At 41.3% G+C, this 144,179-nt stretch overlaps 1 protein-coding gene across 1 annotated transcript; it reads right to left on the reverse strand.

The window, feature by feature from the left end:
- Positions 1-77,403: 77,403 nt before the first annotated feature.
- Positions 77,404-78,212, reverse strand: LOC133384171 (endogenous retrovirus group 3 member 1 Env polyprotein-like). The gene is given in 2 exon segments (XM_061626094.1): positions 77,404-77,784; positions 77,787-78,212. Coding segments are annotated over 2 exon segments (807 nt in total).
- Between the last annotated feature and the right edge of the window lie 65,967 nt (positions 78,213-144,179).

A 144,179-nucleotide genomic window follows, 5' to 3' on the forward strand; every position in this document is an offset into this window, starting at 1 on the left:
CGGCCTGATGTGACATCAGAAAATCAACAGAAAATCAAAGTACAGGACCTAAGCAGATCTACTAAGTAGGAGATCTGGATGGGTGATTTACTGCAGTTTTGTAAGATTACTGTGGATTGGCTAGGGATGGGGGAGAAATTCAATTCAGATCATATTTAAAATCAAATCTATCAAATACACACTTTCCAAAACAATATGATAACCGAAACACTGCCATCCTTCAACATCTTCACATCTGAATTTTGTGATGCAATTCTACAATCAGATATTTACAAAAATGCATAAATTAGGGGTAAGTGTGCATAAGAATGAATGTATTCATGAAAATAACATACAGAAGTGCATTATATTAGAAAAAGTTGCTTGCAAAAATGTGTACATTAGTCAAAAACTGCATACAGAAATGTGTTTATTAGGAGAAATTCATACTAAATTGCTAAAGGATTTCATGAGGATTTTTTTTAAAAAAAAATTGCGAATAGCTGCAGAAATGTGGCGAACTCAGTTTAAGATTGGAAAAAATTAGAAGTGTGAGAGAACCACAACTGACAGATCCTTCAGTCCCTAGGAATGACAGAATGTATGAAGTCTGCACAGAACACAGAGAAAGCCAAGTGGACACAGGCTGTAATGGGGGGATGGAGAACCGAGCAGCATAAGAGGCAAATAAAATAACCAGGACAGCAAGACAGTTGTGGAGGATGACATGGAACAGGTGGAGACTGTAAAATTGTAATGGCTTTGCTATCCTTTGTCTCTCTTCCTCTCCTTGCTATCCTTCATAGATAACCCCTAATTGCTGTTTCTGATCAAGTACTGTATTGGGAACACCAAAACCCAGCTTCAGGACTTTATGCTATTATGCTTCAGGACTCCATGTTATTAAGGGCTGGGAGGAAGGTTTGTTAGCTATATAATATGCTTCATTTTGCCTAACAGGAATATGTACTTGAAATAAAATGGAATTCCAATAAATAATTTGTTAATCTAACAGAAACCCATGTAGCCTATAGCGCTGTCCTTTCCCCTTTTTTGCTGCTTTGGTTTAAAGAGACCCTGCTTAGGGAGGTGGGATGCAATTCAATGACTTTCTTCTTGCTCTTTCCTGCTGTGCTGTGACCATGATTCAGTCCAATTCATTGGCCATCCACAAAGCTGCTTTTAACACCTTGGTGCTAAGTAGTATCATCTCTCCAGCACATTCAGCCAGCAAGGTTCCCTCCCTCCCTTAAAGAGGAACAAATGCTGAGCTGACAGTGTGGGAGGGACAGTACTCTGGTTACAGAGGATAAATTCTTTTCCAAGCAGCTGTAATGATAATGGAGGACACTGTTTTCTTCTGTCAGTAGATGCTTCACTTCCACAGGATAACCCTACAATTTAAAAGCTTAGAAGAGAAAGACAAGCCACATTTGGAGTAATATAACCAAATAATCTTGTTGCAAAATCAGGAATCAAACTTCGGTTTGTTTGTTTTTAAAAAAGACAGTTATCATCTCATTTACTCTAAGTCTAAGGCATCCTTCTCCAGATGTTTTGGACTACAATGCCCATGAGCCCCAGAGCATTGTCAATGGTCAGGGATAATGGGAGCTATAGTCCAAAACGTCTGTAGGACATCAGGTTGCGGAAAGTTAGTCTAAGGATTAGTTCAAATAATCATCTAACATTTATCAATCTACATTTGAGACAGGGTGCCTGTGGCACTCCAGATATGGTTGGACTCCAACTCTCATCATCCTTGACAATTGACCATGACATATGAGCAGCCAAAAATTCCCTGCCCCTGGTCTATATGCAGATAAATATGCAAACAGCCTTTGGATTACTCACACCTATCCCACCCAGGCATCCATACATAGAAAGGATCATGGACACCACAAGAGATTGCATGTGCTATATACATGTCTATATACATAGTTCAGCTCACATGGGACTTTCTACATAAACCAGACACCCGGCCAATACTCTACACATATAGATTGTTACTGGGCATGGGCATGTGTGAACCAGCCCCTTAGCTGCTTATTTGATGGGTTCAAAGTGCCTTATGAGTCTTTGATCAATAAAGATAAGGCATTTCATTCTACTAGGTGTACTCTCATTCCCATCTGGTATCCAGTAGTAAGGGCTGTCCAAACCAAACGTGCTTCTTATTGGTCCTACAAATATCTGGAGACCATAATATGCAATCCAGAGATATTTAGGAATGGGAATGTTTGCATTTTAAATTACCATAGCAGATGTGGATGAATAAAGTGCCAACAGCCAATAGTGCTACATATTATGTTTTGTATATAACAATATTTATTTGATTTCCTTTTTCAGTCTAGAAGAATCCTTGAGGTGGACTATGTAAAATACAATACACTGGGATTGCCAGTCCCTCTTTCAGTGCATAGCATTAACATTATAAAGACTGGATACAAATATAAAGTGGCTACAACCCTTTATACACTTCCCTGGGACTTTTAAGACCCTTGTCATTTAATAGCACACTTATGAACAGATATGCATTGCGCTATTAATTTACAGCAACACAGTAGTGATCATTTAACCATTAAACAGACAGAAAAACATTGGCCTGTTATCTACAGACAACAATCCAAATTGAAGCCCCTTTCATTTGTGAGGCATTGCTAGTATTTTTTGCAGATGCAATTGCTGTTCATACAGCACCCTGTTTGGAATTCAAAGCTGTATCTCCCTTGGTTATAATGCCATTTTGTGCTACTTGATACTGTGAAGTGCAATAAAAAGCAGGAGAGCATTAAATCACATGGGAAATGGGTGGTGATTGAAAGGTCACTTTTAAAATCATTTATACCCATATGTATCTCTACACCATAGCAATTAATACAAGTTAATGGAGAGAGCAATCTCTCCATTAACTTGCGTAGGGAGAGGGAGAAAGAAGGCTGGATCCCCAGAAATGGTTGGGGGATTGGAATCTCACATCACCCCAGCAAGAACCCATCTCAAGGGTCCTTTGCAGAGGGGTGATATCCCCCCCCAGCCATTCTAGAGATGCAGCATCTTCTCCTCGCCCATGCAAGCTTATGGAGAGATCACTTTGTCCCAGTGCAAGTTAATGGATTAAGAAAGAAGAGGCTGGACTCTCTGAAATGGCTAGGGAGGGAAGAAAGAAGCCTCTCCTCCAAAAGCCTTAAGGGTAGATGTCATGGTAAAGTCCTGATAAAAGCAGGGCACCCAATTGTCTAGAGGCTTGTGCTGGTGTTCAAGCAAACACAAGGAGAAGATCCTTTCAGACCTTCCCTACTCAATATGGGAAAGTCTGGGACTGAGTGGGTGGAAATGGGGATTTTGTGGGTGGACCCAGCATGTGCAGTCTCATGTCCCAAACAGAAAAAGACTTGAACAGGTTTATGAACTCTCTGGACATTTGGGAAACATAAAAATGATGGCTGTCAGAAGCTGGTAGACTGCAGTAGTGCTGATGCATCTTACCTGATCCTCACAAAATCCCACAAATGTTGCTCTTTTTTCAGCTGTCGAATGGGAGGCATAAATTCTCGGATTATGTTTTTTGGGGGGCAGGAAGCTAGCAATGCTGTCATGCAAAGTTTGATCAAACTTATTGTAAGCCTTACATGGAGGATCAGTTTAAGCCATCCCTTCAAGTTACCGTAATGTCTACTTTGGAACTTTAACAAATAAGGCTTGCACACAATGCGTAAGTTCCAAAACAGAAGCTGTCTCATAAACTAATGGCCTTTAAGCCTTTCACCCGTAAAAGCTGAGCCAAGCCAAAGGTTTTCGATCATGCTGAAGAACAGCCAAGCATCCTGTTTTTCTTTGTTGTTTTAGTGGGACATCCTGCATTTCAGAATACTTTAGCTGCCTAGTATTCTTCAGAGCAGAGCACTATTGTTCCATAATTGTCCCTTATCTTTGAAATCTGATGCCCACTTGCACCATCCAAGTATGATCATTTACAGGAGAAGTGTGAGAATGCACATAGCACAGCTGAACTCCTGGAAAAGCGAGGATTTGTCAAAGCTATTATAAGGTAAGAGCTTCTATTTTTATCTCATTTAAAATAACTCCTGATTAAAAAAAAATAGACTAACCCTTCATCACTCTGCTATACTCTACAGTGAATTCTGTCTCTGTGGAATCCTCTTCTGAGCTTTTGGCTCTTCAAAGGGCAGGAGCTTCCAGTTGGACCATTAGTACATTTTCAGCAAGTAATTTACTTTGGTTTTGCATGTGCTATTTAGCTATCTATCTTCCATGTTGCAATGAAGTTTACAAGCTGTTCTTTAAGCCTACAGGGCAAATTTTGACCTTTATTTCATGGAGTGGGAGAGAGGGCTGGGCCAAGGAGCCCTAGATTTATGACCCTACAACTCTGCAAAACATATCCATTAGTGTCTATGCAGCTGTTTATCTGTGAAGATCTACAGGCTGTATACTGTTTACACAGAAGGGGAACAAAATCTTATTTACCATCTCAGAAGGCGCTGTGTGTAAATAACAAAACCATGACACTGAATCCCAAAGATGAGTGAGATAAATAAATATCCCAGGGTGCTGAAGAAGGTGTCATTCCCATTTGCAGCTGTCCTATTTGAAAACCTGGAAGGCCACATAAACAGTGTAAATAGGGTATGTGTTTACAAAGCTGGGAACTGGAAGGCATGGCAGATTGACTAGCTGAGTTATTTTTGGATCTCAGTTTGGTCCATCATAGGAATGGTCCTCTGCTCCCTGCTAGCCCCCTTTGACATAACAAACTTATTTCAGGACAGTCTGTTTCCCTCTTGCAGAAATTCACCACAGAACTGTCAGTCATTAAGCCTGATATTCTTGGTTCAATGCATGGAGTGAAAATAGTAGTACACAGAGTCCCTACATAATGTATTTCTTTCCATGAAATTCCCAAGAGTCAACATGCAATATTTTTCACAGACTTCATTCATACTAGTGTCATATGATCTTATGTCAATATTTTGTACATACCCACCCCTTGTTTCCCTTGGGTGGTATTCAAATAAGTACTACTAAGAGTAGATCCACTGAATTGAATGAGCCTAAGTTAGTCACGCCTATCCACTTCAATGGGTCTAACTCATTGAATGCCATCCCTTGTTTTTTGTTTTCTTCCATTTCTTCCGTCCCCCCATTCTAATTGTCATAATTTAGATTGCAAGCTCTTTGGGATTAGGGATCTGTTTTCTCTGAATGCACATGGGAGTTAGAGCACGGGTGGGGAACCTTTGGCCTTCCAGATGTTGTTGGATTATAACTCCCATCATCCCTGACCATTGGCCGTGCTAGTTTGAAAGACAGACTAGTTGTGGCATAAAGAGTTGGGTTGTGTTATGTCTGCACTCTAATCTAGTTTAAGACAGCAATGATTGCATCTTGTTGATGACATTTCCCTCCAAAGAGTCTCCTTCAACATGCCTCAAAAAATAGGACTAGAGGATACAGGTTTTGCTAGTCAGGTGGGTTTCCTGGGGCTTCCTAAGTTAAGAAGCTATGGAAGGAAGGCTTGGGCATGAGTTCATATTCCATAGCTCCATAGCAAGCCTTTCCAGATGTTGTTGGACTACAGCTCCTGTCATTCTTAACCACTGGCCATACCAGCTGGGGCTGATGAGAGTTGGAGTCCAGCAACATCTGGAGGACCAGAGGTTCCCCAAACATACTTCTACAATGACACCTTTTTAGCAGGTCTCACAACTCTTCTGAATTCCATGTCAAGAATTTATTTGTTGCATTTGAATTGTGCCCTTTGTCCAAGGAACTCAGTACATTTTTAACCATTGTATTTTTATTTTCATTTGTAGAATATAAAATGCCAGAAACAGTAGATATAAATCCAACAAATCCCCAATATTTTATTCTCACAGCAGGCAGGATGGAAAGATAGTGATTTGCTCAAGGCTATGGTAGTGATGGTTGGAATAAACATGGAATGAATACTTCATGCCTTTCAGCATCCACAACTTAGATATTTAAGTTGGTATCAGATTAGTCAATCACAATTTCTCTGGCCTCAGTTTTGGGTGTGACTCTCACAGTACTAGGCCCACACAAGATCCATGGATTTCAACATGGCACATTTCTGCATTCGACAAGAAGGAAGATTAAACTGTGAGTTGATGTCACAATTTGACAAAGAACCTCAAATCACATATTCTGGAGCCATCCCACTGACTCTGGAATAATTGCTTTTATAACCATGGCCTTAATATATAGCAAATATACTCACTTGCCAGTGAGTATCTGTGGAGTTTTCTAAATCTGCAGATTGTGGCACAAGCTCTTTTCACCCTTACTAACAAATCATGAAACAATCAATTTCATTCCTTTGTTTTGCCTCTTTGCAGTAGGTCAGAAAGACTGGGGAAGATTGCACAGAGTGACAGCATCTCTCATGTTCTGTCAGATTCATGAAATAAGAATATATCATGCACTTATGAATTGGAGACAGTGTCTCATTACCAAAGGAAGCAAACAATTCCCGAGGTTTGAATAATAAGAGAGGATGAAGCTGCTGCAACTGCCAAGTGAGAGAAAATAACCTGCTAATATTAGGCCCAAGTGGCCTGACTTGCAAAAAATGTAAACACCCGCTAAAGTGAGTGGAATCTGCAGGTGCTCCGTATCTCTGGAATTCAGGCCAATCTTGACTGACAGTTTTAAAGTTCTTTTTATTTACATTCACTTTTTCCCCTTGCCATGAAAATACACAACTAGCATTTCCCCTCCCTCTCTTTGTGAAAGTGATTCAATCAGAACAGAGGCTACAATTTATTTGACAGTCTATGAAGTTGACAAAATGCCCATGAATTTGTGGCTTGCAATTAAATTCTTGGTTAACTCACAGTGTATATACATCAAAATAGAAATCGATCTCATAAGCAGGGGAGGGAGGGGATTCTTTTTACAAATCTCTGTTATACATAACTAGGACATTGGGGAGAATGACATGAACGTACATTAAGTCAGGGGAAGCTAATGTGGTGCCCTCTAGATGTCAAGAGTCAGTGTGGTGTAGTGATTAGAATGTTGGACTAGGACCTAGGAAACCCGGGTTCAAATCCCCACTTGGCTATGAAGCTCACTGGATGACTTTGGGCCAGTCACTGCCTCTAAGTCTAACCTATCTCACAGGGTGGTTGTGGGGACTAAATGAGGAGGAGAAAACATGTATGCCAGATTGAGCTCTTAGGAGAAAAGGTGGTATATAAATGTAATAAATAAATAAATAACCTCCATCAGCTGCAGCCAGCATGACCAATTGTCAAGGATGATGGCAGTTGTCATCCAGCAACATCGGGAAGGCACCACTGTGGCTACCCCTGCTTTAGGAGTTGGATGTAGTAGCGAGTTCCCCTCAAATAATATTGTTACGCTGCTTTAATAGTATTGATCCCTTTGGAATCCTACTTAAGATTGGGTGTACTGATAAATAGGAGAAATCAAGCTAACTGGAGGGGTTCAGATGACCCTCCCTGATGAGTTTAAAATATATGGGGGGTTGCATGTCAGCTGTGAGAAGGGATCCTACACATTTAAATCTCCTCCATGTAAGGGGAGATCCCAATCGGTAGTATGTGCCAAAGGCTCTTTTTCATGATGATCAATAAATGCATGGCCAGTGGGTGAGGCCCTGTGTGGCTTCAGAAACCCCTTCAAAGTGATTTTAACATATAGGAGTTCATCTGAAGTAGCCACTAGAACATAAGAACATACGAAAGGCCTTTCTGGATCAGACTAGGGAGTCTTTCTACTCCAGCACTGTGTTTACAGCACTGGCCAAATATTTCAATGAAACGTACAAGCAGAATAGGATGGCAAGAAGTCTTCCTTACAGTTCTTTGTCTCTATGTGGCATCCAGAGTATTTTATTATATTCTGAGTAGGGATGGGTGAGAAATCGATTCAGTTCTCATTTCAAGCCAAATCTATCAAATTCACACTTTCCAAAACAATATGAGAACCAAAACATAGCTGCTCTTAAAAATTTGCACTTAATCGAATTTTGCAATGCAGTATGCCAACCAACCATTGTTTACACAAAAGCATACGTTAAGGGAAAGTATGCATAAAAATACTATGTGAGTGAAACTAATGTACAAAATGCACTATATGATGAGAAATTGCTTGCAAGAATGTGTATATTAGTCAAGATGGCCTACAAAAACGTTTATTAAGAGAAATTCACACTGAAATGCTGGAGAATTTTCATGAGGATTTTAAAATATATATATATATCACAAACTGCTGCATAAATGTGGAGAACTTAATTTAAGACTGGAAAAGTAAGAGAACCAAAAATGAGAGATCCATCCATTCCTAATTTGAGACAGTTTTGCTGTCCAAAGCAGAGCCCAGAATCTCCTCCAGCCCTCCAGCGCCAACACTTTAACAAGTCTAGCTGCCAGTTCTTGCCATCATCTATCTGCTGCAAGGGGCTGCCTGAAGTAGGTTGCTTCAATCTGCTGCATGGCAGGGCTGGTTCTATTTTGAGAATTTAGGCCCCACTCATCAGTCCAAGAAAAACTCATCAGAGCTTTACAATAAAACCAATAAAACAGTGCAAGACTGCAAAGCAGCTAGATTCCAGCATAAAATGAGAGTTAAACTAGTACATTTTATCACAACTTTGGGTGGCTAGTCTTTGTGTCTGGGAATTGAGGATTTGGCTTGTTTTAGATAGGTCACTCTCCCCTTAAAGAAGCAGATATGTAATATGGGGGTGCTCTTAGATCCAACTCTGTCATTTGAGGACCATGTAGTCTTGTTGACTAGGAGTGCAAGGGCTGGTTCACCAACTGCAATCATTCCTGTATTGACTTGGCCTTACCTCATCATTACATTCTCATTACCTTCCATATAAACTACTGTAATGTGCTCTGTGTTGCGCTACCCTTTTAAACAGTCTGAAACCTTCAACTAAGTTACAATGTGATTTATTGATGGGCATTTCAGTGCAGTGTGTGTCATCTAACTCCTATCCTGTGGGATCTTCACTGGCTGCCTGTACATCACCGGTATCAATTCAAGGTGTAAAACATAACATAGAAAGCGCTTCACAACTTGGGACCCAGGCTTGGGATGGAATGCTTCTCCCTATACAGACTATATTGAACCCTGAAATCAGCAGACCAGGCTGTGCTTGTGGTCCCACCAATGAGTGCTGCTCCTTGCACAGGGACCCAGAAGAGGGCCTCCTCTGCAGTTGTCTCCCAGTTATGAAATTTCCTCCCAGTTATGAAATATCTCCTCTGCAGAAATGTTCATTTCTGGGCATTCAGATGGAACACTCACAAAGGCTAAGCCTCTTTTGGGATGCATCTCCCTGGTTTTAAAGCCAGGTCTGCCACAATCATGTATAAAATAGACAGCTTGATTTTTTGTCAAAAGCGGTGCACTAGTGGGGTACTAAACCTCTCCCATTCCACTGAGGACCTTCCTGCCATATGCATCCCAGATGATTATTTTCTCTGCTGATTTGCAAACTCTGGTACTGAAGGTGAGCTCAGCTGGGAGAGAAAAATGCTGTGTGGGTGGGCAGAAGACCTACAAAAAAGTAAACAGTGGACACAGGCATGTGAGGAAGGTCAGTCATGCACTCCTTTTCGATACAAATCAACTCTATCACCTGTTTTAGATAGGATTGGATAGGCTATTTTAAAAAATGGATCTGTCACTTACATTTTGTCTGAGTGAGTGACCTGTTGGATAAAGCACTGATGAGTAAATAAACCACAGTTAGGTAGGCCCCACAGTAATCAGAAGGATCTGCAGTTTCATCTGCATAGATAAAAAGAGAGTATTAACACCTCACCAGGGATAATGGCCCAAGGTTGATCCCTCCGACAGTAATGATGAATCAGAGATATGTTAGCACCATCTACTGTATATTGGAGGAAGCAACAGAATAAAGATAGAATCAGCTTGTCCTCTTATACCTGAGAAAAAAAAGCTCAGAACTTAGCTCAGAGCTTTGGAGGTAACAGATAAGCAATAGCACTTTTACTTACTTGTTTCTTTGTTTATATGCTTATATACCCATTACTATAAAAAAATCTCTAATCAGTTCACACACATTACGATAATAATATTGCAAGCACAAAGTAAATATGTAATATCAAAGAGCAGTAACAATCCAATGCAGTGGAGCAATATCAAGCCGTATGATCAGAAAATGAAGAACTGCTCAGTGCTTCTATGGAAGAACTGTATAAAGTACAAAACCTTTCCACTAATTCTGTGTTAATCTTTCTGAAAAATCTCCATGTACACAGCCCCAGCTTTGGTCTGAAAAAGGAAACTGCATGGAGATGTACATGTAATGCTTCTAGCTAACATGGGGTGATAACATTTAAGTCATTGTAAAAAGAAACCATAGTTAAATTCAAACTGCATGCATACAGTCTGTTCCACTTTTATTAAGCCAATGGCTGGAGTGTTTTATTTCGGAAATGCCCTCTAGATTTAAGTTAATATGTTTGTATTTTTAAAATGGAATATAATGGATTTTTTTTTTAAAAAAATCAAATTCAAAATTTGAAATATAGCTTGGCAGAGCAATTCTATAGTGGCTATGGGAAACAGTATCCAAGGTGAAGCTACCATCACTTCATATACTCTGCTGGATCACTGCGACCAGAATGGGAGATGTGGGTGGTTTCTCCTCCTCCTCCTGCCTGTTCCCATTTTTTAAAAAAAAAATCTTCTTCCATTGACACCAACTGGGAGAATTAATTATGCCTGTTCCAGGTCTGGCATAGTTGTCAGCCACTTTTGGGGACATGTCAGTAAATTGTTTGGGTCCTGTGGTTCCAAGGCCATGCAAACATAAAAAATGAGCTTGCTGGATTGGGCTAGTGGCCCATCTAGTCCAGCATCCTGTTATCACAGTGGCCAAACAGATGCGCCTGGGAAAGCTGCAAGCAGGACCTGAATGCAAGAGCACTCCACCCACCCCCTGTGGTTTCCAGCAACTGGCATTCAGAAGCATGCTGTCTCTGACTATGGAGGCAGAGCATAGCTGTCATAGCTAGTAGACACTGATAGCCTTATCTTCCATTAATTTTTCTAATCCCTTTTTAAAGCCATCTAACTGAGTGGCCATTACTGCCTCTTGTGGAAATATACAAGGGTGCATTGTATTCAATGTTGACCATGCCAACACACCCCTGACACACCCCTTTCCGCGGGCATAACACTGGGGGTATAGATGCTATCCTATACAGCAGAACTCCTCTCTGCTGGAATGGCATTTACACGTGTACCTAAGTCCCCTCAGTCTAAAGACTATTTTAATGTGAATTACTTTTGAAAAAATGCATATTTGACCCAGCTTTGTCCTATAAGGCATCTTGACTTTTAGAAGGAAAGCACAGATATGCATCTGTGTCTGTGTCTGTGTTGGAATTGCTTTTTGATATGTTTTAAACCTTCTTTTTTTTAAAAAAAAACATGTTTTTAAACCTTTTTTTAAAAGATGTTTTTAAAGCTTTTAACAATGTTTTTAAAGATGTTTTGTTTTAATGTATTTTAAAATCTGTTTTTATGCTGTTTTAAAGTGTTTTTAGTGCTTTTGTTTGCCGCCCTGGGCTCCTATTGGGAGGAAGGGCAGGATATAAATCTAATAATAAATAAATAAATATGCAAAAGTATCTGTTTATGTGACTTTTGGATTACAAAACCCAGACGCAACGAAACTCTGGATGACATATGTAAGCACAAAAACATCTGAAACCTTTAACTGGGGCAAGCAACTAAGATTACTGAAGGAATGACAAAGCAAATAAAACCAGCTGAAATTCTAATGGGGAGATGAATTTTTCTTGGAAATCCACTGTTTAGGGCCAGGAAAATGGAATAAAATAAAATAAAACCTCTTCTAGGTTCATCTTGACATTCATTTGCACTTTCATCTGGATTTCCCCCCGTTCTGCTGCAGTTGGTTTGTTTTGCCATTCACATATGTAATTTTTTTCATATATCAGAGCGCACAATAAACTTGCATATCTCAGCCACCAACAGATAAGTACACATCAAATACCTTCCCTATGTGTTCCCTTTCAAAGTTAATACATTTTCAGAGAAGTAGCCCTGTTAGTCTTTTACAGCAAAACCAGCAAAGATTCTTGTGGCACATTCAAGACAAAGTTAATGAAGTGGCTAATGGCCCATCACAAAGCCATCTATGGCTACAGTTCTAACCATGTCTACTCAGAAGTCTCATTGAAAGCAGTGGGGCTTACTCCCAGGTATCTGTGGTAAGAAGCACAGCTCAAGGGTGTGGCTTTTTCTTTGTAAGCCAGAGGGTTTCTATTTGTTTATATTGGCCTGTTGGCAGTGTGTTTGTTTTTTAAGAGCAAGTCTTTGTCTGCCTATAGCAGAAGGATGTGTTTTCAACATAAGAGGGTAGGGAGGGGGATCCAGGGGGCTGCCATTAGTGTTGTAGAGGGCAGAGGGAGTTACGGAATGGGGAGGCAGTTATGTTATCAGGGGAGATGGGAATGCAACAGGGTGCTGGTTGCCCCCAAACTGTCTCCCCTTGCAAATAGCTTGGATAGCCTTGGTGACAGTCCCCCTGGGTTGAAATTGCTGCTCGTGAATGCCAGGTCGGTGAATGGTAAAACAACGGCCATTCAAGACTTGATCCTGGATGAGCATGCCGACCTGGCTTGTATTACAGAGACCTGGTTGGATGAAGCTGGGGGGGGTGAATCTCTCTCAGCTTTGCCCGCCAGGTTTCTCTGTGCAGCAGCAGGCAAGATCTGGGGGACGGGGAGGCGGAGTTGCAATGGTCTATCATGATACCATTTCCCTGACTAGGTGCCCTATCCCACAGTATCCAGGGTTCGAGTGTGTGTATCTGAAGTTGAGTGGTCAGGACAGAATAGGGATTCTGTTAGTGTACCGCTCAACCCCCTGCTCAACAGTCTCCCTTCCTGAGCTAGCCGGGGTGGTCTCGGGGTTGATGTTGCAGTCCCCTCAGCTTGTGTTGCTAGGGGACTTCAACATCCATGCCAAGGCCACCCTGTCTGGAGTGGCTCAGGACTTTATGGCCTCCATGACAGCCATGGGTCTGTCCCAAGTAATATCTGGCCCCACTCATGTCGCTGGCCACACCCTGGACCTTGTTTTCTGTGTGGAGGGGGATTATGGTGATCTTGGTGTGGAGGAACTTTCTGTAGTTCCGTTGTCATGGACAGACCACTACCTGGTTGGGTTTAGACTCACTGGGACTCAGAACCTCTGCAGGGGTGGGGGACCGATTAGGATGGTCCATCCCAGGAGGCTGATGGATCTGCATGGTTTCCTGATGGCTCTTGGGGATTTTCCTGTCACCTCGGTAGGCGATTCTATCGAAGCTCTGGTTGACCTCTGGAATGGGGAAATGGCCAGGGTGGTGGACACGATCGCTCCTGAGCGTCCGCTCTCACAAAGTGGAGCCAGCCCAGCCCCCTGGTTTACCAAGGAGCTGGCAGTGATGAAACGAATGAGACAGAGACTAGAGCGACGTTGGCGGAAGACATGGAGCGAGTCTGAACACAGGCTAGAGCCTATTTGAAGGCCTACTCCATGGCAGTACGGGCAGCAAAGAAAGCATTATTTTCTGCCACTATTGTGTCTGTGGGGAGCCGTCCAGCGGAGCTGTTTTGAGTGGTCAGAGGTCTTTTACATCTTGGCCCTCGTAGGGATAATATAGACCATTCAACAGACAGCTGCCAAGAATTTGCACGGCACTTTGCAGATAAAATCACTCAGATTTGTTCCGATTTGGATGCTATAGTTGATACAGTCTCAGTGGATGTAACTTTGGCTCCTGCCTGTCCAATAATAATGGATTCTTTTCCATTTGTACAGCCCGAGGATGTGGACAGGATCCTTGGAGAGGTGAGAGCCACCACATGTCTTCTAGACCCCTGCCCTTCCTGGCTCATTAAAAGCGCCAGAGAGGGACTGGCTGAGTGGGTGGAGTGATCAATGCCTCCTTACAACAAGGCAGAGTTCCAGTGTGCCTAAAGGAGGCAGTTGTAAGGCCTTTGTTGAAAAAGCCCTCCCTGGATCCTTCCATAATGGATAATTATCGGCCAGTGTCCAATATACCATTTTTGGGCAAGGTAATAGAGCGTGTGGTGGCCTCCCAGCTCCAGGGATTCCTGGATGAAATGGAGTATCTAGATCCATTTCAGTCTGATTTCAGGCCTGGTTATGGGACGGAGACGGCTTTGGTCGCCTTGGTGGATTGACCTACGCAGAGAACTGGACAGGGGGAGTGTGTCCCTGTTGGTTCTGCTGGACCTCTCAGCGGCTTTCGATACCATCGACCATGGTATCCTTCTGGGCCGCCTTGCTGGGATGGGACTTAGGGGCACTGTTTTACAGTGGCTCTGTTCCTTCCTGGAGGGACGAACCCAGAAAGTGGTGCTGGGGGATTCCTGTTCGACTCCTTGGCCATTGGCCTGTGGGGTCCCTCAGGGCTCAGTTTTGTCCCCCATGCTATTTAACATCTACATGAAACCACTCAGAGAGGTTGTCCGGGGGTTTGGGGTTCGGTGCCATCAGTATGCTGATGACACCCAACTCTACTTCTCCTTTCCACCTAACTCCAAGGAAGCTGTCTTGGTTTTAAACCGGTGTCTGTCATCAGTGGTGGACTGGATGAGGGTGAACAAATTGAAGCTTAATCCAGACAAGACAGAGGTGCTCCTGGTCAGTCGAAAGGCAAATCAGGGAATAGGGATTCAGCCTGTGCTGGATGGGGTTACACTTCCCCTGAAGACACAGGTTCGCAGTTTGGGTGTACTCCTGGACTCAGCTTTAAATTTGGAGGCCCAGGTTTCTGCGGTGGGCAGGAGTGCTTTTGCACAATTAAGATTAGTGCACCAACTGCGCCCGTTTCTTGAGCCGTCTGATCTGGCCACGGTGACACATGCCTTAGTTACATCCCGTTTAGATTACTGTAATGCGCTCTACGTGGGGCTGCCTCTGAAGACTGTTCGGAAACTTCAGTTGGTGCAACGTGCTGCAGCCAGAATGTTCTGGTTACAGGGATCATACGACTCCCATGTTACAAAAGCTCCACTGGTTGCCACTCTGTTTCCGGACACAACTCAAAGTGCTGGTGATGACCTATAAAGCCCTATATGGCTTAGGTCCAGACTATCTGTCAGACCGTATCTCCCTATATGAGCCGGCCCGGGCCCTGAGATCCTCAGGAGAGGCCCTTCTCTCAATACCTACGTCCTCACAAGCACGACTAGTGGGGACGTGAGATAGGGCCTTTTTGGTGGCTGCCCCAAGGCTTTGGAACTCCCTTCCTAGGGAAGCAAGAATGGCCCCCTCCTTGCAGTCCTTCCGTCGGCAAGCAAAGACTTTTTTATTTCAACAAGCCTTTGGAACTGAAAGCTGTTAAGGACAGGACTTGAAGGGTGCTGCATTGCTATTGTCTAATTGTATTATTTTAAACTGAGTTTGAATTATTTTAACTGTATGTATGAATGGTTTTAATACTGTAAATAGTTTAATTCGATTTTAATCTAGACTTTTGTATGTTTTTAATTATATGCGTGTGCTTTTATCTGGGAGCCGCCGTGAGTTCCAGTTTTGGAAAAAGGGCGGGGTAAAAATAATGATAATAAATAAATAAATAAATATCACACTAGCTTGATTTTACAATAGAGCATAAATTCATACTGTCTAATTTGTCTTACTTGGGGATGGATAGTTTAGCATCATATTGATATTTTGCTCTTTGTGCGTTGAGATGTATGAATTGCCACTTAACCACATGTAAGTCCTGTTTTCAATTGCACCATTTTATTTCATAAATGTGCATTTGATTCAAAAATGGTCATGTGTTTGTGTCTGCTGAAACATAATGCTCAAGCTAATTTCCATGTGAAAAGAACATTTTCTGTGTGAAAAGAACATTAATGAACTATGCATCCCACTGTTTTTTAAAACACACAATAGGAAGTGGATTAAAGCTAACCCCATTTATGTGGGAGTAAGCCCCACTGAATTCAGAGGGACTTACTTCTGAATAAACATGGTTAGGACTGCAGTCTTAGGATTGCAACAGACAACTTACACAAAGTCAACACTTTAGGAAAAAAAATCAATGAGTTGCCTGTCAGGAAAGTGGCAATTATACATTATTAGATATGTAAATAACATAGATTGCAAAGTGATTTGCTTATCTTTTTATGTACAATGCTTGCATGTTCTATTTCAGAGAACTAAAATGATATTAATTCATAGCAAGAGTCTGTTGCAATGATGGGGTCGAATGGGCAGATGGAAAGAAATATCTCTGACAGTCAGTTTTCAACAGCTTCCTCCAGAATCCATACATATAATGTGATTCTTGCAATCTTTCCCTAACCCAATAATAACTGTGCATGTGACTTCATTCATAAGGCAGTGAAAATATAACAACAACAATGGTTTATTACGGTCAGTGACCAGAAAAGAGAAACATAAAAATAACATGTATATTACATATCTAAAGTATATAATTGGCTATACAGGCAATATTTAAAAGGAGCAAATATAAAATAATTTAACAAATAACATAAAATGTAACCCTCCCTAGTTTACAAATATTTTACGGAGGTCCATAGCAGCAGCAAAAAATTGTGCAACTCTGTATGTGATAGAAGGATCTAAGTCTGCAAATAAAAAACGCATATAGGAGGTTACATCCCTACCTTCCAGTTTCTGAAGCAGAGGGGAAATAAAGCGACTGCAGAGCTCATTGTAAAATATGCAGTCTAACAATACATGAGTTGCCGTCTCAATGGCACCCCGAGTCACAAGGGCAATAACAATCAGATTGTGGAATTTTATAATATCTACCCTCCAAAAGGGAAGATGAAAGAACATTCTTTCTCAATCTTGGGTAATGGAGAGAGATTAGATACTGCGCTAAGGAAAAAGGCTTTAAACTTAAAGTGCAAACAGAATTATTATCAGCAAGAGATAAATGCTGTTGGAATTCCATATCAAGGATTCTCTGCTTGATATCCGTCATGGCCTTTGATGGACCCGAGGCTAGGATAGATGGAGGGGAAAAACCTAGGCGTGCCAATTTGTAAAATAGAGATCTCTTCCATTTTGATTGGTGAGAATCCAGCAACACAAGGGGGGGCAATCCTACTGGAGCATAAACCAATTTAAACCAGTACCTGAATTTAAGTATCCAGATACGAGCCTCAATAGAAGGGAGGCCAGCCTCTAAACGGAGCTTCACATTAGAAACACATGGGGGAGTACCAAAAATGCTCCTAAGAAACTTAGACTGCACGGTTTCTAGGGGAGCATAGGAGCCATAAGTGCTGACCTGTGCGCCATATAATAATTGGGAAATCACCTTGGCAGTGAACACTTGAAGCGCAGAGGGCACGTATTGGCCCCCATTCGAGTAAAAAAATGATATGAGGGCCTTGGAAGTCCTATCAGCAGTTGCGCTGGCCATTTCTGCCTGACGGTGCCAAAGACCAGAGGAATGGAAGGTGATCCCCAAATATCTATATGAGGGGACCTGTTCGATGGGTGTACCATTTACTGCCCACCGGTGATGGAATCGCTTCCTGCCAAATACTACAACCTTAGATTTGCTATAGTTTATCGTCAACATATCCTTGGTGCAGTGTGCAGCAAGAGCTTTCAATAAGCGGCGTAGGCCAGTACTTGACAGCGATAGTAGGACCACATCATCGGCATATAATAATATCGATAGGGGTCTATTAGCTAAGGAGGGATAATGCGAGGGAATCAACATCAGGCTCTTGATTAGAGAGTTTATATAAAAATTGAAAAGAGTTGGAGCCAATATGCAACCCTGTTTGACTCCCTTAAAGGTGGAAATGGGGTTAGAAAGATTACCCGCCTGATTGCAACTGATCCTAATTTGTGAATTATGATGGACGCCTCGGATCAGGGCAAGTAGGCGCCTATCTATAGAGGAGGATTCTAGTTTAGACCAAAGTTTGTCTCTCGAGATGGAATCAAATGCAGCCTTAAAATCAATAAAGGCGGCAAAGAGAGATCCACTTGGTTTGGCAATGTATTTGTCTATAAGGTGTTGTAGCACAAAGACATGGTCCAGGGTGGAGCGACCCAACCTGAAACCCGCTTGTTCCTCCTCAAGGATGTTTTCCTGCTCCATCCATGATTGTAACTTGCTCAGAAGGTGGCTAACATATAACTTGCTCAGGACGTTCAGAAAAGTGATTGGCCTAAATTTGCAGGGTCCGATCGGCTGCCCTTCTTATAGATTGGGATGACAATAGCAGAGCTCCAATCATCGGGGATACAAAGAGTTTGGTTGATGCTTGTAAAGAGAGAGGCTAGGATTGGTGCCCACCATTCGGCATTTGCTTTAATTACTTCAGGGATGATACTGTCAGGCCCGGGTGCTTTATTCGGTTTTAAACTAGCAATTAAAGAATTGATTTCAGTGACTGAAACCGGGGGCCAGGATGGTAGAGTTGATGGCATAAGCTCTGCCCTTTTGACTCTTAATAGGCAGGAAGAAAAAATATCATGGAAATATGACTCCCATGTATTGGCCAAAATATGGTAAGTCACTGTAGCTGTTGCATTTGCCCATCCCTTAGTCACCAGTCTCCAAAAAACAGACATATTTCTAGATCTGGAAGCAGCAATCAGCGACTGCCAAAGTTGGGTTTGGGCTACTCTTTTTTTATATTTAATAAGGGCTTTATATTCCTTTTTCAGGGCAAGGCACTCAGTCAGGATACCCTCCAAATCCTGCGATCTATAGTCCCTATACTTTTTAACAAGGAGTTTCTTTAAAGTAATGCAGTCCTTGTCGAACCACAGTTTAGAAGCCCTGTGACAAGAGTCTGACTTTGGCACCAAGGAGGATGTCAGGCAGAGACTTACCTCTGCAATTAATGCCTGGTAAGCAGCTAACACTGGTTCTCCGGGATCGGCTGTTAAAAGCTGCTCACGAGCACTAAGACAGTGGTGTGAATGCAGTGAAGATTTCATATTCTTTTCCGCAGTGAAAGTATGTTTGCTCCCAAAGCTTGGATCTTCTCCTATGAAGCATAGGTGCCTGTTGCAAGCCTGGGGAGACATTTCCCCTTCTTGCACCATCGCTACTCCCACCACTCCATTGATGATGATGGTGAGCCTTGTTATTCTCCCTGGAAGAAGAAGAGAAGCTACAAGGGCTCTCATTTCCACTGAATTGTACTGGCAAAGAACCACCACCAGTAGCCTCAAGGGCAGAATGAAAAATGAGAAGTGAGATATGTTCCCCATTCACATCATCACTGCTGCTGTACACCTGGAGGTTCTGGCCATGATGATGATGCTTGGTTCCAGGGTAAATGCTGATCCCACCCAACGGTAGATGTGGAATCCATATTTTGATAGTAATAGATGTTTTGCCCACCACACCTGTCCATTGATACTGCACACACTTATTCTGAAACTCTTTGCCCTTGATTCTTATCTTGAGCTGTACTAGTACTTACTAGGGCTGTGCACAGCCCCCCTCCATCTGCCCCACTGCTCTGATTCAGGGGGTCATCAGGCTGACCTGCCCTAGGTTGACCTGGGGACCACCCTCTCAACCTACCCCAGATCCAGATCCAGGGCTAATGTTTTATTGGGAGTTTAAAACTCTAATTAAACATATAGCCAGGAAATTGATCTCTTCCCCCCAACCAAGTCATCAATTCTGCAGGGTGCTGTGATGCCTCCCCTACCCGGATCAATGCATCCCCCAGCACCCTGCAGAACTGACCCCTTTGATGAGCAGCTGTTCTACTACCTTAGTATCCTCCACCTATCCCTACCTTAATTTCTCTGTCCCTTCCAAAAGATCAGCTTGATTAGCTTGGAGTAGAGTGTTTCTGGGTATCAGTGCAGCTGTTTCTTTTTAGTGCACCCCTAAATCCTAGCAATGTTCAAGGCGGCTGGAGCATTCCTCGTGTTGTGGCAAAATGTCTTGGGCAAATAGGGCACAGCCTTTCTGCACAGATCTCTCTCCCCCCAGTCTCCCAATTGCTGAAGAAAACCAAGCTATACAGAGACTGTTTCCAATTCCAGGGGTACAAAGTGTAAAGCAATAAAATCAAAGTGCCTGTTTCAAAACTAGCAGCTTTCTCCTATTCTACAAAACATTCCACAGGACCTAGGTCCATCAAATGTAACCATTATGCGAGTGCAAATCCATTTATTTTCACTAAAGGTTAATTGCAAAAAAAGTTTCACATTTTAAAAGTTCAAGGTGTAATAATTAGTTAGCTATTGCTGGTTGGTGAAGTCACACAATGCTGACGTTGTTGCAGAAGAGGGTGAGCATAAAAGATTTGGCACTCTGACTAGTACAATTTATATGCAAGAAATCCAGGCACATGGATTTCTGGACACGGCTTTTTGCAAATCTTTATAGGAAGGTTGGGGGAAGATTAATTAGAAGGTGGCTCTCCCATCTTCCAGAGGAGGTTTACTGAGAAGCTGGATTCCCCCCCCCCCATATATTACAAAACAAGGTCAATACAGAGGTACTGAAATGTTTTAGCAAGGAAATATTTTCTTTAACAATTTAATGCCAGATTCTCAATGCAAAACATTTTTGGAGCTTGTTTTTTGCTTTGATTACCTTGTTGAGCTTTTTAATGGTTTGGCATTTTACCTATAATTGGCTTTCCCCCCCACTCTTTTGTTATATAAGCATTTCAAATCATATTTTCCCAGGTCATCCTTTGCTTCACGTTATGTAAATAGACTCAGGAAGGGACTGGTAAGCCACTAAAATCGTAATTGACACAAAGTTCAATGGGAAGTCTTTATACGGAGACATACACATTTCCACAGAGATTTCCAAAGGGGGAGGGAGAGAGAAGCAGCCTGGCCAACGTCCCACAGAAGCCTCTGATCAGTATCTGATGTTGCTGTTGTTATGTGCATTCAAGTCGATTTCAACTTATGGCAAACTTATGAATCAGCAACCTCCAATAGCATGTTATAAACCACCCTCTTGAGATCTTGTAAGTTCAGGTCTGTGGCTTCCTTTATGGAATCAATCCATCTCTTGTTTGGCCTTCTTCTTTTTCTACTCCCTTCTGTTTTCCCCAGCATTATTGTCTTTTCTAGTGAATCATGTCTTCACATTAAGTATCCAAAGTATGATAACCTCAGTTTCATCATTTTAGCTTCTAATGATAGTTCTGGTTTAATTTGTTTTAACACACAATTATTTGTCTTTTTCATGGTCCATGGTATCCGCAGTCCTCTCCTCCACATCACATTTCAAATGAGTTGATTTTTCTCTGATCAACTTTTTTCACTGTCCAACTTTTGCATCCATACAGAGAGATCAGGAATACTATGACCTGTATGATCCTGACTTTAGTGTTCAGTATACATCTTTGCATTTGAGGACCTTTTCTAGTTCTCTCACAGCTGCCCTCCCCACTCCTAGCCTTCTAATCCAACCAGTTTCTCTATATTCTGTTACAGTAGCCTCTTGTCCAGAGTATAGGTTGTGCAACCGAATAATCAGATGCTGTGGCATCCCCATTTCTTTTATAGCATTCCATAGTTTTTCATGATCTACACAGTCAAAGGCTTTGCTGTAATCTATAAAGCACTGGGTGATTTTCTTCTGAAATTCCTTGGTCCGTTCCATTATCCAACGTATGTTTGTGATATGATCTGTGGTGCCTCTTCCCTTTATAAATCCAGCTTGGACATCTGGCATTTCTTCGTTGTAGAATCTTGAGCATTACTTTACTTGCATGGGATATTAAGGCAATAGTTCGATAATTACTGCATTCTCTGGGATCCCCTTTCTTTGGAACATTTCCAGTCTGTGGGCCATTGTTTTCTTTTCCATATTTGTTGACAAATTTTTGACAACATTTGGACAGATTCAGTCTTAGTAACTTGTAGCAACTCTATCGGTATGCCATCTGTTCCAGGTATTCCAAGTATTTTAAGAGCAGCTTTTACCTCACATTCTAAAATTCCTGGTTCTTCATCATACAGTTCCTGAATCTGTCATCATTGCATGTCTTTTATAGAGTTCTTCAGTGCATTACTTCCATCCTCCTTTTATTTCATCTCGGTCAGTCAGTGTGTTCCCCTGATGATTATTCAACATCCTTACTGATGGTTTAAATTTCCTTTTAATTCCTCTAATCTTTTGGAATAGGACTCTTGTTCTACCTTTTTTGTCCTCTTCTATTTCTGTACAATAACTATTGTAATAGTTCTCTTTGTCCTACATACTAGTCGCTGTATTGTTGCATTTAGGGTTCTGACTGTGTTTCTATCTCCTTTCTTTTGCTTTCCTTCTCTCTTTAACAATTTTAAGAGTTTTGTTGGTCATCCATTGAGTTCTTTCTCTCTTTTTAACTAGAGGTCTTGTCTTTTTGCATTCTTCCCTGATAATGTCTCTGATTTCACTCCATAGTTCTTCGGTTCTCTATCAAGTAAGTTTAAAGTCTGAAATCTGTTCCTTATTTGATCTTTATATTCTTCTGGAATGTTAGTTAAATTGCATTTTGGCATTATGATTACTTTGTTCTTCTTCTTTAGCTTTACTCTGATTTTCGATACTACCAGTTCATGATCTGTACCGCAGTCTGCTCCTGGTCTTGTTTTTGCAGAAAGTATGGAACTTCTCCAGCTTCTGCTACCAATTAGATAATCAATTTGATTCCTATACTGACCTTTTTGTGATGTCCACGTGCACAGTCATCTTTTTGGTTGCTCAAAAAATGTGTTTGCAAGAAACAAATTATTGGCCTCACAGAATTCAATAAGTCTTTCTCCTGCTTCATTTCTATCTCCTAAGACCCATTTCCCCACAATTTCTAGTTCTTCTTTGTTTCCTTTGTTTTGCATCCCAGTCCCCCGTGATTATCAGAACATCTTGTTTTGGTGTGTGATCAATTTCTTCATGTACTTCTGCATAAAATCTCTCCTTCTTCTGTGTTTGCTGTTGGAGCATAGACTTGAATGATGGTTATGTTAATAGGTTTCCCGTTAAACTCACTCAGACCTGGTGTTATAGCTCCTAATTGTTTTTGCTATATCACTTCTCACTATTAAAGCAACCCCGTTTCCTCTTAAGTTCTCATTTCCTGCATACAATATTTTATAGTTGCCTGATTGAAAGTGTCCCATTCTATCCACTTTAATTCACTCACACCAAGTATTGTAATGTTGATGCATTCCATTTCTTGCTTGACAATTTCTAACTTTTCCTGGTTCATGTTTTTCACATTCCATGCTCCTATTGTGTATGTTATACAACTCCTGACTCTCCTTTCGCATCTGTGCGCATCAGCCTCTAGGCTTCCATTCCGCTTTGACCCATTTTTGTCATTAGTCACAGCACTACTCGTACTTGTCCTTTGTTCTTCCCCAGTAGCTCGGTGAGTGCCTTCTGACCTGGGGGTCTCATCTTCCAGCACTATCTCGTGTTGCATTTTGGATACTCTGTTCATAGGGTTTTCATGGTAAGAGGTATTCAGAAGTTCACCATTGCCTTCCCCTGAGTCTGGATGCATCTTAGTCTGATGTCTCAGCTTTGACCATTCCACCTTGGGTAACCCTGCTAGGAGACTAGCCTCTCGGTCTAGACTCCTGACAGCATTGCTCTCAGCTTTTTTGACACTCTCAAACCACTCCCTCATCACATTAAGGTGTGCATCCTAGAGGAGGATACAGATTGGATACAGATGTCCAAAACCTCTTAAAAAAAAACAAAACACAAAAAACATGTTGCTAATGCCTTTTCCCAGTTCGGCAGGTAAAATTCTGCAGAAAAGTCATGCCTTTCTCTCATACTTCAAGAGCGGCTATTGCACCGCAGAGTAAATGCCCTGTATTACTCTATGGAGTTAGATAAATTATGAATAATAGATGTTAATGAGGGTGGAGAATGTATCAGACACTGATAAAGAAACAGACGGCCTTCTCTCCCTTTGCAGTAATAAAGATTCTTTTCAATTAGCAGTTAGGGATTGCTCAACCCACTTGAGAAATTTTGCTCACTTTTACTGACACTCTTCCGGCTTCTCTCACATTTTTTTTCAAATATTTATGTGTCTGAGCTTTGGTGGCTGTCAAATCTACTGGTTGTTTTGGTGCCTGGAGAGCTAGATGTGCAGGGTGAAGGATAAATCATGGCTTTACACCCTAATGGGGTACCCAATTGGGCAAATTTATTAAGCTCCGGTCACAAAAGTCCCCTTCTAGGCCAAAGGCTGAGACTCTAGATCTCCTAGAGAGTAGATGTTCACTTCTGCAGTTAGTCAACACAACAGTGATGATGAGCAATAAGCTTTATGAAGAGATATCTGTAGTACAGAAAAGAAAGCTACAGCAAAGATGTTACTCATAAGCTCATAGATATCATTTCAAAATGAACCCAGGTTGGGAAAGATGGTATTTTTCCAACTGTTTACTCTGATGGTTCACCACAAATGTTCTGGTACGAACCACAAGCCTAACTGTTTTTCCCAGCTGATGTCCTCTTTCCACTAGCTGGAAACTGTCACCTCCGTGTTTCAAACATATGCCCCTTGTCACCAGATGACGAACAGTTTATCTCTGAAGCTGAATAAAAGCATTTGATATAAGATGACTATAATCAGAGCAGCTATATTGATTATTATGCATATCTACAAGGGGCTTTGTTGGGAATTTTTGCTCATCTTTGCTGAAACTCTTCTACCTTCTGTTACATTTTTTCAGATGTTTATTCAGCTAAGCTTTTGGTCAAATCTGGGGGCTGCTTTGTTGCCTGGAACTCTTAGGTGTGCAGGGGCTTTGTGTTTTCCCCCCCCGGAACGGAAAATATTCCATATACACATGGGCTTTCCCAAGGGTTAAAAAATAATATTTGCATGAGCACGTGGAAGTTGGTTTGTACTTGAGCATTGGAACAACTAAATTGGGAGCAATGGAATGTAAATCCATCTATCTGTGCAGAGCTCCTCCTGACCAGCCCTGGTTTGGCCTGGGGACCACCCCCTCACCCCAGATCCAGTCCCAAAAAGTTTGGGGATGGGGCTAACGTTTAATAACAGTTTTAAACCATCATTAAACATATAGCCAGGAGACATTAATTCTGCAGGATGCTGTGATACCTCCCCTTCTCCTGTATTAATGCTTCAGTGGAGGCATTGATCTGGGGGGCAGGCGGAGACATCACAGCACCCTGCAGAATCAACCTCTTTGTTGAACAGCTGTTGGTGATGCTGTGCAAGTGGCTTTCCTAAAGGAAATCTCCTTGTGGAGCATCACCCACAGGCTGCAGAATTGAACAGCTGACATATTGGGCAGGGGATGCGATTCTTCACAGATGATGCTCAGCAAGCAGCTTTCCTTTAGGAAAGCCACACACATCCAGTGAACCCTGAAGAATCATCCCTCAGCAGAAGGATCTGCTGGGGGGGGTCAGGCAGGCAGGAGAGCATCAGGCAAGCAGCTGGGCCTACCTTCTCCCAGAACTGAGGTAGGGTTAGGCCTGTTCATGGGGTTTTCCTGTCCTGCCTGACTCTCCTTCTTGCCTGATACCCCACCCACTGAGCAATTCATAGCTGTCTGAACCTGACATGTCCAAATGAGTCCTTTTGAATAGGTGCAATTTGGCTCTGGACCTGGCTGAATCCAGTGCATAGCCCTGCTATTTATCTGTCTGTCTATCTATCTTATCGTCTAAGTTATTTGCATACTTCATAATATGTACTGCAGATAATTTACAGGTTTAAACAAATTAATAATAAAACATACAACAAACCAATGAACAAATAATGTAATTAGAATACTACAAAAATTCAAATAGCAACTGAAACTGCAAAGTAAAACTGCATTTCTAATTTTTTAAAACAAATATAGCCTCTTCCCCCAGTGCTCTTTTAAGCTACAAACTATTAATATGCCCAAGAGAATAAAAATGTCTTGATCTGATGCCTAAAATACTGTTACACACCTTCCCAATCTCTGTACTCCTCCAGGGTTTGGTTTCCTTTGAGAAGAAGGTCAGCGGAGACTGCGGCATCTTTATGAAATATGGTTTATTTATTTACACACATTCCAACCTGAGCTTCAGATGGAGGGGTTCAAGGCATCAGCAGTCCAATATCCAGCTTTTCCATCTGGGTTGCAGGAGGCATCCTATAGCCATGATGCAGAGAGCCAGCCTCTCTGCCTGCCTGCCTCCAGTTACCAGCCTTTCTCTAGACACCACTAAAAACACAAACCTCTCCTAGGCTCCAAGAGGAGGGGGGAAGGCTCTCCTGAAGAGTTTCAATGACAAAAGGATCTTCCTGGCTCATTCATCAGTTGCTGGGCACCTAATAGGCCCAATAACTACCTGGCCACTCTATTTGTTTAACAAAAGAAATTCATCTGGCTAGCAGAGCCAGCCCCAAGACACAAATGTGGAGGTGTGCATTTCTTTAGTAGATTTAATAGAAAGTTTCAGTTCCGAGCCCTTCATGAATCAGCTTACAGGTTACACAGAATTCAACATCTTTACTAGGAGTAACTGGACACAACTATACTGCACTAAGATGTTGTCACAACAATTAGTCACACAACCTCACCATGTTTAAGTAAGGATGGGCGGGCACCCTACTTGCATGAACTGAGTGTCAGACACTGTTGAGAATGTGTGCTCACATGAACGCTCCTCTTCAGAGGGGCTGTGGGGGCACATTGTCATGAGCCAGGCAGAAGGGATGGGGCTGGTTGAAGGTGAGTCAGAAGATGAGGATGTGGACATGGGGGAGGACAGTGGGGTGAACTTGCAGGATGCCCTAACCACCATTTCAGAGAGTACAGTTTCCCCCACTCCTGACTCCCCAGCAGAACCACCACCTAGTTCATCAGACACTCCCCAGTGGGACACACACCCACTGCCCGCCTCTGAGATGCAGCTGGGCACGTCGGACATTTCTCCTCCTAGTGCTGCCCAGTTTCCCATGCCCAAACTGTCTGTTAGAAGCCCTCTCCATCAGAGGGGGAGGCAGAGATTAAACTACCTTCGCCCCATGCATGGAGGTGCCAGAGGTGGGAAGTTCAACAGACGGAACTGAGGAGTAGCGTCCGTGTGCATGCATGATACAAGCTTACTTAAGCTGACTTAGGGGGGGACCCTGTTGCTGAGTCAACATCTTAGTGCTGCATTAGCATGCTTAGTCAGTGTTAGCTTAAGGCCAACGTTCCTAGCAAGATTAGTTAGGTTAATGAGGCACACTGCTTTCGATGTATCCATAACTTTAATAAAAAGAGAAAAAGCCACAGACATGTCTGTGACTGACTCATTCGACGATGGGCAGGACACACATTGAATTTGCGGGCTCAACCACTTCTGTGTATGAGGCGAGGGCAGTGGCTGTGCCTCAGCAAGATCCTCCCCATTGCTGCCCTGGGCTCCTGCTGGGAGGAAGGGTGGAATATAAATCAAATCATCATCACCATCACCACCATCATCATCATCATCATCATAGGGAAGGGGCTATGCTAGGGCAGCAGCAACACGGGCATTGTAAGGGGATGAAAGCAGGAAAGGCAAATGTCTGACTGGGTGGAGCCTCCTGGTGGGTAACCAGAACTATAGGGGTAGAGCTGTCACTGTTCATGGTGTAAGAGCTTTCAGAATCCAGCACACCTGTAGGCCTGACACTGGAACCGTCATCCGATTCAAATTCCTCCTTCTCCTCCTTGTTCTCACTGCTCCACCTCCTTTCTGCTGGGCTCACAACAGTACTTGACAAATTTGGTCAGATCCATTAGCTTAACAAAGAAACTGGCTTGACCAGGTCAGCAGATTCCTTTAGTAAAAAGTTCATCTCTACAGATACAGAATTACAGGTTTGGAGGGTACCCACAGATATCATTCATACCAACCCCCCAATCCTACAACAATATATTGGAGAATACATAGAAGGAAGTAGCAGGTATTGTGTCCCATTGGGTTGTATCTAAAGTAGCATTAACTCATGGTCCCATCAGCACTAGGATTTCTGCTTGTGCGACAGGACTTTCTCCCTCCCCTTCCCCATGCACTCCCTAAATCTGCTCTAGGAGTGCCCACCTCCTCCAGAACAGATTTGGGGAGGGTGCAAGGCACGTGTGTGTGTGTGTAAATCCCACTGAACAAACAGAAGTCTTGTGCTGACAGGGTACATTAGTTAGATACCACCCATCATGTAATGGAAGACCCCTCTAAGGTTATCCTTGGAATGGATTGGAATTTTTCCAGCTTTTCCTTATAGAAACTGCAGCGGGGGGATCCCAAGCCAATCAGATTGGGTTAGGCAATTCTCTTTGCCCCATGCCTTCCGCATCCACCCTCATGTGCCCCACCAAGGCCATTCATGCCAGCCCTGCAAACACTCCCCTTATTCATTTACCCAGTGGATTGACCGGGGTGTAGGAGCTGCAGTGATAGCAAATGGGAAAGGGAGGCTTATTTCTCTCTCTTCCTCCCCCCACCCTCCACCATCTCTTCTAAGTGACAAGCCACAGTGAACTACAGTGGGGCAGTTCTTGAGGCTATTGTAATTGCAGTGTACTATACCAAAAAGCTTTTTTAAAAAAATTGTAAGGTAGTATTTTCTGGGGGCTCATACTCAGTTTGAGTAGAGGAAAACTTTCATGATCCTGAGGATATGTCTTTAGATCAGGATTTCCATCCACAGCATAGCTTAGCCTCACTTCCACCCATTACAATAATTTGTTTCCAATATTTCAAATATTTCCAGTGACTGAGTTTAATCACAGTCCCTGCCTGATCCTTTGAACATGTGTCATTGGTTAGAAATAGACTGCGTACATCTAACCAATGTAGTTTGCTAATCATTTAGTGCTTTTTGACCAAAAACACAGGAACTTTATTTAAATGTTGATGAGTCAACAGCCCCTTCAGAAAGGCTATATTGAATTCAGCAATTCTATTGATCTCCTTCGTATCAAATCTGAGCTGCTAGAAAACTCACAGTTCAGTGATGTTCTCTTCAATTGATCCATGCTTGGCTTAGTGCAAACACTTTTCAATAACATTTGAAGTAATATCTAGTAAAAATCAATGATTTAACCTTAGTTGTTTTTTTAAAAAAAACTTGAAACATTTATAAACTTTTTGGTGCCATTATAAAAAGTTACTTGGCAACTTTAATCCTAAGGGCAGATAATTGTAATGTAGGGTGTTGAAGGTACTGGTGAAACATAACCTGTCTCTGAATCTGAGTAGTATATTTCACCCCTCCTGGTCTATACTTCCAGCAGGGCTCAACTATACCTTCCTATAGACAGTAAGCAGCTGTCCCTGAGCATGTGCAAAACCTTGATGGGGAATTCAATGGATAATTCCAGATTTCTGCAGAAAAATATATGAATTTGAATTTTGTCATGTTCCATTTGCACTGCAGTTTCTTCAATATGATGACATTCTTCTACAACAGGAATGGGGAATCTGTGGCCCTCCAGACATTGTATTATATTTATTTATTTGTATTATTTTATTCATATCCCACCCTTCCTCCCAGCAAGAGCCCAGGGCGGCAAACAGAAATGCTAAAAACACTTTAAATCATCATAAAAACAGAGCTTAAAATACATTAAAACAAAACATTTTTTTAAAAAAAGCTTTAAAAACATCTTTTTAAAAAGGGTTAAAATATATTATTAAAAACACATATTAACAAGCAATTGTGACACAGATGCAGACTGGGATAGGTCTCAACTTAAAAGGCTTGTTGAAAGAGGAAAGTCTTCAAAAGGCACCAAAAAGATAGCAGAGATGGCACCTGCCTAATATTCAAAGGGAGGGAATTCCACAGGGTAGGTGCTGCCACACTAAAGGTCCGTTTCCTATATTGTGCAGAACAAACCTCCTGATAAGATGGTATCTGTAAGAGGCCCTCACCTGCAGAGTGCAGTGATCGACTGGGTATATAAGGAGTAAGACAGTCTTTCAGGTATTCTGGTCCTGAGCTGTATAGGGCTTTGTACACCAGAACTAGAACCTTGAACTTGGCCCGGTAGCAAATAGGCAGCCAGTGCAATTCTTTCAGCAGTGGGGTGACATATTGGTGATACCCTGCCCCAGTGAGCAGTCTCGCAGCCTCATTTTGCACCAGCTGCAACTTCCAGACCAACCTCAAGGGCAGCCCCACATACAGCGCATTACAGTAATCCAGCCTGGAGTTTACCAGTGCGTGCACAACACTGGTCAGGCTATCCCGGTCCAGAAAAGGCCGCAGTTGTCTTAACAGCTGAAGCTGGTAAAAGGCCACGGAGGTCACCTGGGCCTCTAGCAACAAAGATGGATCTAGGAGCACCCCGAGACTATGGACCTGTTCTTTCAGAGGGAGTACGACTCCATCCAAAGCAGGCAACTGACCAATTATCTGAGCTTGGGAACCACCAACCCACAGCACCTCCATCTTGCTAGGATTCAGACTCAGTTTATTGGCCCTCATCCAGCCCACCACCGAGTCCAGGCAACAGTCCAGGGCTTGCACAGTCTCTCCCGATTCAGATGTTACAGAGAAATAGAGCTGGGTATCATCAGCGTACTGCTGACACCTCGCCCCTAATCTCCTGATGACTGCTTCCAAGGGCTTCATATAGATGGTGTCATGAACCTGTAATGGTCATGAGTTATTAAAAATCTAATAACAATACTTTGGCTCCCGTAAGGAACTCTGGGAGATGGTTACAGTTAGAAAAGACAAGCCTTTGCCAATTTGCAAATTTGAGTTTCACTTCCCAGCTGAAGACGGTTAGAAGAAGCCTTAACAAGCTGCACCTGTTTATCTTTGCTGATTAGCCAGTGCCTGGTACCCAAGGTCATCCTTGGCCTGTACAGTTGGAAAACACAGTTGGGAGGGGGGCCTGAAGGCGCGAAAATGTGAGAAACATCGAGAAGAAAGTTACATCAGCCAATTCCTGATTGGTCAATTAATTTTGGACCGTTAGGATCTTTTTCCCTTAAGTATAGGGCTAGAGACCCATAGCCTTTGTTCTCTGTTCTCTGCCTATGCTGACTGGCACCAGAGTTCCAAACCTTTCTGCCTTGTGGTTCCAGGGGTTGCTGATGGGAAGGCAACCTATGTCTGGTTCCATTCCTTTATGTTGAACATCCATCTCTCTTAGGAGAGGTGCCACGCAACCAACTACCTCGTATGTAAGTAGTTAGGTGAGTTAGTTTATTATTTTCTTGTTGTGTGTATGAATTCTCTTGTAAGAACCTAAACCTCTGTTGGGTGAATGGTCTTAAAGGATTACTTGCTGCTATTTTGTTACGTGCACTTATATATCTTAATAAAGCTACTTCTATTTAACCTGGTGTGTTCATTTGAGAGAAGGAGTGGTTCTGGATTCAGACCTTGACCAATCTCAGTCACTAACTACCAAAGAGGGTTAAGAAGTTAAAAGCTTGGATTTTAAGTGTTAAACCAGAGGTGCCTGGCAAGGAGTGTAACTGTGACTCTTGCCTTTTAGGACCTTGGTTTTATATATCTTCTGGGCTCAGAGATCCCCTGGCTCTGAGTGGACCAGTATACAGGGGTGGTGGCAGCCTACCTTCTACCTTGCAGGGTTGTTGTGAGCGTACACAGCCTTGGCAAGGGTGAAGTAATAGCTTTTTGGTTCCAGTCTCATTTCCCTAAGGGTGGGGGTCTGAGTCTGATGCATGAACCCGGTACCTTGAGGGTCTGGGGGTCATGACAGATGGTAAACAGCATGGGGACAAGATGGTACCCTGCGGCACCCCACAGCACAACTGCCAGTAAAACAGTGCCTCCAATACCCATCTCACCAAGTTGGCCCAGAAGGATACCATGGTCAATGGTATCAAAAGCCGCTGAGAGATCAAGTAAGAATAACAGGGTCGCACTCTCCCTGTCCTCCCGATAATGGTCATCCATCATGGCGTCCAAGGTATTCCATCCCTCGTCAGCTCAGCCAGCACAGCCAATGGTCAGAAATAATAGGAATGACAGGAATAAGAACATAAGAAAAGCCCTGCTGGATCAGGTCAGTGGCTGATCTAATCAAGCATCCTGTTCTCACAGTGGCCATCCAGATGCCTATGGGAAGTCTACAAACAGGACCTGAGTGCAAGAGCACTCTCTCCTCCTGCAGTTTCCAGCAACTGGTATTCAGAAGCACCCTGCCTCACACAGCGGAACAGAACATATCCATCAGGGTTAGTAGCCATTAATAGCCTTATCTTCCATTAATCTGTCTAGTCCTCTTTTAAAGGCATCCAGGTTGGTGGCCATCACAGCCTCTGGCAGTGAATTCCATAGTTCTACTATGCACTGTTAGTAGTAGTTAAATAACATATTGAGAGCCATAGGTTCTCCATCTCTGTTCTACAGGCACACACACACTTTTAGAAAAATCTTAGATATTAGCAGCACATTACCTGGGGAAGAAGTAACTGCCTTCACTGGGGACACCTGCCCTCTTTAAGTGCTAGTGTGCTAAGAGGGAACATGGCTAGTGTGGGGCTGCAAGGTTGTGCATTTAGCCCTGCCCCTGAGGCCATGTCATTTCTTTTGGCCCCTCAAGTGATAAATGTGAACTTCTGCAGTTCAGCTAAGTTGAAGTCAATCATATACTTGCTGACAATTTTTTAAAGTGAACACTGATAATTAGGCAAAATATCAAATGCATGTGAAAATTTCAATTCTCCTTGATGAGCATTATTCACATTTCTGGATCTCCATGTATGTTGAACACTGTAATGGTCAATAGCTATCTGAGATCCTATGAATGAAGGACCAGAGGCTAAAACATTGGCACTATCTTAAAGTTATTTGGGCTAACAAGAATGGGTATTGAGCTCATATGGATAGGGGACTATAGTTAAAACATTTCTGTTATGGATATAGATTTTAATACAATATTTAGAGATTTTTGTAGTGCCTCCGGCTTTGACCCCCAAACCTTCCAGGCTCTCATTCTGCTTCAGGTGTTGTAAAGTGATGGAGGTGAAGATTTTATGAATCAGAATGAAAAGAGCTGAAAGAGAGAAAGCACACCAATCTTGGATCAACCACAGTCCATTTCTACAACTCTGACCCCATTGTTACAGCTGTACAGCTACAGTATAAGGCTAATAAGATCAATGAAATTGTAGAATAATACTAGGGGTATAAATCCTATATATCATATTAATTTTATATGTATATTTCATAGAAAATCTGAAGGCATAAATTGGTCTCTTTCACATAAATTCCAAATCTATCAAGGAGAGATTTTTCCTGTGAACAATGGCATTTTCAGTGTACTACTATTTTTTTCCTTGTGATCACCCTGACTTTATCTAATAATCTACCTCCTATTTACTGCAATCTAATTTCATTTGATCACTACTTTTCCATTTAAAGTGATCTGATTAGAACTTCAGATATTTCCATTTTTCAACATATTGCACATCTCTTGCAAGGCTCCCTACCATAGATTCAGGTGGAATTTGATTAAACTGAACAATTTACTTATGATGCATGGTTCATTTAAGACACTGAAGCAGGCAGAAAGGCGCCAGCACAATTTTGATCCATCTAGGGCACCAGTTAACTTCTCTGTCCCTGATATATAATAAAGATTTTAGTAAATTGCATCAGATTTTTCTTATATAAGAATGAGGCAATGCTTCTCTATAAATATCACAAATGTCTTGTCTCCATCCTTTCCTCTTAAGGAAAGTGTGCTCCCCCTTTCCCAGTATCCAAGTTAGATTATAGCACAGGCCGCTTTCATTGCATGTGCAATGAGGCTAGCAGATGTAAAGATTTTGTGTTGTGTAATGTTGTTTATTGACAAGGTTTAGCACAGTTTGGGGATGTGGCTAATTTCCTCCCTGTACTGCAAAAGAAAACAAAATGAAACAAACAAACAAACAAAAAGCCTTCTCAGTGGTTGAAGATGTTTGCAGTGTTGGTGATTCTTTAATGAAGAAACCTCACTAAAATTCATGGTGAGTGGATAGGAAGCTTATCAGCACAATGGTAACAGGAGATTTTTATCTCTAGTAGGCAGAATAGCTGTCTGGGTCTCGGTGGCAGTTCATATTGACTCAGTCTAGTGTAGCATGTTACTACGTCATTTGTCTCAGTGTACATGCTCACTGCAGCCCTGGAGGATACCAATATTATTAGTGATCTGTGAGCTTCCTTTGGCTTACCTTACTGTTCGCTTTTCCACCCCCCCAAGAAAAAAAGAAATAGAAAGAACTGGCTATTTTCCCCAAGATATCCAAGTGTTTGTAATGTTGCTGCGCCCAGGGGAACCCTCACTTGCCTTTCCTCCCCACAAGAAGCTGGGCCCTTTTTTCCAAAATGGGCCCTTTTTTCTAAAATGTACTCTGGGGAAGAGGGTCGCTACGTAGGCTTCCCAGTTCCACCTCTTGTGCCAAGAGTTAAACAGACTGCCCCGCATTTACAGACGTCTCTTACTACATGAACATCCAGGCCTTAAAGGTGAGAATTTCACTGCTGCTGCAAACTCTGCCCATAGCCATAACCAAGTCCCTTCCTTTCGAGATGTAGGTTTAGGAAAAGGTGGAGTATCAGGGAGGGTAAGCCCATTATGATCCGGGCTTCCGTTTCAGTGGCATCGCGGGCTCAGTTTGGGGAGCAAACATTAGTTCATCATTGCCAGGCTTTCAGTCATGAATTTCCATGCCATTGCCAAATGGAATAAGTAATAATGGGAGAAACAGTGTAAACGTTACGCCTGTAACAATCTCGGTCAGGATACGTGAAAGAATCTTCCTTTTCTCTCCCTGTCCATTTAATAATGAATTAAAGGTCATTATGATGCCCAGTAAAATCAGCTCTGGTTACATATGCTGACTCATTGTGGCCAACACATATATACTGATTTAACCACAGCAGCATGGATGTCACTTTCCCATGGCTTCTTCTCTCACTATTCCATTTACACATACACAACCCATTAAAATAATGGGACATAAAAATCCTGGACCCAAGAGAAAAAGTAAAATATCATGAGCTATGATGAGGGATGGTGTTAAAGACATATACATTGACACATAGTTAAAAAACAAATGTTTTGTATCCATAGATTTCTAGCTATTTGCTTGAATACTATCAATGTACTGCATTTTTTGGTTAAATTTAGGTTTTTGCTGAGTGAAGCCATGCTACAATGGTTTGGGAAATGTTCATATGTTTGTCAGGCTCAACTCTCTCTGAGCTTGCTCCAAAAAGGATTACTTTCTGCCTGTGAGGAATTTATTGAAGCACCATTCCATTTTTCCCTTTAACATTCAATTGAATATACTGGAAAATGATCAGGACTCATATCCAATTGTCAGTAAAGTCAACGGGGGGGGGGAATCCCATCAATTTGCATGGTCTCCACAAAGTCTGAGATATGTCTGACTTGCACAGGAATGTATATGAGCAAAAGGTATGCCCTAGAATGGGGTGAATTTGACCTTTGCTCGTTCTTGACTCAGGAGATGGAATGAGATGATCCAAATGGAGCAGAGCTCCAGTTGGATTCAGATGTAATGAGGTTGGAGGGAAGCTAGTTGCCAGGAGCACAGAGAGGCCAAAAGGGAACTAATTTGCACAAGGAAGAGAGCTGCATCTCAGGGTGGCAATTTCAGATAAATATTGTGGAGATAACAATTCACCTCTTCAACATGTAGTTGTGAGTACATGACAACAGACGGTGGAGAAACCCTTAAACCCTTCACTGGATGCAGTAATAATTGTTTGATACATTTGCAGAAGAAATATGAAGCCAACCTCCTAAATTAAGGCAGAAGCTGAATAATTTGTATAGGGCTATTAATACTATTAAAATTGATTGCCTTAAGATTTGTTGTTGCGCTGTTAGATTAAATGATATATCAATGTCAGTTTTGCACTGAAGACCCACCCCCTTCAAATCAATCATTGATCAGATTAAGTACCCTTTCCTCTTCTGTTTTTAAATGTTTTAAAATGAGTTATCCAGAGCCTAAGTTGTCCTTAAGTTACATCTTTTTTCATATGACTTTATTTAACTCTTTATGTGGGAAGGACGCACTTGAAAAGTTATGTTTTCAAGTGTATCAGGAGAACCATACTGTTAATATTCATAAATTGTTTTAACTGATTTTAATAAACTATTTCTTATATTGTTGTAACCCTCCCTGGGACCTTTTGGTGAAGGGTGGGTAAGAAATTGAATAGGATAGATAGACAGACAGACAGACAGACAGACAGAAAGAAAGAAAAAGAAAGAAAGAAAGAAAGAAAGAAAGAAAGAAAGAAAGAAAGGATTGTTTCTTGTTTCTTGTTGGATGCTATGTTCACACTTCATAATGTTATAAAACAGCAATGTCAGGATTGTCAGATATACAGTATCTATGTGGGATGCATTCATTAATCTAGAATAGTTACCACAATCATGGAAGATCTGCAGTCATGACTGCTTTGAGCCATACTACATGAAATGTGGGTGATCTGTGATCAGATTCCCAGTATTTCTATTTTTACTCAAAAGCATCTCTCTCTCTCTCTCTCTCTCTCTCTCTCTCTCTCTCTCTCTCTGTGTGTGTGTGTGTGTGTGTGTGCAAGTATGTGAGAAAGATTTTGATCAAAGCACAAGATGGGGTGGGTTCACTCTTGCACCATGTGCTTTTTCACAATCCAAATTATTTGCCCTGAAACTGTTACCCTAAGTAAACCATTCAAATACAGGCCTGATTTAATTCAGATTAATTTATTCTGAGCCAATTTTCCTCATCTGGGGATGAATTAGCTCAGTTTGTTCCAAACCAATCTAAGGAGAATCCAGGAGCAGGGAGAAGGAGGAGGAGGAGATTAGTCTGTCACTAACCTAATCTATGCTTCACTTTCACTTATTCCAAAACTGTTCTTTTTTTCAAACCTTATGGTCCTTCCACTTTGATTTATTTCCTCCTTTTTCTTCTCCACCCTTGTGGACATTCACAGTGTCTTTCTTTTAAGTCAGATTAGTCAAAATGCAGCCAAGTTAATTGTATTTGCAGTGGGTCTTCTGGGATAAAAACCCTTACACTTAATCAGCCTCTGATTTGTTTACAGGTTGCAAGGGTGAATTGGAGGCTGAAATGCACTGAAAAAGAATCAATAGCCTCTGGCAAGATCATGGTCTCTGTATTTATGTACAAGGAAAGCAATATATGATAATCTTAACTGAATGCTTAACACTCATGGTATTATTTATTTATTTATTTTTAAACTAGAAGCACAAACTTGATTGATGCAATGGAGACTAAGTTATTGATGGCATAATTAAATTTGCCCTATATGTCATAATGTATGGTGTTCCATTAATGTATCTCCTATAGTTATTTATAATTCTAATGGCTTAAATTTGTGCTTGTAGTTCTCTTGTGGTGCATGTGTAATATTGCAAGGGCCTTACTGTGTTCTCTAACCTTCTAGTATTTCTGCATAGAAAGTTGGAGATTTACAATTGTTTATGACATTCCACAGGTGAGATAGGGGACTGGGAAGGGCAAAAGAGGATCCACCCTTTCTCTCTTGCTGCATCTCTTCCCTCTGCCATCCCTGTTTATGTATCTCCAAAAAAGAGGGCAAAAGCAATGTGCATAACGTTTGCATATATTTATATGTATACATGCAAATTTAGAAGTAATGACTATCATTTAAACAGAAATACAATATATCTCAGCATGGTGGGGAAAACTGTGACCAGGTGACCTGTGTGCCTTGTCAGCCTGCTGTCCGGCTGCTTATTGTTGATCTACCACTTCAAGGACCCTTTTCTCCATTCTTAGGGTGCTTTAGTCTTTGAGCTGGGCTTGAATTAGACAGTTCTGCTTGCAGGCTTCCCATGGGCATCTGACTGGCCACTGTGAGAACAGAGTGTTGGCCTGATCCAGCAGGGCTTTTAAAAAGTTCTTTATGTAGCCATTCAAATAGAAGTCACCCTCAGAGGACTGTCCTCTGTAAAAGAGGATGAATGGTCACTCTATCCCTGTCAATTTCCCCACTTGCGTCAGCTGTTTGCCCTCTAGGGTTGAATCCTTGACTGCTTCCTCCTTGTTATTGCCCTCCTTGAATGCCCCAAGCCCAGCTTGGATGGGAGTTAGGGCCTAACATAGTAACCTCTTGCTATGCAGGCCCCTTCATGTCCCCCTTTTCTAAAGCTAATCCCCAACTTATTCTCTTCTACTGACAACCGTGATAAAATGTAGGAAAAGGGTAGAGTGCTGGCAACTGGCTATATATCTTCACATGAACCGTATATGCTGTGCTGCACCACTGAATGCATGTGTACAATGAGGCACATTAATTGCAACACTTCAGTGCCACAAAGCAATCCAGTGTGCAAGCGCAATAGCCAGTACACATGTTTTGAGACTGTGGTGTCATTGTTCCTGTACTGAGTGTATTAGAAGTAATATAGTGTGTATGATTTTGTGATAGGAACATATGTCCAAGGGGAACAAAAAAATCCCAACAAAATTGACAACCTCACAGCTCGTTTTAATGGAGCCCTGAACAGTCACCTGGCTAAAAGATTACCATTGCAATTCAAATGCAATGATGAATTAAGAAAGTTCAAGACTTTGCAATTTTTTTTTTTTAAAAAAACCATTTCATGTTTCCCTGAGATGCATTCAGGCTGGTGACCTAGAGGTGGAAGGTTTGGTATCTTATTCCCATTCCCATGAGACACTCAGTCTCTGAATTTGTGAACCTCTCTGGAGCAATTCCATGGTCTGTAGCAGCACACCTATCGGGGAGGAAAGCTGATTAGCTGCAGTCTGTCTTGCATTGGAATGTAGATATCAAGCTTCTTGTGAGCTTGAAGAGGCCCTGTTTTGCATTCCTGGATTTATTACTAAGCAAAATCATCTCTTCCTTACCAGTGTGATATTTTGCTATCTTCCTTCTTGCCACCAAATTAGTTTTCTACAGCAAAGGTGCCGGAATTTAGCTCTAGCTAATTGAAACCATAAGGATCTTCTCCCATCTTATTTTGATTTGAAGAACTTTCCTTGCAGTCTACCTAACACTTTCATAGTGAATCCTCTGTTTTGCAACCAAGTAACTTGGAAAGTTTTAATGTTGTTTTTTAAAAGTATATAATTATTTCCAAAATCTTGCTTATATCTCATAAAATCTGACCTTAATTTGAGTCCTGACTTACCGTAAGGACCAGCCTTCTTCAATTAGGTGCCCTCTGGCTGGTTTTGGACTATACCATCCTCAACCATTGGGCATAGTGGCAGAGGCTGATGGCCGACAGAGGGCATCAGGCTGGGGAAGGTTGGCCATGATACAGAATTCATTATGAATATATGAGACTGTTTGAATTTGAGTTTCTGGTATATTATATAGCATTTTTTAAAAAAGGCAGATTGCTGCAGAAATGTGCAAAACTGAATTTAAGATTGGAAAAATGAGAAACAGAGGGAACCCAAATTGACAGATCTTTCTGTCCCTAGTGGGTATAGAACTTGGGGTGGAGAGTGAGGGCTGGGAATGTGGAGACAGATGTGCCGAGTGGGGAAAAGTAATGAAGGTTCATAGCTCAGTGGTCGAGCACATGGCCTGCATGCAAAAGGTCCAAGGTTCAGTGTCTGACATCTCCAGGTAGGTCTGGGAAAGACACCTTATCAGAAACCCTGGAGAGCCTCTGGCAGTCAGTAAAAACAGTTCTGAGCTGTCGCCTTGGTATGAAGGCAGCTTCCTATGTTTTTATGAGAAGCTAGGTGGTTAGAGGGGGCATGAAATAGGGTAGTTACTAGTAAAACAACATACATAAAAATATTTATATATTTTATTTATATTTATTATCATTATTTTTACCCCGCCCTTTTTCCAAAACTGGAACTCACGGCGGCTCCCAGATAAAAGCACACGCATATAATTAAAAACATACAAAAGTCTAGATTAAAATCGAATTAAACTATTTACAGTATTAAAACCATTCATATATACAGTTAAAATAATTCAAACTCAGTTTAAAATAATACAATTAGACAATAGCAATGCAGCACCCTTCAAGTCCTGTCCTTAACAGCTTTCAGTTCCAAAGGCTTGTTGAAATAAAAAAGTCTTTGCTTGCCGACGGAAGGACTGCAAGGAGGGGGCCATTCTTGCTTCCTTAGGAAGGGAGTTCCAAAGCCTCGGGGCAGCCACCGAAAAGGCCCTATCTCACGTCCCCACTAGTCGTGCTTGTGAGGACGTAGGTATTGAGAGAAGGGCCTCTCCTGAGGATCTCAGGGCCCGGGCCGGCTCATATAGGGAGATACGGTCTGACAGATAGTCTGGACCAAAGCCATATAGGGCTTTATAGGTCATCACCAGCACTTTGAGTTGTGTCCGGAAACAGAGTGGCAACCAGTGGAGCTTTTGTAACATGGGAGTCGTATGATCCCTGTAACCAGAACCAGTTAACATTCTGGCTGCAGCACGTTGCACCAACTGAAGTTTCCGAACAGTTTTCAGAGGCAGCCCCACGTAGAGCGCGTTACAGTAATCTAAACGGGATGTAACTAAGGCATGTGTCACCGTGGCCAGATCAGACGGCTCAACAGAATACAAATCATTAAAATGCAAAAGATGGTGGTAAAACCTATGAATTCTGAGAAGAATTAGCAAAAACTAGAATTAAACAAAAAAAATTAATTAAGCAACTAAGCTCAATCAAAGGCCAGCTGAACTTTTCAAGCGGCCATCTTCAAGCGGTGATGGAACACAGGCAGAGTGGGAGACATACTTAAATTCCAGGGCAGAGAGTTCCATGCAGTGAGTATCATAACAGAAAAGGCTGTCTCATGTGATCCCATAAGCAGTGCTTCAGAAGAACCTCTTCAAATGATGACAGCAAGAAGATACAACATGTCATGTGCTTTTGTAGCACACTAAGGATTCAGAATGAGGAAAGGGACACATGGGAAATAGAGTTAACTAGGGTGGTCATGTGCCCTACTTTAGTGAGTTTTGTCCTCTATTTGTTGGGACCCTCTATTTGAAGAGCTGTCTAGTTCATGTCTGCTTGAAAGACAACCTCCGGGAGAGCGTGAAGTTGCCTATCAATAACTGGCACCTGGAAAACAGACTGAGCAGCAGGCTCACCTGATCACAATATTTTCCATTATATCGAGATGTATTAGATTTCTACTTCAATGAAAGCAATGATTTCATAATTTATGTATACATTAGTATATGTAGTTTTTATGAACATCTGTGACTTCTTTTGTCCTCTTTGGCAATGCAAAAATGGTAATTCTAAACAGATCCCCATCTTCTACAAAAAGAAGCGGACAAAATACATAAATGAATTAATGGTAGGGAATAGGCAAATTACAGGGCTCAGGACCCTTTGCTGAGCCACATTTAGGCTTCCTGTAATATAAATGTTAAGAATATAAGGTATGAGATTGAAGTCAGTGATTTAAAATTTAAATCTCAGCTCAGCATCTGTGACATCAGTGGATGGTTTAAGCAACCCACCTTGTCTGTGTCTTTATAATATGTGGATCCTGGCTTACCTTGCAGGATTATTAGTGTTGCCAGGTCAGAAGCATCCCAAACCCTGAGATTTCAAAAGTGGGCCCTAGTGATGTCACGGGAGCAGGTCGTACTGATGTCACAGGGGCGTGGCGTAGTGATGTCATTAAGCATGATACCTTAAGCATCAGATGCTTGGAGCATACAATTCAAACAAAAACATTTCTCTGATTGGAAATTAAGATAGAAATCTTAGCTAAAAGATGGAGCCTGGGTAGGGAACATTTAATCTAGCCTACTTGCTTCTTGCAAGAAGGGTTTAAATGTCCTCAGGCCAGCCCAGTGTGTTATACTAAATAACTCCAGTCACCAGAAGGCCATTGTAGGAAGAAGAAAGGAGCCTAGTGTTATGGAGATGTTACATAGGAGCAATCAGGAGTAAAAATGGATGCCCCTGAAAGCTGCAATTCTAAACACGCTTATCAAGCCCCATAGAACTCAATAGGACTTAATTCTGAGTAGATATGTGTGCCTCTGAGCTGACTGTTAAACCACTCTGGCCACTGGAGGTCTGTCAGGGGAATAGGAGTCTCCTCTCAAAACCCTTCACAAACAACACTTCCCAGGATTCTTTGGGGGAAGCCATGACTGTCTCAAGTGAAATAAAGGTCTGGTGTGGGTGTGGCCCCCTGATTAGGCAAGCCCAGCAGCTGTGAGTCTCGCTTTTAGAACACTGACCGTTGGTTCTTACTGAGCATACCCGACATTATCATTGAGTTCAAGCCAAAATGTCTTAAATTAATTAAAAATCAGGCTCACATTTTTTTAACTTTTAAACTGCAGAAGATGAAGATCAGAGTATGGGGCAAGGTCAGTAATAGGATTACAGGTACTCTGTGAACATGGCTGATTTTTAATTAATTTCAATAGATAATGAGAACTCTGACAGAAAAAAAGTCCAAAAGGTGTCTGGTTTCCCCCCCTCTCTTTTTGCTTGAACTCTCTATTCTCTCTGACTGTTTTGTGTACCGCCATGAAAATTTAGAGGGTTGTTAAGCAAGCGTTTCGGAGTTCAGGGCTATACATTATGTAAGGTTTTGTTTTGAAATGAGCTTATGGGAAGCATCAGAATGGCATGGGGGTATTTTCAATTTAACATTGCAGAATGTGAAAAATCCATGCTGACTATAGTATACAGCCACTCTTGTGGCTGTATAATTCTCTACCCTTTTCGGTCTACCTTGTGGGCTATTATAAACTCACTTTGACAGCCAACCCAATTCCAGTGAGTAATAATTGACAAAGAGAAAACAAACATGGTTTGGTCTACTTTCACAGAGAGCAGCTTGGGAAGAACAACAATTGTAGCCACACTTCCCAGTATGTGAATTCTCTTTTACCACTATTGGGCAAGAAACAAACTGTCATGCAACCAACAAGGTGCATCATCAGTGGGTTTAAGGAGGTTGAGCTGAGCACATGGAACCATTGTTGTTGCTTCTATAGCTGTAAGGGAGTGAGGTTAAAGGTAAATGAAATGCAAACAGAAAAACAAAAACAAAAGACAGCAATGATTTCTCAAATGCACAACAAAATTCCTACGGGTAAGGAAGAAAACTCAGCAAACCACAACCAGTCAGGATTCCTAACCAAAGGACAAACTAAAAAAATCCTGGCAGCCAGTCAGACAAGCTCACAGAAATCCCCATGCAGCACAATCTGACCCAGGCACTGCAGTTAGTGCAGAATGCTGTGGAATGATTGCTGACAATACCCTATCAGCACATAATACCCCTGCACTGGTTGCCAATTTGCTACTAGGCCAAGTTCAAGGTGTGCTTTCCATGTTACAGGTGCCATGTAGTACTTCTTCTGCTCTTGTAAGAAATCAGTCTTTTAGTGTACCAGATACATTTTGGAACTCCCTGCCTATTGGCATTAGGCATATGCCTTCACTGTACTCTTTTCAGCACCTGCTAAAAACATTTTTGTTTAGGCAAGCCTATCCAGGCAGGTATAAGCTATTGTGTTTTTTAATCTGTTTTTAACTCATTGTTGGTTTTATTATTTTGAATATTTTAAATACCTGTCTTTGACTGTTTTTGCTAACAATTTTATTGTTTTAATTCTTTCTGTAAACTGCTTAGAGATTTTTTTTTACAATAAAGTGGCATATAATTTTTGTAAATAACATACATGAATAAATTTCAGAGTCACTGTGGCCTTTGGGTCTCTTTCCAGGTTAAGGAACAAAGGAATCTACCTTATACTGCTCAGGACATTTGATACCATCTAGCTCAGTACTGATGACATGGACTAGCATTGGCTCTACAGAATTCAAGGCAATAGTCTTTTCCAGAAGTTGAATTTTGGACCTTCGCATGCAAAGCATATGCCCTGTCACTACAGTCCTGTTTAAAAAGTGTCTTTTAAAATTGTTCTTTTCAGTTCAGTAATGAATGCACACCATACCTAGAGCAGATCCAAATCTTTCATTTAAAGCACATTAAACACACATTTGAAGCACATGAATTCCACTACAGAATCATGGGAACTGTAGTTTGCTAAGGGTAGTGGCAACAATAAATGTGAGGGGGAAACTATACTTCCCAATATTCTTTAGGGGAAGTCATGTGCTTTAAATGCAAGTTGGATGTGCTTTAAATGTATTGTGTGGATCTACTTAAACTTTGCCTGCATGTAAATCATTTTAATTAATTTTTTAAAATGAAAATGAGCTATAAAGTTTACTGGGTGACCATGGGCTACTCACCATCTCTCAGCCTAATCTGCCCCTCAGAATGAAAACAGCAGAGGGGAACCATGACCACCCCAAGGAAGAAGGGCATACATAAAATGTAGAGGAAGTAATAATGTACAGCCATAGTGTGAAAACAAATACTTATTGGGACATAATATGAAGAAATATTTATATAAGCATGACTGTCAAAATGTTTATTATTTACACAACCTGTAAATATATTTGTAGTGCAATCCTATGATTGTTTACTCAGAAGCAAGCCCCAATATATTCAATGAGACTTACTCAAACAGGGAAGTGTGTACAGAACTGCAGCCTCAAGTGATAAGGAACACTCACCCAACCCAAAATTTAGAATCATGCTACTTTAAGCTGTTTTGCAACTGTTTATACTTATTGGATTTTAAAGGGATTTATTTCTTGCTGTGAACTGCCTTGGTTTCCAATCGGTAATCCTACCTCACAGGGTTGTTGGGAAGACCACACACACACACACACACACACACACACACACACACACACACACACACACACACACACACACACACACACACACACACACACACACAAGATGTAAAAATACATACACCCCATATAATAGTTTAATTGTCAAAACCGGTAGGTCATTGCAGAACATTTTTTTTAAATAACATCAGTATTCGTTTCCTACATAATAAAAGCAGCGATACCCAGGTAAGCCCTGCCTAAGTGCTTTAAAAATAGGATTGGAGGGGAATAGAAAGGTTTAGAACATGAACACAAGCACAATCCTTTGCTATGTTCACTCAAAAATCCCATTAATTTACAGCACAATCCTAACCATGTCTACTCAAAAGTAAGTCCTACTGACTTCAGTGAGGTTTACTCTGGGTATGTGGGATTAGCATTGCAGCTTTACTCACAGAAAAGCAAGTATTGGATTAAAGTGTCATATTGGAAAGGTTTTCAAAACATTATCCTCTTCAACAGCAGGAAAATTTAAACTTGTTTGCCTCCTACACACAAGAGAGAAAAAGACTTTTGCTACTGCTAAAAGCTATATACTTAATTTATGAGATGTTCAGATAAGCAGGAAAAAACATCAGTTTTCTTGCCTTGCAATGGGGTCTAGCTACTGCCCAGAAGTCAACAAATCTCTTGTTAATCACAACCCTGACTTCACTTATTGGATACAAACCTGAAAGGGTGGGGTTAGAGCAGCCAGCTAAGAGATCATTTCACTGAAGTTGCAGGGGGAGGGCGGCCGCTGATATTTTGGTGTATATCTCGTGAACCAGACCACCTAGAAACTTATTTTTTAAAAAATGAAAACTGAGAGTCTGGAGATTAAGCTAACACACCTGGAGACCCAGAAAGGACCCCAAAAATTCAGAGTCTCCGGCCGAAAACCAGATATCTGGCAACCCTAACTGTTACCAAAACAATGAATGTGTAAGTAAGTGTATGCAAATTATTTTACTATATTAACAGTGAAATAAATGCAACTGAGTTCAGCTGGGCTTATTTCCAGGCAAGCGACAATAGGATTGTAGCATAAACCTGTTTTCCTTCCTAACTTTCATGTACAAGTAAAGACACATACATACATGTGTACCACTATCACAATCCATTCACTTTATTCTGTTCTGTTCTTAAGGTAATAAAAGAGTAGTCTGTTTCTCCTCATCTGTTTATAAGTATTCTAAAAGCTTCTGCACCTCTGTTTCCTTGCTTTCTGATAGATGGATGGTCTAAGAACATAAGAAGAGCCTGTTGGATCAGGCCAGTGGCCCATCTAGTCCAGCATCCTGTTCTCACAGTGGCCAACCAGATGCCCATGGAAAAACTGCAAGCAGGACCTGCATGTAAAGAGCACTTTACCCTTCTGCGGCTTCCAGCAACTGGTTTTCAGAAATATACTGCCTCTGGCTATGGTGCAGAGCACAGCCATCATGATTAGTAGCAACTGATAGCCTTATCATCATATTATAAGCTACATGCATGTTAAATAAATCCTTGCCATAGAACAAAATGTGTGTAAATGTTTTGTATTTGGAAATTCCAGGTAATTAGGCCACAGCAAGGGCTCCAACACAGCTTAGGTCCCTTTCTGTAGCGTGCATAGCATAATGGGGGGTGGAGAACCTTTTTTCAGCCTGAAGGCCACATTCCCTTGTGTGCAACCTTCTGGGGGCCACATGCCAGTGGTGGGCAGGGCCAGAGGCAAAAGTGGTTGGAGCAATGGATGTAGCTCTTCGTACAGCCTCCTACATTCCAGCCAGATATTTGGACGTCCTGTCCATGCACATATCTCTCCATCCTCCATCCAGACATATGAGAGGCATCATCATAGTTCAAGCACACATTCCAGCCAGGCAAAAGTGCACAACGGGGGTGTAGAGAAGGGCTGGTAGTGGGTGTGGCCTGGGAGAGGGTGTGACCTAGGGAGATTCCCACCCGTCATAATGTCTAATCTAGTCCTGAGAAAGAAAGGAAGGGGTACAGTAAAAGAGTTGGGGGTTGTTCACAGCATTTTGCAGCTGAAAAACCCTTCAGCTAAATAGTGTGTCATTATTCAAATGGTGTTCCTCTTGCTTAGCTAGATCTCATCTTGTGCTTATATCCAAGTCCGAATTGCGCAATGTGACTTTTTGTATGAACTACATTCCATTTGCAAAAATTAACTTGTTCTTCTTTATGCAATGGAGGCTTCTGTGGTACACATTCTTCCCCTGAATTAGATATCCAGCTTTGCTGTATTTTTATACCTAATTGGACCTAACCTGTCACATAGCAAATAGCTCTATCTATTGTGTGATTTATAACATCTCTTTCTATACAACTGTAAATTATCTCAACAATTCAAATCCTTGAATGTATTTTAAGTAGAGAGATGTAAACAGCTTGTTTAACTTGACCTTCAAATGTCCTTTCCTGCTCAGTCCTGAGCTGATTTCATTGGTATACAATATGCACTGTATTTTCAGCCTGTTACTATCAAATGGAGCTGTGGAATGGCATTCCCCCCTTTTCCGTTTCTGATGCCTATCATGCTTCGTCAATGCTGACAAGCAATTATTAGCCTTTGTTTCTTTTATACTGTATATTGGCAAAACAATCATTGCAAGGAATTGTAGAGGTAGAAGCCATTATCTTTGTACTGTAGTGGTAACATAGCTTTTAGGCTTACTGAAAATATCCATTAGGTTCTGTCCTCTTATCTCGAAATTCTTTTCTGCTCTGCTTTTGTGTTGCTCCGGGAGTTAAATCGCCAACTTTTGCAACACTAAGAAAGGATAGGATAACTTTATTCTTTCCTGAGCTGATTTTTAGTTTTGACTAGCTTTTGTGCGGTGCTGAATATACCCTTTGTTCGGTTCAATCTGATTCTGAGAATGTCTTTGAAAATTTGAATTTTCTTATTTGCAATGCAATATCATACCTTTTAAAAATCATTTTTATTTATTAAAAAAGAGAAATAATGCAAAATAGTCACATAATATGTCCTTGAACTCCTGTGTTTTGAAAGATCTACTTCAAAGGATATACTATGTATAGAAAACTCTCTCTCTTTTACCAATTGCACCTTGTTTTATTGGATGTTGCTCCATTCGTTTAATCCAGGGGTACTTCCAGATGGGCTTCAAGTCCCAGCAGCCTTAGCCAGCATGGTCAATTGTCAGGAATGATGGGAGTTGTAGTCCCACATTATATGGAAGACAAAACATTAGCCACCTCTGCTTTAACCAGATAATTCATTTGCCTAGTATTTTAGGAATCGAGTTTTTATTTATCTCTTTGAATCAAGCTGCTTTAGGGTCATTTATGAATATTTAGCAAGCTTTGTGATGTTCAATATGCTGAGTATTTAAGAAGAAGCAGTATTTAAAAGCTGAATGTTGATCAAATATTTCCTACAGAGCCCAGTGAATGCTTCCAAGTTAATGGCAAAGATTATTTGTTTTGTACATTATAAAACAACATGTTTCCTAGCAAGTGAAAAAGCATTTCTTTCCTGAGAAGTCAGTTGGTGAAATAAATGTGTATGTCCTAGATTTGGGAATAGGGCTCAGGGGATTCCCCTGCCTATTCCGCTGTCTCTGCCCTTACAAGATCATATGTTCCCTGTGAAGGTGGAGAAAGAAGAGAATATTTGTGACTTTTAAAAACTACATACAAAATGTGTTTATCAGGAGGAGAAATTCACACTATCATGCTGATGAATATTCATAAGACTTTTTTAAAAATTGCAAATTACTGTAGAAATGTGGAGAATTGAATTTATGATTGGAAACATTAGAAACGTAGAGAACTCAAATTGACAGATTTGTCCATCCCTGGTGGAGGAGCAGACCATGACCAAGGCCCTCCCAATCAAACATCCTCCAGATGCTTTGGAGAACAACTACTATCATCCCTGACCATTGGCTGTGCTAGCTGGGACTGATGGTAGTTGCTGTCCAAAACATCTGGCAGAGACACAATTGGAGAAGGCTGGTGTAGGCAACTCTGATCTGCATTGACCAATTGTCTGACTTAGTATAAGGCTGCCTCTGGTGTCCCAGGATGGCCTGGGTTCATATCCTTTCTCAACCATGAAGTTCACTGGGTGACCTTTCAGTCACACATTCTCAGCCTAACTTATCTTAAGGTGTCATTTTGAGGTAACACATAATACTGAACGCTCTCTTGAACTCCCTGGAAGGAAGGGCAAGACGTGTGTGTGTGTGTGTGTGTATGAGAGTTTTGTTTAATGTAAATGTTTGTAGAAAGCAGCACTTTCAGCAGCCCCTACCTTCCTGTCAAACCAGAAGAACCAGAATACACTCATCTTCATTTTAAATTTTAAATCCAATTACAAATAGTATAAATGCAATATAATTATTCTCCGTAGGTTATACCTTTTGTATGCTTTCAGCAGATACAGAAAGCATAGAACACTGCAATCCTCAACTCACTTTCTTACAGGGAGTACATTTAGTTGAATCAGTGGCTGGGGGACCCACAGTGGATCACAAAGGGATGATGAGGCTCAAGACTGCAGGAGTGGGGGAGAGAACACTTAACATCAGCTATCCCCTCCATTCTGAAATAGTGCTGGTGCAGAGTGACTGCACCAAAGAACTTTTGTTTGGAAAAGCTTCCTGTGGCTGGGCTTCCTGATGCTGGTTCCTCCCACCCTAGCTATAAGAATGAGGCTGGCTGCAGGTGACAGATTGACCCAGGTAGGGGAGTCACCAAAGGGACGGTCAACTCTCTGAGGTGGCCATTTTGAGGTAATGCAAGGGAGAAGACCTCTTTTCCTGTTGACATGGGGTGGGGATTGGTTGATTGGCTGTGAGATGGCTGAGAATAGAGTTTGGTGGTGGTTTGGGTGTGATAGGCTAGAACTATTGATGGAATGTGTAGGTCTATTAAGTATGCTCCCCTCAGTGATGCAGGGGATAACAGTTCTTGAGGAGACAGCTGCCCTGTAAATAAGGCATGAAGGAGTGGGTCCTTGGTTTGTTGGGTTTTTATTTCCTCTGAAGTATGGATGGAAAAATCTGTCAATTTTGGTTCTCTCAGTTTCTCATTTTTCTAATCTTATATTCAATTCTCCAGCAATTCTATAGAAATTTGCAAAAGTTTTTAAAAATCTCATGAAAATTCACCAGCATTTTAGTGCAAAGTTCTCCTAATTAACACAATTTTGTAGGCAGTTTTGACTAACGTATATGTTTTGCAAGCAATTTCTTTTCATATAATGCATTTTTGTATGTTATTTTCATTCATCGATGGCAGTGTGTGTTTCATCGATTCCTTTTGCACACTTTCCCCTAACATATGCATTTTTGTAAACATGGTTTGGTTGGCAAACTGCACTGAAAATTTGACTGTGTGAATTTCAAAGGATGGCTGTGTTTCGGTTCTCATATTGCTTCAGAAGTGTGAATTTAATAGATTCAGCTTGAAATGCAAACTGAATTGAATTTCTCACCCATCCCTACTCTGAAGTAGGAATATCTGAAGCTGGCATTGGATTTTTATTTCCTCTGCATGTGCTTCAGACCTCCTGCTATGTGATTTCACTCTGCACTTTAGCTTTGGTATATTTTTCTGAAGTGTTATACTCTCTGGAGTGTTTTGTTTTTATTTTGGACTCTCACTATTTGTTCCTCTGTGGCCTGTGACTTGCTACAGGTGATATGTCTGGGGGGGTGAAGAGAAGGAACAAACTGGCGTGCCCTATTATGAGAGCCATAGGCAAAAGGAGAGATGGCACGGGTGAGGTGTTATGCAATGTCAAGAGCAGGAACAGCAGACATTTACAGGCAGTTGCCTCTTCGGAATCATTTGCCCGACTTTAAGACATGAGTTGCCCTGCCAAGCAATCCTCCAGTTGTTGCTGCTGCTGTTGGATAACAGAGTCAACCTGACATGTATTACCAACACCTGATTGGATGAAATGGGTGGGCCTGACTTAATCCAGCTCTGTCCATTTGAGTACTCAGTGCAGCACCAGATGGTTGATTAGTGCTCGGAGGAGGTAATGGTCTGGGTGAGGGATTCCTGTCTCTGGCAATTTGCTGGATGGCTGGTTCTGGATGGGGTTGCAGTCAAATCTAGTCCCCTGAGCAAAATCTTTCCTAGTAAGGGAGAAATTCCTATGGACAAGAGTGAATGCCCCACCCACATCTTTACAAATGCTACACCACTGCATTCTCCCTGAAGTACCAGGAACATAGTTTGCTGGTGCTTCTAGAGTCATAGAATCAAAGAACAGTAGAGTTGGAAGGGGCCTATAACCCCCTGCTCAATGCAGGAATCCAAATTAAAGCATTACCAACAGATGGCTGTTCATCTGCTTCTTGAATGCTTCCAGTGTTGGAGAGCCCACCACCTCTCTAGTGATTGATTCCATTGTTGTACCACTCTAACAGCTAAGAGATTTTTCCTGATGTTCAGCCAAAATCTGGCTTCTGGTAACTTGAGGCTATTATTCCGTGTACTGCACTCTGTGATGATAGAGAAGAGATCCTGGTCCTCCTTTGTATGATAACCTTTCAAGTACTTGAAGAGTGCTATACTCTTCTAGATTGCACGTTGTCTCTTGAGGCCCATGTGGCTTCAGTACTTATTTCCAGCTGTGGCTGGTTCACCAGCTACAGCAATTTCTGGACACAGTTAGCCAAACCACAATGATCTATGCTCTGGGAACCTCCCAGATTACAGTAATACAGTCTATGTGTGGCTACCCATGAAGAATGTTTGGATATTGCAGCTAGTGTACAATGCAGCAACTGGGGGACATTGACTGATTTGAATCATACAATGCCAAATATCTACACTGGCTGCCTATATGAGTCCAATTCCGAGCTTGGAAAAGTTAGTTTTTTGAACTACAGCTCCCATTGGCCCATTCTAGTGGCCATGGTGGCTGGGGCTGATGGGAATTGTAGTTCAAAAAAGTAACTTTTCCAAGCTCTGGTCCAATTCAAGGTTTTGGTTTTAGCATATAAGACCCTAAACAACTTGGGATTCAGTTACCTGAAGGAGCAGTTCTCTCAATATTCTCTTGTCTGTGACTTAAGATTTGCTGGGGAGACCTTGGTGGTTATACTATCACAAGGTGAAGCCCATGGTGCAGGGACTTGGGATACGGCCTTCTCAGTGCTGGCACCACAGCTATTTTAGAATAGCTTCCCCTGAAGTATACTTAGCTCTGACATTGGTTAATTTCTGGTGCCAGCTAAAAAAAAATCCTCTTCCTCCAGGTCTTTGGGATGTAGTCATTTAGAGGCACAGTGTTTTTTATTGAGCAAGGGTGGGGAAATGTGGATCCTGAGTTGAACAGCATGATTGTTTTAACATTGTTTTATTTTATCTTCTATTTTGTTATGATGTATTTTGTTGTTGTATCTCACCATGAGATCGTCTGGGTGGGATATAAGTTTTACAAATGAACAAGCAAAATGTAATGCCAGTCCTTTAATATCTGTAGTGACTGATTTTTGTGTAAACAGGCATGGGGTTGAATTGTTAGTTGTGCCTTATGGGACAAATCATTTTTCTTACATTATCAGTTTTTCTATATTGCTATTAATGAATATGGACAATTGCATGAACTTTTTTTTCCTGTTTGCTGCTGCAGCTGTTATTTATACAGCATCATCTATGTACATGGTGGTTTACAAAGAACGAGAAGATGTTTATGACTGTACAGCAACTTATATATTGTATTTTATGTATTTAATTAATTTTAATATTTTGTGATTTTATTATGTACGTGCTTGATTTTATTTTTATTATGTACGTGCTTGATTTTATTTTTGTAAGCCCAATTATAGGGTAGAAGAGCCGGATAGAAATATTTTAAATAAATAAATTAATATTCCATCTTTCCAGGGCAGAATCATCACTGCTTTGAAGGCTGATAGTTTCTTACTGCATGTTTTGCTCCTGAAATCTCAGTGTAGAAAGAAAGGGAGTTAAAATGGGATGTGGTGAATTACCATAGAAGACAAGGGCAAGGCTATCTACACCTTGTTCCCTGCTGCCACTCCTTTCATGGCTGGGTTCTTCGTTGCTCATCTGCTGTGCCCACTGGCCTGTGTGTGTTGTTATTTAACGCAGATCGGTAGACAATAAGACCACATTCATCCATGATTTGATTGTGGATGAAGGTGCCGATTTGGTGTGCATTACCGAGACCTGGGTGGGTGAGCTTGGAGGAGTTGATCTGACCCAAATTTGCCCACCTGGATACTCAATGAAACACGAGCATAGGCTGCAGGGATGGGGGGGGAGGAGTTGTTCTTGTGGTCTACAGAACTTCCATCTCCGTCACCAGGAAACCATTCCGTCTTGGAGCTGTCTGTGAGGGCCTGCAACTGGTGTTGGGCCAAGGAGACAGTAAACTGGGGTTGCTGCTGGTGTATCGTCCACCCTGCTGCCCGGCAGCTTCTCTGACTGAGCTAGCGGAGGCCGTCTCAGCTATGGTGTTGGAGGAGCCCAGAACGATAGTGCTGGGTGATTTCAATGTCCATGCTGAAGCTGCCTTTAGTGTTCCAGCTCGCGACTTCATGGCCTCCATGACGACCATGGGGCTGTCTCAAGTTGTTATTGGCTCAACACATAGGGCAAGGCACACCCTCGACTTGGTTTTTGCTCCAGATGGAGGAAGGGGTGGTCTGGAGATAGGAGGGTGGATGTCACCCCATTGTCATGGTCAGACCACTTCCTGGTGAAGTTTAGACTTATAGCTCCAATCTTTCCATGCAGGGGTGGTGGACAGATTAAGATGGTCTGCCCCTGGAGACTAATGGAATCCATAGGATTCCTGAATGCCTGGGGGAGTTCCCACTATATAGAGCAGGTGATCCTGTTGAAGCCCTTGTCACGCTGTGGAACAGCGAGGTGCATCAGGCACTTGACACGGTTGCCCCCGAGCGCCCTCTCTGGCATTGTGGAGCCCGGCTTGCACCTTGGTACACCAGTGAGCTAAGGGCAATGAAACAGGCTGGATGACGGCTAGAGTGCAAGTGGCAAAAGATGTGCTGTGAGGCTGATCGGGCACGAATAAAACATCATAACCGTGCCTACTGTGTGGCGGTGAGGGCGGCGAAGAAAGCCCACTTCTCTGCCTCCATCGCATCCTCAAGTAGCTGTCCAGTGGAGCTTTTCTGTATTGTCAGGGGTCTGTTGACATCACCTCCAGGAAATGGAGTTTTAGACCCTTCAGAGGCCCACTGTGAATTGTTTGCAAGGCACTTTGAGGGTAAAGTTGCTCGCCTTCATAGCAGTTTTGATGCCTCCTCCACATCTACTGTAGTCCCCAATGAGGTGTCCAATGCAATGTCTGCTGCAACTTCTTTGGAATTGTTTCAGTTGATGCGGCCTGATGACATAGACAAGGTGCTTGCGATGATGCGGCCAGCAACGTGTCCTCTCGACCCTTGCCCTTCTTCACTTATTAAAGCTTGCCATAGGGGTCTGACCGAGTGAATCCAGGGTGTGGTCAATGCATCATTGCAGGAGGGAGTGGTTCCAGCCACCTTGAAAGAGACGGTGATCCAACCACTCCTGAAAAAGCCCACCCTGGACCCATTGGTTTGTGACAACTACCAACCGGTTGCAAATACCCCCTTCTTAGGGAAGATGATTGAGAGGGTTGTGCTGCAGCAATTGCAAGTACTTTTGGATGAAACATTAGCTTGACATTAGTCTGGGTTCAGGCCTGGTTATGGGACTGAATTGGCCTTGGTCGCCCTGATGGATAGCCTTTATTGGGAGAAGGACAGGGGGAGTGCGACCCTATTATTCTTACTTCATCTCTCAGCGGCTTTTGATATCATTGACCATGGTATCCTTCTGGGCCGACTTGGTGAGATGGGTATTGGAGGCACTGTTTTACAGTGGTTCCGATCCTATCTCCAGGGTCGCTCCCAGAGAATAGCATTGGGTGACTGTCTTTCGGCCCCCTGGCAGTTGTGCTGTGGAGTGCTGCAGGGTACCATCTTGTCCCCCATGCTCGTTAACATCTATATGAAGCCCTTGGGAGTGGTCATCAGGGATTTAGGGTGAGGTGTCAGCAGTACGCTGATGATACTCAGCTCTATTTCTCTGTAACATCTGAATCAGCAGAGGCTGTGCAAGCCCTTGACCGCTGCCTGGATTTGGTGGTGGGCTGGTTGAGGACCAATAAACTGAGTCTGAATCCTAGCAAGATGGAGGCACTGTGGGTTGGTGGTTCCCGAGTTTGGATAATTGGTCAGTTGCCTGCTTTGGATGGAGTCGTACTCCCTCTGAAAGAGCAGGTCCATAGTCTGGGGGTGCTTCTGGACCCATCTTTGTTGCTAGAGGCCCAGGTGACCTGCATGGCTAGGAGTGTCTTTTACCAGCTTTGGCTGGTAAGACAGCTGTGGCCATTTCTGGACCAGGATAGCCTGACCACTGTCGTCCATGCACTGGTAATCTCCAGGCTGGATTACTGTAATGCCTCTATAAGGGGCTGCCCTTGAGGTTGATCCAGAAGCTGCAGCTGGTGCAAAATGTGGCAGCGAGACTGCTCACTGGGGTAGGGTATCATCATGTCACCCCACTTCTGAAAGAATTGCACTGGCTGCCCATTTGCTACCGGGCCAAGTTCAAGGTTCTAGTTTTGGTCTACAAAGCCCTATACAGCTTGGGACCAGGATACCCGAAAGACTGTCTTACCCCTTATATACCCAGTCGATCACTGCACTCTGCAGGTAAGGGCCTCCTCCAAATACCATTTTATCAGGAGGTTTGTTCTGCACAATATAGGAAATGGACCTTTAGTGTGGCGGCGCCTACCCTGTGGAATTCCCTCCCTTTGAATATTAGGCAGGTGCCATCTCTGCTATCTTTTTGGCGCCTTTTGAAGACTTTCCTCTTTCAATAAGCCTTTTAAGTTGAGACCTATCCCAGTTTGCGTCTGTTAGAATTGCTTGTTAATATGTTTTTTAAAATAACATGTTTTAACCTTTGTAAAAAAAGATGTTTTTAAAGCTTTTTTTTTTAAAAAAAATGTTTTTAACATTGTTTTGTTTTAATGTATTTTAAGGTCTGTTTTTATGATGATTTAAAGTGTTTTTAGCGTTTCTGTTTGCTGCCCTGTGCTCATGCTGGGGGGAAGGGCGGGATATAAATAATTTTAAAAATGTTGGTCTGAATAATTCTCTCTCTCTCTCTCTCTCTCTCTCTCTCTCTCTCTCTCTCACACACACACACACACACACACACACACACACACACACACACACACACTTCTTTGAGAGTGCACCCCCAAACAACCCCTTTAAAAAAAGTCTTTCTTTTAATCCACTTTGCAAACCATTGGCCTAAATTAGGCCAATAAATGATTGCTGAAACACAGTTTTCCAGCTGCAACCCCTGCTTGCCAAATTTCACCCTAAAGACATTTTAACAGCTTAATTGTAGCACACTTGTGAATAGGGGGTTGCTTTAGGAAAGGCTGACAGAGCCATTGGTCTTGTGCAGCTACACAGGTGCTGCTATAATAAATACCTTGAAAGCTATAGTAAGTTGAGTTTTGGGTTCCTTTTTGTGCTAACAGCAACAGCTTATTCCTTGATCAGATAGGGCAGCCATCAAATGCATGCTGCAAGTTCTGTTTGTATGTAAAACAATAGGATTTTGCACATCATTATATAGCCACAAGAGTAGCTGTATACTATAGCCAGCACGGATTTTTCACATTCCACAATGTTAAATTGAAAATACCCTCCCTGCCATTCTGATGCTTCCCATAAGTTCATTTCAGAACAAAACCTTACAAAATGTATTGTCCTGAACTCAGAAACTCTTGCTTAATAACCCTCTAAGGTTTCATGGTGAGACACAAAACAGTCAGAGAAAATTGAGAGTTCAATGTGTAAAACAACAGGGGAAAAATCCAGACCCCTTTCGGACTTTTTTCTGTCAGTGGTCTCATAATTTGCTGAAATTAATTAAAAAATCAGCCATGTGCACAGAGTACTTGTACTGACCTTGCCTCATACTCTGACATTCATCTTCTGTAGTTTAAAAGTTAAAAAAAAATGCTTGGCTAATTGTTAATTAATATAAGAAATGTAACATTGGAGTCAATGATAAATGGGCATGCTCAGTAAGAATCAACTGTCAGTGTTCTAAAAGCCAGATTAAGAGCTGTTTTGCTTGGCACATCAAGGGGCCACACCCACATCAGACATTTATTTCACTTTAGATAGTCATGGCTTCCCCCAAAGAATCCAGGGAAGTGTAGTTTGTGAAGGGTGCTGAGAGTTGTTAGAGACTCCTATTCCCCTGATAGAGCTCCAGCGGCCAGAGTGGTTTAATAGTCAGCCTCAATTCCAGGGATTGTATCTCTGTGAAGGGAATAGGGCATCTCCTAGCAACCCTTTACTAACTACATTTCCCAGAATTCTTTGGGGGAAGCCATGACTGTCTAAAGTGAAATAAAGGTCTGGTGTGGATGTGGCCAGGGACTGCTTTGGTTTCAATTTGGGTGGGAGATGACATGTGCCTGCTGTAGAATAAAATGGTGGGAGAAATGCTGAAAAACAGTGATACTGTTCACAGAGTTTACGTTTTGGAAAGGAAAGGGTTTTCCCTCTGCCCAGTGCCCACCCATCCAATTTCCTCCCCTCCCTCTCCCTCTCCCATTCCTCCCCTTCTCCTCTCCTCTCCTACCCCAGGTGCGGTTCACCTATCCTAAGCATGTTTGTACAGGAGTAAATCCCACTGAACTCAAAAAGTATGCAAATGATCAAACCTGCCCTCCCCTCCTCCTCCCTCTTGCCCCTCCTCCTTGCCTTCCAATCCCCTACCCTCTATGTCCCCCTCTCCCTCCTTCCCCTCCACTCTCCTCTTCCTTCCTTCTTCTTTCTCCCCTCCTCCCTTCTCCTCCTCCTCCATGGTCAGTTTTTACCTATCCTAAGCATAATTGCATGAGAATAAATCCCACTGAACTCAATAAGCATGCAAATAATAATAATAATAATAAAATAATAATAAAATTTTATTTGTTAGTAATGATTTGTTAGAAATGATTCGACCTGCCTTTCCTCTCCCAGTCCCCCCTCTTCTCCTTCCCTCTCTCTCCTTCCCTTCCCCCTTCCCCTTCCACTCTCCCCTCCTCCTCCCTTCTTCCTCCTCTCCCCACTTCAGCCCTCCCTCCCTCTGCTCCTCCTCCCCCATGATCAGTTTTGCCTATCCTTAGCATGATTGCATGGGAGTAAATCCCATTGAACTCAATAAGCATGCAAATGATGAACCCATTGTTAGCAAACTTGCACAGGATCCCATATTTTATCTCCCCGATTAAAAAGCAGAGAAATTCACTAACAGGCAAAAAAAAAAAAAACCAACCCTTGCGGTTTAAGAATGTACCTATAGCCAACCGATATTTTTTATCAAACTTTAAAAAGCAGGGAAATTGGGCAGATATAATTAATGCACCAGGGGAGCAGGAGACCTGACCTCCTCTTTGAGATATTGTACTGCTCTACAAATTTGTCAACATTCAAACACCATTTGGGTTGGTCTTTCACAGTCCAATCCACTTCCTGTGTAGCTTAGAAGAATTTGGTAACATGTGCCTTTTATCTCTCTGACCCAGAATCAGGTATAATCTTTCAAACCTGGTTCCTGAATGGATGGGTCTCATGTGATATAAATGGAATATCTGTGGATGACAGCAAGTCTTTTTCACCCCACTTCCTTCCAGTGTATGCTGGGAGGAAAGGATATCAATCAATAAAACAAACAACCAAACAACCAACCAAAGAAAGGAAGGAAGGAAGGAAGGAAGGAAGGAAGGCACAAATAGGGACTCAAAGGACATTTATCAGTACTTGTCATGTATTAAGTCAGGATTAATCATTGTAACATGGAATTTATCCTATATTGCTGTATTTGTCTTACTTGAATTTATTGGTGTTCTGCAACAAATGGTCCTTTTTTCAACTTTTACGCATTTAGATAACATGTTCATGTTTCTTGTGAGCTGCTTAGGGCACATTAACCATGCACATTCACCAGCATATAAGTAAACTAAAGTTTTCCCACTCACTGAGGTGAAGCAAAAAGATGGATGCTGGCACATTTTAGCTTATTGGACTGAAAGACATGGCCTGATAAGGGGTGTAGTCGTTCAGGGTCTCAGGGCGTCTTAGACCCCTTACCTTTTTGGGAGCTGGGTCCCAGCAGGGTCCCTATGTCTCCAGCATCATATGAATGAATCAGCATGAAAGGGGAGAGTGTTAGCCACTGAGAAGAGTCTTCTAACATGCTTCCTTGTCCTTTCCTACTGATTGGACCCAATCAGAGTGAAAGGAGGTGAGCAAGCCACTGAAAAGACTCTTCACAGTAGCTGACACATTCCCCTTTCATGCTTATTAGCTCCTAGGGTTGTCTGTTGTTGTGGGAGAAGGAGCTCATCCTCAACACAGCAGCAAAAAAGGGGGGAGGGAGTATGGCTGTGACTAACCTGAAGAGACCCTGCACTTCTGATTTTGCCACTACACTACCAGGCCTGATAACTGGAAAGTGCATAAGGACCTCTCCCTACTGCTGATCTCCTTCTCATGTATGTTATGGTCTGGTGAAATCAGATGGATGGCCAGCATACGATCAAGTCCCAGGGTGCTGTGTGTGCACTCACACTGGGCATACAATGGTCTCCTGTCTAAGCATCAAGTAGACACATCCTGTCATATTTTACTTAGACAAGTCTCTAGGATTTAATAGCTATTAGGCAGAGCTTGGAAAAGTTACTTTTTAAAACTACAACTCCCATCAGCCCCAGCCAGCATGGCCACTGGATTGGGCTGATGGGAGTTGTAGTTCAAAAAAGTAACTTTTCCAAGCTCTGAATAATTTGAGATATGCAGACGATACCATACTACTAGCAGAAACCAGTAATGATCTGAAACGAATGCTGACGAAAGTTCAAGAGGAAAGCACAAAAGCAGGACTACAGCTGAATGTCAAGAAGACTAAAGTAATGACAACAGAAGATTTACGTAACTTTAAAGTTGACAATGAAGACATTGAACTTGTGAAGGATTATCAATACCTCAGCACAGTTATTAACCAAAATGGAGACAACAGTCAAGAAATCAGAAGAAAGTTAGGACTGGGGAGGGCAGCTATGAGAGAACTAGAAAAGGTCCTCAAATGCAAAGATGTATCACTGAACACTAAAGTCAGGATCATTCAGATCATGGTATTCCTGATCTCTATGTATGGATGTGAAAGTTGGACAGTGAAAAAAGCAGATAAGAGAAAAATCAACTCATTTGAAATGTGGTGTTGGAGGAGAGCTTTGCGCATACCATGGACTGCGAAAAAGACAAATAACTGAGTGTTAGAACAAATTAAACCAGAACTGTCACTAGAAGCTAAAATGATGAAACTGAGGTGATCATACTTTGGACACATAATGAGAAGACATGATTGACTCGAAAAGACAATAATGCTGGGAAAAACAGAAAGGAGTAGAAAAAGAGGAAGGCCAAACAAGAGATAGATTGATTCCATCAAGGAAGCCACAGATCTGAACTTATAAGAACTGAACAGGGTGGTTCATGACAGATGCTCTTGTTGGTCACTGATTCATAGGGTCGCCATAAGTCGTAACTGATTTGAATGCACATAACAACAATAGATACAGGGGGTGGGTGGGAACTGCTACTGCTACCTGTGCCTGTGCTGGAATACTGCTACAATTTTTGTCAGGCCAAAAAAAAAAGGCATGCCCAAAGGGCAGGAACACACTGCATGCTTCGATGCCTGTCACATGGGTAGCTGCAGTTAGCAAAAAACTCCAGCAATTTTCCGGATCCCCAAGCTTGCAAATTGATTATTTCTGATATTATTTATCATGAAAATTAATACTAAACTTGCACTAGAATTCCAGGATTAAGTTGTACGTCATGAGAAAGAGCAAATATAGTGTGCAAATTACCAGGTAAGAAATCATCAGAATAATGGAATAAAGTACAAGTGTGAAAGCAGCCCAGAAGAATTTCTCTGAAAGGGCACGGGGTGATGGTGCTTCAGGAGGGTTTTCTCCTGTGGGTCATGCTGTAGGGAATCCTTGGGAGCAAATATTAATGAAAAGGGCTGGGGCTGGGAGACAGACTTTTCCTGCATGTTCCAGAAGTATCATGTTTAGGTCAGTTTTGAGAAAAGTGTTCTAAGGTTATCTCAAGTGATTATTCTGGTGTCAGCTTACCTTAACTTGCCACACATACAGTATCTTTGGAAAGTTTCTATTTTTAGTCCTGAGCTCTCTGCATTAAAAAATGCTGACAACACTGAAACCTTTCCTGCACTATTCATTTGGCAAATAATTAGGAGCAACCATTGCTGATTTGCTTTAACTGCAAATTAATGAGCCATATGTGGGCCGCGTTAAATTGAAGATGTTGCACATTATCTGGGCAAATGATATCATATAACACACTATCATGGAGCATCTTGCAAGATGTTTCAGGCTTCTTGATCCTCAGCTGTACCAGTACCTTACCGATGTACATATTTTTTCCACTCTGCCTTAGCTAGACTAATGGAGAATATGCCACATCTACCACAATGGAACCATTTGCCTACAGTTTTCAAAATACCTTATCCTGAAGCTCTTTCACAGAAATCCTACTGAAGTTAACAAAGCAACTTGAACCAAGCACCAGAGTAGTTTGACAACTGCTGCCTGTGAATATTACTTCTAAGTGCTATTTTCACTGCCAAGGATGGGAAATTTTGTAATTATCCAGCATTGTCTTAATAAGTATGTTCTGTGAAATTAGTAAATCTTTTGTTGTGTTCTTCAAACTGGTCTTGTCAGTCAGTATTCAGCAAGAGTAAGTCCAGTGAGAGTGGTTGGCACAATAAGCCTCTTAGTGGTTAAGGTGCTGGACTACAACCTGGGAGACCAGGGTTCGAATCCCCACACAGCCATGAAACTCACTGGGTGACCTTGGGCCAGGCAGTCAGCCTCATGAAAACCCTATTCATAGGGTCGCCATAAGTCGGAATCGACTTGAAGGCAGTATATTTCCATTTCCCTGTTCAGCAGTCCTGATGCGGGCCGGAAGCCCCCACAACTACTTTGTGTAAGGCTGCATTCAAACATGGAGTTTATTGCATTAGTTTTACTGGTTATAATGGTAGTGCTTCTGTCCCAATTTCTAATATTCCTTACCTGTTGCATTATGGAACTGTGGCTTTTTGACCGATATGCCATCATGACAAGTGAAATTTCATTCATACCAGTGGGAGTAGTATGACACAACAATGCATGCCGTTGGACACATTGTTAATCCCCCACCCTTTCTGTACATGCATACTTCTGTACTCCCATGTTTCACCCATGAAAAGGAAAGAACTGTATGCCAGTATACCACCCCACATTTCATCACTTTATTCCCATGATTTTTGGGGCTAATGGGGTTGCAAATGCATTTTTTCTGGAAGCAATTAACATGGAAATGAGCACTAAACTTCCACTGTATTTCCAGACATGATCTGCCATGTGAAAGATCAAATAAAATGTAGAAATTATTAGGTAAGGAAACATTGGGACAATGGAATAAACCACTGTCTGAATGCATCCACCAAGAGTGAACAGTTGTAAGCATGTGCTTTAAAGTGTGTTAAGCACATGCAGTGTGCCTAGAAATGTCTGGGTTTTTTTCTTTCATGTTTAAACATTTTTCTAAATGTTAAGCCTTCAGGGAAAAGCTGAGATAAAAATCCAAATTAGAAGAACAACCCCCCCCCGCAGAAAATAAATGCTTACCAATATCATCATGCTCAAATGATACCCAGCTTTTCAATATTTGTGTTTAAGTTCTGGTTATAATGTTCTATTTAGCTGCTATAGTTAAAGCCATTTTCAGTCAACCGAGGGACTGTATGTACCATAATTTCAAACAGCTTATAAGGACATGGTCATATAATAGCAGAAATATTTATTGATAACTAGAGGAACTCTGCCTGCCTGGTGTAGCCTAGAGGCCACTGTCAAAACCATTTCCAGTTACCAACTTGCCTATGTTAATTGATGGAGAAATTTGATAAGAGAGGGGGATAATATACTTTCCTGTCCATAAAATCAGCCCAGGAAGAGTTAGACATGTGGAATTGGGCAATGGTTTTGTCAAATGTAAGCAATATGACTATGAGTTATGAGGAGCTCCTCACATCATTTCAAATGTAACACTGTTCACTGAAGTCTGTTCACCTCTTTAGCTGCCCATCATGGAGCCCTTTCAGACAGTCCTTCACCACATGCAGAGCAGGAGTGGGACTGAATCTGCTGTCTCCTATTCCTATACATGTGCAGTTGAAATTCAAAATAGAAGCTGCACACATACAACTTGGGTGCATTGGGCAATTTCATGCTATTGAGAGTCCTGAAAACACCAGGTTTCCTGATAGCGTGGAGAAGGTACTACACACATGCAGTTATGTGTATGTTAGTTCTGTTCCAACCTTCAACTGAATGCTGTTGCTCACAGTAGAGCCTGTCAGGGGCAGGGTACAAGTGTACAAAAATCAAATGTTGTTGAACCATGGTTATTCCTTCTGAGAGACTGTTTAGATAGGTTGAGATCCATTTTGATGTGCTTCCAGATATACTTCAACCAACAAACATAATTCCATACATTTCCAAAATTCAAGGGTGAGTGCTGAGCAACAATGGCACCATCCATTAAAAGGTGGTATTAGCAGCAGGCTTAGGGGAACCTCAATGTTTGCAAAACCCAAGCAGGTGGACACCCAAACAGGCCACAGACGACTGAGAGAAAAATGTTGAGCCTGTTGGAAAACAGGGGGAAGGGGGCATGGAATTAGTTTTCTGGCTGGAAATGACTGGTGAAGAGAAGGGCATGGCTATGGAAAGTTCAGAGTATGGCTGGAATGATCTGTCAATTTCAGTTCTCTCCATTTCTCATGTTCCCATCTTGAATTCAGTTCTCCACATTTCTGCAGGAATTTGTGGGTGGGTTTTTTTTTACAAAAAATCTTCATGAAAATTCTTTAGCATTTTAGTGAAAATTTCTCCTAATAAATACATTTTTGTATGCCATTTTGACTAATGCACATACTTTTGCAAGTAATGTCTCATAATCTATTTTGAATTGTAGTTTCACTATTATATGCACTTTTGGCACACTTTACCCTAATATATGCATTTTTGTACACTTCATTTGCTTAGAAAAATCCTCTGCAAAATTCAGAGAAGTGCAGGTTGGGTGTTTCGGTGCACATATAGTTTCAGAAAGTAGAAATTTGGTAAGTTTGCATTTAAAAGCAAACTAAATCGAATTTCTCCCCCATCTCTACTTCATAGGCCACAGAAGGAGAGAAAAACAAACCCTCTCAAACTGGGAGAACTGGAAGTTTGGATCAGCCATGTGTCCACCCCACCATTCCCATAACTGCTGGAGCTATCACTGGTTATACTGATGGATTCACTAAATTCTTTCCCACAAAGCAAAAATAGGTAGGCCAGGATCTTTGCACAATATTTATGGTACAGCTCCATGTATGATAAACAGGAGCACCATTGTGTTAAAAGAGGGGAAGAACAAGGAGATATCATGGAAATGCATGTGGGGATTAGAGAGTATATTTGCAAAACTGGTTAGGGTTCTCATTAGTGGTAAATCAATGTGGGTTAGGAGAGGAAGAAGAAAACCACCTTACCATACCTCCCCCCCACCAACTTACTTTCATGGTTGTAAGAAGAACTTAGCATAATTCTCTGCTCAAAGAAGCTCCTTTCTAAAACTACCTGCAGCTGGAAATTTTTGTCTTGTCTTGTTTATTCACTCTGCTTTCCTGAGCTTGTTTTGTTGCATTTGGAAGTGAATTGTTTGCCTTTTGGTGCAGGTATCACTGGTAAACATTGTGACCTATTTGAAAAGAAGTGCCATTCATCTGAAGTGTTGTGGAACTAACAATATGACTCAGACTGAGGAATGCATGGTATATGTTGGGTAGTGGGTGTTTTTTTGTGAACATTAAAAGGGCAAGGAGGAAGAGGAGTGGGATAAAGCAATGTTCACCAAATAAATATTTCTCTCTAGATAAATATTAATGCTGGACTCAAGGGGGAACACACTTTTTTTAAAAAAGTAAATATTTAGCATATAATGAACACAACACTCTATTGACTATTCACGAATAAAACTACCAGGCTAATCTAGACTTCTGGCATTGGCAACTCATGAAAAATGTCCATATTAAGATTGCCCTCCCTCTATGAGTCAATAAACCAGCAATAAACATCCTCCTAGTACAGTTTTGGAAACATAATGATAGATTACTTGTGATACTATAGAAATGCCCCCAAATTTAACTTGCTGAACAGACTTTGTCTGGGATTTAATAGGTTGTTAGTTCACATTTTCTTTTCTTCCAAAGTAGGAACTATCTGTTTTGGATTTTGTTTTGTTTTGTAAGAGGTTTCCTATTCTTTGCTAAGTAGCATGTTCATAGTTACAAGTTGTCAGTGTCTTCCAACTTCCATGCGACTCTTGCACTCCCCCACCGCACAATCAGCCTACCTTCTCCCTTGTTTATTGTTTCCACTGGCTGATCTGCTGTGTAATCAAAGCAGCCTTCAGACTGCCCTTGTAGCTGTTCTGATGTCACTGATGGCCTTCCAAGCCAAAAGCCTGAAAGCTGAAGTGAAAAGTGTACATTAAGGTTCTTGAGAAAATGTTATTATATTAAACAGGTCTCTGCAGCAAGATGTTGCGATGTAGAGTGCTTCTGCAGAGTTCCAGCCACTCTGTTCTACCCTCGTCCCTCTCATTTTCCTTCCCCACATACCTAACACTTAGTGAGTATTCAGTGCCACTGAGTATGCTCAGTCTTTTCACTGATTATAAGTATAGAGGTATTCCAATTTTTCTAATAATATATTTTGATGATATAGATATTGCTTTTATGCTCAGAGTCCCAACTGATGCTCTTCTTGGGAATGCGATTTTTGTACTAGGAACATGAATTTTATCATGTTCTAAAATCCTTTCTTGAACTATGCTACTATGTATGCCACAAAATTTTATTCTACAGGCATTCATCATTTACCTGCCGAATGTACTCTATTTTCTCCTATTCATCTAGGTGCACATATGTGAACCCCAACATCTCCTTTCTGTTGAGGGCTGCACTCCTTTAAGGTTAATTTCTTGGAGCCACATGTTAATGATGGGCAGAGTCAGAGAGAAAAGTGTTCTGGATAAATTAATCTGAAATAAACACCACTTGGTTTAAATTTTCACCATGGCTTCCTCATATTAGAATTCCCAATCCTATGCAGGTCTACACAGAAGTAAATCCCACTGTTTGATGGGGTTACTCTAAAATACAACTATGGATGGATGTGAAAGTTGGACAGTGAAAAAAGTGGATAAGAGAAAAATCAACTCATTTGAAATGTGGTGTTGGAGGAGAGCTTTGCGAATACCATGGACTGCAAAAAAGACAAATAATTAGGTGTTACAACAAATTAAACCAGAACTATCACTAGAAGCTAAAAATTGAAACTGAGGTTATCATACTTTGGACACATCATGAAAAGGCATGATTCACTAGAAAAGACAATAATGCTAGAAGAAAAGGAAGACCAAACAAGAGATGAATTGATTCCATAAAGGAAGCCACAGACTTGAACTTATAAGATCTGAACAGGGTGGTTTATAACAGATGCTATTGGAGGTCGCTGATTCAAAGGGTCGCCATAAGTCGAAATAGATAGATAGATAGATAGATAGATAGATAGATAGGGGTTTTATTTATTATTTTATTGATTTATTAGATTTATATCCCACCCTTTCTCCCAGTAGGAGCCCACTTTTAAAAAAAATAGTACAACAGATCAATACATTACTGTTCTGGAGAGTATGTGAAAGTAATTTCTTTCTGGTTTTAGTGTGCTACACACACACATGGCAGAAGCCTACCAATTTATTCTTAGGCGACTGTGGGAAACACTCTCGCCCCCCCCCAGCCATACAACCAAGAAAACGTTTTTAAAACACACATCCATTTATTTATAGCAAATAAAATACTACCCCAACTGTTATTAAACTCCATAGAGTGAAAAAAGCAATGGAAAATGAACTCTGATGACATGGAAAACGGGGCAGCATTAGGAGATGTTGGAGGTCACTGAGGGCTGCAGATGGCCCCCTGGCTGCAGGTTGCCCACATGTGTCATAGACTATTCTTTAAAATGTTATGTACATGAGTACAAAGAACTGAACATTGTCTTTTCCAGAATCAGAATTTTATTATGTTTTATTACTACCACTCTTCAGTATTGCCAGTTCCACATATTTTTGCTAAATCCTAAATTAAGTAGGATTTGCAACCATCTAGTTTACCTAATAGACACTTAAAATATATTGAGTTTGTTGTTCCTGAATCTGAGAGACCACGGGGGCAAAGGATGATAGGCTAGTCAAATCCATTACAGTAGAATGATGAAGGTACATATGAAGGGCTGCATTACTGATAAAGTTGGGAAGAGTGAATGTTGACATTTCTGTGTTTCTGACTGTTTCAATTGCATTTTAAAACTTGATATCTATGGGGATTTTGCTGTTTTGTCTACATGTGATATGCACAGTGGGGAAACAGTGATCCACTGGATCAATCAATTCCTTGAAGGTTATACCTTTGCTGGTGGTTTCAGGGTGGATGATTAAAAAAATATGCCTGACTGCAGGCTGGTGAAAGATATGTTTGCTGACAGGAGCTTGTGGGAAGAGGTGGACTTCAAAGTGGCTGCTTGTTCAGAGCATGGAAAATGTATCAGTGAAGACAAATATTGTCAGGGTACAGGGCTTGTGGTTTAAGCTCAGATGAATGAACACATCACTTCTGTAATGATGCAAGGGAGAAAAGATTGTAAATCTGGCTTCTCTGGGAAAAGTGAACTTTGAATAAATTCTGAAGGCATTATTTCTACAGAAAGTGCTTTTAAATCAAAAGCAAAGCACAAAGCTCTTTCTTCTTTCTCTCTTCTCAGCTCCATCTACCCAGCTCAGAAAGTAAACATGGGAAGGCATTTTAATAGCCGGCAATGCACTGTTTACCCACCGCTTTATCAAACAGGATGGCTGCAGAGAATAATCAAGACTTCATATGGATTACATTATTTTGATGCATAGTGTCATATTTTCTTCCTGGTTCTGATATGTCAGTGACTTTCAGTTTCTTATCTCAGTTTTGTGGCTTATAAACTGTAATTGACTCTCTCTTGAGACATGGTAAACTATTTTCCCCTTTGCTCTGTCATTTCCCTCTCCCCCAAACTGTTATTGTGTGCTCTGTGTTCTTCCCCCCATTGTTGTTGTTGTTGTTAATAATAATAATAATAATAATAATAATAATATCAGGAGTAAATTCAGCTTGATAGTTTCCATGTATATTAATGCAACAGGAGCCATTAACCTGAGCTCTAGTCTCTTGATTTGTACATTCTGTGTTCTGACACCGAGCAACTCACAGGAACTGTTTCTACTAATCCATCTGAGAGCTTAATCAAAGATTCCACAGAAAGGGGGGGGAGAAGGAAAATCTGCACAGTTCTTAATTTTAGTCTCTTTCTCTCAATACATATCAGCTAGCATTACTCTGTGTTAGAACAAATATTTATTCAGAATAAACTGGGTATTTTAAAATGGTCAAATCAAGACATTCCCCCCCCCCAGTTAAAGAAAGCACCCTTGGGATCATTTTTTGAAAAGGTAACATGAAGGGGTTAAGAGTCAGCAGTTTGAAGGAACTGGACTTAGGAATCTCAGAACATGTAAGTCAGCACTTCTGGACTTTGTTGCTGTTATTATTATAATTATTATTCTATGCTGTCAAAATAAGAAATCTGCTGATTAAATGAATTTAGCAACTACAGTTATACACATAGATGAAACAGTTTTCCAAGGCCTCAGAGACAGGTTTTTCTAAGCTCTGCTGCTCAATATCTTTTTAAACAGAAGGTGGCAAGCATTCAACTTATGTAAACAATATTATGTAAACAAAGCATGTGGTCCACTATTGAAATATGATCCTTGTAATAGTGCCCACTTGTGCTTACTCTTAGCAGTCCTAAAGTTCTATCCACTAGTTCAGAACTGCCTGTCTGACATTGACCGTCATGACATGCAACAGTGGGTTACATTTCATTGTTCCAATGTTGTATGCACTAAGGAGCTAGAACTGTATATGCAGAGCCCTTTTGAAATGTTTAGTAGTGAAGACTGGGACATTGAATCCAGACCCCATCCCCTGTGTTGAACTGCCAAACTGTCATTTTAGCTTTTAAAAAGCACCTCTGTGCATGTAGTCCTACTTGTTGAATCAGAAAGGGGAGCCACATGCTCACACCTAGCTGAAGATACAGCTCTCTGCCAAGCTAGGGATATTCTTGCAGAAGCATGGTTTTGACACAGTAGCACAGCTGGATTGGAATATAGAGAGTACTCTACAGCAGTCTTCCTAAACCTGGGGCCCTCTAGATGTTTTGGATTACAACTCCCATCAACTCTGTCCATTGGGTGTGCTGGGGTTAATGGGAATTGTAGACCAAAACATCTGAAGGGCACATGGGTGGGAAAGGCTGCTCTAGAACATGCATTTTAATTGAAGTTTTATATTTCTCTCTTATTTGCCCAATCTTCGAAAATGTTCAGGTTCCAGAATCTTGCCTTCCAAAGTTGTATAAACATAATTTTCACTTCATTTTCAGAGATGCTACAATTCTCTAGCAAATATTTCAAATGATTTCTTTTTAAACTTTCTCATCTCATCAGGAGCATTGTGCACTGGGCACATAACAAACTGAATCCACAAATGGTTTAAGCCTCAAGTGCTTAGATTTCAGTAGATATAAACTTATTGTAATCAAAAGTGATGGCACCCTAATCCTAAACGTGTGACATGAAGAAAAAATCCATTTAAATCAATCACATTTTCTTATAGATCTATAGAATTATGCAAACCAGACACCCACATTACTGTTCACTAATAGGTAAAAAACCTTGCAGTTTAAGAACGTACCTATACCTCACAGATATTTCTATCAAACTTTAAAAAGCAGGGAAATTGCACAGCTATATTAAATGCACCAGGGTAGCAGGAGACCTGGCCTCCTCTCTGAGATATTTTACTGCCCTACAAATTTGTCAAAATGCAAACACAATTTGGGTTGGTCTTTCACAGTCCAATCCACTTACTGTGTAGCTTGGAAGAATTTGGTAACATGTGGAAAGGGATATTTGGAGATGTGATTTTGCCACACATCATTTTTTTAAATTTACAGAGACTAAAATTACAATAAGTATGGGAGGGATCACAAAAAAGTTTGAGCTTATAGAGGGGGTCCCATACTCATAAAGGTTGCCACCCACTGTGATAGATGCATTTCCCTTTGCAAATTGTTTCAGGAAGTGTGAATTAGATTGGTCTGCATTTTAATTAGAATCTAACTGAATTTCTCTCACATCCCTACTTTGAACTCAGGGTTTCTTTCCACCTTCACATCCAGCAGACTGTACCTAAGAATGAATGAGCTTACATGGACATAGCATACCTCTGTGAACCTTCCAAGAGAAGTTGGTATTATTCTTAGGGTTTTAAAGCAGAAAGCAATTAAGGCTGTTCTTACAAACACAGTGACAGGAATGAACCTAGATGTCCTGGCTCACTCTGCAATTTACTAAATCTAATAGCTTTTCCCAGTGTAAGAGAGGCCACCAGATGGGGACTGTACCATCATGAAATTAATGAGGGATCTTCACTTAATGATTTCCCATTGCTTACAAGCCTAGCATTCTTAAACTGAGACAGACTGGAAAATTCAGGATGTGATTATCCTGGCTGAACTTTGAGCATTTATGAGCTATAGATTGAGAAATTCTTAACACCAGTTCAGGCAATCCTCAGATAGTCAAAGATTGCTCTGAGTAAAACAGACCCCAAGCAGTTAGTGGAGAGGATACTGAGCTATTGGCCTTGCTTACTTCAGCCATGAAATATACCCTGTCAAAAACCCAAAGCAGTCAAATGTAAACATTGCATGTTGGTATTTTATATATATTTAAAATGGTATATTTGTTCTCAGTCTATTGAGAAAGAATGACTTACTTCTATGTTTGCCGTTGGAATGTAGATTTGGATGATGGTTATGTTAATAGGTTTCCTGTTTAATCTCATTGATATCACTCGCTCAGACCTTGTGTTGTAGCTCCTAATTGCTTTTGCTACATCATTTCTCACTATTAAAGCAACCCCATTTCTTCTTAATTTCTCATTTCCTGCATAAAATATTTTGTAGTTGCCTGATTGAAAATGTCCCATTTCCGTCCATTTTAATTCACTCACACCAAGTATTGTAATGTTGATACGTTTCATTTCTTGCTTGAAAATTTCTAACTTTTCCTGGTTCATGCTTCTCACATTCCATGTTCCTATTGCGTATGCTGTACAACTCTGGACTCTCCTTTCGCATCTGTGCGCATCAGCCTCCGGGCTTCCATTCAGCTTTGCCCCAGTTGTGTCATTAGTCACAGTGCCTTTACTCTTCTTTTTGTTCTTCTCTCACATGTTATAATTCCCTTGTCCTGAAGTTCATATAGGACTTGGTATTTTTCCTTGAGCACGTTGCTGTTAGGATTTCACATCTGGCAAGGTACTGAAGATGGAATCTTTTAAAGCTGTTTGTCTTAGTTTTTTAATGCAGCTGTGGCATGGTGCTTACAGACTCATTGCTTTTCTGAAACCTATTTTTTTTAAAAAAATACAAACAGCTCCAAACCAACCCTGTTTAAAATCACAAGACAAGTAGTTATTTTACGTAAGGTGAAATTTTATTATTGAACTTGATATATTGGCAGAACACCCCTGGAAATTGACAGTCTACCTGATTTTTTCTTCCCCCTACATTTTACTTTAACTGTTGTAACAGTTTGAAAAGAAAAGAATGAAAAAGGAACAAAAAAGGAAAAGAAGGCCAGTGGGTGAGCAGGGTGGGGGAGACACCTGGAGTATTAAAGTGATTTAACCAGTTTGATTTATGTTCATAGTACATAAGAGAATTTTTTTGGTCCTCAAAACATAACCAGTGATTGATGTGCCATATTGCTGCATTGTTTTAGCTATCAACATGTCAAAATTTAGTTTTGCTGTTAACATTTTATGATTTAGAAGGCTTTAAGAATATGTGCAACAACTTGGCTATCATTCCCTTGGCTCTGTTTATTGGGCTTCCTCTCTCTCTCCCTCTCCTCCCCCCCTTTATAAACAAACTGAAAAAAAGAAAGTGAGCAGGATTGAGGGAAAAGACAGTAGTATTTCAGTCTTTCATTTTTGTTCCATCTGGCAAGTTATAAGAATAAAGATACAGATAAGCTACTTTTGAGTAGTCTGTTTTCAGGTTAAAGTGAAATCCAAATATATAGCTTATTGGCTTCACCAGTGACAGCTAAAGATAGCTTAAGCAGCATGTGTGTGAGATGTAGTTTGACATCTGCTACTCAAAAACTAGCTGGATGTTTATTATGCTGCAAGGAAGATATTCCATGTGTGCTAGTCATTTGTTAAGCAGAAAATGGATGTAACATGCAAAGGTCTAACATTACCATGAAGCCAGGTGAGGCAGTGCTTCAGGCAGCCAATACCCAGGGCCTGCCGTTTTGTTGTCTCCAACCTGACTCTTCATGTCTGATTAAAGAAAGGAAGAAAAGAGGAAGTCAATCATTTTGACTTTTTGCTACAAGTCTGAAAATGCCCAAGGCAGCAATCCTAACCCTCCTTACCTGGGGGGCATTGAATTCACTAACACTTCTGAGTAGATATGCTTAGGATTGCACTGTAAGGCATCAGCACTGAACTTGGAGATAACCAATACAGGTAAATAATGGAAGAGGTCACCCTTGTCTCAAAGAAGAACCCCTACAAGTGTTTCCATGCCCTCCTTATAAATTATGAAAACCTATAATATACAATAACCAGACCTTGTTTCCTTAACAGGACTTCTGGCTGTGCAACTTCCCCTCCCTCTCCTCTCCCTGTGCACCCCTGCACCCTCCGCAAGAAACCCCCAGAACCAATTTAGGATTTCATTGTGCAGCCAAAAGTCCTTGCACTAGATCTACTTTGTTGGATATTGCCTATTATTATTATTATCATTATCATTATCATTATTATTATTAATTTATACCCACCCTTCCTCCCAAAGGAGCACAGGGCAGCAATAAAAGATCTCTCCGTCTGCCCACGGAGGAGAAGGTTTTCAGTATCTTGATAACCACTTAAGGACCATAGGCTTCCATCATTTACATAAATAACATCCAATAAGCATGCACTGAAGGACAACATAACTGAGAATTCAACATTATTCTTAGACCAGAACAGCCTCCAGCTTTATTTGTCTCTAAAAAAAAGGGGGGGGGGAAGAAGAGCATCAAAATCTCAAAATAATTCATATGAGTTCATATTAAGGAAATATGTTGTTTGTATTCTCTGTGGAAATTAGATAGTGTGGTTTCACTTTTTGCATCAAATTCAGCTTTCCTCCAGGTAACCCTAAGGGAGGGGGGGGATACAGCTGATTTCTTCATTTGCAAGCCAAAATCCTGACAGCCCCAGATGGGAGCAGGTCCAGCTTTAGGTGTGAAAGCTGTTCTTGAAAGCCCAAATCCAGGCAATTAGGAAAATTCTCTTCACTTTAAGCTCCTATTTAGCTGAGCTGTCAGTCCTGTATGTGGTGTTCCAGACAATGCAAGGATGAACATGACAGACAGAACACCTGGAGCCTTACTCAAGAGAAAAAAAAAGCAAAATAAAAGCAATGCCCACCTACTGCAAAAATTGCTGAGCAACAATGGTAAGGAACTAACTAATGAGGAAATGCATAAAGAAGAAATGAATAGCATACTAGGATATATCAGGGCAAATTTATTTATTTATTTATTTATTTGATTTATATCCTGCCCTTCCTCCCAGAAGGAGCCCTAGGCAGCAAAAAAATCAAAGCACTAAAACACTCTAAAACATCATAAAAACAGACTTTAAAATATATTACAACAAAACATCTTTAAAAAAATATTAAAACAAAACATCTTTAAACACAACTTTTTAAAAAGCTTTGAAAACATCTTTAAAAACAATTCCAACACAGCCTGGGATAAGGTCTCTACTTAAAAGTCTTGTTGAAAGAGGAAGGTCTTCAGTAGGCATTGGAAATCAAAGGCTAGGTCCCACTACATTAAAGACCCGTTTCCTATGTTGTGTGGAACAGACCTCCTGATAAGATGGCATCTGCAGGAGGCCTTCACCTGCACAGTGTAGTGATCAACTGGGTATGTAAGGGGTAAGATGATCTTTCAGGTATCCTAGTCCCAAGCCATATAGGGCTTTGTACACCAAAACCAGAACCTTGAACATAAGAACATAAGAAGAGCCTGCTGGATCAGGCCAGTGGCCCATCTAGTCCAGCATCCTGTTCTCACAGTGGCCAGCCAGGTGCCTGGGGGAAGCCCGCAAACAGGACCCGAGTGCAAGAACACTCTCTCCTCCTGCGGCTTCCGGCAACTGGTTTTCAGAAACATACTGCCTCTGACTTCTGGATGTTACAAAAGGTAAGATCCTGAAGCAAGATGACAAAATAGACTTACTACTGACTGTCAGGTAGTTTATTAAAAAACTTTTAATATAGAGATGTTACTCATCCATTGATAAATAGTTGTGTAAGGTGTGGGGAATTTCTGTATCCCCAACCACTGGTTTCATTATATTAAATGGAGAGAAGGGCAAATAAAACATGTTTGTTTTGCTTATTTTTTTAATCCAACCTCTTTTGTTTCTTTTTAAGATCAGGGGTTAATTAGATGTTTAACTAAATATTATCTTTGCAAATCATAGGAATTTATTACAAGGTTAAATCTTTTAATAAGGTACCCACTTCTATCTTTATTAGTTGTTTAGAAAATAGGAAAAATATAGATCCTCTTAAAAGAGCCAAATAATATCCTATTTATAAACCTGATATTGCCATTCTCACCAGACATATCCTGGGATACTAAAGTGGTGATAATTTCCCCCTCTGTTATCAGACTCTGAATGAAACATAGGCTTTGTCAATTTTGATTGTTGTGAATAAAAAAACAAACCAGCAGCGAAGCTCCTTTAGTCATAGTTATGCTGTGATGGGAATCTATTGGCTGATGCAGGGTCACCGAAGTGGTACCCATGTACCGTCAGAGGCCTTCCCTGGTGCCCACAGAGTGTCTTTGCCTCACCTCTCCCCCTCCCTGCCCCACAGATACAAGACTTGAAAGAATCATTCTATTGTAGCCCATAAAATTAGGTTGGGGTGGGTGGGTGGTGCCCACAACAGTTTCTTCGCTTTGCAAATTTGCCCAAAGGCCAAGACAGGCAATGAATCTGGTAACAATAAGGTAATCATAGACTGCCTCATACGCTCCCCTCTCCCACCTCACAAGATTCTAAATGTCTGTTTGGGAGGTGAATGATATATGGGTTTTCCTTTTTGAAATATCTCTGTTGTGTATACTAAAGGGCTAAGTTAGTGATTTTGGCCTGATTGGGCTCCTGTAGACCTCTTCCAATTCTAGCTACTGGGTGGAGTTTTCCTTAGTCTAGTTATGTTGCAATAAAGTAAGGTTATATTTAAAGGCCTGAGTATGTATTGTTTTCTCCTTTAACCCCAACACAACAATCTCTAGTTTTGAGTGAGGGGAAAAATCAAATGTGAAAATGTGAAAAGAAACATTAACTGTAATGTAATGGACTCCAGTTTTAGTTTTAAGGAGAAATAACCAATATCACAATAGCAGACCCTCCTCCCCTCAAAAAACAACAACACACACACATTGTGCAAATTAGTACCTTTCGTTTAATCATTTGGTGCCATTGTTTCCGCTGAGTGCTGTTTTGTGCTGGCTTCTTTCCTGTATATTAGGCACAGTGGTGGGAACATATAATTAGACGTCACAGAAGCTCCTTTCAGACATTGTGGCCATGTATTATAATTAATGTGTGAACAGGGAGTGGGGCTTCCTTGGCTAGCTGTGCCCACAAGTCACACACCCTGCCCACTTATCTCCTCACATCTTTACACTCAGTGTGAACAGCTGAAGTGGGGAAGCCTCCGTTAACAGAACCTTACACAATATGGAACCCTGTGCCATCAAGCTAAACTTAAATTAACTCAAGCATTCTGTTTCAGCAGATGCACACACATTACTATTTTCTGTATAAAATACGCATTTATGAAATAAAATGTTACATTACAAAAAGGAGTTACATATCTGCATTAGACTGAGTGAAGGTGAATGCCTGTAATTGTTTAATGTGCCCACAGGAATTTATACAATCCAAGACATACAAAACAAAACATCGACAGACTACTATACTCTCAGAGGCCTGAGTGAGAGAATGGAGCCAGGACTAAGTTTATACTCATCTAAAATCAAAACAACAAGGCTGCAATCCTAATACCATTTAATCTGGGAGCAAACCCAGTTGAATTCAATGGGATTTACTTCTGAATAGACATAGTTAGGATAGCAATCATAGATGGCTTTGTGATGGGCCATCAGACATCATTAACTTTGTCTTTAATGTGCCACAAGATTCTTTGTTGTTTTTGCTACAAAAGACTGACAGGGCTACTCCTCTGGAAATTCATTAATTTTGAAAGAGAATAGACAGGAATTTGTAAATATCTGTTGATGGCTAAGATAAGTGTGTCTGCCATGCACTACGATATATGAAAAAACACATATATTTCTGCATCGCTGGATGACAAAACAGAACAAAGACTTCTGCAAAATAAACTAATTGCAGTAGAATTGAAAATACCAGATGAAAATGTAAATGAATGTCAGCACATAAATACATCCCTAACTGTGCAACATATAGCGTGAGGCTAACTGGTGCAGTTCTGCTGTCTGTCTATGCATTGATTGTGACACATAAGTAAAATGTCTGAAAGGGGTTAATGTGAACAGGATGATTTTATGATGCTATATAGCCGTTCAAATCTGGCTTTGAGGACATCACTGTTCAGACTTGGTTGTGTGAGCAAAATGAGTGTGACAGCAAGTAAGGGCAAGGTAATACAAAAATATGTTTAGATGCATTAATCCTAAAGACAGCTTTTATAAAATGTTCTTCACATGGTACCTCACTCCAAAAGGATTGATTTATATATATACCAAAGCAGATGCAAATGTTGGAGAATAGTGTTACGGTAAAGAAATGGAGTCACAGGCCCAAGTCCAGTTCAACAGATGGCTTTATTGCTAGCAATGACACAGGGGGATTTCTCCTCCTAACTGCGCGCCAAACAACCAGGGCGTGGTATTTTTATAGGGTTACAAGCAACAGGAAAGGATACATTGGTGAGTGTGTGTGTGCTAAACCTTTACACAAACAATTCTAACTGCGTAGCTAGTAATTTTCCACTTGTTAACAGTCTCTGCGCATGTGCTCTGCTTTAACCTACGTGTCCTACTCGGCTTCCCCTTATGGCGTCTATCAGTTACCCTTACACTTTCCCCCTTTGATACTTCACTGACCTCATCAAGAGGTTCAAGGAGTATCATTATCCCATAAGGGAACAGACCTATACTCATATAACACCATAAGCTGTGCTGCAGTTCTTCTGTCGGCTATATTTTCCATCATATTTTTCAATCCTTGTAAGATCAAAGGTAAGATACAGGGTAACAAAATACACATCAAAATTCCCACAATTAATATTCCAACGACCCCTCGTATACCTCCTATCCACTGGAACCATGGCCCCAACCCTTCCATCCATTCAAATCCTTTCCAGGTTTGTACAGGCACATGTGCAAGCTTGATGATTTTGTCAGCAATTTCTTCTATCACTTTCCCATTATCATCAATGTGGAGACAACAATTAGTTAAATTAAATTTTCCACAAACCCCTCCTTCTGCGGCTAGCTTCGATAGTCAAGGGCAAGTCGGTTTTGATACACTGCATTTCGGAGTTGAGTTTGAGTTCTGGACAGCGCCGTTAAGGCTCTTGCAGTCTCATTTGTTATGAGTTCAAGCACTGCCTGTAACCTAATTATCCTGTTCAACATATAAATCGGAGTTCTGTAGCCATAAGACCCATCTTGGGCCCATGTAGCTGGGCCATAATACTGGACTATTCGTTCGGGAGGCCACTCATCGTCCTTCCAGTCACCAATTTTGACGACCGCTCTTTTCTTCTTGTTATACACTGGATGTCCCAACCGGACTCCAGCACTAAGGGGGATCAAAAAGAAAGAGGGTCTGACCTCTCCCATGATACAGGTTCCTTCCCATGGTTCAGGTAACTCTGAATAGGCATTTTTCCCACAAATCCAATACAACCCTGGTAAGGCCATCCAGGTACTATTACTATTAACTGGTAAATTTAGTTTTTGTTTTAACTCTGATGTCCACAGTGAGTTGACCGGAATCACAGAACTATTAGGCCAATGAGTGATGTAGGATTGATTTAATATGGTCATAGTCTCACAAGGTATCTGACCTATTTTAGGGGCTCCTGGGGAAACCCGCTGCACACACCATCGTCCTACTATGGTGGTTTGTAACATCCATTGGCTGTGAGGGCTGGTAAGGTTAGTAATGTTGTATGGTTGGGTGACATCTAGTTCAGCTGCCTCCCATGGCCAATGATCTCCAATCTGTGTCCCTCCACAAACATAACAATTACTGACATTCAGAGTGGTAGCTACGGCCTCAGCAAAGGTAATGAACAAATTCCTAGCCACCTCCGGAACCTGGAAGGGAGTTTCAATTTCTTTCCAGAAGTCAGAGAAGGTCTGTTGTAGGGTATGCCCTGCCTCTGTTAACTGAACAATTTTCAGATGGAACAATCCCAACGGATCTTTCCCCTTTCCATGAATACGCACACCAAAGTGGTTACCAAACTTGGTGATGAACTGTTGTGGGTTGTTGATGGTGAAATTTACATAATTACACTGTTGTGGTTTACAGGTGCTTTGCACCGTAACTTTGGAGAGTAGGGCACTGGATCCAGAGGATTGCCAGGTGGCCCAACCCACACAGCTCCAGTAGGGACATTGATTTGTACATTCAATACTAATTCCTCTTTCGGGGCAAATGTATTTATCATCCCACATATAAGACTTTTCCCAATCATAACCCCCACACTGATCTGGCCACTTAGAGATTTTACAAGGTTCGATTTTTACCCATGCCTTAGTCTGGGGAGTTGCCAACCTTATTTGAGACAATAGTCGACCATTACTAGTAGCCTGCCTCACTTGGAGCCACCATTGGTCAGGATTCTCTTTGGGGTCATAACAGGTGGTCTGATTTCCTTGGGTGCAAGCTGAATAGGGTGACATTGCGAAACTGGCAACTGACAGGTGTTCCTTTGCAACTAAATTTGCTTTGATATACAAGTGTATTTTCAACTTTATCATGGTGCCTGATAGTTCTAATACAGACCCGACAGGAGAGTTGGTACTCGCTTCACAATACGGAGGGAACAGTAACAAGGTCAGAAAATTCCAAACTGGAACATTATAATCACATAAGACAATTTACAACAGGGCATGTTTGCTGAGGCTGGACACATCTGAATCTTCGGGCGGTGTCCCACTTCTCTATCCTGGTTGGAAGGGGATGCAGGGCCCTCTGTTATTTCGCTCTCTCGGTTGCCGGTCCCGAGGAGGCTTCTCCTGTCGCGTCCCGTGTGGTGGCATCCCTTCTCAGGGTCATCCTCAGGCCTCTCTGGTTGGTAACCATCCATCCCTCTGAAGAAGCTGGTTTAACACGGCTCCAATGGATCCACGTGGGATTCCCTTCAACCTTTAAGGCAGTAGGAGTAGTTAAAAGGACAATAAACAGGCCCTCCCAAGTTTTTCCCAAAGCCTCTTCCTTATAACTCTTGACCCATACTGCATTGCCGGGACGGAACCCGTGGGCAGGAGTAGTGAGTTCCAAGGGGCTCTGTTCAGTATATTGACTTATTTCCAAAACAGTTTGATTCAATTCCTTTAAGATGCGTTTCAGGTTTATCTCTCCCCTCAGGGCTAAGGTCTCTACTGTCACAGGTAAGGGAGGGGGTCTTCCATAAACCAGTTCAAAGGGGGTAAGACCATTAGCACCAGGTGTGCATCTCATGTGTAACAAAGCTACAGGTAACATCTGAATCCATTTAATCTTTGTTTCTGCACACATCTTTCTGAGATGTAGTTTAAGAGTCTGATTGGCTCGCTCGACAGCCCCGCTACTCTGAGGCCTCCAGGCACAATGGAGTTTCCAATCCAATCCCAAGGCTTTGCTAAGTCTTTCAGTCACCTCCGCTTGAAAGGCTGCACCGTTATCACTGTTGATCTGTCGGGGGAGCCCATACCTCGGGATGATATCTTCGAGCAGATGTTTTACTACTCCTTTAGATCCCTCCGATCTAACTGGCCAGGCCTCAACCCATCGGGAGAAGGTGCATACGGCCACCAAGAGAAGTTTATAACCCCCAGCAGCCGGCATATGTGTAAAATCCACCTGGATTACAGAGAATGGATGGGTTCCTCAGAGGATCTGGCCTGGTACAGGGACTGGGCCTTTCCGGGGATTACTTCGGGCACAGATTACACATTGCCGTGATGCTTCAGTGCACAGAGAGGCCAGTCTGTCAATATACATAGTTTTCTCAATCAAATGTCGAAGGGCCTCCTTACCTAAATGACATTGATTATGCATATGAAAAACAGCAGTTCTAGCAATCCTCTGGGGCACCCATATTCTTCCATCCGAGAGGATATACCACCCTTGTTGGCAGGTATAATCTTGCTTCTGACTTTCCTCGATTTCTTCTTGAGTGTAAGGGGGGGTTTTCTGGATCAACGGAGGTAGTGAAATTGTCATAATATGGTCTGCCTCTGGGAAGTGTTTTAGAACTGCCTCCTTGGCAGCTTTGTTGGCTCTGGCATTTCCTCTGGCCACTGGGTTGGTTTTTCCAGTATGTGCTCGACGATGGATCACAGCCACCCTGGTTGGCTTCCAGATAGCTTCCAGCAACTGGCGAATTTCGGTTGCATGAGCTACTTCCTTGCCCTCAGCAGTCAAGAATCCCCATTCCCGATAGAGAGCCCCATGTACTTGGACAGTTAGGAAGGCATACTTGGAGTCAGTATAAATAGTGACCTTTTTCCCTTCAGCCCATCACAATGCTTCAATTAGGGCTTTTAGCTCAGCCTTTTGGGCTGATGTGCCGGGTGGTAACGGCTCAGCCATCAAAATTTGGTCTTCTGTGACTACTGCATACCCTGCATGTCGAACTCCCTGGATGACAGAGCTACTTCCATCAGTGAATAGCACGATCCCTCCGGGAATCGGCACATCCTTCAAGTCCGGTCGACTGGAGTGCACAGTAGACATAATTTCCTCACAGGAATGAATTAGTTGTCCCGGCAGGGGCATCAAGGTAGCCGGATTCAGAGTGGTTCGGTCTTTTACAATTATGTTAGGGTTCTCACATAGCTGGGCTCGGTACTTCACTAAGCGGGAGTTGGTCATCCATTTTGGCCCTTGCACTTCCAATAAAGATTGGATAGAATGAGATGCTGTCACTTCTATTGTCTGGCCGTAAGTCAACTTGACAGCTTCAGTCAAGAGCAGTGACGCGGCGGCTATGCTTCGGAGACAACCGGGCCATCCTCTACTAACGGTATCCATGTTTTTACTAAGGTATGCAACTGGTCGATTCCAGGTTCCGACTTGTTGAGTAAGAACTCCCACTGCGGTTCCTTTTCTCTCATCCACAAAAAGTTGGAAGGGTTTGGCGATGTCTGGTAATCCCAAAGCAGGGGGGCTAGTCAACGCTCTTTTCAATTGCTTTAAGGCCTGCAGTTCTTTCCCTCCCCAATCTATGGGGTATGATTCTGAAAGTTTACCCGTGAGCAGGTCATATAGGGGCTTGGCCATAGAAGCATAGTCCAGAATCCAGATACGACAGTACCCAGCCATTCCCAGGAAAACTCGGAGTTCCTTTTTGTTGACAGGTCTGGGTAAACAGTTAATTGCCTGAGTTCTGCCCGTTCCCAGAATACGAGTATCCTTTTTGATTATAACCCCCAAATAGTTAACTTCCTGACTACAGATTTGAGCCTTTGCCTTACTAGCACGATATCTGCAGTTTTGGAGCCATCTAAGTAATTCGATTGTATCAGCAAGGCATTCTTCTTCGGTCAGGCGGGGCAGAAGGAGGTCATCTACATATTGAAGGACTAAGCCGACCTTTTCTTGGAAGGTTTGGAGGTCCTTCGCCAACTGTTGGCCAAAAAGGGTTGGAGAATTTTTGAACCCTTGTGGCAATCGGGACCATGTGAACTGTCTCTTTCGGCCTGTGTACGGGTGTTCCCAAGTGAAAGCAAAGATAACCTGAGAATCGGGGTGCAGAGGGATAGTGAAGAAGACGTCCTTCAGGTCAATCACAGAATACCACTGACTTCCTCCAGGTATCAACCCTATCAGGGAATATGAGTTAGCAACTGCGGCTACAATATCTTTGGTTTGCTGATTGACTAACCGGAGGTCTTGCACTGGACGATAAAGGGGAGTTGGCCCAGAATTAGGCTTTACTACTGGCAGTAGAGGAGTGTTCCAAGCGGATGAAGTTGCCACTATGATTTTAAGCTGAACTAATTTTCCCAAATGTTCATGCATAGAAATTCGTGTGGCCGCCGGAATTGGATACTGGGATTGATTGACTACAGTATAATTTTCTTTCAATTGTATCTGAATAGGCTCAGCGAACCGAGCCAGTCCCCCAGGATAGTCTTCAGCCCATACCTTGGGCGCAGCTTGGATAACTCGCAGGGATGTTGAAGAGGGTTGAGCAAATATTGGCGCACATAATCCCATGGCTGGTGCCAGCCGCCAGGCTTCTTGAAGGGGACAAGTCAATGACAAGGGTTGTCCTTTGGCTGTGGCCGTGACTCGACCATCCGAGTGGAAAGACATGGTAGCTTGGATCTTGCAGAGCAAGTCTCGGCCAATTAATGGGATGGGGCAGGAGGGAATTAAAATAAATTCATGTTCCACTTCACAGGAGCCCACCTTGGTGCCTACTGCTTTGAACTGAGGCGCCTGAAGGACTCGTCCTCCCGCTCCTATAATCGGTATACGGGTCCTACTTTTAACAACTAAGTCATCTGGCAAAACATTAAGCACCGACTGCTGGGCCCCGGAATCCAGTAGTCCTTTAATTTTTCTGCCTCCCACAGTAATTTCCAGTACGGGGTCGGGAGGCAGAATACCCCGTAGGCTTCCTCAGTCCTCTTCCTCGTAGTGGTCTTCAATAGTCAAGGCACGGGATGGTGGCACAGAGGGAAGCGGTGAAGGTCGAAAAGAAGGGGCCTGAGGATTCAGGTTTCCACGTCCTCTCCCTCGGCCCTGTCCCCTGGGGGGTCTATTATCTTGCCCTCTTCCTCGTCCCGCACCCTGGAACTTCTCCGGACACTCGTTTTTCCAGTGGCCTTCTTTTTTACAGTATGCACATTGATTTCAGCCCAGTGGGTGGCGGGGGTGAAAGAATTGCCCTTGTGGCTCCTGGGGTCTCATGGCCGTCGCAATGAGATGCGCCTTCTCCTTCATACGTCTCACCTGGTCCCGCTTCTCTTCCATGTCCCGATTAAGAAATACTCTATCTGCTAAGGCTTTCAGCTGACTGAGGGGCATTCCCTCAAAGCCTTCGGCCTTCTGCAATTTCTTTCTAATATCCGGCGTTGACTGAGAAACAAAGACCAGGGCCACTGTCTGCCGGTTCTTCTCATCTTCAGGGACAATGGGGGTATATCTCCGATAAGCCTTAGTTAAGCGTTCCAGGAAGGCTCCGGGACTCTCATCTTTTTCTTGGACTACATCATGTATTTTCTGCATATTCATCATTCGTTTCCGGCCCTTTTTCACCGCTTCGATAAAAGCTTGTTGGTACTGACGCATGGCTATATGGTCCGCTCCACTAGAAAGGTCCCAGCGTGGGTCTACAGTTGGAGGATATCTGGCTATATACATTGCTCGATCTTCGTCACCCGCTCCCTCCCGCTTGGCAATTTTGCCTGCAGCCTCTTCCAAGTTAGTCTGAATTTGCATTCGTTGCTCCGTAGTCATCAAATATCCCTGTAACTGCTGTATGTCGGACCAGGTGGGGTTCTGGGCTGACACTATGCCTTCAACCATATCCACAAATTTCTCTGGTTCCTCCTCGTAAGATGGTCCATGATTTTTCCAGTTAAGCAGATCGGAGGAGCTGAATGGCACATACGTGAAAGTATTGACTGATTTATAGGCTACTTTGCCAGGATCAATTGGGTCTGGGGCGGGGACCATAGCTGGAACCGTGCGAACAGGCAAGATCTTAGAGCCTTCAGGATTCTCCTCATGGATATTCTCGGGGTTGGGCTTCCCTAGTTCCTTCTCTATTAATCGAACGGACCTTCGGAGGCTCTTGATGCCCTCTTCTAAAGGGCTTCCTTGGCTTTCTGCTCTGGGCAAGGGAGGGTACAAGGATTTTTCTGGCGTCTCAGTTGCAAGGAGTGACGGAGCCGACGGGGCCGAGGAAGGACAAGGGCACACGTATGGTGGAGGCAATTCTTCAGTTTGAATTTCTAGAACGGGTTCTTCTGATTTCTCAGTATGACTTTCTATGACTGTTTTTTGTTTCCTGGACACCGTATAACAGAGATCGGGCTGTTCTCTGACTTTCTGACTCCTCTTAGGGCCCTTCTTAGGAACCTTTTTAACTTGGTTTAGCATGATCAGGGCAGCATTTTCCACCCATTTCTTTGCCCAGGGAAGCGGGTCATAAGCCACCGTCTTCCATCCTTGTACATAGGGAATATCTTTGGGGCACCCAGGATTACCTTCGACTATAACCACGTTCCAAAGTCGAGAAATGGCAGGACCGTAGAAAGTGCCCTCTGAGGGCCAGTCCACTAAGGGCCCAAGTCCCGGCCAGTCCCAAGAACACTTAGTCTTCATGGCCTCTAGATTGCACGTAGTTGGATCAAAAACCTCAGAAAAATGTTTAGCCATAAGGGCCAAGGGAGTAGAAGAGCCTCCCCCCATCCTGACCTAACTCTGATCTAACTCAGGCAATTCAGAATAGCGGATAGCAGACGACACACAGGAAAGGGAGGGGGGGCACAGGACACAAGTCGACTGTAGGGATTGGGGGAGTCGACTTGTTGAAGTTTGGGTATCTCACATACACCGCAAGCCCACGGCTCCCGGACTTTCAAGACACCCAAAGGCTTCCCAGGACTTGTGCATCCAACGGTCAGACATGGGAATCAAGTGGTCAATCGCACACTCACCACTCACACAACAGGAAACCCTCATCCCAATCCTCCCGACCGAGAAGCAGAAACGGGGGTTGATCAGACCCCCCTTCGATCCAATGGGATCGGCTGGCAAAAACAGGACAGTTTAAAGAGCAGACCCAGTATAGTTGCCTGACAAGATGAATCTCCGGTACCGGATAGAAAGCGATCTGGACCAGACTTCCAAAAAGACTATCGTTGGTTCAACGCCGTCCCCCGGCGCCCTCCCCAGGCCGACCAGGCATCAACAACTGCTGAAGGCGTGCTCCCAGCGGAATGGCAAAGCGATCCGGGGAACCACGGGAACCAAGGAGATCAAGGGGGAAATATCCCTGGTCGAGACTCCACATAGAACAAAGGGAAATACCCTTGTTCTCGAGTCCCACGTTGGGCACCAAAATGTTACGGTAAAGAAATGGAGTCACAGGCCCAAGTCCAGTTCAACAGATGGCTTTATTGCTAGCAATGACACAGGGGGATTTCTCCTCCTAACTGCGCGCCAAACAACCAGGGTGTGGTATTTTTATAGGGTTACAAGCAACAGGAAAGGATACATTGGTGAGTGTGTGTGTGCTAAACCTTTACACAAACAATTCTAACTGCGTAGCTAGTAATTTTCCACTTGTTAACAGTCTCTGCGCATGTGCTCTGCTTTAACCTACGTGTCCTACTCGGCTTCCGCTTATGGCATCTATCAGTTACCCTTACACTTGGAGTGGCCATATTGCATGTTTTGGGGAATGTTTATTAAGAATGTCTGGGAGTTAGTGTTGGAGAAGATCAAGAAAATGACAGATTATAACAATACAGGATCCATTAGTCATTTTGTTTGGTAGCACAGAAAATGAAGTAAAAAGGGAAGATAGAGAAATGCTTATTTATGTACTTATGGCTGCTAGGATGGCAATTTGCCCAAACTGGAAACAGGAATAGTCTCCAATATCCAACAGACTGGTTGAATAAGATATGGCATATAGTATACATGCAGAATTGACGGACATGATCAAAAATAGAGAACGTCAGCAAAGGAGTAAAAGCTTTATTGAAAGGTTGTTGTTTGTTATAGATTGGAATAACAAAGATAATGTGCAACCAGACATAATGATCTGTACAGTAGGGCCCTGCTTTATGGCGCTTTGCTTTAAGGCACATCGCTAATAAGGCGGTCTCAATTTGATGCAATTAAACTAAAGCCCCACTCATATGGCGCTTGTTCCGCTTTAACGGTGGTTTTCAGGCATCACGCACCATTCTATTCAATGAGTTCTGCTTTACAGAGGTTTTCACTTTACAGTGGGGGTCCGGAACGTAACCTGTCGTATGAGTGGGGCCCTACTGTAATAGATAATCAGAAACACACATTACTTCTCTTCTGTTTCCTTCTCTCTTGTATAAAGCAAACTGAATTTACTGGGATTTTTTAAACCTCTATCTCACTTATGGATCAACACAAACAATTGTAAGGTTATATTTCAACGTGCCATTTATTTTTAATTTAAAAATTTGGGGAAACTATATATATATGAGGCATTTTTCAGGACTGCTCAAAATGTTCATGAAAAACTGAAAACTTGGGCTCTAATTTTCATGACTTGTTAGAAGACTTTTTAAAAGTCTATTCGAAAATGCTCTTGCTGACTCTTCTACAATTCTTTTTATCCACTGTATGCTACCTTTTACAGCCTCAGAGATGAACACAAAGCTAAAGGGTTTAAAATGGAGTTGATGGATTGCCAAACCTTTGGACATTTATTTTCAAAACTACAGTTTTTGTCTCCCTAACTGTCCTTTTTTGCAATCTACTGGGATCCTCTCCTACACAAGGCTCTCTGTAACCGAGTAATACATCTTTGTGTAGAACAACGGACAGGAAAGCCTACACATGTTGATCTTGATTAGTACCAGGAAATACTATAGAGAAAGGCCCTCTAAACCCCATGTTTTTTGCATATACCTTATTAAGGATGTATATTCCAGTTTTTGCTCTCTAGAAACATTAACATTAAGCTAAGCAGGTAAATAAAACCCAACTGTAATATTATGACCAATAGCTTGTACGTTTGTGTGAGATGTGAAAACTGGGAAACACATATTTGGGTATCCTTTTTTCATTAAAAAAATATGTTCGTAAAATGTATTTGATTGGAATTTATCATCAGTAGTGCAGTGGCAAATTCACAAGTGCAGGGTCTCTTCATGATAGTCACAGCCACACCCCCTCCTCCTTTTTTTGCTGCTGGGTTGAGAATGAGATCCTTGCTAATGCCTTCTACCACAGCAACAGATATCCCTAGGAGCCAATAAGCATGAAAGGGGATAGTTATATTAAGATGTGTCTTCTCAGTGGCTGACTCATCTCCTTTCACTCTGATTGGCTCCAATCAGTAGGAAAGGGCAAGGAAGCATGTTAGAAGACTCTTCTCGGTGGCTAACACTTCCCTTTCACACTGATTGTCTCATAGGATGCTGGAGACATAGGGACCCTACTGGGACCCTGCTCCCAAAAACATAAGGCGTCTAAGACCCCCTGAGACCCTGGACGACTACACCCCTGTTTATCATTCTCTTTAAGTGACACCTCCACAGTTTGTGGCTGCCTTCCTTGGCCAAGCCAAACACATTTCAGCAACCGTATACTGGGGTTTGCTGATGGCTTTCATTCCCCCCCATTTTTCATAGTAGTCAGACAACAAAACCAACTGCAACTGATGGCATTTGGGGAGAATGGGAATAAAGGACTGAGGGCAGAAAGCTGTTCCAAGACAGGAATCTGGATATTGGCCATCCTAGAAGAAATGATCTAAAACTGGGTGCACAGAAGCTTAAATCACACCCACACCAGAATTTAAATCACATGTATAGTACTTTAATGGCCATGGTTCCCCTCCTACAAATAATCCTGGGAATTGTAATTTACCCTTCACAGAGCTACAATTTTCAGCACCCTTAACAAACGATGGTTCCCAGGATTCTTTGGGAAAAGTCATGAGCTTTAAATGTATGGTGTGGATGTGATTTATATAAGGATATCGGGATTATTTGTAGTAGATTTCTGACTTATTTTATTTTTATTTTATTTATTCGACTTATTAGTCACTTATCTGGCTGAATTGTCAGCCACTCTAAGCGACGTATAAAGCAGAACATGTAAACATCAAAACATTAAGAGACTAACAATAAAAACTAACAATAACTTCCAATACATCTGTCTTTACTGTAGCAAGTAAAACTGCAAGTAATCTCTGCCAAGGCTAACCTTATCCTAGTCCCTTATCTCTCCACCTCTCTGTGTTCCTCACCTGTAAAACATGAATCAGTTGCCTTTGACCAGGCCTTTGGGCAGCTCTGCTGGTCAGCCATCATTTTGCATCTGGCTCATGTTGGTTGGACCTGAGGTTCTTCTAGTTAAAAAGCAAAAGTAACTCCTGCAAGTCTGAAGGCTGTTCATCTCAGATCTAAAATAAATGCCCTCTAATTAAGATAAAGTCCTCACCCTTTCCTTGAATAGCTGGTTACTGGATTCAGTCTCCTTACAGCAGAGTCATCCTGCTGTCTGATTGCTGCAAGAGGGCTGCATGTAGAGCATCGTAACAGGGTGAGCCCAGGGAGAAGGAGTAGTCTGACAGAAAACAGGGAGGAAGACCAGGAGAAAAAAACAAAATAAGCACAGAGATGAGGTCACCTGGCTCAGAGAAGTGGACCCAAGATCTGGCTGGAAGTACATAGGGAGATTTGAATGAGAGAAGGGACCAGAAGAAAAAGGTAAAATGATTTGAAGCTGTTCACAGTTGCTTAGAAAGGTAATGACATTCTCTAGGGGAGGGAGGTGTGAAAAGGGGAATTAAAAAGCCAAACCAGGAGATACGTGAAATGGATCATTTTTCTTTTTGTTGAGGTGTGCTGGAAGAGAAACTATGGCTGCATAGTTTTAGAGCTGTTTCCTGGGAATCCTGGGTGGAAATGGAAAGTGCATGTGGGGGAAGTCTTGGAGTTTCTTGAAAAAGCAATGCCAATGTGTGGATGTGTATGAGAGAGGGGAGTGTGTGGCTGGGATGTGCCTGAGTGGATGGATGAATGTGCATGGGGTGCGTGAGTGCTTTGGCCCTGCCAGCTTTTGGCCCAGCTGGCATTTGGCCCCCAGATGGTTAGTCACAGAGGACTTTGACCTGCTGGCTGAAAAGGTCCTACACCCCTGTCCAATAGCATCTGGTAAGAATTAATTACTAGAGGGGGCAAAGGAGCACTCTGCTTTGTTCAAATGAAAATCTCTGGGAGCTCAACATCTAGAACACACTTTAGTTGTGGTACTTGAAGTGAACCCGTTACTTTTGGAGGCTTTAGTTGTTCAGTGTTAAATTTGAAATTATTAACTTCCAATTAAACCTTTTCTTAGCTGAAGGTAGTGAGCACAGTGAATGTCAAAAGGAAATAAGGATCCTTCCCCCCCTTTTTTGATTTGGGAAATAATTACCCAGTTTTCATGACAGGGACCCAGGTATCGGCAGGTTACATCAATTTTATTGCATTAAAGGAATGCTAGAATCACATCTGGTTTTCCCAAAGCAACAGAGCTGTCATTCACAGGAAATCTCGTTGAAGTGCAAATGCTGTCAATCCTTGCTTCAGTCCATTCATTTTGGAAGAAAATGTATTTGATGCCTGAGGGACAGGGACAAATTAAGAGAGATTTTTCTTTATGCGATGGACCCAGCAAGGCCTCGCATACGCCACAGCAAACTGCACTACCTGCAGGGTGCTCATCCACCATGAAAGTCCTCTATTATCTCATTCTTTACATGAATGAAATGTGAATACAGTTCCTCGTTCTCAAAAACCATTACACTGATTGGATTTTGTCTGGAAGCCACTGAATGAGTTTTTCCACACAATTATTTTCAACAGATTGAAAATATGTCTCTCTCTCCTGTCAGGTGGTGATGAAAACTGCTCTCGAGTTTCAAGAATCTAAAAAATAGCAATGTTTGGTAACCTTTTTGAAGTCTTCAGCCTGCAGGAGATGGGGAAGAAAATCAACAATCTAACAAATTCATCTTTTTTTTTTCTTTTTGTCTGGAATATTTTCTTCTTCAACACCTACTGGTTTTATTGCTTTCCAATTACTGAAATTGATTTTTTTAAAAAACTGTATGTTTTGAAGACATACATTCATAAAAGAAGGGGGCCAAATTCTATTACATTAATATACATACTAGGAACATGACAGTTTTAAGACGCAGTGCAATTTGGTGGACAGAGTGTTGGATTTGCACTGGGAAGCCTAAGTTTAGATCCTTGCTTAGGCTGCATTTCAATACACACATACCTGGGTGTAAGCCCTTTTGAACCCTATGGAGCTTACTTCTGAGTAGATATGCATTAGATTGTAATCTTAAACATTAAGCTATTGGTGGAGTTACTGTCTCAGCCTAACCTACCTGACAGGGTTGTTATAATGAAGATAAAAAGTTGATATGAACTCTTTGGGAGTGGGGTTTTTTTGGTAAATATTTTTATTGATTTTTAAATTTAAAATATGTCAACTTGATAAACTTATGTTCGTCACTGTTTTGCAGTGTTATTTTAATTAAGTAACATAGCATTCTAAGGAGCCTGTGGTACTGAATCAAAGATCCTGATCTTGTTGTTGTTGTTGTTATGTGCCTTCAAGTCGATTACAACTTATGGCGATCCTATGAATAAGTGACCTCCAATAGCATCTGTCATGAACCACCCTGCTCAGATCTTGTAAGTTCAGGTCTGTGGCTTCCTTTATGGAATCAATCCATTTCTTGTTTGGTCTTTCTCTTTTCCTACTCCCTTCATTATACAGCCACGAGAATGGCTGTATACTATGGCCAGCGTGGATTTTTCACATTCCGCAATGTTAAATTGAAAATACCCCCTTCCCATTCTGATGCTTCCCATAAGCTTATTTGAAAAGAAAACCTTACAAAACCTATACTCCTGAATTCAGAAATGCTTGCTTAACAACCCTGTCAATTTTCATGGCGATAAACAAAAAATTCAGAAAGAATCGAGAGTTCAATGTCTAAAGAGAGAGAAAATACCGTTTACCATGAAAATACAGTTTACCATGAAAACCCTATTCATAGGGTCGCCATAAGTCTGGATCAACTTGAAGGCAGTCCATTTCCATTTTCAAACATGATTGCACAGAAATAAATCCCACTGAACTCAAAAAGTATGCAACTGATCAAACCCACCCTCCTTTCTCATTCCTATGCCCCCTTGCCCCTTCCCTCCTCTCCAATCCCCTCCCACTCCAATCCCCTCCCCCTCCTCCTCTCCATGGTCAGTTTTACCTATCTTAAACATGATTGCATGGGAGTAAATACCATTGAAATCAATAAGCATGCAAATGATCAAACCTGCCCTCTCCTGCCCCTTCCTTTGCCCCTCCTCCTCCATCCCCTCCTTCCCCCTCCCCCTCCTTCCACACCCCTCCCTTTCTCCTTCCCTCTCCCCTCCCCTCCCCCTGCTTCTCCTCCATGGTCAGTTTTACCTATCCTAACCATGATTACATGGGAGTAAATCCCATTGAACTCAATAAGCATGCAAATGATCAGACCTGGCTTCCCCCTCCTTCCCCTCTCCTCTCCTCCTCCCCTCCCCTCTTCCTTCTTCCTCCTTTCCTGCCCACTCCAGCCATCCCTCCCTCCCCCAGTCAGTTTTACCTATCCTAAGCATGATTGCACAGGAGTAAAGCCCACTGAACTCAATAAGCATGCAAATGTTAAATCCATTCTCAGTAAGCTTGCACAGGATCCCATTTCTTACCTCCTGGATTAAAAAGCAGGGAAATTCACTAATAGGCAAAAAACCTTGCAGTTTAAGAAGATACCTATAGCCCACAGCTATTTCTATCAAATTTTAAATAGCAGGGAAGTTGGGCAGCTATAGTGACTGCACCAGGGGAGCAGGAGACTTGACCTCCTCTCTGAGATATTGGACTGCCCTACAAATTTGTCAAAATGCAAACACAATTTGGGTTGGTCTTTCACAGACCAATCCTCTTCCTGTGTAGCTTAGAAGAATTTGGTAACTTGTGCCTCTGAGCATAAGAACATAAGAACATAAGAAGAGCCTGCTGGATCAGGCCAGTGGCCCATCTAGTCCAGCATCCTGTTCTCACAGTGGCCAACCAGGTGCCTGGGGGAAGCCCGCAAGCAGGACCCGAGTGCAAGAACACTCTCCCCTCCTGAGGCTTCCGGCAACTGGTTTTCAGAAGCATGCTGCCTCTGACTAGGGTGGCACAGCACAGCCATCATGGCTAGTAGCCATTGATAGCCCTGTCCTCCATGAATTTGTCCAATCTTCTTTTAAAGCCATCCAAGCTGGTGGCCATTACTGCATCTTGTGGGAGCAAATTCCATAGTTTAACTATGCGCTGAGTAAAGAAGTACTTCCTTTTGTCTGTCCTGAATCTTCCGACATTCAGCTTCTTTGAATGTCCACGAGTTCTAGTATTATGAGAGAGGGAGAAGAACTTTTCTCTATCCACTTTCTCAATGCCATGCATAATTTTATACACTTCTATCATGTCTCCTCTGACCCGCCTTTTCTCTAAACTAAAAAGCCCCAAATGCTGCAACCTTTCCTCGTAAGGGAGTCGCTCCATCCCCTTGATCATTCTGGTTGCCCTCTTCTGAACCTTTTCCAACTCTAGAATATCCTTTTTGAGATGAGGCGACCAGAACTGTACACAGTATTCCAAATGCGGCCGCACCATAGATTTATACAACGGCATTATGATATCGGCTGTTTTATTTTCAATACCTTTCCTAATTATTGCTAGCATGGAATTTGCCTTTTTCACAGCTGCCGCACACTGGGTCGACATTTTCATCGTGCTGTCCACTACAACCCCGAGGTCTCTCTCCTGGTCGGTCACCGCCAGTTCAGACCCCATGAGCGTATATGTGAAATTAAGATTTTTTGCTCCAATATGCATAATTTTACACTTGTTTATATTGAATTGCATTTGCCATTTTTCCGCCCATTCACTCAGTTTGGAGAGGTCTTTTTGGAGCTCTTCGCAATCCCTTTTTGTTTTAACAACCCTGAACAATTTAGTGTCGTCAGCAAACTTGGCCACTTCACTGCTCACTCCTAATTCTAGGTCATTAATGAACAAGTTGAAAAGTACAGGTCCCAATATCGATCCTTGAGGGACTCCACTTTCTACAGCCCTCCATTGGGAGAACTGTCCGTTTATTCCTACTCTCTGCTTTCTGCTTCTTAACCAATTCCTTATCCACAAGAGGACCTCTCCTCTTATTCCATGACTGCTAAGCTTCCTCAGAAGCCTTTGGTGAGGTACCTTGTCAAACGCTTTTTGAAAGTCTAAGTACACTATGTCCACTGGATCACCTCTATCTATATGCTTGTTGACACTCTCAAAGAATTCTAATAGGTTACTGAGACAGGACTTTCCCTTGCAGAAGCCATGCTGGCTCTGCTTCAGCAAGGCTTGTTCTTCTATGTGCTTAGTTAATCTAGCTTTAATAATACTTTCTACCAGTTTTCCAGGGACAGAAGTTAAGTGGTGGCAACACCTGCAATCAGCCCAAATAATAGAAAGAAGACATGTGCTGTGCTGATCTTGTTTTAGCAGGGAAGAAGCAGCATTATTAAGACAGTTGATATAGTTCAGACAGTCACTTTAAATATGTCTGATTTACTTTGCAATTTCAGTGAAGTTTCTTTTAAAGCATTCCATATAGTTTTTCATGATCTACACAGTCAAAGGTTTGCGGTAATCTATAAAGCACAGGGTGATTTCCTTCTGAAATTCCTTGGTCCATTCCATTATCCAAAGTATGTTTGCGATATGATCTCTGGTGTCTCTTCCCTTTCTAAATTCAGCTTGGATATCTGGCATTTCTCATTCCATATATGGTAAGAGCCTTTGTTGTAGAATCTTGAGCATTACTTTATTTGAATGGGATATTAAGGCGAAGGTTTAATAATTCCCTGGGATCCCCTTTCTTTGGAATTGGGATGTATATGGAACACTTCCAGTCTGTGGGCCATTCTTTAGTTTCCCATATTTCTTGACAAATGTTTGTCAAAATTTGGACAGATTCCATCTCAGTAGCTCAACTCTATTGGTATGCCATCTGTTCATGGTGATTTGTTTCTTCCAAGTATTTTAAGAGCAGCTTTTACCTCACATTCTGAACATTCTGGTTCTTCATCATACGGTTCCTCCATGAATGAATCTGCCATCCTGTCATCTCTTTTATAGAGTTCTTCAGTGTATTGCTTCCATCTTCCTTTTATTTCATCTCGGTCAGTCAGTGTGTTTTCCTGTTGATTATTCAACATCCCTACTCGTGGTTTAAATTTCCCTTTCATTTCTCTAATCTTTTGGAATAGGGCTCTTGTTCTTCCCTTTTTGTTGTCCTCTTCTATTTCTATACAATAACTATTGTAATAGTTCTCTTTGTCCCTACGTACTAGTTGCTGTATTGTTGCATTTAGGGTTCTGACCGTGTTTCTGTCTCTTTTTGCTTATTTGATCTTTATTTTCTTCTGGGATGTTATTTAAATTGTATTTTGGCATTATGATTGCTTTGTTGTTCTTCTTCAGCTTTACTCTGATTTTCAATATGACCAGTTCATGATGTGTACCACAGTCTGCTCCTGGTCTTGTTTTCGCAGAAAGTATGGAACTTCTCCATCTTCTGCTACCAATTATATAATCAATTTGATTCCTATATTGACCATTTGGTGATGTCCACGTGTACAGTCATCTTTTTCGTTGCTCAAAAAATGTGGTTGCAAGAAACAAATTATTGGCTTCACAGAATTCAATTAGTCTTTCTCCTGCTTCATTTCTGTCTCCTAAGCCCCATTTCCGCACAATTCCTAGTTCTTCCCTACTTTTGCATTCCAGTTCCCCGTGATTATCAGCACATCTTGTTTTGGTGTGTGATCAATTTCCTCCTGTACTTCTGCGTAAAATCTCTCCAATTCCTCTTCTTCTGTGTTTGTCGTTGGAGCATAGACTTGGATGATGGTTATATTAATAGGTTTCCCATTTAATCTCATTGATATCACTCTCTCAGACCTTGTGTTGTAGCTTCTGATTGCGTTTGCTACATCACTTCTCACTATTAAAGCAACCCCGTTTCTTCTTGATTTCTCATTTCCTGCTTAAAATATTTTGATTGAAAATGTCCTATTCCCGTCCATTTTAATTCACTCATGCCAAGTATTGTAATGTTGATACGTTCCCTTTCTTGCTTGACAATTTCTAACTTTCCCTCGTTCATGCTTCTCACATTCCATGTTTCTATTGTGTGCCTTGTACAACTCCAGACTCTCCTTTCGCACCTGTGTGCATCAGCCTCTGGGCTTCCTTTCAGCTTTGACCCAGTTGCGTCATTAGTCCCAGTGCTACTCGTACTTGTCCTTTGTCCTTCCCCAGTAGCTCAGTGAGTGCCTTCTAACCTGGGGGTCTCATCTTCCAGCACTATCTCGTGTTGCATTTTGGATATTCTGTTTGTAGGGTTTTCGTGGTAAGAGTTATTCAGAGGTGATTCAGAATATGATCTTAGTCATATTCAAATAATAAAAAACTTCTCAGTTTAAGATGCATTAAGAGCTTTCCATATTCATTCAAGGTCCAAAGTTCTGGAAACTGCAGCCTTTAAGGGCCACACTCTTATCAGATGTGTTATTTAAGCACTATGGATAAGACATGGTATGGTATTCTATGTTGTGGTTAGTTCAAGCCACAAGTTAGTTCACCACTACCTTGGAGCTGGATGACTGTCAATAGCAGAGTAGGGGACCTAAGTCCCAGATTTATCTGTTGCCTGGAAGAAACGCATGGAGTCTACACAACTGAAGGTCCCATTCCACATCACAATACCCAACTGGCAACCAATTTTGGAGATCATCCAGGCCAACACCCTGCTTAGTGCAGGATAGCTCCATGTGGCACATTATTCCTTACATTGCATCTCCACACTGCACTTTGTTTAATTTTGTAATCCTGAAATTTTATAAAATGGGTCAATATTTCCCCATAGTGGAGAACTGGGAAAAGAGCTGAGACAGAGAGAGAAAGAGTGCCTTCCTTTTAAGTAACTTTTGAATTTATGGCACAGGAAGGATTCAAGCATTTGACTTCATAGGTAATTGAACTGCATTTTAACTGTATGCAAACTTAGTCAAATATAAACAATATAAGGAGTTGGGTTAGGGCAGTTTCCCACAATATTGCAGCAAGAGTTTGTACCATTGACTACTTTTTGAAAGCAGAAGTGGCTCACTGTGTGGGGTGGAATAGCTATGTTTGCTTCCTGGCTTATGGGTCACTATTGTTTACCAGGAGGGGCAAGGAGACAATGTGGTGCAAATGCAGATTTGGAGCCAATCAAATGCTTCTATTGGTGTGTTTGCACAGTGCAAACCTCCTTGTTGCCTCCCCCTTTTTCTTGCAGTAAGCAACAATGACTTACCCACTGGGAAGCTAAAGTAGTGGTCCTGTCTCACCTGATGAGCTGCTTCTGATGGAAAATCTTGCCTTTACGTAATTAGGTAAGGCAGCGTATATAAAAGTCAGTGAACTATTGCACATACGTTTTGTATACGTTGTAAGTATTTCAAAAAAATAATGATTTTGAGGCTCAGAAGCTTGTAAAGAAAGTACAATCTCTGAGCTGAAAACCTACTTCATGAAGTGTTTTCTGGTGACACAGTTAGGAGGAATTTGCACTCTGCACATGTTTAACATAAATTTTTGTTCACAGTTTGTATATTACTATGATTGCCACAGCACTTCTCTGAATATGAATGCAGTGCCCCATGAGAGGCATTGTACTGGCACTAGCACAACATTAGTCTCCATCCTGTCCATTTTTGCACTTAATTGGCTAAAACAAAATATGCTTTACAATGTTTTACTGTGGGGTTGTACTAGATGATCTTTGGCTGTAACCCTATGATTAAGTTGGGAATAGGTTCCATTGATTTCATGGGAAATTGCTTCTTAATATACTTAGGACTGCAATTTAACATAGACACTTCTTTCTGCAGCCTTAGGTTAGGCTGCAGTTCTAAGGGGTGTGTTGTATGTGTGTGATGAAGGCAGTTTAACCATCTCACTCTATGCCCAGCATGGCAGAAGTGAGGGCAGAAAAATATTCTGTATTTCTTTGTGCTTCTGGGCTTAAACACACACATATACAAACTTTTTTTAGAGGAGGCAGAGGTTTAAACATGCTGAGAAGCATGTCTAAAATTTATCTCTGGTCTGGGGGCATGACAGGGAATTAAGAGGGCTTAGGATCCTTTGGATTCCAGCAAGTTCCCAAGCATGTTCTCTTTTTAGTGTTTTTGACATCAGAGTTCTGTTGGTCAGGCCTGGATATTTGGGGAGCTGTCACTATTGGAATGGGAGGCTCCAACATTTGGATCTCCTTATACAACATAAGACCTCTTTCTCTAATGTCAGAGCACTAGATCTGATCCATCCTGTGATCCCTTGGATGATGTTCCAGGGATCATAAGACTGCACTTTTATAGACTGGCAGATCTCTGCCTTTTTTCACAATGGGGAAAGAAGCAAAACCAATAGGGATTCTGTCTTACCACACTTAAAGCCTGGTATGCCACTGGTTTCTGGATGGGTGCTGAGGGTTAGGGTGCAACTGTCTTTGAAAATGCTTGTTTTCTGGCACTTGCATTGTCATGGGGCGGGGTGGGGGAAGCAACAGTATAAAGTTTAAGGGGTTTTTTATTTGAGACATTGCCCATTATAATAAAGAGTGTGAATGTGTGTGCACAAAGAACATATGTTTATATTCTGAAACACATGTAATTAAAGTGGTGAAACTGGAAGAGAGGAAGGAAGATATAATTAAGCACAAAGATTGTTCATGCTAGTTGTTCCTCCTCCTTACTTATCCGATCAGCCTGTTAATCATATGCCCCCCTCTGTTTCAAGATGTTTGAAACTTTCCTAATTTGAGCTGGCAGCTCTTCTCTTAATGTTATTTTAATAGACCTTGTCTTCCTTTCAGAGAGCAATGAAAGCAAAGGTTTTGTCAAGAAAGAAAATTGTCTTACCCCTGCTGAGTTGTTGATTTAGTACAGCTATTAATGACTAAAAGAAGTAAAAAAAAAATCTCACTCTATCTTAAAATCAGCTATGGAGATAGAAGTTATCAAAGGTCACTCCATAAACACTCCTGAAATGGCATGAAACCCTTGTCTAGCTTTCCCCATCCTGGTGTCCTCCAGATGTGTTGGTTTGCATTTACCATCAGCACGGCAAATATATTCTTGTAAGTTTGGCCAGTTTGACCACTGTGAATAAGTGAATCAGAAGGGAACTGCGAAAAAAATCTTTTCTAATACCGATTGATAGTTTTCTGAATGGGCAATTCATCTGCAGGAGTAGTATCTGAGATTAGTGCTCTGCAGGGTGCTCGGTATGTGAGAGAAACAGCCAGTTTGGAGATTGAATGGACAGAAATGGAAAGAGGTAGAAACTGGAGTTAGCTGAAACTGGGGGTGCAGTCTTGTGGGAGGCTGTTTTCTCTGGGGATCTGCTGCCTGCTTTCAGAAACCTACTTGCTTCCAATTGGTGACCTTTGATGACTTCCATCCCATAGATTCCGATTGCATTGCATTGTGTGCTAGGACTTTAAAACTTACATTGCTGAAAATGCTCATTTACATTAAAAATATGTTATCTAAGATCAGACACCCACACTGATAGATTCAAAGGTGATTTAAACACAGTAACAAAAATGCTGTTATTCCAGAGCTCTAGATTATACTTTCTCATCTAACTGTTCAAATGGTTAGAACAATGTACAAAGTATGTGGTGAACTGTATTATTTTGAAGCAGAGAAACAAGGTCATCATGAAAAATAGTATTTCAGATCTTGCACTCTTTAAACTGAAAATGGGAGACTATCCTGTTGTCGGCTTCTGGGAAAACTTTACTCGTGGCGTATCCAGCTTTGATTGCTGATCTTCAACAATGTCTAATTGCAAAGTCCAAGGCAAGGCGACGTACATGCCTATACTACTCTAAACCTTGGTTTGACCAAGAATGCCTTGACCTGAAAAAACTTCTACTCACTAAATATAGAGCTTACAGGGATGAGGATCTTCCGGCACTCCCTACTGATTGCTTAGCACTGAAGAAGAGATACAAACTATTAATTAAGACAAAGAAAAGATCGGCCCAGATCCAGCTCTCACGGGCTAAAGATGCAGCCACCTTCTGGCGGTTGGTGGCCAGGGGATGGCCCAGACCGTCCACTAGTCTGGACTATCACATCTCTGTGCAACCCTGGGAACTGCACTTTTATAATATCTATTCACTTGCTGACCATTGCTCTAAGGAACTCTTAGTCATCCACCAGGACAAGATGAAGGTACTAGTGTTCACTAGGAAAAAGAGGAAGCACCGTTGGTACTTGAACGGCCTCCCAATTGAACAAGTACCCTCGTATCGGTATCTGGGAGTGACCTTCCACTCTTCCGGAACATGGCATCTCCATGCCAAGAACACCATTACCAACGCACAGAGGAACTCTAAGGCTCTCCTCTCATTTTTTTACATGAAGGGAGGGCAATATGTCCCCTCTGCTATACAAGTCTTCGTGGCGAAAGTCATTTCCCAACTGCTGTATGGTTCCCAGGTAATGGTCTGCTCCAAATACTCCTCCTTTGAACCTGTACAATCAAAATTCTTGAGATCTATTCTGGGTATTCCATGTTGCATTTCAAACAATGTTTTGCGCCTCGAAGCAGGGCTCCCCACAACTGAGGCCCGTATATGGAAGCTCAAGGTTGGGTATTGGTTAAAACTGTTGTTCTCTCCTGTGGACCTGGCTCCCCTTGTTCTTTCTGATGTATACCTATCAAGCTGGAAAAAATCACTAAACAGGAAACTTTTAAGTCTAGGTTTTTCTCTCCCCGGCATTTCCCTGCTAGGCCTCACCAACGTGAGGCAGGCCATCTTTCAATGAATTTTAGATGTTGACTACCAAAACCACCTCTCCCAGATAGGGTCCAACCTTGGCCCTATTCACACCACCGGGGCTTTTGTTCCAGCGTATTATTTAACTTCTCTTCCCACCTCTCGGCTCAGAAAGGCATTTATGCTGGCAAAGCTTAATGTACTACCATCAGCTCTTCTTGATGGTAGATTCCGAAAGATTCCTTTGCCAAGCGCTTATGCCCCTGTGGTGCGGGCGAAGTGGAAACTGTTGGCCACGTACTTTTAGCTTGTATTTTTTATCGTGACCTTTGTCTTTTAACCATCACCCCTATCATCCAACAATTCCCGGGTAGGGACGATGTATTTTATGTTAGATATCTCCTATCAGATCAAAAACCCCAAGTTACAAGCAAGGTAGTGAGATTTTGTGCTGCAGCAATTACACAACGTAGAACATTGCTAGGCCAACAGCCCGCATAGTCCTGATCGCTGGCCTTTTTAGGTGGTCCCGGCCTTCCCTAGAACGTGTGTCTTGTTTTAACTTGTGCAGTATTAATACTGTATTTTTGATGTTTTTGTATTGGTTATATTAATACTGTACTTTTGATGCCTTTGTATTGGTCTCTGACCGTATGAATAAATTCATTCATTCATTCATTCAAAACTAGAACTGAGATTCTTGTTTTTCTGATTTGCGCCTGTGGGTCTGGCCCCATATGTCCTAATGGATGCCTTCCAATCTAAGTGGAAGAAGGTGATTGATACTAAAATATTAAGTTTTGGGTTCTCCTTGTCCAAGATTCTTAAATTGGGCTATGTAAAAGCTGAAGAGAGTATCCTTCAACGGATTTGAGATGTAGATCTACAAGGCCACTTATTATTAATCAAAAAATGTAGGTACAATCCAAGACCGTTTATATTGGCCACATATTTAAACACACTGACTGTATTTAAATACTGAAGAGCATTTACATGGGCTAGATTTAATGTCCTGCCCTCGGCACTTTTAGAGGGCAGATACAAAAAAATACCCTATAAGGAAAGACTTTGCCCATGTGGTGGAGGAACAGTAGAATCGGTAGGACATGTGTTACTACACTGCCCTTTCTATCAAGACCTCAGACTTCATTTAATTACTCCAATACTACAAACTCTTCCTGGTAGAAATGAAGCCTTTTATGTAAATTATCTTTTGTCTGATCAGACCCCGCAGATAACAACTAAGGTTGCTAGTTTTTGTTATGCTGCTACTCAGCGTAGAAGATCTAAAACAGCTATTTGCTAGAGATAATCCTAGTTTAGGTTTTATTGAAGTTTTAAATGCAAAATTGTCTAACCATTTTTACTGTATTTGAATAATTTTATTGACTTATATGTATACTTTTTGGTCCATGACGGCAATAAATATTATTGATTGATTGATTGTTTTTCTGAGGAGCATGGTGGATAATGGAATCTCTCTATTGCCCTTCAATTTACAGAAAGTTTTACAATCCCTTTTTTTTATTCTTCCAAACAATAAACCTACAAAGTAGGTCAGTGTTCCCATTTTACAGAAAAAGGAAGCTAAAGTGTGCAATCTTTTGCACACTTGGAAGCAAGCTCCAGTTAATATTGTAGATAGAACTTACTTCTATATAAGCATACCCAAAATGAATCATTAGGATATATTTCTAAATATAGTTAATAAAGCTCACACAGCAGCACAGGAGAAAAAGTAACTATCCCAACGTCACTTAGGAAGTTCATTAGACAATTGCTTTGATTGAACCCAAATTTCACAAGCCCATACTCAATATCCTGTTCTACGTAAATTTTTACAAAGAGAAATCATGGAGTAAAATACTGGAGTTGAAATTTAAAAGAATATATTGCAATTTTGCTGACCAAAGAAAGCACCCTGATTTCACTGAAATTCACTGGGAGTTGTTTCTTCTTCCTTGTGCTGCTTTTGAATGTCCTAGTTTATAACAAAATAACACAAGCCTGTACATCCTTGTTTTTACTGCATTTTGGCAGATTGTTCATGACTGGAATATTGATTGTGAGATTGCATCTGCAACTGCCAAGCACTCACCTCCCATCAGTTTAGTTCTCCTTTTCCATTATGCTATAAATAGATTGCCCAGCACAATAGACTGCACAAATATGCAATATCAGTCAAGTTGCATGAGCCTGTTTGTGTATGTCACTGTTCTCTTTTAAAAAAAAAACACCTCTCAGACAGAAAAACAGATTTAGTGTATGGATTTTGAAATGCGTTGTAATTAATAATAGTTTCAAATAAGATTAAGATCCATAACATTTAACATCCCAATCTTGAAGATGTTACTTGGAAATAAAGTCCATTGATTGTAATGGAAATTACTTCCCTTGTAATGGGGTGAGGGTAAAGGTGCTAGCCAAGCAATAGGCATGTAAAAATAATCTCTATTGACTTCAAGATAATCAAACTAAATTAAGATGCTACATCATCTTTGTAGGTTTTTACTTTGTATGTAAAAATGGGGGCTGTGAATCTTGTTTAAAGGAAAACACCAAGACTTCAGGCAAACTGGCACAGGTCAAATATGAGACAGAAATCTTTAATCCTATTTACAAAAAAGTTTCAAAGACTGAGAATGAGTCCCAGTTTGTTCACCTTAAAATCTCCCATGCAGACCAGCCTTGTAGAAGAATGGTAAAAACAAAGCATGATCTGGGACATCCATGCTGAAAGTCAATCTTTTAGAAGTCCAAATTACATAATATGTTTCCTTCAAAAAAATAAAAGGCAGGGGGAGAAGCATGAGTGGCACTTCCCAAGGACTGATGCCTCTTTACATAATTTCCCCAACATGGCTGAGATGGTCGCTCACTTTGCACTTGTTAAAAAGTAGTTGAACCAGAAGTGAATGTAATGCCCACGTTCCCCACTCTCACAGTCCTCTAACCTGTGTGAGAATGCCCTTCCATTTGGGGAGCCATTCTCTGACACAGATCGTTGTGAGAGTGCAGTGATTTTCAGTAGAGGCCAGTTAAAATGGTCACTTTCATTTTTTTGAAAAGTATTGTTATGAGCATAGGGGGTTGGAATGGATGATTCCTGTGGGTCCCCTTTCCAGCCTCTGATTTGGAATCCTGTGCCTTGGAATGAGGAACTCACTCTGCTGGTCAGATGAGTCTCTTTTGTTAAGATAATAGAGTGGCCAGGTAGGATAACGGCTCTATCAGTTGCCCAGCAACTGGTGAATGGGCCAGGAAGATCCTATTGTCATTGAAACTCTTCAGGAGAGCCTCCTCCCCCTTCCTGGTGGGTAGCAGAAGTTTGTGCTTTGAGTGTTTTTAGAATGGTCTAGAGAAGAATTGCTGGGAACTGAAAGGTAGGCAGAGAGACTGGATGTCTCCACCATGGCCTTTGGGGTGCCTCCTGCAATCCAGATGGAAAAGCTGGATATTGGACTGCTGATGCCTTGAACCCCTACATCCTAAGTTCAGGTTGGAATGTGTGTAAATAAATAAACTATATTTCATAAAGACACCGCAGTCTCCGCTGACCTACTTCCCAAAGGAAACCAAACCCTGGATGAGCGCAGAGACCCCGGATATCTCACCGCTCGGAGATTGGGGAGGCACGCAACAGTATGGTGCTTAAAGCGCCTCTCTGTGTATACTCTAGTATATGGTGGCCACTTCCCGATTGCAAAACAAGGGGAAATGCATCACCAAAGAGGAGAACAAAAAGGGCACAAACGTCCATGTGCTAATTTATATATAGAGAGGCAAATGTAGAAGTAATATAATTGCTATATTTTAAATAGAAATACAATACATTTCACCATAGTGAGGACATCTGTGAGGATGTCTGATCTATGTGCCTGCTCAGACTGCTGTCAGAAGGGGCAACTTCAAGGTCCCTGATCTTCCTTCTTGTGGCTCTTTGTCTTTAAAACAGATTTGGACTGGACAGCTCTTCAAACAGAAAACTTCCAAAAGAGGACTGTCCTCTGACGGCGCTGCAAACAGAGCAGGGCAATGGCCAGTGACCCTAGTGTAAATGCAGGAACAAGACCAAACAAAATTAGCCAACTTGGCTCTTTTTGGAAGAGATTATCTTTGCTTGTATGATGTAAGAATGTGGCAATAAACAATGAAGCCATATATTAAAACATTTTTAAAAAAATAGAATGAGAAATATTTACTATCCTTTTCGGCTTTATCAAATTCAGATCCAAACAACCAGGAATGGGATGGAGGGCAACATGAAGAAATGAACTGTCAAAGTAAAATATATATCCAGGAATGGGTTTCATTTTTAAAAAACATGAATGAATGCTTGATTTCATTTTCTTGCTTGTTTATACATTTTTCAACAAACAGACCATAATAAAACACATTGATGCAGCAGCCTGCAAATTGTCTTCAAATATCTAGTTTAATGAGTGAGCTGGTATTTCCTATTACTGCTGCTGATCCTGCTAGGAAGTTGAGTCTGTTTCCCAAAGCCAGTGGGAAGGAACCAGGACAAATTAGGATGATTAGAGAAGCACATTGTGTTTCATTTTCATTTGTGTTTATTCCTTGTTATTACAATTTTTCTTAATTGTGTTCTGCAGTAATTCTGGAAGATGCTAACTGGACTGGCCTTACCTCCAGGCTACCACAGGCAACACAAGAGTATTGTACTGCAAGGGCAGCACTTTTAATGCAAGAGCAGCAAATGATGAACAAAAGACTTTCCTTTCCCACTGCCAGCTTGTTCTCATCAGAAGAGCCCTCCATGGTAGCCAACTACATCCCTATGAGAAGCTCACAAGCAAGCACTCAGAGCCCACAGCACTTTCCCTGCTGTGTGTTCACAGGTAATTTATATAGCCATCATGTCTAGTAGCCATTGATAGCCTTATCCTGAATAAAGGTGTCTAATATCATAAGAATTTAAGCTTCACAGAAGTCAACTCAATTTCTTTCCTATTCAAATCACCTGAATTCCACAATTAACTTGCATCTCAACCCCAGATCACCTCAGATGTTTCTCTCCAATTAATTTAGCTCCAAATAATTGCCCAACGAGATCTTCCTACAATTTCCCCCCTTCTTCAGTTAATTAAACCTGTTCATCATTACCCCCACCCCATAGCTTTAATTCACAATAAATAGGGTGTGGAAACATTCAGGTGATGATCACTAGACCTATGATGATCTGAGAAATACTGCCTCCAGACGTGAAAGTTCTTTGTAACTTTCACAGCTAATAGCCACTGATAATCAGTTTTCCCTGAATTTTCCTAATGCTTTCATAAAGCCATCTGAAACAAATACAACCCATAGCCAGGATATAAAGAGGCAAGACAAGATGACGTGTGGGTAAGTCAAGGGCCACATTTATTTAAATAAAGCCAAGTAAGTGCTTGATTGTATAATAAATGATCTGCAGAGAAAGTGCGGGACCACACTCTTACCCAATTGGGCAAGGACTACCTGCAATGGAAAAGGGGGTGGTCCAAGCCCAATCCCCTTCTCTGGGCCCCATCCCTGCAGGGTGGTTAGGGAGGCCTTCCTGCTTCACTTCACCTTAGGGCCACACAACTCTGAGTGGATGTTACAGGTTAGCCCCAAAGGTGAGTCTTATACTGCTAACAGGCCACAGAACCCAGAAGACAGGCCTCAGATCCCACCTATCACCTTAAAGTGTACCTAAGGGTGCTCACCAAACCCTACCCTGTGAAATTCCTGCACATATCCACCAAAAAAGAGGACAAGCCTCAGCTTAGTCCCTCCTTCCCCACCTGCGGCAAATAATTACATGCAGGGCACCCTGCAGATCAGTCAAAAATAGATTGTTACCCAAGTCAGACATATGAACACCATCTGGCCAGTAAAGATCAGCCCTGCCACACTTCACCTCTGGATGATGTATTACCTTGCCTATCAGCAAGGGCAAGCCGGACCTCCCTATTTACTTTCTTACTAGTCTTATTCAGGCTCCTGGGGTCAATCCCACCCCTCCAAATCCTCCTGGGGAGGATATCGGACCAAATAACCATGGTCCCAGGCAAACTTTTACATATGGCCTCAAAGTCCAGGCAAGCCTGAATGATAAGGGCTTTCCCCTTCAACATTCCCAGATCGTTGGCTCCCAAATGAATAACCAAAACCTGTGGAGGGTGCTGCACCAACGACGCATCAAAGAGCATTGGTAGGAGGCATTCTCACAGCATGCCACATCTACCCGGACACTGGACCAAAGCACAATGACTGAGCCCCAACTGGGTTCCATGCCTGGTCTGCGACACCCTTCTCTTGGCCCAGAACACCATGCTGTGGCCACAGATGAGTACCTTCACTCTCTCCAGCACCCTCCAACCTATTAAAAAAGAAACAACAATTAACAATGTGCTCATTAGCGCAACAATCAATGTGGGCCCTTGATTGGCCTGATGTAAGCATGTAAGGCACCCAATCGCCAGCGCCCCACTGCCTGAGTCGCTGTGCTCCCAAATCCCAAAGTAGCTGCCGTGGAAGCAGCACCAATCCTGAAAGAGTGCATACCAAATAGCCCGGGATCCAAACCCAACCAAGACAAGGCCCATCTGGTAATGGACCAAAACTGGAACTTAGTCAAAGGCTGCCCATCGTGGTGGCAAAATAGGAAGCCCCCAGACATACCGCTAATCTCAAAAACAACCCTAAGGCCCGGACTAAACACAGTCCATCAACAGAGGAAAAGACCAAGGTGATAGTGGCCCCTCACTCTCTCTGGTTAGTCTTTTACTTGTGCAGCTGAATCCGCACCCCACTGCCATCCACGATCACATCATCTACCTCCAAAGCCCAGTTGGACTTCTCCTTTCTAGAAGTGGCAAGCAACTCTCCCATGCGAAAGGTCCTAAAAAACGCTGTAACAGCAACTGTATGAAATAAAATGGTCTCATAACTAGAACTACATAAAGACACCCAAAGCCCAAGAAAACCCAACAACATTGCTGGTGAGATAGGGCAATGGGTGTCCGGTGCAGGAGGATGGGCCCTAGTCTACCCTTCGAGCATCTTCCTTATCCTGAAATCACCTGATAAATCAGGTATACCCCTAACCTTAGTCAGAAATCCAGTCCCAGCTAACTTACCCCTAATGGTCTTCACAGAAAGGCCTTGCTGGTGAAGAACCATGCAAAATTCAACCAGCTGCTCCACTGGGATAGGCCAAAGAAGTGAATACCCACTGCTCAAATGAAAACAGTCAGATTCCTTATCTGCTCTTAAATAGGAATTTCTTGTGCTGGTGGCAAGGGAGAACAGTATGGCCTTCTCAGCTTCAAATTGCCCACAGTGCCACCGGCATCGGCTCTGGCAGAAGCCTGGCCAAAGGGGCCAACTCCCGGAAATGTGACATCTGATGACCCGAGAGGGCATCAGCCATGCCGTTATGCAGGCCAGGAACATGGCTAGCAAGAAAAAGAATATTAAATTTAAGGCACTGAGTTATAAAAGCATGTACCAAAACTATCACTCTAGCATTCCTAGAAGTAAGAGAGTTGGTAACATGCACCGTGGCCTGGTTATCACACCAAAAATGCACCACAGAGTTAGCCAAATCAGCTGCTCACAGATGTATCGCAACCACTATGGGAAAAACCTCCAAAAAGATCAGACCCCTAGTAATGCTAGCCTCAGCCCAGGCCACTGGACATGCTTTTGCACACTAGCTACCCCTAAAAAGAACCCCCAAACCCAAAGCCCCAGAGGCATCAGAGTTCACTTGCAACTCAGCCTCCAATAATAAATCCCTATGCCCAAAACAAACCCCATTAAACTGATCCAAAAATTGTGACCAAACTACCAAATCATCCCTCATGTCCCTGGTAATTCTATTCTAACCCGATGATGAGACCTACTAAGACCCCTCATCAGGACACAAATCCTGCGCAAGAATGCCCTGCCATGTGCTATGACCCTACACACAAAATTTAAATGCCCGACTAATTCCTGAAGCTCTCTGAGGATCACCGTCTTAGCATTCTGTTGACTCAAATGGAAGGAATTGACTACACGTGATCTATGAGGACACCCACCACTAAGGAGGGGCTATGTTCCAAGCAAGGGGAGGTCAGAGGTTCTTGGTTGCAAAGTCACAGGCACATTGGCGGGAATGCAAGGTGTATGTTTAGGACCACATAAAGTACTGCTGTAGTTTCCAGCTGCAGGGACCTCTCCTCAGATTTTTCTTTTTCCATAAGCTATTAGGGTCCCATAGCAGGGATGCCTCCTTAAGGCTTGGGACAGCTCTGGTGCCATAGACCAAGTAGTGGGTCCATCTCTTCTGTAGAGCTGCAGTTGCCAGAGACTTCTGCCTCCAAGTAGTCCTGGTCTGGGGCCATAACACTGCTCCAGTCCTAGAGCTAGCATAGCTCTGGGCACATTTTGGCTTTGTGTCAGGGGAACAAGTGGGTTTAGGATTCTAGAGATTCATGCCCTTCCCAACATGCCCTGGCCTGCTGCCAACATGTCCTGTGGAAATTTATGCAGCTTGATTGGACAGGCCTTTGTTGGAAGACCTCCCCTTCTACTGGTGAACTTCCCTTTGCCCATAATTCTATTTTAAATTTATTTTGGATACTTTTGGAATAATTAGTGAGCATTATTATTATTATTATTTTGCATAGCTCACTATCTGATATATTAAATCTTTTTATTTCAGCAATAGGTCAGTAAGATATGTTTAGAATTATAGTGTTAAACACAGTTTTATAGAAAACAGTTACTTATTGAGGAAAATAAACCTGAGCGTCTATTTCAAATATTTTATGTTGCAATCATTTTTTTTTAGTTCATTCTCAGACTTTTTTTTAAAAAAAATTAAAAACAACAAAGTCCATTCTCTGTGGCCCAGGTGCAGACAGTCATACCCACAGTTTACAATGATGGAAATTGTCTCTATAAAAAGGTTTTTTAGGTGGAATAGGGCTGTTGCCCACCAAAGCCTAGACAGGACTTTGCTAAACTCGCTCAAGAGAAATTCTAAAGAATGGGCTGATGGTAAAAGGGAAGGAAGGGTGCATTCCTGAGTACCCCCACAGGCCTTTTGACAGCATCAAGATGGTGTCAGCCTGCAGCTGCAGGAGCACCTCGGCGAGATCCGCAAGCTGAAGGCAGTCAATGGGTGACGGCAGGCCGAGAGCCGCGAGCTGCGCGACCTGTGCTGCTTCCTCAATGAGGACCGGCTCAAGGCCAAGCACCTGGCACACCACTGGCAGCTCTTCGGGCACCACACGGTGCAGGTGCTGCATGATGAGGTGGCTGCCTGCCTCCACAAGCTGGCTGGTCTGGAGGCCTCCAGGAGCGCCTGGCCAAGGACAACCTGGAGCCGAAGGACCTCTGCCTGGCCCTTGAGGAGGAATGCACCTCTGCGCAGGCCCTGGGAGACGGCAGCTCCAGCACCGGCAGTGTCGGCAGCCCAGACCAGCATTACCGCACCTGCACCCCCAACAACTAAACCCACGGGGAGGACGCCTCGCTTCCTTCATGCCCAGGCGGGAAGATGGGCACACCCTGCCCTAGCCCGTGGACTCTCTGTCCTTTGTTTTGTGCTCCTGGCATCAAAGAACCTGGACAGGGCGCTATGTTTGCCTCTGTTCCTATTTCTCCTGCCCGGCTGAAGATATTATGCCCGGGGAAACCTGTACCCGTCTCAGTCCCAAAGCAGGGCAGCAGTGGATGTATGTAATTTATTCTGAGTTTCTTTCCTGGACATTTTTTTCTTAATAATGTTATTTGTTATTTAGTTTAATTTTTGTAAATTGTATTGCTGTATTGCTTTCATTGATGTATTTTTATACTTGTGTTTATTTTTCTTTGTAAGCCGCCGTGAGGGCCTTTGGCTGAAAGGCGGGATATAAATAAATAAATTAACAACAACAACAACAACAACAACAACAACAACAATAATAATAAAAGAGACATTGAGGTGCCTTGGGAGAGCATATTGCCTCTTCTTTTGCCATGCTGTTGCCCCCAAGTGGCTAACCAGTGGTGAGACTGGCACACAGGCAAGGAGGTTCTGTTTTGAGGCCTGGCTGATCCTGACACATTGATTTAAATGGAGCTTACCTCCAAATATGTGTGCTTTGGATAACAGCCTCAGGCACAAAAATCACCACTTGATAGATAGAAGTCACATCTATTGCCTTTTATCTCATGCAAAACTGGATATGTCTTGTTTTTGTAATGTATGGATTTGAAAAAAAATCTATGCATTGTGTTTTTAAAAAATAATATTTTTATTATAATTTTTACAGTAAGAGAAAACAGCAGTACGGAAAATTTGCAGCATAAAATAAGAACATGGATTAACAATGACATAAATGAAAACCCAAAATAGTGACTTCATATTTTTCTGTTCAAAATTTCCGCATGTTCATCAGAAACTGCATACAAACTTTATTAATGACCTGCTTCTTCAAGATAGTCAAGTCATTATTCATCCATAATTCTGATATAATATCCATTAATTAGCTCTCTTAAAGTTTTATACATTTATTACAACTATGCCATGGCTCTACATTGTACTGGCTGGATATTTATTTATTTTTGTCATATTGGTTTGATCAGCCATAAGTTATGAACATTTAAATCTGCTAACAGCATAATGTGATTTTATGTGTGGCAAAATCATTAGTGCAACTCGATGCAGATCAAAGGCAAGTGTTCAGTAAAGTGAATACAAATAAAAGAATAAGAGTTAATATGACTTTCATTAATATGTTAGTGAGGGTGATGATAATGACAAAACTGAGAGTCAAAGACAAAAGAAATTCTTTGCTAGAACAAAAGAATGAAGAAAGGCAATAACAGTCTATAGTCCTGAAAGTGAGAATATTTGATAGGTCTAAAAAGAAAGAAAAAATCCTTTGTAAAACTGTTTTAAGTTTCTGCAAATAATTAGATACAATTTTAAGCAGTAATATGAACAATGCAGCCATCAACTAAAATGGTAGTTTTTTTTCTAATGAAACTATAACTTATACAGGTAAGAAGAGTGCTCCACATCTAGCCTGAAATTCTTAACTCTTTAATTGAATGAGAATCTGGTTCTGTATCAGTTTATCACAGTCGTTCCTAACCTGGTGCCTTTCTGCTGTTTTGGACTACAACTGCCATTAGTCCTAGACAACATAGCCCATGGTCAGTGTTGATAGGAGTTGTAGTCCAAAACATCTGGAGGGTACCAGGTTGGGGAAGGCTGCTTTATCATATAGTAAAATGGTGGTGGACTGCATCAAGATGTAGTATTTGATGGGGAATTTTGTAGTTCATTGGACTGGGGGTCCTTGAGTAAAATCAAACAACACAGGTTTGCAGCAAAAAGGTAGGCCTTTATTGGATGACAAGCATATGCTTGGTCAGTCTCCCTTTGAGTCAGTGGAGAACTGCAACATGGCACTAGTTGCCTGGGTTTTTTATACATTTCAGGACAAAGACTTTAGCATCTACCAATCAGGAGTTAACACATCAGTATGACATAGGCATTCCAGTATTGCACAGGTATTTGCGTAGGCATTGCATAGGTACTTGCATAGGTACTGTACTTTCTGTATCATGTTCTGGTGAATTTGGCAATGTTCAGTACTTTACATAAAAGTGCATTTTCACAGTGAGCTAAGCATTCCAGCTAATGCAATCCTTCCTTTGTCTTGGCGAGCACAAGGATGTTCAGAGATGTTCAGTGTCTATTCAGTGTTATCATAATTGTTTAGAGTTCTAGCTGTTCCATACAAACCAAAACAGTCAAGGGAGACAGCTCCAAGAAGAAAAGGGTTCTGGCTGGCTACTAAACTTATTAAATGTTAAACTCAACTATCAAAATGTTATAAACCTTTATAGCTTTATAAAAGAATATATTTTGTTTATTGTTTGTAAATAAAGAATTTCCCCAACATTTCCCCTCTTTGAAGCTAGCTATAACACTAGCTTCACACATTCTATTTTATTATTATTATTATTATTCATCCTTGCCCATTCAGTCTGTAAAGTCTTCACCGTAGCATATTCCTCCGTAAAAAAAAAAACCTTGGGTGTGAGGTGATCCATGTTGTGTGTATGTATTTTGTTGACACTCAGAAAACTCAGGCTACTTTATTTTCTAATGTTCTCTTTAAACAATGTGATTGTTCTGCTGAGCTTGAGGGAAGCCTGCCAAGGAAGAAGAGTAGCTCTGTTGCCTCAGTTTTTCCATAAAGATAAATGCACAGCCATCCCTCCCCCAGTTTTCTTTCATGAGAAATGAAATCAAGCTGACTGGGAATTACCCAGAGCTTGATGGGGGCAGGGGGTAGGGATGGAATGATCTGTCAATTTCAGTTCTCTCAGTTCAGTTCCAATCTTAGATTTGGTTCTCCACATTTCTGCAGCAATTTGCATATATATATATATATATATATATATATATATATATATATTTAAAATCCTCATGAAAATTCTTCAGCATTTTAGTGTGAATTCTAATAAATACATCTTTGTATGCAGCTTTGACTAATGCATATTTTTTTTGCAAGCAACATCCTAACATAGTGTACTTTCGTATGTTATTTTGACCAATATATCCATTTTGTGCACACTTTCCCCTAATATATGCATTTGTGTACATGTTGCTTGGTTGGAGAACTGTATTGCAAAATTCGGATAAGTGTAAATTTAGAAGGATGGCTGTGTTTTGATTATATTGTTTCAGGCAGTGCAGATTTGATAAATTTGGCCTTAAATGCAAACTCAGTTGAATTTCTTGCCCATCCCTAGCATGAGGGTAGTTCTTTTCTGTTCTGCAATCCCAGGATAATTTTTGTTTTTTTCTACTTCCTTTCTTCCCCACCATCCTCTGATTTTTCTTACTAAGGTCCTGATTTGGTAAGTCAATGATAGGGAAGTTTTGAAAATGTGTAACCTAACCATCTATATTTTGTGTACACCAACTTTTCTCTTGTAAGATTTAGCAGTAGCCGTATTACGTGTAATGCTATCGAGGATGATGAATTTTAAATGCTCCACATTTTGTTTAAAAATGAATGCTGTATTGAGTTGTTTACAGCAAAAATAGTTACCCAGTGCTTGCTTCTGCAGTGTGCCAGCTAAGTGGCATTTTTAGATGGTTCATTGTGTCTTGTACTTTGTTGATTTTTCTTGTTCAGTGTTCTTGAACTGCTGTCGCTGGAAGTACTTAGCGGAGAGATTCACAGGGAAAAAAGCACATAGCATGGGGTGGATGACCTATGAAGTCAGACATGAAAGGCTTCTGTTTCATCCTCTTTTTCTCTCCAGTGCTGTTCCACTTGATTCTGAAGGATTAGTAGCTGTGTGACACTACACAGCAGTCATTTTGCTCCCTAGAGTAACCAGTTAGATTCATCTCTTTCTCTCTCCCCAATCAGTCAGCTACAGGCATCTAAAGACAAATTATCCAATTTCATTTGTAACTTGTAGTAATCTGGGAAAAGGTTCACACATTATACAAATATTTAAGATGAGGGGCTGTAGGTCTTTTAATGAATTTTGTGGACAGTGGAAAGCAGTTGTACCCCCCCATTTACTGAAGAAAAAATGTATAAAATAAGGCATGTTGAACCAAGGGTCAAGAATTTTCTGTCACTTGTATTCACCTGGTTTGTATCTGAAGAATGAGCACAAGAGGGTGTAATCTACTCCATTATAGTCAGTGGCAACTTTGTCTTTGGCTTCAATGGGAGACAATAGTCAGGGCCGGTGCCAAAGGGCAGCCAGTTTGTGCCCTGGCCGAGGGCCCCTCAGCCCACAGGAGGCCCTGAAGGGCCCCTCATTAGGGTGGGGGAGTAACCCTCCCCTTCTGTGATCCACGGTAGATGCAGTCCAATAGCTGTATTCCTATTTCCATGACCTTGCAAAGAATCTTAATATTTACTCTTAGATCATGTGTTGTGGCAAAATGTCTTGGTCCAGCTCTGCAGATTTGTGAACTCATAATTATGGTGGTTCAAAACTGGTTTGAAAAGGTTTAGATTCCTCTCCTGCTATTTCAGTGCAGAAATATGGGTGAAGATCTAAAAGCAGCTAATAAATGGAAGTATAGCTTCAAGGGATGATAATAACTACCTAATAATAAATGAAGAGTAAAAGCATATGATCTAGACAATATGCCCTTGGTGATATTCATACTAGTATACTTGGATATTTATAACATTTGAAGTCTAAATAAATGTACTAAATTAATTGTTTGAGATGATTTGTAAATCCTTTCATAGGTTCTACAACTTACATTTTAATTAGGAAGCATTGTTATATATAAAGAGTTCAATACACTTAAATGACTTACCTTTCTTCGGAAAAAGTCTTATGCCATTAGTTAACATTATTTTACATAATTTTTAATAGCTATATAGATTTCATAGATCATATTTAACAGCAAGATATTCTAAAAATTGAGCAAGCTAATTACTTGTAAGTTAATAATTGACTTGCTTAAATCTCTCTTTCCAGGCTTGACTGTGATTAAAATCATTTTGTTAATTTCTATTTTCAGTAAAAAAAAATCAGTTGCTAATGAATTCAAATGAATAGCAGCTACTTTTGAGATTCAACATGAAAGCTAAAACTATAGAAGTACTGTTGTTATTGCCAATGGCTCTTCCATGTTCTTGTAGAGGGTAGCACTATTCATCTGTATAACTGAGGTTGCAAACTGATATTATGAGCTACTAAGAGCTATTTATGCAGTTCTGTTTATTGTTTTTAATTCCATAACCAGGGGAAAAGTTCTTCCTGGCTGACCTACAAATGGTCTAAATTAACAATGATAGATAATACCATGGATAAGGAAGATAAGAGTTAACCAGAAGCTATATTAATTATCTTCCCTCTACCATTTCTGCTTTTTGTGCTTTCCACCATGTTGCTTCTTGCATGGAAGTAGGGATGGGGATAGGGATGGGGAATTCATTCAGTACTGAATTCACACTTTTTGAACCAATATGCAAACTGACACGCAGCTACCCTTTGAAACCTGCACTTCTCTGAAGTTTGCGATGCAGTTCTCCAACTCAGAAATGCATCTTAAAAGTGTATATTCGGGGAAAGTGTGCACAAAATTAGTGAAAATAATGACTAAAAATCATTATATTATGGGAAATTGTGTATATTAGGCAAAATTGCATTAAAATGAATTTGTTATATGGAACACCCATGAAAAAGCATGCGATTTTTAAAAAGAAGAATAAGAATATGGAAAGGGGGAGAACTGAACTGGGAGAAATGAAATGGAGATATTAATCCATCCCTACCTGAAACAGCATTCTGTCACAACTCCCCCACTCCTCCCGTAAACACTTATTTTATTAAAACTAAGTGTTCATTCAATGCAGCAGTGGTGCCTAGTTTGGATCCATTGTGAACCCATTCATAATGTTATGAAAGATGTCTGAAACTCTCACATGGTATCTGCTTGCTGCTTTACAAGCTACATAGTTAAGTGCCACTGACTTCTACATCAAATAATTTCACTGAAAGAGATATTCACAATGTAAATTTCCTGTACTCAGGAAACATTACAGTTGTGAATACTGGATTTGGATTCTAATTTAGAAATGAATTTGCCATTACAATGTGATTATGAAGTGCTAGACAAGAACCTGGAAGATCAGGGTTCAAATCCTCACTCAGCCATGAAGCTCGCTGGGCCAGTCCCTGTCTCTCAGCCTAACCTTCTTCACAGGGTTATGGTGGGGAGGGGGGAGGACTATGTATACCAACTTGAGCAGCTTGGAGGAAAGGAGGCTATAAATGTTATAATTAAAATTGCTATATTACAGTTGTCACATAGTGATTGTTACTTTATGTCTGTTGTCAGAGGTTTTTAATAAGATCGTGCTGAGTTCAGACTACCCATTGGAATCCCAGACATTATGTGCTGTTTCTGCTACATATGGCTAAGTAATGATTAAAGGAAAACTATGTCTGGAGTACCAAGCGCATAATTTTTTCTGATGTTTCAGTACCTGCTAACAATGCTTCTACTACAGCCAAATCAGTTAGCTTTGGGAAATCCAGGTGACTTGGGCAGTCATAAGAACATAAGAAGAGCCTGCTGGATCAGGCCAGTGGCCCATCTAGATTCTAGTCCAGCATCCTGTTCTCACAGTGGCCAACCAGGTGCCTGGGGGAAGCCCGCAAGCAGGACCCGAGTGCAAGAACACTCTCCCCTCCTGAGGCTTCCGGCAACTGGTTTTCAGAAGCATGCTGCCTCTGACTAGGGTGGCAGCGCACGGCCATCATGGCTAGTAGCCATTGATAGCGCTGTCCTCCATGAATTTGTCTATTCTTCTTTTAAAGCCATCCAAGCTGGTGGCCATTACTGCGTCTTGTGGAAGCAAATTCCATAGTTTAACTATGCGCTGAGTAAAGAAGTACTTCCTTTTGTCTGTCCTGAATCTTCCAACATTCAGCTTCTTTGAATGTCCACGAGTTCTAGTATTATGAGAGAGGGAGAAGAACTTTTCTCTATCCACTTTCTCAATTTTCAGATTCAAAATATAATTAAGGAAGAAGAAGAATATCTGATGGAGTTGAATGGTGAAGACAGAAGTAAAATATTTTCCAGGCAAGGTTTTTTTAAAATGGTAGCTGACTTTATAATTTCTGGGCATAATGCCTACACATTCGTATATCAGCTTCCTTCTGAGTATATTTGAAATTGATACCACTAGCAACACTTTATTGTCTTGATTGATCTTCATTCAGTTTGGGAAGAAGTCTAAATATTACAAAACAATTTCATGCTGCTGGCTTTGCTTGCATCACTTTTTTGGAGGTTAGCTTCTCTCTAAGTCCCATGGATAGCAAATAACTTGAAATGGCCACAGAAAGCATTTGTTGAATGATAGAAATATTTGCATCATGCACATAATTCCATGAAACAGGAAATGATCGTTGTGGTACCTAGAAATGGCTGAGAACATTCTGATTGAAATTAAAGCCTGCTCGGTATTTATTACTGCATTGACTTGTGTGATCCTTGCTGAAGATACTTACAGGCAGCATAGTATGATGTCAACCATTTATGGCAATTTTATTTCACTGTGATCATGGCATATTATGTTGTATTACACAACAATATAAGATTTATGCTATTTGTGGGCATGCAGTAGGGCCTGTATTACTTCTGCTCCTACAAACTGACTATCAGCCATATCAGTCATATTCCATGTTTGCAGTTCCAGGCAGACAGGAAAATAGATAGTTTATTGCACTCTTGGTGCAATTGTACAGTCAGTTTGATCTGGTGGGTGACAAGTTGTGCAGGTCTGGCCTATATTAAGTGCCAGGGATTTAACAGTAACTCATCCAGTTCTATTTCCAAATGCTGTAGTTCCTTAGAAATACAGAATTGTTCCCCTTTTGATACAGTTTAATTTCTAACAACAACAAAAAATGAAGTTGGTAAGTTGCTGCTGCTAAGATAAAAGAATTAGAAAATGTTACCTATACAACATCTTTCACTAGCTTGGAAATTGATATACAAGGAATTGTAGTGAATCTGACACATTGTCTTCTCCTCTCTGGCTACCGCAAGTCCCTTTTTGTCAATATCACCTCTAAACTGAAGAGTGACTCACAGAGGTAGGAGGAATTCAGGACTAGCCCCTTAAGCATAGATGTGAAATGGACTAGATGTTTCACCGCCTCTCTTTATGTATTTGGCACTGGGACTGAATAACACTGAATTAGTGCTTAATTTTCCAAGACTTGGAGATGGTACATGAACTAGAGTTCAAGCAAAGTGGAAAATGCACCCTCCTCAGGGGAAAAAAGCACAGAAATTATTTGGAAACCTTACAGATATCAGACAGAATGGGATAGAAAAGTGGAAACCTTCACTTCCCTAATATTCGTATAAGACGCCACAGATCCAGAAAAGTATTATAACTCAAAAGTATTACCACTCAAAAGAGAAAGCGAGTTCCTTTGTGTTTGAGAAAGACTATAGCAATTGATGGGATTTGTAAAGTGTTAACAAGTTAGCTGCAGTGGTTCCTCTGGGAACATACCTTTCAAGAGCCAGTGTGGTGTAGTAGTTAGAGTGTTGGACTAAGACCTGAGAGATCAGGGTTTGAATCCCCACTCAGGCATGAAGCTCACTGGGTGACCTTGGGCCAGTCACTGCTTCTCAGCCTAACCTACCTCACAGGCTTGTTATGGGGATTAAATGAGGAGGGGGAGAACCATGTATGCCACCTTGAGCTCTTTGGAGAAAAGATGGGATATAAATGCAAATAACAATAATAATGAAGAAGTGCAGGAATGGCCATTTGAAGTGCTTCCAGTCACGTGTCCTGGCCTTTGCCATTACTCATAGGTAATGTAGTGAGGGAACAAGGCAAGATGAGATAAGCATCATTCTGGCAACTTTCTCCCAGGAGTCTCCATTGTAGCTTTTCCTAGGAGGAGTAATTGGGAACTGGCAGCAGGGCATGATAAACTGGCTTCTTCCTGATTCTGGCATTTTACTTTTTAACATCAAAGCTGCATTGCCACTGTTGAGTTATTTTGAAGTCATCAAGCCTAAAAAGAGCATCAAGAAGATTAATAAAGGGATGGGGATGGCAAATGTATGAGCCTCCAGATGTTGTTGGACTCCATCTCCTATCATCTCTAACTGTTGACCATGCTGGCTAGGGTTGGAATCCAACAACATCTAGAGGGCCACAGCTTCCCCATCCCTGCTACAAATGTCTGAGGGTTCATAAAGAGCCAGCATGGCCTTTGGATCCCCAGATGTTGCTAGACTACAATTTCCATAATTCCTGACCATTGGCCATGCTGGCTGGGGCTGATGGGAGTTGTAGTCCAACAACATTGGGGGACCCAAAGGTTGGGAAAGACTGAGTAGCGGTTATAGTGTTGGACTGGGACTTGGGAGAGCAGGGTTCAAATCCACACTCAGCCATGAAGCTCTCTGGTGACCTTGGACTAGTCACTGTTTCTCAGCCTAAACTACCTCACAGAGTTGCTGTGAGGATAAAATTGGGGGGAAGAAGCATGGTTGTACACCACCTTGAGCTCATTGGAGGAAAGGTGGGATATAAATGGAATATTTTTTTTAAAAAATGGTATAGTTAGCTGCTTTATGTGAATGACTTTACACAAGTAGTCTGAGAACTGGTCCAGGCCTTGGTGCATAGATGTTTTTATAAAACATTCCACTTAAAGAAAAATCCAGTAATATCTTCATCTCCCTAAGGACAAATTAAGATGTTACACTCGTGGTTTGGTTGCCACTTCTTCCCAGGCTGCATGAGATTCTAAAATCACACAGGAAAGAATCATGTGAAAAGGTCAGTTTCAATCCTTCCCTGGCATAAAGCAGTGCAAATGCAGAATCTTTCCACATGAACTGCCCCAGCCACATGATTTGCTATTTTGTATGAAACCACAGGGAAATATTAACCATTCTAGCTGAATAATGTTTGGTTCAGACCTATAAATATTTATGTGCCATTTCAATATGCATGCTTACCTCTTATTATTTAATTAAGCATTTTTACTGCCCTTCATATAGTATCACAAGGTGGTGTACAAACAAAAAATATAAAAAACAAGTTAAAAGTATCAATATAATCTGTAACAATAGAAGTAATAATATGGCAATGATCTGGGCAATGTAAAATCATAACATTGACTTCTGGACCCAAGTACAGTAGGGCCCCACTCATATGGCGGGTTATGTTCCAGACCCCCGCCGAAAAGCGGAACTCTGTCAATAAAATGGTGCCCGACGCCTGAAAAACACCGTAAAAGTGGAACAAGCGCCATATGAGTGAGGCTTTCCTCTAATTACTCTAATTGAAAACCACCGTATTAGTGGAACACTGAAAAGCGGGCTGCCAAAAAGCGGGGCCCTACTGTACTGGAAAAGGTTTAGTGACATAAATATGTGTTTAACAGGGAGTGAAGTTTCAATAATATCAGCACCTGTCCGAGTTCAGTGAGGTGATTCCACAGAGAGAATGCCACCCTTTTTTAGTTACTGCTAAATGTGCCTCCCTAAAATTCAGCATCACCAGGAAGGGTCTCCTCAACCAATTGAAGTGGACAAGTAAGGCAGGAAGGGAGAAGGTTCTCCTCTTGATGAGTGTGGGATCAGTTGGTATATGTGAAAGACCCATCACAGACCAAATATTACAGACAGAACTTTCATTTGACCTCACACTCTATCACAGGCATCATTTTCCAGTGGACTCAGTTCATACATTAAATCCATACATTAGCTGCAAGGCATCAAGTGTTTAGTGAAGTAATGAAAGCTAAGTAATGTACCTGCCTGTGTGAATGAGCCCTGAATCTATCTTAAATCCTTATCATACAGCTATCAAACCAGTTCATTCTGTGCTTTAAATTAATTAGGTTATTCTACAGAGAGGTTGACAACCTCTGTATGTATACAGTATACATATACTCTGTACCCATTCATGTTTAATGTGTCACAGCAATTTGTGATTCTAGCTGAATCTGATCCACTCAGTGTGACCTGTTCTCATACTTTCTCTAGGCTGGTGGTATTTAACCGGTGTATAAATGGAAGATTCCAGGAATAGCAGTTTAATAACACTGGCCAGCCTCTTTCTTTTGAAGAGAATGCTTAAATCCTGTTTTCTGCTGCTATAGCACCACAGTGGTGGAATGTGAACTTTCTTACATAAGGAACTCCTCCAAACTATTTTTAACTGCTATTTGGACTTTTTAGGAAAGCTGCTTGCATCCTGCACTGCCGACACTGCAACATTGGAGAGGGAGAGAAAAAAAATCCAGCTTTAGAACACTTTGATCTATTAAGGAATCCAGAAATTTACTTACATAGTCAAGAATGTGACTTGGTTGACTTTTGTATTATGTTACACATCATGGTTTAGGCATCTTGTTTGCCTTACAAGGTTTTACAGGCAACATCAGAGATGTTGTCCTGAGCTGCTGTAGTAACTATGAGTGCAGCTAAACAGCTGATTTAATGAGGCAGGAATTTAGCACAATGATGTATTCAAAGAATTCAGGCACCAAAGGCCAGTTGTCAGCAGTTATTTCCCTCTGGCTGTATATCCACAAGCAAAACAACTTTCCATATTATCTTAACCCAAATGTCAATTACATTATGGCTGCAAATTATACATTCCTAGATTCATTGACTTTCCTTCTTTTTATGGTATACTCAGGGAAATTATCTTAGTATATATAAATATATGCTATAAATAGTATCCTGAAAACATTAAGTGATAAAAACAACCTACAAAGCAACTGAAAATGGATAGCAAAACCTTGTGTGCCATTCTTTCATAAAATATTTCATACTATGCAGTATAAGCAGTTTCCCAGCTTTTGATTATACCAGTTTCTCTACTGCCCATTCAGTGAATGTCTCGGATAGCATCAAGATTGTTGTTAGTTGTTTTACCAATATATCAGCAGCCACTGCATCATAGGCAAGCAAAAGGGGTCTGGGGCAAGTAAGAAGGGCAGGACTTTTATAGTAGAATTTTGCTTGGGACAACCAGTTCTTAGACCCGTTGTACGATATTTACAATGCTGTTTGAATTCTGAATGATTTGTCATTGCAGCCACATTTCAGTGCCATTTTCTTTTTGTAATTTAAGAAGAAGAGCCTGCTGGATAAGGCCAATGGCTCATCTAGCCCAAAATTCTCACAGTGGCCAACCAGATTCCTATGGGAAGCCTGCAAGCAGCACCGGAGAGCAACAGCACTGTTCCCACTTGTGTTTCCTAGCAACTGGTCTTCAGAGGCATACTACCGCCAACAGTGAAGGTAGAACATAGCCATCATAGCTATTAGAAATGTGTTTACATTGTCATAAATTCCCACTGCTTATTTTCTTCTTTAGGTGTCAAATATTAAATGTCCCATTCTTTTAGGATGGCCAACATTTTTAGGCCATCCAACAATAACTTGATGCAAATTAACCACATAACTTGCTCAGATTTTTCAGTCCAACCTGCTGTTAAAAGCATAACTGTGGGATAGCCCACTGATGAATTGTTGTCCAAATATTTGGATAGATTTGCTAGTTTCCACTTAGAATGGAAACCTTTTAATAATGGCTAGAATCTAAAGAGATACTTTAAGCATGTTTAAGGGCTTGGACATGTCCATTGTGATTTTTCTAAAAATAGGAGACCCTCCCATCCCCTATCACAATCTAATTTTGAAAGTCCTTTTCTTTTAAAAGGTAAAACAAAAAAGGTTTGGCATGCTCTACGGGAAGCTATTAAGGTAACATATGCCCAAAACCAGCTTTGGGTGAATGGAACTAGTTGTACAGTTCTATGGATCCCAGAAACCCTAGCTTTGCCACAAAATGTAATTTTGCTAGCTTGACTTTCTATTCATAGGATACTGTTGTAGACTGTAAATACATTGGTGAAGCCATTGCACCAGGGTGGGGAACCTGTGGTCTTCAAACTCCCATCAGCCCCAGACAGTGAGGGTTATGGTCAAGGATGATGGGAGTTGTAATACAACAACGTCTGGAGGGCCCCTGCATTATACCTAGCTATATAATCCCATGTGTTTAAGGTTGCAGTCTTTTACCTACTTACCTGGCAGTAAGCCCCATTGCACTGAACAGCACTTATTTCTGAGCAGACATGTATAGGCCATGCTCTGTCACACAACCAATTACACAAGCAGCTATATATCCCATAATTGCTCCCCCAGAAAACTGTACTTGATTTCATCTATTAAACAGAGAGGTAAAAGTCTCCGGCTCCATTTAGCGGTCCTTTGAGCAACAGGGTGCATAATTAGCTTTGCAATTCCTTTTTTAATGTTGGATGATTTGTTAGCCTTAAATCATTGTATTTTAATTTATTTTCAAAACATTAAATATTAAATATGGTACCACATGACCCCCTAGATGTGATTAATATAAGTAAAGATAAAGCAGGCATATAATTAAATATCCCTTCCATAAATAGACTGCAGAAGAAAGCAGCCATTAAAATAACATTATATTATTTAGAGGGGAAGTATTAGTGCATTCTGTCTTAATTCTGAACAACAGATACCCAACAATTCCCCCCCCCGTGGCTGTTGAAAACTATTTATAGGGCAGTATAATTACGCAAGCTGGGAAAGAGCTACACAGTTTTCCAAACAAGAAGCCTGGGAGAGATCAGCCATGCTTCTGTAGCTGTTAGATTGCAGACACGACATATATTATTCCCTAAGTGAGATGTTGACCTGTTACTCAGTGACAAAAATATAAGGAGGTCAGAACAGCAGAATTTAGCCCTAGGTGATGAGGGTCATAGCCTGTGTGCATCCCTCATGCCACCAAGAAATATCCCCAGCAGCAGATACATGCAACATACCTTTCCAAGTGTGCTTAATGCTGTCACTTTTTTTTGTTTTTGAAAAAGCAGTCAGAGGCCCTCAATCTTGCAGCATCACGTTCCCAGTTTTGCACCACTTTTCTGATGCAGGGATCAGGTTTCGAGAAGAAAATTGCCCTCCTCTTGGCTGCTGTTTATTGCAACCACCACATTCAGCTGCCGTTCAGAAGCCTTTGGGAGGGGAGGACGCTGGCTGAGCCAAGAGGGGATGGCAGGTGGAAACAAAATACATATTTCCTTCCACCACCCCTTTTCTCAGGTAGCATCTGCCAGGACAGGGGGGCTACAGGATGGACCCTGCCAGCTCATCCAGGGATCCGCCGTCTCCAACTCTTCTCAACCTGACATATATACTGCTTGGATTGCCCCCCAAATTTTCTTCCAATACTGTAAGTAAACCCTGCCTCTCTACCTCTGTGAATCTCCCTTCCAGACCAACCCTTTCTTCCTAAGATCAAACCCCAACTGTAAACTGTCATACACACAGTTAGAAACCACCCTCCCCTATTCACTTATCCAATCAACACACAATAACATGCGGGAGAGAGCTTTTTCAGCTGTGGCCCCCAAGCTTTGGAATATTCTCCCCCAAGAAGTTCACTCTGCTCCCTCCCTATTGGTTTTCTGGAGACTTCTGAATATGATCTTGTTCCAGAGAGCCTTTGGGAAGGACTGAAAGTAGAGCCTGACACTGATTTTATGCCTTCTACATTAAATTTTACCTTTGTAGTCCCTTTAGTACCACTCCCTATATATGTGTGTGTGTGTGTGTTGTATTTTATGTATTTTAATTGTATTTTATGTATTTTAATTTATTTTAATGTTTTTGTGATTTTACTGTTTACAATTTTATTATGTACATGATTGATTTTATTTTGTAAGACGCCCTGAGTGCCCTATTATAGGGTAGAAGGGCGGGATAGAAATATTTTAAATAAATAAATAAAATAAATATTCACAAACATTCCAATTCACTCTTGGATCACATCTTGGCTATGCAACAGACATCATACTTCTTTGAATGCTGCAGTTCTCAGCAGTTTTTAAACATAAATAAATGTGCCTTTAAACACATGCTTAAAGATGTATTGCAGGAGAAAATACAATTTTAAATGTGTATTGCAATGTAAAATATCAATTTTAATGTAATTAAAGATAAATGTGGAACAGTTCATTGGATAAAACATGAAAGTGACATACCAGGAATATCTCTAGATTTATTTTGTTTATTTATCTCACAAGATTTATATACCACTTCGATTTTAAAAACCCACATTTATAAACAGCTTATATAACAATGGAGCTGTTCCATGTCAGCACTTGATTTTGTGTTTAACTGTCAGGCAATTTTTTTATTTTAAAATATTTATACTCTGCTTTGTAAAAATCAGGTCATCTATAGCATTTGCTGTAGCCTAACTGAAATTAGACGTATAGACCTCAGTTTTATCGCATGAAAATCTATAATTAAAGAATTGAAGATGACCGTAAATCATACATGAACAGCAGATTTCATAAAATGTTATCAGTTTCAGGGCTTGCAGCATCCACGAGAGTGGCTGTATACTATAGCCAGCATGGATTTTTCGCATTCTGCAATATTAAATTGAAAATACCCTTCCATGCCATTCTTCTGCTTCCCTTAAGCTCATTTCAAAACAAAACGTTGCAAAATGTGTAGTCCTGAACTCGGTAATGCTTATTTAACAACCCTGTAAATGTTCATGGGAATACACAAAACAGTCAGAGAGAATCAACAGTTCAAAGTGTAAAAAGAGAGAGAAAATACCAGACCCCTTTTGGACCTTTTTCTGTTAGGGTTATCATAATCTGTTGAAATTAATTAAAAATCAGCCATGTTCACAGAGTACCTGTAATCCTATTACTGACCTTGCCCCATACTCTTCATCTTCTGCACAATCCTGAGAAGTGTAGTTTGTGAAGGGTGCTGAGAGGAGACTCCTATTCCCTTGACAGGGCTCCAGTGGCCAAAGTGGTTTAACAGTCAGCCGCTCTAATTGAAGCTCTGTGAGGGGAACAGGGCCTCTTCTAGCAACTCTCAGCACACTTCACTAACTACACTTCCCAGGATTCTTTGGGACAAACCATGACGGTCTAAAGTGACAGCTTTGATTTAAATTTGGGTGGGAGGCTACATGTGCCTGTTGTAGAATAAAAAGGCAGGGGAAACCCTGAAAAACAGTGATACTGTTCACAATGTTTTCCTTTTGGAAAGGAAAGGGGCTTCCCCTCTGCCCAGTGCCTGCCCATCCAATCTCCTCCCCTCCCCCTTTCTCCCTTCCCCTCCCCTTCCTGTCTTCCTCCTCCCCTACCTGCCCTTCTCCAGGTCAGTTTCACCAATCCTAAGCATGATTGCACAGGATTATATCTCACTGAACTCAAAAAGCATGCAAATGATCAAACCTGCCCTCCCCTCCTCCACCCTCGCATGACTTCACTTTTGCCCCTTCCCTCTCCCTTCCTTCTCCCCCTCCCAATCTCCTCCTCTCCCTCCTTCCACATCCCTCTCTCCCCTCCCTCTCTCCCTCTACTCTCCCCTCCTCCTCCTCCTCCTCCTCCCCCCATAGGCTTTACCTAACCTAACCATGATTGCAAATGATCAGACTTGCGTTTCTTCTCCTTCCCATCTCCTCTCCCTTCCTCCTTCCTCCCCTTCCCTCTTCCTTCTTCCTACTTCCCAGCCCACTCCAGGCCTCCCTCCCTCTTCTCGTCTCCCCCATAGTCAGTTTTACTATCCTAAGCATGATTGCATGGAAGTAAATCCCACTGAACTCAATAAACATGCAAATATAAAACCTGCCCACCTCCTCATCTCCCCTCCTGCTTGCTCCCCTCCCCCTCCTCCCCTCCCCATTCCTGTGTCAGTTTCACCTATCCAAAGCATGATTGCCTTCTCTAGGATGCACACCTTAATGTGGTGAGGGGGTTTGGGAGTGTTGAAGAAGCTGAGAGCAATGCCGTCAGGAGTCTAGACCAAGAGGCTAGACTCCTAGCAGGGGTACCCAAGGTGGAATGGTCAAAGCTGAGACACCAGACTAAGATGAATCCAAACTCAGAGGAAGGCAATGGTAAACCACCTCTGAATATCTCTTACCACAAAAACCCTACAAACAGAGTATCCAAAATGCAACATGAGATAGTGCTGGAAGATGAGACCCGCAGGTCATGAGGCATTCAACAAGCTACTGGGGAAGAACAAAGGAGAAGTACGAGTAGCGCTGTGACTAATGACGCACCTGGGTCAAAGCCAAAAGAAAGCCCAGAGGCTGATGCGCACAGATGCGAAAGGAGAGTCAGAAGTTGTACGACACACATAATAGGAACATGGAATGTGAGAAGCATGAACCAGGGAAAGTTAGAAATTGTCAAGCAAGAAATGGAACGCATCAACATTACAATACTTGGTGTGAGTGAATTAAAATGGACGGGAATGGGACATTTTCAGTCAGGCAACTTCAAAATATTTTATGCAGGAAATGAGAAATTAAGAAGAAATGGGGTTGCTTTAATAGTGAGAAGTGATGTAGCAAAAGCAATTAGGAGCTACAACACAAGGTCTGAGCGAGTGATATCAATGAGATTAAACAGGAGACCTATTAACATAACCATCATCCAAGTCTATGCTCCAACAGCAATGCAGAAGAAGAGGAAATGGAGAGATTTTATGCAGAAACACAGGAAGAAATTGATTACACATCAAAACAAGATGTGCTGATAATCATGGGAGACTGGAATGTAAAAGTAGGGAACAGAGAAGAACTAGGAATTGTGGGGAAATGGGGCTTAGGAGACAGAAATGAAGCAGGAGAAAATCTTATTAAATTCTGTGAAGCCAATAATTTGTTTCTTGTGAACACATTTTTTGAGCAAACGAAAAGACAACTGTACACGTGGACATCACCAAATGGTCAATATAGGAATCGAATTGATAATATAATTGGTAGCAGAAGATGGAGAAGTTCCATACTTCCTACGAAAATAAGACTAGGAGCAGACTGCGGTACAGATCATGAACTGGTCATATTGAAAATCAGAGTAAAGCTGAAGAAGAACAACAAAGCAATCATAATACCAAAATACAATTTAAATAACATCCCAGAAGAATATAAAGATCAAAGAAGGAACAAGTTTGAGGCTTTAAAAATAGTTGACAGAGAACCAGAAGAACTATGGAGTGAAGTCAGAGAAGGAAGACTTCCCTTATCAGGGAAGAATGCAAAAAAGACAATGCATCTAGTTAAAAACAGAGAAAGAACTCAATGGATGACCAACAAAACTCTTAAAATGGTTAAAGAGAGAAGGAAAGCAAAAGCCAAAGGAGACAGAAACACAGTCAGAACCCTAAATGCAACAATACAGCGACTAGTACATAGGGACAAAGAGAACTATTACAATAGTTATTGTATAGAAATAGAAGAGGACAACAAAAAGGGAAGAACAAGAGCCCTATTCCAAAAGATTAGAGAAATGAAAGGGAGGTTTAAACCAAGAGTAGGGATGTTGAATAATCAACAGGGAAACACACTGACTGACCGAGATGAAATAAAAGGAAGATGAAAACAATACACTGAAGAACTCTATAAAAGAGATGCCAAGATGACAGATTCATTCATGGAGGAACCGTATGATGAAGAACCAGAAATTTTAGAATGTGAGGTGAAAGCTGCTCTTAAAATACTTGGAAGAAACAATCACCAGGAACAGATGGCATACCAATAGAGTTGCTACAAGCTACTGAGGCTGAATCTGTCCAGATTTTGACAAACAATTATCAACAAATATGGAAAGCTAAACAATGGCCACAGACTGGAAGCGTTCAATTTACATCCCAATTCCAAAGAAAGGGGAACCCAGAGAATGCAGTAATTATTGAACTATTGCCTTAATATCCCATGCAAGTAAAGTAATGCTCAAGATTCTACAACAAAGGCTCTTACCATATATGGAGCGAGAAATGCCAGACATCCAAGCTGAATTTAGAAAGGGAAGAGGCACCAGAGATCATATCATAAGCATGCGTTGGATAATGGAATGGACCAAGGAATTTCAGAAGAAAATCACCCTGTGCTTTATAGATTACAGCAAAGCCTTTGACTGTGTAGATCATGAAAAACTATATGGAATGCTTTAAAAGAAATGGGGGTGCCACAGCATCTGATTGTCCTGGTGTGCAACCTATACTGTGGACAAGAGGCTACTGTAAGGACAGAATATGGAGAAACCGATTGGTTCCCAATCAGAAAGGGTGTGAGACAGGGGTGTATTTTATCACACTATTTATTTAATCAATACGCAGAACACATCATATGGAAAGCAGGACTGGACCAAGATTACGGAGGTGTGAAAATTGGAGAAATATCAAGATATGCAGATGATACCATACTACTAGCAGAAACAAGTAATGATTTAAAACGAATGCTGATGAAAGTTCAAGAGGAAAGCACAAAAGCAGGACTACAGCTGAACGTCAAAAAGACTAAAGTAATGACAACAGAAGATTTATGCAACTTTACAGTTGACAATGAGGACATTGAACTTGTCAAGGATTATCAATACCTCGGCGCAGTCATTAACCAAAATGGAGACAATAGTCAAGAAATCAGAAGAAGGCTAGGACTGGGGAGGGCAGCTGTGAGAGAACTAGAAAAGGTCCTCAAATGCAAAGATGTATCACTGAAGACTAAAGTCAGGATCATTCAGACCATGGTATTCCAGATCTCTAGGTATGGATGTGAAAGTTGGACAGTGAAAAAAACGGATAAGAGAAAAATCAACCCATTTGAAATGTGGTGTTGGAGGAGAGCTTTGCGCATACCATGGACTGTGAAAAAGACCAATGATTGGGTGTTAGAACAAATTAAACCAGTTCTACCATTAGAAGCTAAAACGATGAAACTGAGGTTATCATACACATCATGAGAAGACATGATTCACTAGAAAAGACAATAATGCTGGGAGAAACAGAAGGGAGTAGAAACAGAGGAAGGCCAAACAAGAGATGGATTGATTCCCTAAAGGAAGCCACAGACCTGAACTTACAAGATCTGAACAGGGTGGTTCACAACAGATGCTGTTGGAGATCACTGATTCATAGTGTTGCCATAAGTCGTAGTCAACATTAAGGCACATAACAACAACAAACAAGCATGATTGCAGGGGAGTAAGTCTCACTGAACTCAATAAGCATGCCAATGATCAATCCATTCTCAGCAATCTTGCACAGGATCCCATTTCTTACCTCCTGGATTAAAAAGCAGAGAAATTCACTACTAGGTAAAAAAAAAGTTGCTGTTTAAGAAAGTACCTATAGCCAACAGATATTTCTGCCCAATATAGCTGACCGATTTCCCTGCTTTTTAAAGTTTGATAGAAATACCTGTTGGCTATAGGTATGTTCTTAAATTGCAAGGTTTTTTGCCTGTTGGTGAATTATTTATTATTTATTTATATCCCTCCCTTCATTTCAGAGGGAGCCCATTGTGGCAATCATAAACATTTGTGGGCCTGAGATCCCCCTAACAATCAAAAAAGCCATGGAAAAATAATTAATCACAATCCTGTCTATAGTTCAACAAGAAACAAGAGGATTGTCATCCTTTTAGCAATGCAAAGCTTGAAACAGTAAATAACAGCAGATTGATTTCTGAATGTGTTAAGCATGGCGTTTTATCTCTTTAATTTCCACTTGTTCCTGGAAACCTTTGAGTGTGCAATGGCAAAAGAACTGCAGCTTTACTTTCTGGTTAAATATTACAAATATTAATAATTCATGTGTGGAATATATATTATTAATCTTGTTTAGCAGCTAGACAGAAGCTGTGTGCAAGTGGCTGTGGTTAAAGATAGTTACTGCTCTTTCCCAACAGACGTGGAGAAAAGTACACAAGATTTTATGTGGGTATATCGGCACAAAATGGTCAGTGTGTTTTAGTGGAAGTGTGTGTATACACACAATTTAAATTATAGATGAATGTTATTCTGCAAAGAAAACGGAGACCTGTGTGAATTTGTTTTATGGAGTTTTTTTTTCTGAATTGCAGCTACAGTAGTCAATCTTATGTATTTACGATTTGGGATACATCTTTTTTCTGCTTCAATGACAAACATTACACATGGAAAATGCTGGGTTTGCATTTCATTTTAGAATAATAATATATGCTGAGGTGTGCATCCACACTGTGTGGGGCTGAATAATGAGGCAAATCAGGGTGATTCTGGACTCTCCTGTCCCCCCCCCCAACTCAAGGAATGATGTCTGTAAAACCCACTGAGTCAGATCCAGGGACTCAGAAAGTGCTTGTTTCTGTGCTGATACAACTCTCTTTTCCCATATAATATCTCTGTTGGTTGTAGAAAGGTGAGTTATACTTTGGCCAAAAAGTGGAAAGTTCTAGCTGTTTTGTATTTTATGTTATATTGAATGGGGAAATACAGATCTTTTATGTTTTATATAGGGTTACAGATTGAAGCAGAAAAGGAGCACAATGACTCAAAAAGAATCAGATTTATATCTGTATATGTATACGTATATACATATATATGTATGTTGTTTTTATTGAAAAATTAATAAAAACATAACGATACAACAAAGCTTCATGTAATGAAGAGAAACCACAACAGATGCCAAATAACATTATATAGATGTTATTGGAGCAAGCATATCTCGCAAAATGAGTACTGAGAAACAGGAGGTTACATATCATCTTCATCCACAGTATTTTATACGTAACAAGTGGCTACCAAACTTCTGCAAATTAATACGAGTGTAGTTCCTATTTTGGCTGTCTGCATTACTGAGTTAGTTTTGCATCCAGTGCTAATTGCCAAACTCTCAAATACCAACTGTGCATAGAAATGTTTTGTAAATCTTTCCAGTTGCAAGCTATTTCGAGGTGCACAGCAGCCAACAGTTTTAAGTATCAGATACTTACGAAGAAGTGACTTGTTAGCCCCCTATAAATAGAAAATAGTGCCAAGGCAGGATTGAAGCCAACAGATTGCTTTAAAAGACAACAAATCTAACTGAACACTAACTTCCAGAATCTTTGTACTTTGGAACACCTCCACCATAGATGGGACCATGTGCCCCAGACCTCCCCCTCCAACATTGTGGAGACAAGGCCACATTTATATAACTTGAATGAACAGCTGTTAGGTACCACATATGTGTCAGTTGTAATATTCCTTCCCTAAGGCACAGTTTTGAATACATGCCTCTCCAATAGGGTTGCCAGGTGTCTGGATCTCACCCAGAGACTCCAGATTTTTGGGGTCCTCTCTGTGTCTCAGTGTGAGTCAGCTTAATCTCCAGACTCTCAGCTTTCATTTTTTAAAAAACTTAAGCTTCTAGGTCATCTGGTTCACGAGATATACACCAAAACGTCAGCCATTCTGTACGACGTCTGTGAAATGATTTCTTAGCTGGCTGCGCTAACCCTGCCCTTTCAGGTTTATAGCCAATACGTGAAGTCAGGGTTGTGATTGACAAGGGATTCCTAGGCCTCCAGGCAGTATCTAGACCCCATTGCAAAGGCAGAAAACTGTTATTTCCTGTTTATTTGAAAATCTCATAAATTGTGTAAATATAGAGCTTTCAGCAGTACCAAACGTTTTTTTCTCTTGTGTGCAGAAGTCAAACAAATTTAAATTTTCCTGGGCTGTTGAAGAGGACAATGCTTTGAAAACCTTCCCAATATGAAGCTTTAATCCAATGCTTGCTTTTCTGGGAGAAAAGCTGCAATGCTAATCTCACATACCCAGAGTAAACTCCATTGAATTCAATAGGACTTACTTTTGAGTAGACATGGTTAGGATTGTGCTGTAAATTAATGAGACTTCTGATCGAACATAGCAAAGGATTGTGCTTTTGCTGTAAATCTTTCTCTCCCACTCCAATCCTATTTTTTAAAGCAATTAGGTAGGGCTTACACAGGTATCACTGCTTTTATTATGTAGGAAACTAATGCTGATTTTATTTTTATTTAAATGTTCTGTAATGACCAACTGGTTTTGACAATAAACTATTATATGGGGTGTATGTATTTTTACATTTCCATATGTGTGTGTGTATGGAGTCTTCCCAACAACCCTGTGAGGTAGGATTGATGATTGGAAACTAAGACAGCTCACAAAAAGAAATAAATCCCTTTAAAATCCAATAACCATAGAAAGTATAAACAGTTGCAAAACAGCTTCAAGTGGCATGATTCTGAATTTTGCATTGGGTGAGTGTTCCTTATCACTTGAGGCTCCAACTCTGTGCATGCTTCCCTGTTTGAGTAAGTCCCATTGAATACATTGGGACTTGCTTCTGAGTAAACTATCATAGGATTGCACTACAAATATCTTTACAGGTTGTGTAAATAATAAACATCTTTGACAGTCATGCTTATATAAATATTTCTTCATACTATATCCTGATAAGTATTTGATTTCACACTATAGCTGTACATTATTACTTCCTCTACATTTTAAGTGTGCTCTTCTTCCTTGTAGTGGTCATGGTTCCCCTCTGTTGTTTTCATCCTGAGGGGCAGATTAGGTTGAGAGATGGTGAGTAGCCCATGGTCACCCAGTAAACATTATAGCTCATTTCCACTTCAAAAAAATTAATTAAAACGATTTACATGCAGGCAAGGTTTATTAAGTAGATCCACACAATACATTTAAAGCACATCCAACTCACATTTAAAGCACACAACGTCCCCTAAAGAATCCTGGGAAGTATAGTTTGCCCCTCACAGTTATTGTTCCCACTACCCTTAACAAACTACAGTTCCCATGATTCTGTAGTAGGATTCATGTGCTGCAAATGGGTGTTGAATGTACTTTAAATGAAAGATGTGGATCTGCCCTGGGTATGCTGTGCATTCATTAGTGAAATGAAAAGAATAATTTTAAAAGATACCTTTTTAAACAGGGTAAGGGCTGTAGCTCAGTGGTAGGGTATATGCTTGTATGTAAAGGTCCAAAATTCAATATCTGGAAAAGACTATTGCCTGGAATCCTGGAGAGCCAATGCTAGTCCATGTGATCAGTACTGAGCTAGACGGAATCAAATGGCCTGAGTCAGTATAAGGTAGATTCCTTTGCTTCTAAAAGTGGAAAGAGACCCAAGGGCCACAGTGACTCCAAAATGTATTTACAGGTATGTAGAATCATAGGATAATAAAACAGTAGAGTTGGAAGGGGCCTACAAGGCCATCGAGTCCAACCCCCTGCGCAATGCAGGAATCCAAATCAAAGCATTCCCAACTGATGGCTGTCCACCTGCCTCTTGAATGCTTCCAGTGTCACAGAGCCCACTACCTCTCTAAGTAATTGGTTCCATTGTCATATAGCTCTAACAGTTAGGAAGCTTTTCCTGATGTCCAGTCGAAATCTGGCTTCCTGCAACTTGAGCCCATTATTCCGTGTCCTGCACTCTAGGACGATCGAGAAGAGATCCCGGCCCTCCTCTATGTGACAACCTTTCATGTACTTGAAGAGTGCTATCATGTCTCCCCTCAGTCTTCTCTTCTCCAGGCTAAACATGCCCAGTTCTTTTAGTCTCTCCTCATAAGACTTTGTTTCCAGTCCCCTGATCATCTTTGTTGCCCTCCTCTGAACCTGTTTCAGTTTGTCTGCATCCTTCTTGAAGTGCGGAGACCAGAACTGGACGCAGTATTCAAGATGAGGCCTAACCAGTGCTGAATAGAGGGGAACCAGTACTTCACACGATTTGGAAATTATACTTCTCTTAATGCAGCCTAATATAGCATTTGCCTTTTTTGCAGTCACATCGCACTGTTGGCTCATATTCAGCTTGTGATCAATGACAATTCCAAGATCCTTCTCACATGTCATACTGCTGAGCCAAGTATCCCCCATCTTATAACTGTGCATTTGGTTTCTTTTTCCTAAGTGTAGAACTTTGCATTTATCCCTGTTGAATTTCATTCTGTTGTTTTCAGCCCAATGCTCCAGCCTATCAAGGTCCCTTTGAATTTTGTTTCTGTCTTCCACGGTATTAGCTATGCCCCCCAATTTTGTATCATCTGCAAATTTGATAAGCATGCTTTGTACCTCCTCATCCAAGTCGTTAATAAAAATGTTAAAGAGCATTGGGCCCAGGACCGAGCCCTGTGGTACACCACTCGTTACTTCCACCCATTGATAAGCACTCTTTGAGTACGATTCTGGAGCCAACTGTGGATCCATGTAATAATTGTTCCATCCAGCCCACATTTAGCTATATTGCTAATCAGAATATCATGGGTCACTTTGTCAAAAGATTTGTTGAAGTTGAGATATATTATGTCCACAGCATTCCCACAGTCTGCAAGGGAGGCTACCCGATCAAAAAATGAGATGAGATTAGTTTGGCAAGATTTGTTCTTCATAAATCCATGTTGGCTCCTAGTAATCACTGCATTGCTTTCAAGGTGCTTACAGATTGACTGCTTTATAATCTGCTCCAGAGTTTTTCCAGGGATTGATGTTAGGCTGACTGGTCTGTAGTTCCCCGGTTCCTCCTTCTTGCCCTTTTTGAAGATAGGGACAACATTAGCTCTCCTCCAGTCATCTGGCACTTCACCGGTCCTCCATGATTTCACAAAGAGAATAGAGAGAGGTTCTGAGAGTTGTTCAACCAGTTCCTTCAATACTCTAGGATGCATTTTATCAGGCCCTGCCGATTTGAACTCTGAATTTGAACTTTGAATTTTATTTACAACATTTGTATACTGCTTTACTGTAAAAAAAAACTCAAAGCAGTTTACAGAAGCAATTAAAATAATAAGATTATTGCCAAAAACAGTTAAGGACAGGTATTTTGAAACATTCAAAATAATAAAACCAACAGTAAGTTAAAATCAGAAAACACAATAGCTTCTAAATACCTGGGTAGACTTGCCTAAACAAAAATGTTTTTAGCAGGTGCTGAAAAGAGTACAATGACAATGTTTGCCTAATGTCTATAGGCAGGGAGTTCCAAAGCATAGGTGCTGCCACACTAAAAGATTAATTTCTTACAGAAGCAGAACAAGTACTATGTGACACCTGTAACATGGAAAGCATACCTTGAACTTGGTCTGGTAGTAAATCAGCAAGCAGTGCAGATTTCAGAGCAGAGGTATTATTTGCTGAGAGGGTCTCACTCTTGTCAGCAATTGTGCCACAGCTTTCTGCACTAACTGCACCCCCCAAGTCAGGTTGTGCTGCATGGGAATTTCTGTGACCTTGGCTGACTCTCTGCCAGGATTATTTTAGTTTTGGTTTTTGGTTAGGAATCCTGACTGGTTGTGGGATGCTGAGTTTTCTGCCTTACTCATAGGAATTTTGTTGTGGTTGGTGTGGTACTGCATTTAAGAATCATTACTGTCTTTTGTTTTTGTTTTTCTGTTACCTTTATCGGTTACCTTTATCTTTTACCTTTAACCTCACTCCCTTACATCCATAGAAGCAACAACAGTGGTTCCATGAGCTCAGCTCAACCCCCTTAAACCCAATGATGATGCACCTTGTTGGTTGTATGACAGTTTGTTTGTTGCCCAATAAAACATTTCTCTGGTTGGAATTCAGAACTGGTAAAAGAATTCACATACTGGGAAGTGTGGCAGCACCTACCCTGTGGAATTCTCTCCCTTTGAATATTAGGCAGGTGCCATCTCTGCTATCTTTTCGCCACCTTTTGAAGACTTTCCTCTCTCAACAAGCCTTTTAGGTTGAAACCTATCCCAGTCTGTGTGTGTGTTAGAATTGCTTAATATGTTTTTTAATAATGTTTTTAACCCTTTTTTAAAGTTGTTTTTAAAAAATGTTTTTAACGCTGTTTTGTTTTAATGTATTTTAAGATCTGTTTTTATGATGTTTTAAAGTGTTCTTAGCGCTTTGTTTGCCGACCTGGGCTCCTGCTGGGAGGAGGGGCAGGATACAAATTAAATAATAAAATAAATAAAAGTGTGGGTGCAATTGTTGTTGTTCCCAAGCTGCTATCTGTGAAGGTAGACCAAACCATGTATGTTTCTCTCTGTCGATTATTATTCACTGGAATTGGGTTGGCTGTCAAAGTGAGCTTATAGCAGCCCACAAAGTAGACTGAAAAGGGCAGAGAATCTTCTTACTCTTATTCATTTCTCAAACCTCTTTCTGAAGTGAAGGGTCAAATCTGTAAAGAAGTTTGGAGCAGCCATGTTAAAACATACAGGCAGGGCATTCCAGGCAGAGGGTTGCCAACCCTGCTTGGATATGGATGTCTTTGCAGAGGATCGCTAGTCAAGCTGTACCAACAGCACAATCCAAACCATATCTACTCAGAAGTAAGTCCTGTTGAATTCTTTGGGGCTTAGTAAGTGTGTTTAGAACTGCAGCCTTCAGGGGCATCCATCTTTACTCCTGAGTGCTCCTATGTAACAACTCTACAACCCTAGGCTCCTTTCTTCCTACAACAGCCTTCCGGTGACTGGGCTGGCCTGACAGCACTTAAACCCATCTTGCCAGAAGCAAGTAGGCTAGATTAAATGTTCCCTACCCAGGCTCTATCTTTAGCTAAGATTTCTATCTTAATTTCCAATCAGAGAAATGTTTTTGTTTGAATTGTATGCTCCAAGCAACTGTGGTTAATGCTTAATGTATCATGCTTAATGACATCACTAGGATCTGCCCTATGACATCACTATGGCCCATCCTCATGACATCACTATGACCTGCCCCCATGACATCACTAGGGCCAGCCCCTGATATCTCAGGTTTGGGGATTCTTCTGACCTGGCAACCCAACTCTCCAATCATCATCTGTTAATCTTGTGTTTAAGGCCTCTTCCTAAACCAGTTTTACCCCCCTTTTCTGGGAAGTAAAGATCCACCAGAAACTGTTCTTTTCACTCCTTTTGAAAATTCCTTTCAGAATCTAAAATACACACATATGCATGGTGCATCTTTGGCCTGTGTACACCCCTAACATAAGTGATTTTACAGCCACATGCTACTAACTGTTGGGCCCTATCCTAATGTGGAAATAACGGACACACAGATCTTACAGGTGCTTCCATGCTACCCATTACTAAAATACAGTTGTGTTGCAATTTGTTGATTAACTGTTACATACCTGCAAGAATAACTATTACACATTCCCACACTTAACATTGAGGCAGTTTGTTACATTTCATTTTTGACACACACACACACACACACACAAGATTATAAGGGTTAGTTTAAATATAAATGCTGTGTGAATAAACAAACATATGCATGTCATAAGGATTCTTTAGAGAGTCCGGATTGGCTGTAGTGCCTGTTGAGTGTTTGCTCTGTGGGAAACACGGGGCTGTTGCTGTGTGTAATTGTGAAAGGTCCATGAACTCAGAGAGAGACAGAGGGAGAAATATTCCCTAAAATGGTCCCTGAATCTGAACATTCACTGAAATTCTTAATCTTTGGACCAAGTTAGTTCATGTTTGGATGAGTATTTTTTCAGAGCTTATTAATGACTTCCAGGAGAAAATTTGTTTGTGCTTTTATTATGTAGGAAAAGGTTGAAATAATATAGCACTCAGCTCTGAGATGGCTCATTGCCATTTATTCGTCCATTACAATCTCTTGATTTCATGGTGGGAAAACTGTAATATCAAAACCTTAAGATCTGGAAGATTCCATCTGTTTTTGCTACAGTCCCTTGTCTTTGCCCATCAGCACCCACCCTATTCATCATGGAGACTGTCAAAACTGGCATTGCCTTAGGCAGCGAGAGAAGCAGACATGTAGCGAAATCTGAATGAAATGTCTTCATACTCACCTTAAAGAATGACAGCTATTCACCAGTCTTAGCATTTCAGACTTGCTTGTGACAAAGCTTCCATTTGTACTGAAGGTGCATTCCAAACATATTTTTTTTCAAGGCCAGGATTGAAATATAGTTGTGCCTAAAACACAAAACAAAGAGGCAAATTTTAGCTTAAGACCATTATTGAAAGTTGAAGTTCACACTGCGGTGTGTGATGACATATGAAAAGTGTTTATCAAACGTGCTGCAATAAAGCCTCTGCTTATAAGTGGAAATACTGTGTTTTTATGAATGTCAGCAAGCCTTAGAAAGCTGAGCACAAAACTGAGGGGAATTTCATACTGTCTAATCTGCTTGACATTTAATCTTGGGGGTCTAGTCTTAGGGCCACTTAATACAATATTTTTGGAGCATGCAAAATGCACTTACCAGTGTAGAATGTCACATGTCCTTCAATCTCATGAAAGAGGCATTAAAGCCCATGCACCAGTCCCTTTTATGAACAATATATGTATATCAGCACAACTTCCCTCTGGGCCATCTGGGTACAGAACTGCTGGATGAAAAGGGAATGTGATGGATTCAGGTTAAAGGAAATGCTGGGCACAATGTGATCCATATAAACAATTAAAAAGTAGAAACCTAATATATAGGAAAAATGGGATGGTGAAGCAAATGGAGAAACAAATATAAACAAAGTAAAAGTTGAGGTGCTACATCGTAGAATAAAACAGAAGACAAAAGACTCAAGCATGAATGTTGGTGAACTCCCAGCAAGGATTATTGATTTCCAAAGACAAAACCAATATTTGTAGCAGTACAACATAGATACTAGGGGTGTGCACTGACCACAAGATTTGGTTCAGAACCCAATTCAGTGCCTGATTCAGTACAGATATATTGGAGGTCGCTGATTCATAGGGTTGCCATAAGTTGAAATTGACTTGAAGGCACATAACAACAACAAACCTTTAAAGGTTTTTTTTTAAAAGGAACCATCTATAACTTTTTAAATTTTTGGCAGAACTGGATGAAATTTCCAGGCAACAACTCCTTCTGAGATAATGAATCCTACCAAATTTCAGAATAATTGCTGCAGTGTTTTCTGGAAAGAGCAGTTTTTACAGTTTGGAGGGTAATTAAAAAACTATTCTCTTAATCTTTCCTATTGTCCAATGGGCAATATGTATGCATCACAGGAGTACCACCAGGTGAAAAATCTGCCAAATTTCAGAAGGATAGATGTGTGGGGAGGTGCTAGATGCCTTTACGTTAGGGATGGGTGAGAATTTTGATTCAGTTCACATTTCAAGCCAAATGTATGAAATTTGCCCTTTTAGAAACAATATGAAAGCTGAAACACAGCCATCCTTCAAAATTCACACTTATTTGAGTTTTGTGATGCAGTTCACCAACCAATGTTTTTAAAAATGCATATATATTAGGAGAAAGTGCATAAAAAGTGTGCATATATATTAGGAGAAAGTGTGTATGAGTGAAAATAACATGCAAAATGGCATTATATTACGAGAAATCACTTGTAAAAATGTGTACATTAGTCAAAACTGCCTACAAAATGTATTTATTAGGAGAAATTCACACAAAAATGCTGGAGAATTTTCATGAGGATTTTTTTAAAGCAAATTGCTGCAGAAATGTGAACTGAATTTAAGACTGGAAAAATGAGAAACAGAGAGAACCAAAATTGACAGCTCTTTCCATCCCTACTTCAAATTTGATTTGGGTAGTGAGGAGGAGAACTAAAAGGGATTCTCTTTCCTCTCCGTGGTTTTGTGAGCAATGTTTTTGGTATAAAAATGGCATGCATTGTAGAGGTTTCTTTATGAAAGTAACCTATAAAATTTCAAAATCATAGATGCAGGGAGTTCAGGTGAATGAAAGAATCTTCAAGCTTCTGTTCTGCTCAATTGGCACAGAAACTAAGTTAAAGACTACGGCAATATCTCAGTTAATAAAGTACACACGTTCCTGGACATTACTTCTTCACCAGAAAGGTTGGTACCAGAGGTAGGAATAACACGGAAAGAATAGGGATAGGTTCCTACACCACAAAAAAGAAGAGCAGCTCAACATATTTCAGCAAACTTTTTATTCAAAACTAACAATACGGATGTCTGAAATGAAACAACTGTTTGGTTAAATTAAATAGGAACAGTATGTAGTCCTATTTCTTAGCAAAGTATAAATGCAACAACGGAATTTGAGAATAACCAGTCCCACACCTTCTCTCAGACATAATAGTTCACCAAATAACTTACAGAGACAATCTTCTTAGCTAAAAATAATAAAAGAATATTTACTCAAGACCTTCATATGTTTAAGAAAACATAGGCTCTAGCTTAGACAGAAATAATCTGTAGTCTCAGTCCATTTTCAGTCATTGGTGAGGATGCTCCTGGAAGGAGTGTCTGGCTGCTCCCTCTGACAGAGGTCAAGCTCAATAATGGTGGATATGCAGAAATCTACAGTATCCTCAGACAAAGGAGGATGAAGAAGAAGGTAAATAACCCCACCCTTTAAGGAAGTTACATCATGGTAAACAAACATATAGAGATATCTGTATTAGAGATAATACTGGTTAGAGGGAACATCTCCCTATCTAAGGGGGAGGCATGCAAGCTTGCTTAAAACCCAACAACAACCAGATCAGGTAAGCCTTGCATATACTTGAATGCTGTGTACACTCGAGCAGGCCGGCAAGGGGTAGCCACCACCACCATCACCACCCCGCTCTGCTTGTCTCTCTGTCTCTGTCTCTGCCATTCTCCCCTATACTCGAGCAGATGCGTCTGCCGTAATCAGTGCTTCTACGGCACCTGGGAAGGAGTGTCAGCTCTCCCTCTGGCATTTTCTTTATATGGCAAACTTGAGAAGAGAGATTTCATGTTTTAGAAACACAATGCAGCATTTTTGTTAAAATGTTCAAATCTCCAAAGCACCCAAATCACTTTAGAGGATCCCACTTTGGTCAGGGCACTTTGGAGAGATCTTGTTGAGGCTTGGACAAGCCCCAAACCTGCCTGAAACAGTCCAGTTTGTGTTTTGTGCCAGTCTGATGTACACCCCTAATAAATAACACTTGGGAATTTATATTCAATTAACAAAAAATCTTGTAGTTTAGCATATTGTGTTAAGGGTGTTCTGTGTTCACTAAAGTTCCAAAATGCCAGGCAATTGCAGTTCTTAAGGGACACACCATTAACAGACATGGTATTTAGGCGATATGAATATGGTATAGTATCCTATGGTGTGGTTAGTTCAAGCTTCATGACTACATTGAAGCTAGATAGCTGTTAACGGCAGAGGAGCAGATCCATGTCCCACATTTGAAGATTCTACATTACAAGCAACCAACTGACAACCAATACCATTCATGCAGAATGATAACAATTGTATCTGGTAGATGCAAGTGTTTGGAGTAACTGCACCTGTAGAATTTCTGCCTTAATATTCCCCACACACTGCTGTGATTAGGGAACACTTTTTATGTTAGGGAACAATTTTATGGACGCATCAAGCAGAAATGCTCAGCTGTATACATACCAAATGTTTCATGAAGCTGCACCTGCAGAGAAATCCAGGTTTCCTGCTATATACAGATGCTAGCTGTGACTTGGATTTTAAGAAGAATTTATTGAGGCTCCAAGTAGAGGGGGAGGGTTATTTTATCTTTTTTCCTTCCCCACCCCTATTTCTCAGCCTTTCATTCATCTCCTGTAATTTCTCCTCCCCTTTTCCTTTCAAATTTGTATCTTAGTCCTTGCTCTCTAAAGTGCCACTTTCTGTTCATTCCCATTATATTCACTTCAGATTGTTATTATGATACACTTTTATCTGGTGCTGGATTTAACCTATAAAGCCTTACACACCTTAGGACCACAATACCTTATGGAATGCCTCTCCTGACATGAACCCACCCAAACACTACGCTCAACATCCAAGGCCCTCCTCCGAGTGCCTACTCAGAGGGAAGCTGGGAGTTTGGAAACAAGGGAGAGGGCCTTCTCAGTGGTGGCCCCCAAATTATGGAATGATCTCCTTGATGAGGTGTGCCTGGCGCCAACACTGTTATCTTTTCAGTGCCAGGTCAAGACTTTCCTCTTCTTCCAGGCATTTTAGCATGTGTTTTTAAATTGCTTTCTAAAAAATGTGTTTTTAAATTTGTAAATTTGTTTTTAATGTTTTCAATTGTTGTAAACCGCCCAGAGAGCTTCAGCTATGGGGCGGTATACAAATGCAATAAATAAATAAATAAATAAAATCTGTCTTTCTGATTTCTTTCAATACCTACTCTAGCCCTTTTCCCTTAGAGGAGGGAGATTTCCTTTCTCTGCCCCTCCCCCACACATCTCTGACTCTCAGCCATCTCTATTCTTCATGCAGAGAGTTGTTGGTACTGGTATTCAGTCCAATGGAGAGGCTACAACTCAGCCAGGGAGTTACATTCAACCTACTTTACTCTCACAATAGTTCATATGAACATGTGCAGGGAATACCTTTATAAATTCCATTGATTAACATTGGCTACAAAAACTGGTTTTAAATAAAAACTACAAACACGCTACACTATTAAACAAAAACACATACAAGATGTTCCCGTTGACCTAACACAGCAACCCATTTCCCAAAAGACACTGTGCAAATGGAGAAATGTTTCTCGTAAACCACCCCAGCAAGGTCTATAGAAGAAAGAAACGCATCCCCTGTCAGCTTCTTGAAATCACATCCTAAATGTTTAAGTCTTCCAAAATAAGCCACTTCTTATCCTTTCTATCCGATATTTGGCATGGACCATCCTCTAATTTACCTCTCCCACACTGCCAAGTTTCAAATCAATCAGCAGAACAATTTTCTAACTATAAGTTGTAGAACCTACTACCTCCTCTCCAGATTTCTCATGATAATGGTGGAATGCAAGTCACACTACTTGCCCTTAACACAGGGCCCTAGCTGAGGTCCTATAATTAGCTTTCTTGCATTTTCTAACCAATACACTATTTTTTTTAAAAAAAGATACTAGATCAGTGGTTCTTAACTTTTTTGGGGTCATGGACCCCTTTGAAAATCTGATGAAAGCCATGGACCCCCTCCCTAGAAAAATGCACATGAACACATATACACAAAATTTCACATATTGTTTATTTTATTACATTGGAAATTGATTTTTTTTTGCACCTGGTTTATAGATCCACTAGGGGTCCATGGACCACAGGCTGAGAACTCCTATACTAGATCATTTGGAACTTGGCGTGGCTATTTTACCACCTGAGTCAGAATACCTCGGAAGTATCTTTCCCTCCACAGAAATAAACATTTAATACATTAAATAACCAACCATTTGCTGCCCTTTCATGATACCAAAGCCAGCTGCCTCAGGTATCTGCCTCACTCTACCTACTGGTAGTGTCAACTCTATATGACAGGGATGGAGAACCCATGGCCCTCCAGATCAGCCCTGACCATGGCCCATGTTGACTGAGGTCCAACAACATCTGGAGGTACACAGGTTCCCCACCTCTGCTGTATATGATTCACCCACTTCCTGCATTCTGATATGGTACAGCCCAGAAAGACTATACCTTTTGTTTTCTCTGCATGTCTGGATTGGCTCCAGTTGCTTAAATGTTGAGTATCCATTACATTCTAGGTTCAAGATTATGGTGTACCTGAGTAATTCTTTGTTCTTTATACTTTTTAGCTTTACTGCTGTTATTTACATGTTTAATGAACATTATGCTCATATTAAATGACTCCAACATAATTAGATTCCCAAGCATAGAGGAGAATGGTTAAAGCTAAATA

The sequence above is a fragment of the Rhineura floridana genome, chromosome 4, assembly GCF_030035675.1.
Source record: "Rhineura floridana isolate rRhiFlo1 chromosome 4, rRhiFlo1.hap2, whole genome shotgun sequence".
NCBI classification, from domain to species: Eukaryota; Metazoa; Chordata; class Lepidosauria; order Squamata; family Rhineuridae; genus Rhineura; species Rhineura floridana.